General features: G+C 44.6%; 2 protein-coding genes across 2 annotated transcripts; both read left to right on the forward strand.

The window, feature by feature from the left end:
- The first annotated feature begins 9,976 nt into the window (after positions 1-9,976).
- On the forward strand, positions 9,977-82,518 carry LOC148542761 (keratin, type I cytoskeletal 18-like). Its single transcript, XM_088466710.1, has 9 exons — positions 9,977-10,010; positions 40,029-40,360; positions 50,806-50,888; positions 52,904-53,060; positions 67,447-67,611; positions 69,517-69,642; positions 70,400-70,617; positions 79,148-79,176; positions 79,985-82,518. The coding sequence occupies exons 2-9, from the start codon at positions 40,046-40,048 to the stop codon at positions 80,101-80,103; spliced, it is 1,212 nt and encodes a 403-aa protein (XP_088322836.1). The 5' UTR covers positions 9,977-10,010; positions 40,029-40,045; the 3' UTR covers positions 80,104-82,518.
- Positions 82,519-98,802: 16,284 nt separating this feature from the next.
- LOC148542762 (zinc finger and BTB domain-containing protein 26-like) lies at positions 98,803-104,982 on the forward strand. Its single transcript, XM_088466725.1, has 2 exons — positions 98,803-98,845; positions 102,669-104,982. The coding sequence occupies exon 2, from the start codon at positions 102,739-102,741 to the stop codon at positions 103,954-103,956; it is 1,218 nt and encodes a 405-aa protein (XP_088322851.1). The 5' UTR covers positions 98,803-98,845; positions 102,669-102,738; the 3' UTR covers positions 103,957-104,982.
- Positions 104,983-130,698: the final 25,716 nt, after the last annotated feature.

Genomic DNA, 130,698 nt, shown 5'->3' on the forward strand with positions numbered 1-130,698 from the left:
GAAAACACTATTGTGAGGTGTGAGGTGTTCAGAATAGACTGGAAATGAGTGGAAATTAAGGTTATTGAGGTTAATAATAGCATAGGAGCAGAGAAACCAACAAATTCTGTGATTTTAGCTGTTTTTATGCCTTTTTTTAAAAAAATACAGATCCAAAACACAAAACCCAGAACCCAAAACACGGAAGGGTGGTTTTGACAAAACCAATCCAGATCCAAAACACGAAGAAAGATCCAGATCCAAAACCAAAACACAAAACACGAAAAGTGGCCGGTGCACACCCCTAGTCTGATGATATAATGACATGACGTAGGGCCACATTTATCGCAATTCACAATTTTATGCGATTGTTTAGTGATATTTTCAACTGAACTCGTATTGTGAAAATGTATATTTTTGCTAGAATCAGGGCCGGCTCCAGGGATCGGAGCACCCTGTACTGGCTCTTAAGAGGGCGCACTACATTACCATAGGCCACGCCCCCTATGTGACGTTATTTGGAGGTGTGCCCGCATGGCACGACTCCAAGTAACATCAGGCTGGGGGGAGCCTTACTAGCTGGGCTTCCCCCAGCCCTCTGTCGTCACTGAATGGAATGCGCGCAGCATCCATTCAGACTCCGGCACCGTTTTTTACTCATGGGCTGGCTGCTGGCACTGACAGGCAGGCTGTATGTGGTGGGGTGCGGCATGCCGGCACATAGTCACACACACACAGCCTGCCCTGCCAGTGTCAGCAGCCAGCCTGAGCCCATGGTGATGTGATCAGTGCATTCACTTACCATCTCTCCTCCGCAAGGACGCCCTCGTCTCCTCCTCCAGGCCTCCGCCTCCTCAGCCTCAGGGACCGGGGTGCAGACATGCTGAATTGCTGCTGGCGCTCACGTTGAGCCCTACACACTCGTCCGGTCTGGTGGCCGGCCAGTCACCCGCACTAGCATCAGCAGCCAGTGCCCACTGTGGTATCCATGGACTACCACGTCGTCCACACAGCCACCACTGCCCACCGTGGTGGTGTTATAGGGTAGGGCGAAAGCGCAGCAGTGGGGTGGGTGAGCTGGGCAGAGCCTGACATGACAGTGACAGGGCCGGGCCAGCCAAGGAAAATGGCTGCTGAAAATCGGCGCACCCACTGTAAGTGGCGCCCTTGTGCGGCTGCTCAGGTGGAACATGCCTGGAGCCGGGCCTGGCTAGAATGTAGCATCTTTCATGACAGAGCTTGCGAGAAAGCCCAGTTCCAGTAAATAATAATACCTCTTGTGTAGGCAATGTCTGTAGTGCTTGTCTTTCAGGGACCCCAGAGCTGCTGGAGATCCATGGAGTAGAGCTGGCCAGGGGACAGCATGAGAAGAGTCTGCTGATCACCGTCTATCTCTGACCTGCTGGAGATCCATAGAGTGGAGCTGTCCTGGGGCAGCACATCAGTGCAAGTAGGCTGGTACGGGCCAGTACGACGTAGTATTAAGAAATTGGTAGCCGATATGCATTATCTGCCGCTACCGCCTTACCTCCACCATGAGCTGTGCCGCAGAGCGAGTCACAGCGCTTGGTTGTGAGATGAGTAACCGGAGGCAGGTCAGTAGCTCTGGGAGTGCTGGGCATTATTTGTTATTATTTATTTATATAGGGCACACATATTCCGCAGCGCTTTACAGAGAATATTTGTCCATTCACATCTGTCCCTGCCCCAGTGGAGCCTACAATCTATATTCCCTACCACATGCTCAAACACACATACACACTGTGGTCAAGTTTTGTGGGGAGTCAATTAACCTACCAGTATATTTTTGGAGTGTGGGAGGAAACCGGAGTACCCAGAGGAAACCCACACAAGCACAGGGAGAATATACAAACTCCACACAGTTAAGGCTGTAGTGGGAATCAAACCCACGACCTCAGTGCTGTGAGGTAGTAATGTTAACCATTACACCATCTGTGCTGCCATTACACCATCTGCACCCAGAGTGGCGGGAAATGGAGGGGTGTCAAGCTGACGTTGACTCAGGTGTGCAGGGAGGCAGGGCAGAGGAGGAAAATGGGGAATTATTTAGAAAAGACTCTGCTAACACTGTCTGAGGATGGTGTTATGCTGGCCATACACTAGTGCGATTTAGGGCCGAATGCCCTATTTTTGACACGTCATACGATGAATCGTGTGGAAATCGTGTCGTTTTTAAGGTAGGACACGATCCGATGCACACTCCTGCAGCTCTTAAAACATATTGTTTCTTCAGATGTGCAGCCCATATTATCTATTGTATGCCGATCATGCCGTGTATTTGCGCATGCGATGCATCGTGCGTCCGAGCAGCATCATTTGTTAAAAAAAACAACTGATGCACGCACGGGTGAGGGAGATCCGTGATACATGTATCTGCCTTTAATAAAATAAACACAGATGCAGGGATGGTTCAGTGAGAACCGTCCGTGCATCTGTGAAAAAAAAAAAAAGTGTTTTGTTTTGTTTTTTTAAAAATGGTGTGCCCCTCCCCCTCTTCCCCAAAGAGAAACCAGCCCCGGGCTTTTAGTGACCCATTGCTGGTTGTGCAAGACATGGGGGACAAACATCATAGGGGTCCCCCATATGCAGCGCAACCAGCACTGGGCTCTGATCTGGTCCTAGTTCTGGAAATACAGGGGGATAAAATGCATAGGGTGCCCCTGTATTTTCCAGAACCACCACCAGACTTTTTCTAGCGGGGGCTGATGCCACAGCCCGGGGAGCCATTTCACCGGGTCCCCAAGCCAAAGCATCAACCCTGACTGCTAGTCAGTCCAGACCAGGGATCCCTGGGGAGCTGGGGTCGCCCCCTCCAGGGCACCCCAGGCTGATAGCCCGGGGCTATCCCCGGCACCCCTGGGGCGGTGGGTGACGGGTTGATAGTGTATGTGTAGTGTAAAAATAAAAGTGAAACATCGTCTATACTAGTAGAACTGCAGGTCCCAGCAATCCTCCTCCGCATGCTGGTACTTGGAGAACCACAAGTACCAGCATGCAGGGCATTAACGGCCCACTGGTACCTGTAAAGAAATGTTTAAATAAACACAGTACACACATACCATGACAGTATAGTTTTAATACATACATACACACACACTCACACATTCTCACCTACAATACATTATCTGGACTGGTCCTCTTCTCCCTGTAGGCATCCTTGGTCTTGGTAGAACAAAAAAAAGGGAAATAAAACATTGTAGTCAATGGTGGGAGCCGTTCATTGGCTAAGAGAGGCGAGGGCTGACGTCTCTCAGCCAATGAACGCTCAGACGCGGCACTACAAAGGGAAAAGCCGCGTCTGAGCTCTTCAATCGGGAGGTATCAACCATCAAGGTTGGTACCTAGGTCGTGGGTCGTTTTTTTCCATTTTTTTTGTTGTACCAAGGCCAGGTACACAAGTAACAGGTAGGGGAAGAAAGGAAAGGGGAGGAGGGAGGTGAGGGGGGAACCGTTTTGCAGCTCCATTGATGCACTTCAGCTGAGTATAATTCTAGACGCACTCCGTGCAATATAATAAAACACTCTGCACCACCTGTAAATAAGACTCTTGTTTACTGAAATAAATAAGTTAGGCTAAACCAATAATTTTTTTTATAGCAGTGAAAAGGAAAATATTTTGGAACCCAAAAGGATGTGGTAAAGGTGTAGGAGGTTGCACTTTGATGTTAAGGGGGAATTATTTGCATATCGCGCCCATAAAGGTTATTTTGCCTCTCCACGCTTCGTGGTGCACTTGTATACTTGCAGAGATGATTGCAGAGAGCTAGGACACCTTGACGTGCACCATAAAGAATCACCAGTGCAGACATGTGCATTACTGATCAAATGTATTTTGTATATATCCAGTTTGTCAACAAAATAAAGTCTCTTAAAGCCCTGTACTATTCCGAAGGGGAAATGTCTCTTGCTATCGATAGCCTACAATCTCACATAAACCTGGAAATCCTGTGATGCTTTAAGACGTCCCATTTCACAGAGAAGGCAATATTATAATGTCAGGGGTGGATGAGGGCCTGTGTTAGAGGTGGACGCTGCTGCAACCGCTCTTGCGTCTGTTGCTGGAGTCGCAGCGAAAATAAGCAAATTCTAGTATCAGCCTTCTCGCCAATGTAGTAACCTGCGTCTGAACGAGCAAGCACTGGAACGCCCACTTTCAGCATCTCTGCACGCTGTAACACCTCCATTGATTCTTGACACACCACCCTCAGTGAACCATTAAGTGCACCACCAATACTTGCACCAGTCCTATGGCACGTACACTTTCTGTGTCTGTATATGGCCGCTGCAGCTGAGCTTCTGGGAATGCAGCTGCTTTTACTGATACGTCTGTTACACTCCATAACACCCATGAGACAGACTTTTTTTGCGTTCACTTCAGGCCATCGCTCAGGAACGCCCATCACTTTGCCGCCAAATTTCTGATACCATCAGTTCCAATTGCAAAACAGCACTTTTGTGCGTACAGTATGTGTAACGCGTGCGCCATATTTGTTTCCAAAATGTATTTGCGTATTTGCGCAGTTGCAAATAATCGCTCAACTATGTGACTATCAGGCCCAAAATGTGCTCTTTGCTATTTCTATAGTAATGGAGAAAAGCAAAACGTGCAGTAATATATTACACTTCCTAATCCTGTGTTGTCACCAAGGGCTGAGACCTTACTTATGAAGTAAATCTTCTGTGACAGTATTGCTGAAAATAACCATAGTAACACCAAGCTGAGACAGTAAAGGCTTTGTATCAGCTCCTTCTGTCTTTCTGTCTTTTCTTTCCTCTCTCTTTTTATTTCCTTTATTTTTGACCTTTAGATTTGTTTCCTCTCACTCTCTCTCTCCCTGGGATGGATGCAGGATTAAAAACAAGTCCAATCAGATCTTGCATATAGTCTCACTGCACATACTGTATATCAGATTGAAGCGTACACAAGTATTGGGGATACAGAGTCGTGCACGATTTGTATCTCCACTTCCGGCTGAAAGGGAGTAACTAGGTTGTAATCAGGAAGGCGGAGTGGAAGGCGTATCATTGGAATTGCGGGCTATACAAAGTTGCGCATAGGCCCTATTTTCATACATGTGTTTTGCAGCAAGGATAGGGCTGGTGCAAGTGGGCAGTGTTGGAACCAGGGGTGGATTGGGGACCAAAAGTGGCCCTGGAAAAATGTCTAAAAGTGGCCTTACGTGGGTGGCACCAAATCAACTGTAGACAGTTCCAACACCAAAGTAGGCAGTATTAGTACATCACTATACCTGGAGACATCGGTGATAGGCAAGGCTAAAGCAACAAGTAATGGTAGGCGTAGTTACCCCAACAAGAGGCGGAGCATGTCACAGTAGCTGAACCTTAAGGTTGGTACACACTATACAGATATATCTGCAGATGATGGTCGTTCATACACACTGAACGCCCATCATCTTTGTCTGGCTGCAGGTCCCGGCGGCCAGGGGGCGTGTTGGGAGGGGGGGTGTCCCAGTGGGCGGGGCGTGCCCCTCCCTGTAGCTGCCGCCCATACACACCTGCAGTGCAGCACAGGCAATGCTATATGTCAGTGAACGACATATCGTGGGTATAACATATCTGTCAGTGTGCGCCATACAGAGACAATGAGAAATGATTGACATGAAGTGCTTTTTGGAGGTGGAGAGGGGGTGTGATTGAAGGAACGCAGGCGTGCCTGTGCGCTTGAACGCCGTTACAGGGGCGTGCATTATTAAGCTCCAGCGACGGCAAACAGAGGTCTAGATGTCGACAGGAAGATTCGCAGTTTGTTGAGTCAGGTCAAGCTCAACCCAAAACTGTGCTTATGGGTCAGATGTTACTCAATGTTACCGATGTATTCGCTGACTTGCGGATGTATGTAATGGGAAGCGGGCAGCTTTATAAGCTGATGGGCGTCTTGGTATTGCATTCATTTGCATAATTTCGAAACCCGCGGGATATGTGCAGTTGCAGGCTTGCGTTCCAAGCTGAATGAGGCCCTATGTTCCATATATTTGCAATACATGTTAGGCCGGTGGCCCCAGCTGCGCTGCCCGAATTCTGCAACATGTCAATCATGCTGCTGCTTGGGGGATCTGCAAGTGAGATTGCAGGACCAATTCTGTACATACACAGAAAGGGGCCCGTGCATGCACAGACCCCTAAACATGAGAGATGTACACTAACCATCAAGTTTGTGTACATCTCTGAATCATACTTGCCTACTCTCACGAAATCTGCGCGATTTTTCGGGTAGCCCCCCCACACCCCGGTAGAGTAGGCACTCCTCCTGCAACCCACCCACTTCCTAGCGGGAAAATCTTATCTGAGATCCGCGATCTGATGTTACTGCCCAACTGCAGCTCCTCCCCTGGCTTCTCCTGGGGAGGACAGATCAAAAGTTGGTTAGTATGCTCTGAATCAGGCCCCATGTCCAGTCCTGGTACAGGGACCTTAAAATGATCAATGAAAAATACCTTTCTATACTTAACTATATATAAACCAATATCACCTGATCTAAAAAAGTTATTGTAGTATGCCCTACTACAGGATGCTAGTAGTATACAGCAAGAGTGTACTACATACTGTCATAATATATATAATCCACACACTGCAACAGTGACCTGTGCTAGGCACACACCACCTCTGGGATAACCACCATGCTTTTCAACCCAGTCTTCCCTGGCTTTTGGCACCACCTGGCAAAGAAGAACCCCACCATGCCTGTGGCCACTCCTTCAACAATGACTCCATACTCTCCTACAGGTACTCCTACAGGGCCTTAATTTTCCTATCTTGACTGCACTGAGGTGTGTGGCGCTGGTCTCCATGGGGAAAGGGAGACTGGAGAGGAGCTCTGTCTTGCGCGGGAAGGGCTGCAGTACCAGCCTGTTCTCGCGATGTCAAAGGTTCCTCCGCAGAGCACTGTCATTAGTTGCTCTTAACGATGTACAGTATGCGACTGTAAACTTAGACGCAAACTGTGATTGCTCACACATGTCTATATCTATCCATCCATGAGCATAGATATGTATACACACACCTATGGGGCCATGGATGAATAGTTACAGGATGCGTAATATTTGTGGAATCATTTGTTCTTTTGATATCTACAAGCCGTGGGAGGGTATGTACTGTATGACTTGGTCTTTCATACATTACCCATGGGGCGATGTGTACTGTGCTGGAAGGCTGTGGGGCTCCGGCCTGTTGTTGTACATATTCATTGTCTACTTGGGTGCAGGGGATCTATCCATTCATTAAATCCATATACACCAACAGGGTGTTATAAGCCACCACGTTTAAAATATCTTGTTCAGATTGCTATGCCATTGTCTTGTATCCTCTACCACTGTATACTCTACCACTGTAATGACTCATGTACAGTATCATTATTTAATTAACTTGTCACAATTGTTTACCTTGAGACTATAGTTAATATGCAGGTAACACAGAGTCTTCTGTAGAAATGTGGTTATGAAATGTAGATAACAAACAGATCAGTCTATTTAGTGATACATCTGCCTAACTAGATAGATCTATCAAACAATCAATCTCTTTGTCTGTTGTCTCTTATCTATCTGTCTATGTGACGTGTCTCTGTCACGTCTGTGTGATGTGTATCTCTCTGTCATCTGTCTGTGTGATGTACATCTCTCTGTCCTATGTCTGTGTGTTCGATGTGTGTCTCTCTGTCACCTGTCTGTCCCTCTGTCACCTGTGTACTGTGTATCAGTGTTGGTCCTTCTCTTCCAGGACACTGGCAGATCGCAGACACAAGTTCTTGGAAATGGTATATATTATCACTAGCGACGCGCCCCGGCTTCCCATGGGAGCAATTTCATATTGTCGAAGCCTCCTGGATCTCATAACAACCTATGCCATGTCACAGTGGCGTAATTTCATCCCAGATGCCCGGAGGCAAGTTATATTTTGGTGCCCCCCCATCACAACATTCGTATGCAGACATGCTATAGATAGATGAAGGTAGCAGCTGATGGTCTGACATGGTGCTCTCCACTAGTGTATGGTGGCTTCTCAGGTTCCGGGAAGGGGTACCATGTATTGGGCGGCCGTGAGGGTACACTCTGGGTACATAATAACAGCCCTAAGTGGGGTGAATATGTTGTGGACAATGGAGGAGGTGCCCCTTCAGACCTGGAGCCCGGTGGCAGGCGCCTCCATCGTCTCCCACCAGTGTCACCACAACCCCCACTGCTGCTGCGCTGCAGCTGGCTGGGGCCTGGCCACTGGGATGTACTGGGAAGGGTAGGAGGTTTATGGATGAGAGATTTGTATTGCGGCTACCAAAAGCATTATCAGCAGCATGTCCCCCGGGATGGGTCCGCAGCCTCTATGCACACCCAATCTGCCAAACATGGTGATGAACAATGTCCTCTTTTCACAATATATCCTTTATTTCCTGCTGAGCTTCCTCACCATGGTGACCCTGTTCGAGAAAAGCGGAGGTGGGCTCCTGTTCACCGAGGGTGTGTGGCTGAGCAGGAATATCTCGCTGGAGTGGGAGCACTTCACAGTAGAGGAGTGGTGCCCGGAGTTCACCTGCAGGTTCAGCATTTGATGGTAGTGTTTTTACCATTCAAATGGAAATCATTTGATGGTGTTACGATGTTTGTTTTTTAATTCCGGATAGCTATGCCTCCCCTGGCTCCTTCCTGGCTACTTTGTCTGCTTCAGGGCATCTTCATGGGTTTGTTGGAGTCTGCCTCAGACGTGACCCTGCTCAGTCCCTGACTCCCTCCCCTTTCTAGACTGCTGCTAAGCAACAGGACACACTGCTATATCTGATTGTCTCTCACTGTCTTGTGGTTTCAGCACCCAGGCCAGCTCCTATACAGCATCTTGGTACACCTAAGCCTTCCTCAACTAATGCTGTATAGAATAGTGAAAACTCCATCAAAATCTGTCCAATGATTCAAGAGATTAACCCGAACGAACAGGCAGACCACTAAACCGGGGACTATATTTTATATAAATATATATAGAGAGAGAAAAGATGTAATCTCAGCAGCAGCATTAGCTGGCGGTACGGCTCTATGTGTGTGAGAGGGGATCTGAATATGCGATTCTATAAGATGGCTACAATAGAGATGTGGACAGTCTCAGCACAAAATGAAAGAGTGAGAAATACGGTCATCCCTGCAGGGTATCAGAGGACAGCTCTGCTTGCTTTGACAGGAGCTGGCTGGCTGCCTGTCGTGCAACAGTGAGATGCTACTGGGGGTGGGGCCATATGTAAGAAAAAAAAATCCTGATTGACCGCCTATCAATCAGGTGCGTCTGCCCATCATGAATCTTCCCTGTAACTTATACAGCCAATCTGCCCCTGATTGGAACGCACTGCCTATAAAGATGACCACAGAGAAGCGTACAACCCTGCATATTAGCGAATATATTAGCATTTTAGTTTTGCACACGTGATGCAGGAGCAATTGCGGATGACTCGCACTGAACTTTTTCATAATTTAATTATTATTTTTTTTCATTTTAAAAATGGTGCCCAGGATTTCAGTAATTCTATACTCCCTAATAATTACAAGTAAAATATAGCTCCTTGTCACAAGTACAGGGCGGCACAGCCTATAAATACATCCTGTTCATTGTCGTTTTAATGTATATGTATACTTATCTCTATGTGTTCCCAAGGGTGTGTACATCACTCCACATTATTGCAGTGTGAGCTTATATTTGCCTTCTAGTATAGCTATGTAGATCTAATTCCTTATCACTGCACATGCAGAAATACCTATATATACACAGTATACCTCTAAATATATTTGTGTATCTCACTATCTCCAAAGAGTAGGTGTTACTGCAGATCTGCCAAGTTAAGACCTCACCGAAAAACATTTTCACATTACAGGTTGCTGTAAATGACCTCAATAAACTACCAGCCCCTTGTGGCTTTGAGACCTCCCTCCATCTAGCCCTGGCTGAGTATAAATTTCTCAGGAGATAGAACGTACCCAGCTGAGCTTTGAACACTCTAAAGAGATTCTGTCTGCAGAAAGGTACTGTAGGATCACATCGCTGGTTGTGTAGTCTGAGCATTGCGTGATGGCAGTGTGCCCCCAGTGTGCTATGTGACAGATCTCTCAGGGGCTTTATACATCACTAGTGTTATTTTAATAATAATTATTCCCTTGAATGCTTTAATAATGACATTATATTGAGTCACTGACAGGCAGTTATCTAACTGTGCATTTCAATGTATTTATTTTTTAATGTAAAGTTATTTGTTTCTTTTCTAATTTCTTGCCTTGTTCTTCTTGGAGGTTCAGATAATATTGATCTTTGGTGTTCTTATAGTCTGTACAAATTTTTTGTGTTTAGTTTACATTCCAACAGATGTTGCTTATGAATGGAGAATGTCACTGCCTATAATGATTATTGCATTCATTTGTTCAATGTTCTATTGCATCAGTATGGTGGTGCCATAGAGGTGCTTTGAACCCTTTTGTTGCTGGAAATGTACTAGCAATGAATGAGGCTATAAGGGTAATAGAGGCATTTCCATATCCTAAATCATTGTACAAATTAAGAAGTGCAAATGTGACTCAGTTTTCCCAAATTTTTAACTCCTGCATGATATTTGCATGTTGTTAACTATGACAATTATAATTATAGTGTTTAGACATTTATCTTATCTACACACAAGCTGTACCCTCCAGTTTCCTGCCTTGAGAAAGCTCTTGCAAATATAGTGTGTGTGTATATATATATATCTATATATATATATATATAATATATATATATATATATATATGTATCTATATATAGAGAGAGATATATATATATCTATATATAGAGATATATATATATATATAGATATATATATATGTGTGTATATATAATTACTATATATTTATGGTATATTTAAAATACAATCGACTGTGTCACAGAGATACTGTAGTAAAGGGGACCTATTAAACTTACACCTATTGCAGCAACCAGTAATTACTAAATGCTACAGTATAAAAAACAATGTTTTATTACTGTGGCAGATGTCTGAGCTGAGCAATACTCATCTGCCACGGAGAAGGCTATTCAAAGCTATAAGGTGCCCATTCTGCTACAGTATACTGAGCATGTGCGGGGCCCCAGTGCATCCCTGGAACTAGAAGCATGGTTTGAGCATCTAATTCCACTGCTATTTACAAAATAAATACATTAAATATATTTAATAAATAAATATTTTTGCTTCAAGTTCTATTATCAGCATCTTGAGATAAAATGGCTCCGCCATGCAAAATCCAATATAAACTTAATTATAAAGTACAAGATAATTGCTGGCAGCAATGGAGGTTATTTGTTGTCTGATGCTGTCCCCTTAATAGATAGGTGGAAGAGAAAAAAAAAGCCTTAACTTTGGCAAAATGGGTAAGGCTTTTCATCATTTTATAAATACTATAGCCCCCTAAATCACTAATATTTTCGGATATACTCAGCAGCACAGTGGTTCCCAAACTGGGTGCCTTAGGACAGGACACTTGCAGGGGTGGCACGGGTTGGTGGTCCAGGACCAAATCAAAATTATTTATATGTGATAGGCAAAATGAGTGCTGGTGGCTGCCAATCATAAAGCATACCACCCAACTGTTCCGATTACAGCGGGACAGTCACGTTTTTTGGGCACTGTCCCAGTCTCCCACCCACAGGCCTTAGTGCCCCGCAGGTGGTCAGGAGGTTGGGGACACCCAGGCACAGCTCTGCTCTGCTAAGCTGAGTGGATGTCGCGCGCATGCGCGCTGCATCCATTTAGTGGGCTCACCCTCAGCATGACGTAAAATGGGGACGTGACTTGCAGACACGCCCCCAAAACAGCATCACAAAGGGGGCATGACCTTGTGGCAATGAGGTCACGCCCCCTTTTTGTTGCTTGCACTGACTTCGGGATCTAAGAAGTTGGGAGGTATGCATAAAGTTTCTGGGCAAACATATGCACAACCCTGTCCACCACCACATAACTGAATCTTAGGATTACATAATTAGTATTTCTTTTCTGAATTTCTCAATAATACAATTTTGGCCTAGGGGTGCCGTGATATAAATGCTGATACTCTAAAGCGGCCTATACATGGTGCGATGTTTTGCACAATCTGGGCAATTTAGATCACTCGTATTGACCAATTGTGTACATCGTGTACAGTATTTGTACAATTACGATGACGATGCGCGTCCCCGCCGTCGTAATTCTGCATCGCAGATCTTATGGAAAATCAACCTATCGTGTACGATGAGATACACATCGTATGCTGTTTTGCTGGCGTAAGATCCGATGTGCGATGTACGAGGTCTTGCAAAATCCCTGCCCACTCCCCTCCTCCATTTTGGGATTGACAGCGCAATGGAGAAGAGCCAGCATCGCGTCGATCGTGTGTGGTGAGTAGATCAATCGAAAGTGAGTATATACATTGCCTGTATATAACGATTAGCAATCGGATACCACGCATAGGTATCGTATGCTCATATGTACAATCGTTTACACCATTTCACAAATCGTATAGAGTATTTCAAAAGAAGAATCTGAAGGGAAATTGTACAAGACATCTGAACATTAGGAAATTGCACCGTGTATGGCTGGCATAAGGGCGCTGTGACTCAAGAAAGTTTGGAAACCAGTGCTAGGATATACTTCTATCATTGTCCACACATTTCTGGAATTTCAGAAATGACTTTATGTGGTGACTTTTATTATTTATACTACAAGGCATTTCCATACCCTCCAACATTCTATAAAAGTGATTCTGCAAAGCTCTGATCCTCAGCTACTGCAGAATGGAACTGATAAATGTATGCCATCTGGAGAATAAGCAATGTAACACCTAATTCATTCACATATTCTCAGACACCTGAAATCTAACCTGTCTGACCTTCTCCAATAGTACATGAGAACTGATGGGACAGGTACTACCTGTTCTGTCTGACCTTCAACAATAGCAAATAAGAACTATTGGGATAGGTACATAAAAATGACAGTCACAATAAGGGCATATTCAATTAGACGCGAAAGTCGGAAAGGTTTCGCCTGCCATACTTTTCACCGACCTCGCGTGTTGTGCCAGCAAAAACTTTTCGTGCGCTGCCCCGCTTTTCGCCTTATTCACTTCCAAAGACGTGAAAACGGGACCCGGCGAAACGCAAACAGGCGAAAAGTGCTGTCAGATATGGGGAAGTCAGCCTGACACCCCCCAAAAGAAGCACTAACATTGGGGAACAATGTAGTTGCCCCCGAATGGCTCTACTGAAGCAATTTGGGGTTCATAAATGCTCTCAATAGCTGCTAATTAGCGTCTTTGCACAAGTGGTGAAGAATAGCGTTTAGCAGGGGTTTTTTTGTGAATATAACTAGTACCTGCAAATATGGGGTACATGAACATGGGTGCAAGCATGGTTAAAAATCGCAAAAATGAAATTTTTTAAACATGAAAAACGCATCTTCAGCAAGCACCTGCAAACAAAAAGCACCTCCCCCATACTTGCAGAACCCCCATATTCAGCTAGTTTTTAAGTTTGTACCCCAAATTAGTTTTTTTTTCACCCCCTTTTTCTATGTAATTTTTTGGGGTGTTCTTCAAAAAATTTTAGTATTTTTTTGACGCAGTTAACCTTTGGGGAACTGTCCCAAGGGTGCAGGGTGGTTTCCACGAACTTTGCACCCCAAAACCGCGATTCTGCACTTTTTTCCGCCTAGTTTCATAGGCGAATCTGTTTTGCATTGACTTTTTGCCTAGGTCTTTGGAATTGAATACGCCTAGCGAAATGACATCATCTGCAATACTTTTTCACCGAAAACAGCTAATCGCAGCTAATTGAATATGCCCTTAAGGGCCGTATTCAATTAGATGCAAAAAGCCGTTTTCGCCGGAAAAGTTTCCCCAGTGACGTCATTTCGCCAGGTGGAAACTTTTCGCATACGTGGAAAGTCAATGCAATGTAATAGGCAGACAAGTATCGCCTATGAATAGCAGGTGGAAAAAAGTGCACATTTGCGTTTTTGGGGTCAAAGGTGGGGAGACCACCCTGCACCCTTGGGCCAAATCCCCAAAGCTTAACTGCGTCAAAAAAATCTTTAAAAAAATTGAAGAACACCCCAAAAAATGACTTTGAAATAGGGGGTGAAAAAGTACAAAGTTGGGGTACAAACTTAAAAATGAGTGAAATAAGCTTTAGGGGGGTCTGCAAGTAGGGGTGAGGAGTTTTTTTGTTTGCAGGTATTTGCTGAAGTTGCGTTTTTCACGGTTTTTTAAACTTCACTTTTTCGAATTTTAACCATGCTTGCACCCATTTTCATGTACCCCAAATTCGCTGGGACTAGTTATTTTCACCCAAAAAAACTGCTAAATGCTATTCTTCACCACTTGTGCAAAGACGCTAATTAGCAGCTATTGAGAGCATTTAAGAACTCCAAATAACTTCAGTAGGGCTATTCGGGGGCAACTATATTGATCCTCAATGTTAGTGCATCTTTTGGGGGGTGTCAGGGATATTTCCCAAAACTGACAGCACTTTTTGCCTGTTTGCGTTTCGCTGGGTCCTGTTTTCGTATCCTTTGGAATTGAATAGGACGAATACCGGGGACGTGCCTGATAAGTTTCCACGTCCAAAACACGCGATGTAGGCGAAAAGAACATTTTGCAGATGGCGGCAAAATTATTGTGGCTAATTGAATACGGCCCTAAGTCTTATATGCTGTTAGGGTGGAATGGTCCATTGACACATTTAAATCTTAACCGGTGTCAGCTAACAATATACTGAAAAACCTATTCAGTTTGTCTGACTATGGGTCTGATTCAGACGTGGGCGCAAATGTCGCTACAGCTGCCTCTTTGTACGCATCGGCCGTGTGAAAATATGCATAAGCCACCAGGAGGCATTTTGTGTTAAAAGACGCCCACTATCGGCCTCCTTGCTACCTGCATCCGAATACACAGCATCGGATCAACATCGTGACCATCGATCACAGAATTGGATGCCCGGCACAACTATGCTGTTGAGGCCAGTGAAACTGCATCCAAAGATGTAGCCACTGGTTTCAGCACACCCTGAAAATGGGGTCGACATTTACGCTCCCCGTCGCCGCCGTGAAACGCCTGCAGCCTGTCAATCAGGCAGCTGCTAACAGGGCTCTGCGACCGGATCCGCAGCACAATTGCTAGACATGCGCACTGCAGTTACGGCGCATGCACAGTCCCGAAAACATTGGTTAATTGTGACTGAATCAGGACTGCATCCAGTGCTCAATCAACCCCTTTTGACTAAAGTTTTTAACTACCGAGGGCCGTAACTAGTGGTGTGTGAGTGGTGCGGCTGCACAGAGCGCAGCGCTCTGTGGGCAGCACCGCCGCTCAGCCACAGCTCCTGCAACTGGCTAGCAGGGTGCCTGTAACAGCACCCAGCTGCCATAATCTCTGCAGCAGTGCCGCCTGGAGCGTCTTTAGTACACTCCAGACGGTCACAACGCTGCCCTTATAGCAGCCCAGAGGATGCTCCGGGTATTGCTGTAATCACGCAGGCCGGGTGCAGATCACGCCCCCTCCGTGTGATGTCATATGGAGGGGGCGTGGTCTGCACCAGGAGCTGCAGCTACAGCACTGTAACTGCAACCACAACCACCCAAAAAAATTTTAAACTGTATTTGTATACGCTCATGGTCTGTCCCATAGTCTGTCCCATATCTTAAATTACTTGCTCTGCCTAATAAATAAATTAATTGATATTGTTATATAAAGTACTACTTTTAATTTGTCATCATATCATCCCTTCATAAAATGATAACTAACATTAGTTATATAACTCTAAACAAACAAATGAATAAAACAGACAAATAAGTAAGAGGGCCAGACTGGGAAAGAAAACAAGAAGTGACAGTTGGGAGCTGATTGGCTGGAGCACCATTTATCACATTCAGCGAGTTTTATCACTCATTGTGAGTGATAAAACTTGTTGATAAATGAGGCCCATTGTATGTACCATTGCCAGCCAGATGGGAAATGGGATAAGTGGCCATGTAATCCTGGTTGTTTGAGTATAAAAAGAGAATAAATGTAAATTTTGACTGAACCATGTATTGTATATAGGTGGCTGGTAATTGAATAGAGTAGCCTAGGGGGTTACTAGGATGGTTCAGGAATTTGATAAGCCTGTCTAAATGTGAGTTTCCAGAGAAAGCTAGGAGGATTGGAGGCTAGGGAAAGGTCTTTTTTATACAAGGGAGGGAATTCTACTGAGCGTGCAGCCCCAAAACAGCCATGTCATCGGGAACGGAAGCACATAATGATTGTGGATGGGAGGGCAAACTGGAGGGGTCGAGAAATATTTTGGCACAAGGAAAAACATGTATGTTGGTACAATTTTGTTTATGGCCTTTATTTTAAGTCGGATTAGGTCAATTACAGGTAGCCATGGAGGGACTGACAGATCAGAACAGTGGTAGAAGACTGCTGTCTGCTGTTTTCAATAAAGATGGTTAGGGGAAGACCAGTAAGTAAGGAAGGAATTACAGCTGTCAATGAGAGGAACTATGGGATCATAAATTCAAATTTTTGGGAGTGTCTTATGTGAAGTACAGTTGAACAAAGGACATTTCTGAGTCAAGTATGGCACCTATCCAGTGGGCTTGAGGAATAGGGTTATTGTTGTATTGTCAACAGAAATAGAGGAGTCAGGTACAAAATTACATATTGCTATAATGCCAGGCCCCTTCCCCCTGCTTGTTACAATTCATCTGGTTTTGGGTTGCATGCTGACTTTTGTCATGCTCTGCATCCACATAGCTGGCAGCTGAAGGACAGGCAGAGGATGATTCCAAGACACTCTGATTGTGTTTATAACACAATCAGAGTGGCTATGCAGCATTCTCTGTCTACCCTTCCATTCGAAAGCCACATACATCCCGTCACACTGCGTCCGGCAGTTCAAATCCCGGCAGCGGCTGCCCAACATGGGTGAAAATCCTGATCGTCCCCAGGTAAGTATATACTAACCTAACCTTCCCCCCAGTGCCTAAACCTAACCCCCCCCTCCCCCTAGCCTAACCCTAACCTCCCGGGGGGATGTCCAACCCTAAGTCCCCCCAGGAGCCCTAAACCTAAGCCTCCCCCCCGCCGCGGCTGTCCGCAGCGGCGCCCAGCATCACTTAGATCGGTATGCCAGGCGCTGGTCTCCCGGCGTCTGTAAAATGACAGGCGTCTAGATTTAGACGCCTGTCATTTAACCCTCGCCGGGATAAAGCAGTCGGCAAGCCGGCCGTCGGGATTACGTCCGCTGGCTTCCCGACTGCATACCGACTGAAAGAAGACTAATTGGTTGATGGCTATGGCAATCTAAGTTGTGGGAGGTCTTCACACAATCATTTGTGGATGGCTGGATCTATCCAGCAATCAGAGTTCGGGAATCACTAAAGCTGGTCACACACTAGACCAACTGTCATCCAACCATCCAACTAGTTGATTGGTTGGAATGAAAATCTGGTAACGTATGGGAGTAAATGATGATCAGCAATTTGCTCCTAAATGCCAGAAAACAGATAAAAATGGTCGTTCAGACAAGTTTGTTAAATGTTTGATCTAAACAATTTTTGTCCTTTTTCCAGCATTTGGGAGCAAATTGCTGATTGTCATTTGCTTTCATACCTTACCAGATTTTCATTCCAACCAATCAACTAGTTGGCTGGTTGGATATAAGTTGGTCTAGTGTGTGGCCAGCTTAAGGGTACTGATAGATGTTGAGGGCAGCAGGAGAGGTGAGCAATTTGATTGGGTCACCTCCGTGGCTCTGAGGTCTGATTTCTAATAAAGTCATGGGATAGATTCTCTCCTAGACCCATTTCAATCTGGTTTCCCCGCACCACTGAAACTGCTCTCAATAATGATCTCACTGTTCATTTTCAGGGTCATTTATCTCTTCTCTTTCTCCTTGACCTGTCTACTCCTTTTGGCAGTACCAGATTAAGGTCCACATGGGCCTGGAGCTGAAATTTATGAAGGGCCTATTGTGTGCTGCTGCAGGAGGTGTGACCAGCACAGCAGGGGTGTGACTACTGATGAGGGGGTGTGACCAGTGGGGGTGTGGTCTGTGCTATTGGGTGTGGCTGCAATATGGAGGGCATAGTTACCCATCTACCTTCGACCGTGGAGACCCACGGAATTTTGATGGTCGTTTCAGGGCGGTGACTAGGGAAGTGGCTTAAGAGAGCAGGTGTGTCGCTGTCATGGACTGCGTCAAAACATGCAGTTCCACTGACACCAGCAACCATGGACCAACAGACATTCTGCCAGCCATAGGCAGGTTCAGTGGCTGAATGATCCACCAATAGTGCTTCTTTGTGATTCACGCCACAGCCAGTGGCCATCTCAATAGGACACCCATCAGCTGCGGCATTAGCATAAAGACACAGTAGTGCTGCGAAGGGGGGCATTGTGAGCCTCTCTGCCTTGCGCAAAGCCAGGGGGGGCGCAATCAGTGTGATTTCTCCTCCACCCACAAGCATAGGAGACTACTGTGGCTGCTCAGCATGTGCTGGGCTGCTGTGAGATAGGAAAGGGGGGGCGGCATCGGCCCCCTCTAGCAAGCCTGGGCCCGTGTATTTAGTACCCGTTCTCCCCCTCTGTCCCACTGAATACCTGAATACGTGTCAGATTATGTGTTTATAAAATATTTTACATTCCACAACTGTGCGCATCTGTTTTTTCCTAGATAATATATATATATATATATATATATATATATATATATATATATATATTACACACTACATATATTCACATATACATACACATATATATATATATATATATATATATATATATATATTTAGGAAACAAAAAGTGAGAGCAGGCATATAGTGAATATCTTTAAATGTACTTCCTTTGGCTCCCCGTTCACCGACCTCAAGACATGTGTCCCAGATATTGAAGTTCCCATTCTCATCCCACTTCCGCGCTCAGGCTACGTCACTTCCAGGTACGGCTACTGAAGATATTCACTATATGCCTGCTTATACAACAATTTGGGGTACGCATATTGAATTACTTTTTATACAATACAAATTCCCATAAAATATTACACCATAAGGCGCCAGTTCTCTCACTTTTTGTTTATCATAATCATCTGTGACATTTGAACAACGGTCCACTTGGAGAGTAGAAGGCTGCCACCGCTAAACCGGGAGGTGTTTTTGGAAAAAGGACTTTTTTTCTATGGAGAAAACATCTTGACAAACAGAACCCCCTTTTCGGGGGGTAGTGCCGATATTCTTACCATTATTTGTGTGTATATATATATATATATATATATATATAGATAGATAGATAGAGAGATATATACATACACACACTACATATATTCACATATACATTATACATATATATATTATATACTATATACTACATATATTACATATACTCACATATACATAAATACATATATTAATATATATATATACATACACACTACATATATTCATATACATACATATATAAATATATATATATATATATATATATATACACACACACTACATATATCCACATATACATATATATATATATATATATATTCACATATACATACATAAATATTATATATATACACAGTATATATATATATATATATATACATGCATATTTATTTATCAAAATCTTTTCGGTGCCTGCATAGTGCTACACATATGTGATCAGCCAACAACACTCCGACAGTACTGAGCCTGCCTTACACCTCTCTGGTGGATCAGAGACTCACCTGGCCTTCACAGAGCTCAGGATCTTCAGCTCATACTGAAAGGTTGACACAGGGGTTCTAGCTGCTTCCGTTGATACAGGCTGCCTGCTTCTGCACAGCGCGGAGTGTACCTATGCTTGTGACGTCACACGCCACGGAGGAGGCGCAGACACCGGGACGCTCACTCATAAGTAGTGAAGGAAGGGCTAGAGAAGCCTTCCACTGCGGCTCCATAGTGCCAGCGTAAAAAAAACAGATGCCTGTCTTTGATCTCCTGCGGGCGTGAAGGGGGTGGGGGGCTTCGGGTTGCCACTGTCAGATTGCTGAAGCAGGAAAAATATTTTTTCCTGTCTACAGCAGCACAGCACATGCTGATGAAGGGCCTATTTTGATGGGCGGCCTGGAGCTGAAGCTCCACCCGTCCCATTGTTAATCCAGCCCTGCCTTTTGGTACTGTGGACCATGGTCAAAGGCTCCACTCATTCAGTCTCTGTGACTAGTAACCCAGTCATTTTGCTCAGTAACCAGATCTGTACAACTGTCTCTTTAGTAGACAGTGTGGCCAAATGGACAATGATCATTCTGCAAAAACAGTGTATGGTTTCCCTTTATCTTGTCTTCGCACTCATTAAAGCAGGATTGCACCTCTAATGTATTCCTGCAGCAGAAATTCAGACTGTGGAACAAATGTAATAGGGTATGGGCAAGCCCATAGAGAGCTGTTCCGGGCCATGGTACTTTTCAAAGAGTGCGATCTAATTGTGGGAGGCATGGCCATGCCCCTAACCCTCTTAGGAAAAAAAATCGGAAAAAGTATTTGCAGCGCTACAACCTCCTCCAACAAGCTTGGTCCCCCCCTACCTTGGCACCCCTGGATGTGGGATTCTAAAAGTCCCAAGATTCCTGGATTTATAGAATCAGGTTTTGCCTTACTAAACATTGCTGCTTCATAATTATCTGCTAACTTGCCGGAATCTCGGGACTGTCAGAATCCCAATATCACGCTTGGTGCTGTGTGTGTTGTAGGAGAGATGAGAATGTGGGCCTATATGTATATAAGGTAAAACAATAATGAATCTGCTCATGAAATGATCATTCTTACCCTGTAGACCCCTACCGTTCAACATGACCCGTTCCACCTGGTACAAATTGCTCTGCTCCTGGACTTCCCACCTAATTTGTGATTGCAGTCACCTGTGTTGAACTATGTAATTGATGAGACAGGTGTTTCAACACAGGTGGCTGCAATCATAAAGGGATGTACAGTAGTTAACTTACCTGTGTTCGAAATGCCGGCCGCCAGAATCCCGACATGGAAAGCCCGATTTGGGATTAAAGATAGGCATCTAAATCTCGACACCTATCTTTAGCCCCAGGCGGAAATCCCGTCAACCGGCATCCCGAACGAAGGTAAGCGGAGTATTTAGGTGTTAGCCGCGGGGGGGAGGGTTAGGTTTAGGCACCCCTGGTAGGACAGAGTTAGGCACCCCCTGGGGAGGGTTAGGCTAAAGGAAGGGGGGTTAGGGTTATATACCACTGGGCTTCCGGCATCGGTATTTCATCCGGCGGCTAATCAGCCTCCGGCATTACATACCGATTCCATTATAAATTAGATGGGAAGTACAGGAGCAGAGCATTTTGTACCGGGTGAAACGGGTCATGTTGGAGGGGCTGTAGACCATAGGTTCTCATACTCGGTCCTCATGACTCCAAACATTGCATGTTTTCCAGGTCTCCTCACAGAATCACAAGTGAAATAATTAGCTCCACCTGTGGATATTTTAAAATGTGTCAGTGAGCAATGACTACACCTGTGCCCCTGCTGGGTGACCTGGAAAATGTGAACTTTTTGAAGTCTTGAGTACTGAGGGCCTGATTCAGCAAGGATCGAAGTGCTAAAATGCACGCGAACGGCCGATTGTTGCACACTGCGCATGCGTATGCATCGCTGTGCGCAAACTAGCCATTGCGATCTGGACTACGATCGCAGTGACTACGCAGACCCATCGTGATTGACAGTAAGTGCCATTTGTGGGTGGTAAATGGGGTGGGGGGGGTGGTTGGGGAAACGCAGGTGTGCCAGTACGTTCGAATGCCGTTGCAGGGGCGTGCATAAATTATCCACTGCGATATCATACGCAGCTTGAGGACTCATAGCGTGCAATGAAGTTAGCAATTTCTGAGTAAGGTCTGACGTATGCGTAAAGCTGCGATGGTTCTCGATTGTACCAAAGTTTTCACAGTCTTGCTAAACATTACGGATGTGTGTAAGGTAAAGTGGGTGTCTTAATGTTGTGTTGCGTCGGCATAGTGATCGCAATGGATTAGCATACTATTGCAGTTGAACTGCGTGCGTAATTGCTATTGCATTCGCAGTTGCGATTGTAATGAATCAGGCGCTGAGTTTGAAAAGCACTGCTGTAGACAATTACACCTGCTCCTGAGAAATGACAAACCTGAGGAAATGAAACATGGAAAATATATAGTAAAATATTTGTATTTGCATGCACAGTTTAAAGATACAGTTCCAGTTATCGGAACAGGTGCTTTCCATTGTGACAGAAGCAAAGCACTAAGGAAACAGATCATGTAAATGAGTTATTGGCTTTTGTGTGCAGCGTTCTATAAGTATAGCCAGGCAAGCTGGGAAAGAGTCATATTTCGGGCTCTTAACAGAGCTGTAGCTTAAAAGTTAATGTTTTGCCTACATTTTTCTATAGTAATGTGTAAATGTTTCTGCTCCTGTTACAAATTGTCTGCAGTGCCAGTCAATACAATAACCAGGGTACCTTATGTTGTCACGTGATGGATACGGGATACCGGCATTTGGGATCCCGGCGGTCAGCATCCCGATGCCGGCATCCCGACAGGGTTAGGATACAGAGACCTGTTGGTCAGTATCCTAACCCTTCTCCTCTCCCTACCCCTAACCCTCCCTCCGCACCTTAAACATAACCCTCCCTCCTTAGTGCTTATCCCTGACCCTCCCCCAAGTGTCTAACCCTAACCCCTAACCCCAGTACTTAGCATTGGGATGCCAGTGCTGGGATTCTGAAAAGCCCCTGACAGAAATATAATCCGATTCCTAAACTAAAATTGAATTAATTAAATTAATGCAGATGTGGGAGCCAACATGAAAAGACAAGATAACGTAGAACGTATTAGAGTTTGTACAAATAATTACAGGCATTTCTTTCTCAACTAATTGATACTATATACTTTAATTATTATGTGTAGTCAACAACATTATACAAAGCATACACATGGCCTGTATTCAGAGCTGCATATAACTTGGCTGCATCTGCAGCCACATTCTGTACTCAGAAATAAACCCAGATCTCCTCTTGTGGAAGCAGCCGTCATAACTACTAGTGCGCATTAGCATTTAGCACCAGCCTCATCCTTGGCAGAGCCGGATTTAGACCTCATGGGGCCCTAGGCATGATGCAGGTTTTGGGGCCCCCTCCCTCAAACAATCCAAAGTACTATATTTTCATTCCTAATTCATGCCGCTGTACAGCACACTGAAGAAAAGGTCCACCACTGCCTTGAAACATTGGCTATGGAGTATAATTACTAAAGTGAGAGTTTTTAGAAGTGGAGATGTTGCCCATAGCAACCAATCATATTCTACTTAACATTCAACTAGCACATTCTAGAAGATAATAGCTAGAATCTGATTGGTTGCTATGGGCAACATCTCCATTTCTAAAAACTCTCACTTTAGTAAATATACCCCTATGTATTTACAATACACTTGATCTTCGCTAGCTTTTCCAAGTTTGGCCCCATTGATTGCCCCCTCTGTTAGCTCTCACTGCCAGTCCTTTCCATATCACAATGACCCACTGCCCTCTCACATCAGTCACTCACTCAGCACACTGATATCCATCCCAGCTCACTCATTGCCCCCCATAGCACACACACTGACCCAGCTACTGTCCATCTTACTACAGCACAATATACTGCCCTCTCACAGCACCACTTACTGCCCCCTTTACTGCCTGTCTTACATCACAGAACCCCTCTCCCCTCTCAGCACCACTCTCTCCTAACAGCACAGACAACTCTCCCCTTTAAGCACAGACACTCTCCCCTTAACAACACAGTACCCTTCTCTCCTCACAGCAAACCCCCTTTTCCTTCACAGCACAGACTCCCCTCCCCTCTCAGCACAGACCCTTTTCTCTCACAGCACAGAACCCATCTCTCCTCACAGAACAGACCCCCTCTCCCTTCACAGCACAGACCCTCTCTCCTCTCAGCACAGACCCCCCTCCCCACAGATCCCACTTCCACTGACAACAGACTCCTCTGCCCTCACAGCACTGATCTTTCTGCCCTCACAGCATAGACCACTTTAGCATAAACCCCCCCTCTTCTCACAGCACAGCCCCCCTCTTTTCTCAGCACTGATCCCCCTCCCCTCACAGCTCAGACCCCTTCCCATCCCCTCACAGCACCTTTCTCCACTCCCCGCCAAATTTACCTGCCGGGGACGTTTATATTAGCGCCGCTGACCTCCATTACTCCTCGAGTGGCTCTTCCTCTGCCTCCCAGTCAGTGTAAATCAGACTTGCCGACTTGTAGCTCCCTCCTTCCGGGAGGGAGCTGTCGGCCATCCTCAGCAGGGGGGCGTGTCCATTCAGAAGGGGCCATGACCCCGACTATGACTAGTCAATGGGGGCGGGGCATGGGCGTGACAATGCGATCGCGTCATCGCGGCCCCCTCTTCACAATGCCAAGATAAATGGCAGTGTGAAGCAGGGGGCGGGGCCATGATGACGCGAATCGCGTCATCGGGCCCCCCGCTGACGGGGATAATACTGTATTTGCGGGGGAGCGGCGGCGAGCCAGATGGATCGCCGGGGACCGGGAGACCTACCTACCTTTCCGGGGGGCCGGGAGCGGCACCCGATTTTCGGGAGGCTCCCGACCAAATCGGGAGGGTAGGTAAGTATGGTGTAAATGTGACGTGATTATGTCACTTCGCATCACAGAGCAGTGCCTCCTTATAGCGCTGGGAGAGGGGTGGGGGGATCCAAGTGAGTGAGACAGTAGTAACACGTGACTCACCGGCGCTCTACTGTACTCATACCCTGCCTAATGATAGAGCAGGCCTGGCCTGGAACTCCTGGCCTGGCCTAATCCTCCCCACGCCCTTTCCCCTCCTCTTCCCCATGCTGCTGCTTACAGAATGCCTGTGTGTGCGTCCTCTCCCAGTATGGTGCGCTCAAAACAAACAACGCAGCCAGCAGGTTCTTCTCCAGGGCCAGATTTCAGGGGAGCCCAGCCGCTGGGCCCTAGGCTGCCGTCTAGGTTGCATAGCGGTAAATCCGTCCCTGATCCTTGGTGAGGGGTCCTGAGGGAATTCAGAGGATTTCTGTGCACGCTCACCCCTGAGTAGCCCTCAATTCCATCCACATGGCGCCTACTCCGAGGGGGACACTCCCAGGAAAGACCATACAGATACAGAACCATAGTAGGGTGTTAATGTGAAGTTATTATGTTTATAACAGGCTGAAACTTAGGGGTATGCAGGTTTATAGAAGTGGAGGTGTTGCCCATAGCAACCAATCAGATTCTACTTATCATTTATCTAGCACCTCCTAGAAGATAATAGTTACTGCAGAACCTGATTGCCGATATTTACGCAGATTGAGCGATTGTTAGGCATTGCACATGCGCGAATGTCGCACTGCACACTCACAGCGATTGCATTGCAACTACTTTCACATAGAGGATTCACTCGCAAGTTGATTGACAGGTAATCAGAGTTTGATCGAGCTAATGGGGGGGGGGGGTTACAAAAATGAAGGCGTATCTAACTTTTTACACACCGTTTCATGGGCATGCATTGTGATCTCCTTTGCAGCAAGAGAGCTCTCTGCATGTGAGGAGGGCTGCAGTGCTCGAGGCAGGTCAGACTTGACTTACAAGCTGCCCGATCTGTGTCGATGTTACCAATATTTATTTACACTGTTGTACGTTGTCGGACGAATATGACGTTGGGCGTCACTATGCTCGGGTAAGCTTTGGAAAGTATTAGCATATTCTAGCAACTGCAATCTGTAAGGGATCGATCTGTCACTCACTTTGCAAATAAATCCTCTCTGCGACTGCGCACACACGCATTAGCAAAACATCGCTCCACTGCATCGGACATCGCATACACCTTTGCATCAGGCCCATAGTTACTATAGCATAAAACATTCATTAGCAAATAAATGACATTTGCAGACATTGGGCTGATTCACAGTTGTGTGCTTTTTCCACCGTTAACATACGCAAATGTCGCAGCTGCCGGGATATCTATTGATACGCCTACAGTTGCCTTTGCACATCCAAGCATCTGCGTATAAAGACACAGCATCGGTCACAGATCATTCCATGTTAGCAGTCCTGAGAAACTCTATGGTTGTGGAAAATGGCTGCAGGAAATGAGACGCTGGAGCAATGTACGGGATCGCAGACGCAGGTTGTGACATGCCCCAGAAACGGTCCCAACACACCTGTGTTTTTAGCCAACACTCCCTGTTACCAGCCCCAAACGCTCCATTCATGTCAGTCATATTGCGTATAAATAATCGCTACGAGTGACTACGGCAATGTTCCTTGACTCATGCGCCATGTGCGCATACTTCTGGGTTGCACATGGCCGATAATTGCTCAACTGCAAAAACAACGGTATAGCGTACGGCTCTGAATCAACCCTATTGTTTTGATCAGTATATCCTAATTGGAAGATTGTGCTAATTTCTGTCCTAAAAACATAACAGTGACAGCCCATAGTAAATGACACAACACCGAGCAGTTTAGAGGATATTGTCACAACCTTTATAAACCATTATACAATACAAACATGTTGAAACTCTAACCAATTGGGATGTGCTGGAAAGTGGTGAGTGTACTTTGGTTTCATATAGCACTATGGCACTGATGCTGCTCATCTCACTCTTCTTCCCATTTTCCATCTATGCCTTAGGGGCCCATTTATCATAAAAAATTTACAGGTTATTCGTTTTCTGTGGATACCTGTAAATAAATATTAAGTATCCCCTGAATGTATGATGAGGGACAGCAGTAGATATCTCTGATATCTGCAGTGGTCCCCACAGCTTACGCCTGTCCCTGCGTGTGCATTTTGTTACATCCCAGGTATGATCGCATCCTATAATGCCATCATGGGCCCTAATATCACGCCCAGATCGCACTGCAAATGCGATCGTTAATAAATGGGCCCCTTAGGGATGAAACATCTGAACTATCAACGTTGAGACTTCGATGTTAGATGGTTTACCATCAATGGTGAATTTTCAATCTTTAATCACCATCAATGGTTTTGTTCCATGATTGGTTCGGTTGTCTTGGCCGTGCCTACCACTTCCTGCCAGGAAGATACATACCTCCCAACTTTACAGTCTTAGGATGTGGGGCATCTTGCGTTCGGAAAGGGGGCAGGGTTTGCATAAAGGGACGGGGCCTCACAGAAACAGCGGTGACGTGAACGGAGGTGCTGGGCTGCCCCCAGGCTCTCCCTCCACTGTGAATAGATGCCGTGAATATGCGCACTGCATCTATTCTCCCTCTGCTATACAGAGCAGCGGTGTGTGTTCCCCCCAGCTCCCCTCCCTCTCACCAATCTCAGAAAACTAAAGCTGCATACACACACAACGATTTTGGTACCAACGATTTTCTGAACGATTATCTGTCAGATTTTTTAAAGTGTAATGAACGATTTTTTTGAACTACAAACGATTTTTGCATATTATCTTAATGAAAATCGTTGAGTTGACAAGTCTGACTGAACTACAAACTACAAACGTGAACGCGCATGAATCGTTTGACTCAGAAAGTGAACGATTTTTTTCAAACGATTATCGTTAAACGATATTGTTTAACTATAATCGTTCAAAAAATCGTTGTGTGTGTATGCAGCTTTACAATTTTTGAAGTTTACTGCAAGAACAATTACCATTTTCAGATGGCGCTTGTTCTCTGAGGTCCCACTTCTTCCTATGGGGAAAAGTTCCCTCCACACTGCATGACCAGCGGCTCTGCGAATGTGTAACCTCAGGCAACAAGAAAGGTAAGTATGGAGCAGTAATGCTGAATATCTCTGGTAAAAGTATCCGCTGCGGCCAAGCCCCCGATAATAAATAGACCCCTTTATTTCTTCCTGGCGTGATCTGCTGCATTTCCTCTCGAGCATGCATGGAACAAACACACAAGAAAATTGTGCACTTACAGGGCTGCCATCAGGAATTTTGGGGCCCGGTACTCACAAAATAGGCAGGGCCCCCCGGGGTATAGGGCAGACTTGGATGGATAATGTGGGTGGAGCTACTTCGGGGATGGTGCCTCAATTGGTGTGTAAATCAGGGATAGCTAGACATGGTGGAGGGGGGGCACAGGGTAGAGAAGACTGGATATTAATGGGGGGCACAGGGCAGGGAAGTGGATTGGGGTGGCAAATGGCATGGAAGGATGTTTTGGTCTGGGGGGGAAAGGACAGGGAAGGCCGGCTGGACTAGGGAAGGAAGGCTGGCTGTGCTGGGGGGAGTGGGAAGGGAAGGAAGGCTGGCTGGACGGGGGGGTAGGCGGGGAAGGATGGCTGGCTGGACTGGGGGGTAGGCGGGGAAGGATGGCTGGCTGGACGGGGGGTAGGTGGGGAAGGATGGCTGGCTGGACTGGGGGGGTAGGCGGGGAAGGATGGCTGGCTGGACTGGGGGGGAAGGTGGGGAAGGATGGTTGGCTGGACTGGGGGGTAGGCAGGGAAAGGAAGGCTGGCTGCACTAGGGGGGGTGGGCAGGAAAGGAAGGCTGGCTGCACTGGGGGGCATGGAAGGATGACTGCACTGGGGGGGTGGGCAGGGAAGGCTGGCTGCACTGGGGGGGTGGGCAGGGAAGGCTGGCTGCACTGGGGGGGCAGGGAAAGAAGGCTGGCTGCACTGGGGGTGGGCAGGAAAGGAAGGCTGGCTCCATTGGGGGGGGGCGTGGAAGGATGGCTGCACTGGGGGGGTAGGCAGGAAAGGAAGGCTGGCTGTACTGGGGGAGGGCATGGAAGGAAGGATGGCTGGGAAGGAGAGGGCTTAGGGAAGGCTGGCCATATTCAAGTAGGGACACAAGACAGGTCCAACACAAATATAGACTTACCTGAGAAAGGGGCCAGGGTGGCAGCGGCGCAGAATGCATCGGGCCGCAGCTGGAGAAAAAGCATCTGTGTTGCGGTATTAGAAGTATGGAGCTGGCTGTGATTGGCTCGCGTAACGGCAGCCAATCAGGAGCAGCCGCTTCTGATTGGCTGCTATTCTGCAAGCTGTGATTGGCCAATCACAGCTCGTGGAACGGCAGACAATCAGGAGTGGCTTCTCCTGATTGGCTGCCGCAGCTGGCTCCATAGTAGTGCAAATGCAGCAGCACCGATGCTCTTCCTCGTCGCTGCCACTCGGGCCCTCTATCTCTCCAGGCCCGGGACAGGAGGCCCAGCAGTCCCCCCCTGATGGCGGCCCTGGGATGACAGACCTCAGACTTTACATAGGGACAAATGGTTCAAGAGCTATTTTACAAAGTGGGGTTCATTTACTTAACTGCAGCTTTCCAAAGCTGTCAATTAACTGCCCTTTCAGCCGCAGAATTTAAAACAGCAATACTAACAATTGAAAAACCAGGGGGCAGATTCAGTAACCTAAGGGGCTTACCAGGCAGCTAAAGCTCTGCCTTGAGCTATTCAATGTAAGCCTCAGCCGTAAGTCTCAGATGGTGCTCTAATCACGTATAATACACCTTAAAGGCACCCTCTGGAGCTTACTGCGTTGGGTAACGTATAGATTCTGGGCACTTAACGCAGAATCTATAAGTTAACGTGCTTAAACAGAGTGGTTTGCCCCACTGCTAATTGAATCTGCCCCTAGATGTATTTTGCACTTAACAGTATTGCTGTTTTAAATTCTGCAGACAAAAATGACAATAATCTGCGGCATTGAAACGCCTATTTGGTAAATATACCCCTATGAGTTTCTTTTCCCAATGCACATTGCATATAGGCCCTCATTCAGACCCACTCGCGAGCGGCTGTCCGCTCGCAAGTGGGTCGATGGTCCGCACTGCGCATGCGCACGACGGAGGGAGCTCCGTCGTATGCATGCGCGAGACGCGACGAGCGAAGGACTTTCCTTCGCTCGGAGTATCTCATCAAAGGGGGCGTGCTGTCGATGTTGACTGACAGCATGCCCCCTTTGGTGGGCGTGCCGGGGGCGTGCCTGCCAGACGGAGGCGTTCCCAAGGGAACGCCTACCGTCTGAAGCCGGCCCCACTGACATCACTAGTGATGTCAGTGGGAGTGATTTTGACTCTGATAGAGCCATCATCCTGCACGCTCGTATATGCTGTGGGTGGTGACCCACAGCTATAAGAGCGTCCAGGAGGACGCTCCATATTAATGGAGGTGGGCCCTGATTCAGAGCGAGCGCTCTGGTCAGAGCGTCCGGCTCTGAATCAGGGCCATAGATTGCTAAACATTGAGCACACTGTTTTTTTTTTCTGTGTTTGATACCTGTGTGTCCTGTACAGAACATAGTAGAGAACACACAGGGGCCTATTCATCAACTATCAACGTTGAGACTTCAATGTTAGATGGTTTACCATCAATGGTGAATTTTCAATCTTTAATCACCATCAATGGTTTTGTTCCATGATTGGTTCGGTTGTCTTGGCCGTGCCTACCACTTCCTGCCAGGAAGATACATACCTCCCAACTTTACAGTCTTAGGATGTGGGGCATCTTGCGTTCGGAAAGGGGGCAGGGTTTGCATAAAGGGACGGGGCCTCACAGAAACAGCGGTGACGTGAACGGAGGTGCTGGGCTGCCCCCAGGCTCTCCCTCCACTGTGAATAGATGCCGTGAATATGCGCACTGCATCTATTCTCCCTCTGCTATACAGAGCAGCGGTGTGTGTTCCCCCCAGCTCCCCTCCCTCTCACCAATCTCAGAAAACTAAAGCTGCATACACACACAACGATTTTGGTACCAACGATTTTCTGAACGATTATCTGTCAGATTTTTTAAAGTGTAATGAACGATTTTTTTGAACTACAAACGATTTTTGCATATTATCTTAATGAAAATCGTTGAGTTGACAAGTCTGACTGAACTACAAACTACAAACGTGAACGCGCATGAATCGTTTGACTCAGAAAGTGAACGATTTTTTTCAAACGATTATCGTTAAACGATATTGTTTAACTATAATCGTTCAAAAAATCGTTGTGTGTGTATGCAGCTTTACAATTTTTGAAGTTTACTGCAAGAACAATTACCATTTTCAGATGGCGCTTGTTCTCTGAGGTCCCACTTCTTCCTATGGGGAAAAGTTCCCTCCACACTGCATGACCAGCGGCTCTGCGAATGTGTAACCTCAGGCAACAAGAAAGGTAAGTATGGAGCAGTAATGCTGAATATCTCTGGTAAAAGTATCCGCTGCGGCCAAGCCCCCGATAATAAATAGACCCCTTTATTTCTTCCTGGCGTGATCTGCTGCATTTCCTCTCGAGCATGCATGGAACAAACACACAAGAAAATTGTGCACTTACAGGGCTGCCATCAGGAATTTTGGGGCCCGGTACTCACAAAATAGGCAGGGCCCCCCGGGGTATAGGGCAGACTTGGATGGATAATGTGGGTGGAGCTACTTCGGGGATGGTGCCTCAATTGGTGTGTAAATCAGGGATAGCTAGACATGGTGGAGGGGGGGCACAGGGTAGAGAAGACTGGATATTAATGGGGGGCACAGGGCAGGGAAGTGGATTGGGGTGGCAAATGGCATGGAAGGATGTTTTGGTCTGGGGGGGAAAGGACAGGGAAGGCCGGCTGGACTAGGGAAGGAAGGCTGGCTGTGCTGGGGGGAGTGGGAAGGGAAGGAAGGCTGGCTGGACGGGGGGGTAGGCGGGGAAGGATGGCTGGCTGGACTGGGGGGTAGGCGGGGAAGGATGGCTGGCTGGACGGGGGGTAGGTGGGGAAGGATGGCTGGCTGGACTGGGGGGGTAGGTGGGGAAGGATGGCTGGCTGGACTGGGGGGGAAGGTGGGGAAGGATGGTTGGCTGGACTGGGGGGTAGGCAGGGAAAGGAAGGCTGGCTGCACTAGGGGGGGTGGGCAGGAAAGGAAGGCTGGCTGCACTGGGGGGCATGGAAGGATGACTGCACTGGGGGGGTGGGCAGGGAAGGCTGGCTGCACTGGGGGGGTGGGCAGGGAAGGCTGGCTGCACTGGGGGGGCAGGGAAAGAAGGCTGGCTGCACTGGGGGTGGGCAGGAAAGGAAGGCTGGCTCCATTGGGGGGGGCGTGGAAGGATGGCTGCACTGGGGGGGTAGGCAGGAAAGGAAGGCTGGCTGTACTGGGGGAGGGCATGGAAGGAAGGATGGCTGGGAAGGAGAGGGCTTAGGGAAGGCTGGCCATATTCAAGTAGGGGCACAAGACAGGTCCAACACAAATATAGACTTACCTGAGAAAGGGGCCAGGGTGGCAGCGGCGCAGAATGCATCGGGCCGCAGCTGGAGAAAAAGCATCTGCGTTGCGGTATTAGAAGTATGGAGCTGGCTGTGATTGGCTCGAGTAACGGCAGCCAATCAGGAGCAGCCGCTTCTGATTGGCTGCTGTTCTGCAAGCTGTGATTGGCCAATCACAGCTCGTGGAACGGCAGACAATCAGGAGTGGCTTCTCCTGATTGGCTGCCGCAGCTGGCTCCATAGTAGTGCAAATGCAGCAGCACCGATGCTCTTCCTCGTCGCTGCCACTCGGGCCCTCTATCTCTCCAGGCCCGGGACAGGAGGCCCAGCAGTCCCCCCCTGATGGCGGCCCTGGGATGACAGACCTCAGACTTTACATAGGGACAAATGGTTCAAGAGCTATTTTACAAAGTGGGGTTCATTTACTTAACTGCAGCTTTCCAAAGCTGTCAATTAACTGCCCTTTCAGCCGCAGAATTTAAAACAGCAATACTAACAATTGAAAAACCAGGGGGCAGATTCAGTAACCTAAGGGGCTTACCAGGCAGCTAAAGCTCTGCCTTGAGCTATTCAATGTAAGCCTCAGCCGTAAGTCTCAGATGGTGCTCTAATCACGTATAATACACCTTAAAGGCACCCTCTGGAGCTTACTGCGTTGGGTAACGTATAGATTCTGGGCACTTAACGCAGAATCTATAAGTTAACGTGCTTAAACAGAGTGGTTTGCCCCACTGCTAATTGAATCTGCCCTAGATGTATTTTGCACTTAACAGTATTACTGTTTTAAATTCTGCAGACAAAAATGACAATAATCTGCGGCATTGAAACGCCTATTTGGTAAATATACCCCTATGAGTTTCTTTTCCCAATGCACATTGCATATAGGCCCTCATTCAGACCCACTCGCGAGCGGCTGTCCGCTCGCAAGTGGGTCGATGGTCCGCACTGCGCATGCGCACGACGGAGGGAGCTCCGTCGTATGCATGCGCGAGACGCGACGAGCGAAGGACTTTCCTTCGCTCGGAGTATCTCATCAAAGGGGGCGTGCTGTCGATGTTGACTGACAGCACGCCCCCTTTGGTGGGCGTGCCCGGGGCGTGCCTGCCAGACGGAGGCGTTCCCAAGGGAACGCCTACCGTCTGAAGCCGGCCCCACTGACATCACTAGTGATGTCAGTGGGAGTGATTTTGACTCTGATAGAGCCATCATCCTGCACGCTCGTATATGCTGTGGGTGGTGACCCACAGCTATACGAGCGTCCAGGAGGACGCTCCATATTAATGGAGGTGGGCCCTGATTCAGAGCGAGCGCTCTGGTCAGAGCGTCCGGCTCTGAATCAGGGCCATAGATTGCTAAACATTGAGCACACTGTTTTTTTTTTCTGTGTTTGATCCCTGTGTGTCCTGTACAGAACATAGTAGAGAACACACAGGGGCCTATTCATCAACACTAAAATAACGTTTTTAAGGACATTTTCCTAAATTAACGTTATTTTAGGATTTATGAACCCACTTAGCACAGGAGAAATCACTGATATCTCCTTGCTAAGTCCCCCTGCGTTAATTTCCACACTCCCCATACATTAGTATGGGTTATGGAAATTAGGCTATTCATCAAATTCCGAAAATTATGTATTTTCGGAATTTGATGGTGTTACTATTCGCCACTGTGAGGTGGCGTAGAGTAGGTAACACTTACCTGCTTTCAGCTGGTGAGGTCCCCTGGCATCTTCCTCCATCGCTCTGGACTCTCCTCTGGCTCCGTCTGCTATGCTGTCATGTGTTCTCCCCAGCAGAACACAATTAAGTTTAGAAAAAAAAAAACTTCTTTTGTTTTTCCTAAACTACTGAGTTCTGCTGGGGAGAACACATGACAGCATAGCAGACGGAGCCACGGGCTGCTGCGCGAGCAGGTAAGTCGGGGGGTAGTGAGCAGAGGGGGGACACACACAAAATGACCGCAGCTGTAGGCAGTGCTGCGCATGCGCTGGGTTAATGAATGTAACAGCGCATGCGCAGCACGGATTCCAGCTGCGGTAAGTTAGTGTAGATGGGGATAACTATCTATTTCCTGAAAAGCTGTCATCGCAAAAATTACAGCTTTTCGGAATAGATAGTTATGGAGAGGAGGAATGATGAATTCCTCCGGTAATTAGGTAGAACTCCATGCGAGTTCTAAACCTAAATACCTCCAGAGAAATTTTATGTATGATGAATAGGCCCCACAGATGGCTATGTGTACAAGTCCTTATTATTAATACTTGGGGGGACATGATTTTATATTAAACTAGCAACCTGCCCTGGCTTCGCATGGGAGCAATTTTTATCTTATGGTGATAGTCTTTTTTAACCAAGGTCTTCTAAGATTGCCTTGTAGACAACATTAGTCATTTTTCCTCCTGACATCAACACAAAAAGATTTAGAGGTAAATTTACTAAAGTGAGAGTTCTTAGAAATGGAGATATTGCCCATAGCAACCAATCAGATTCTATCTTCTAGAAGGTCAAATAAAAAGTATAGCGGTCGCTCACATCAGCTAAATGATATTGCACAGGTGCTTGTAAAGGGCGGGGTGTACTCTGAACCAGAAAAAAAGGAGATTACCTCCAGCACACTACAACAATATCAACAGAAATACTTGAATCCTACATGATAATAGAAATTCAGAGGTAATAGTTGCATACATTTGCAAATATATGATTAAGCGCCAGGCCAGCATCAAGGCTCCTCTAAACCGGCGTCCCTATCATTCAGGGGTTCACGTCTGAGGCGCCGGGCATCCCAAAAGAATCCAGCCAAGGACCATCCCCAGGGCATCACACGAAAAGGGAAAAAAGGTGATAGTGAAGTGTAAAGTATAGATGTGTAAAGATAATCAAGTGTTAGTAAAATAAGAAAGAATTAAAATTACATAAATAATAAACAAACAAATATAAAGGTGATGAAAAAGTATCTATGTGAATTAAGTGGTGATGCCCTGAAAAAAGCCCAGCCAGGTCAGATACAAGCTAAATGTTAGAAGGTACAAGTTAAATGTTAAGTAGTATCTGATTGGTTGCTATGGGCAACATCTCCACTTCTAAAAAACTCTCACTTTAGTAAATTTACCCTTTAGTTTTGATGTGATACGTAAAAGGGCCAATTAAAGTTGCCCAGAGAAAAACAGTCTCCACTCAGGTCAACTTCAGCCTGTCCCTGTGCTTAATTTATTGTCATGCCAAAGCAGACTTTACCAGGAATTGGACTCGTTTGAAATTAAAGAATTGTTTTTCACATAAATGAAATAGGAATGGTAAAAAAAAAAGAAAAACTGAAATTTTGTTTCAGTAAACAGGGTTTACATAAATTTTTCTGGAGAAACCACATAATACGTATCAATCGCTACATGATATAAAATATAGTCCATTGTTGCGATATATCTTTAACGGTTTAGGCAGCGTAAGCCAAGAAAGCACTCGGACGTCCGTTTCTACATTGACTTGCTTCACTAAAATCTACACTGCTCGGCTCACTTTTGCCATACATTAACCACTTGCCTGGCATGGTCGTATCAGATACTACCATACCAGACTGGGCTTTCCCTGTCATGGTCGTATCTGATACGACCATGACGGCGGGACTCCCCACACCCAGCAGCTGCAAAGGTCAGTGCAGCCACCAGGAAAATAAAGAACACAGCGCTCGGCGCTGTCAGGGTCCCTTCCCCTGCCCTGCTGCAAGCAGCAGGCCAATGGCACCCCCTCCACATTGCAAGGATCAGCCTGCGGTCCTCCAGTCCTCTCCCTCCCCCATCCCTGCTAGAACCCGGTGGAACAGAAGCAAGCTCCACCCCTCATAGTATACCCTGCCTTCAAACAAATTAAAAATAAATATATATATATATATAAATAGGTACATATCTCTATATATACACATATATATATATACACACACATATATATATATATTTATATATATATATATATATATATATATATGCATGTTTGTACTGTATACGTTTGTATGTATGTCTATATATGTATATACAGTCAGGTCCATAAATATTGGGACATTGACAGAATTTTCAGATTTTGCCCTCTATTCACCACCACAATGGCTTTGAAATGAAACAAACAAGATGTGCTTTAACTGCAGACTTTCAGATTTAATTTGAGGGTAATTACATCCAAATTGGGTGAACGGTGTAGGAATTACAATAGTTTCAATATGTGCCTCCCACTTTTTAAGGGGCCAAAAGTAATGGGACTATCAACTCAAAAGCTATTTCATGGACAGGTGTGGGCTATTCCCTCGTTATTTCATTATCAATTAAGCAGGTAAAAAGTCTGGAGTTTATTCTAGGTGTGACATTTGCATTTGGAATCAGTTGCTGTCAACTCTCAATATGAGATCCAAAGAGCTGTCACTGTCAGTGAAGAAAGACATCATTAGGCTGAAAAATCAAAACAAACCCATCAGAGAGATAGCAAAAACATTAGGTGTGGCCAAATCAACTGTTTGGACCATTCTTAAAAAGAAAGAACGCACCGGAGAGCTCAGCAACACCAAAAGACCCGGAAGACCACGGAAAACAACTGTGGTGGATGACAAAAGAATTATTTCCCCGGTGAAGAAAAACCTCTTCACAACAGTTGGCCAAATCAAGAACACTCTCCAGGAGGTAGATGCATATGTGTCAAAGTCAACAATCAAGAGAAGACTTCACAAGAGTGAATATAGAGGGTTCACCACAAGATGCAAACCATTGGTGAGCCACAAAAACAGGAAGACCAGATTAGAGTTTGCCAAACAACATCTAAAAAAGCCATTACAGTTCTGGAACATCATCCTATTGACAGATGAGACAAAGATCAACTCGTGCCAGAGTGATGGGAAGAGAAGGAAAGGAACTGTTCATGATCCAAAATATACCACCTCATCAGTGAAGCATGGTGGTGGTAGTGTCATGGTGTGGGCATGTATGGCTGCCAATGGAACTGGCTCCCTTGTATTTATTGTTGATGTGACTGCTGACAAAAGCAGCAGAATGAATTCTGAAGTGTTTCGGGCAATATTATATGCTCATATTCAGTCAAATGCTTCAGAACTCATTGGACAGTGCTTCACAGTGCAGATGGACAATGACCCGAAGCATACTGCAAAAGCAACCAATGAGTTTTTTAAGGCTAAAAAGTGGAATGTTATGCAATGGCCAAGTTAATTCCCTGACATGAATCCGATTGAGCATGCATTTCACTTGATGAAGACAAAACTGAAGGGAAAATGCCCCAAGAACAAGCAGGAACTGAAGACATTTGCAGTAGAGGCCTGGCAGAGCATCACCAGGGATGAAACCCAGTGTCTGGTGATGTCTATGCGTTCCAGACTTCAGGCTGTAATTGCCTGCAAAGGATTTGCAACAAAGTATTAAAAAGTGAAAGTTAGATTTAGGATTGTTTAGTTTGTCCCATTACTTTAGGCCCCTTAAAAAGTTGGAGGCACATATAGAAACCGTTGTAATTCCTACACCGTTCACCTGATTTGGATGTAATTACCCTCAAATTAAATCTGAAAGTCTGCAGTTAAATCACATCTTGTTTGTTTCATTTCAAAGCCATTGTGGTGGTGAATAGAGGGCAAAATATGAAAATTCTGTCAATGTCCCAATATTTATGGACCTGACTGTATATATATACTGTATCTATACAGTGTATATATATATATATATATATATATATATATATATATATATTAGGGATGTGCAGGCTCGGTTTTACTCGGATTTACTCGGTTCTTATTGCCACTTTACCGCAAATTCGGATTTATTATATTGGCTATCCAAAACACATGATAGGCAATAGCCAATAAAAATGCCGTTTAAAGATCCGAGTAAATCCGAGTAAAACCGAACCCGCTCACCCCTAATTATATATATATATATATATATATACACGTATATAGACGGCAGCCCCCCAACCGATGTTAAGGAAACATCGGCAGCTGTGGTCTCAATTGATTTTACCATCGATGGTTTCTATCGATGGCTATCACTACTATATACCATAAGAATTGGAATTTTTATGGTACATGGCGTTTAAAAAAATATATTTTTTTTTTACAAAATAGTGTTGGATACGTTTTAAAAAGGTGTTCTTGACCTAATTCACTCTTTAAAAAAAATGACAATTTCGGGGTGGTTTTTGGAAAAAAAAATTGTCAGTTAAGTGGTTAATGTTTCATACTCCTACAGTAAACCTTTCTCATCAAATCAATGCAGTATAGAATAGTGAAAATTGCATCAAAATCCATTCAGTGGTTCTCAAGATTAGCCCGAACAAACAGACAGACTCCTACCAGGGACTATATTTTATACTACTGTATATACAGATAGATGATATTTCATTATTTTCTTACTGTATTGCATCTATTTTTAGGTGTTCTTCACCCATACAAGAGGCTGTAAACACAAGTCATGCTCTCTGGTTACAAACTGATTAATTTAATGCTTTTACCCTACTATTCTTCTTGCATTGAGGTTTGTTGTTACCAACCAAAGCCAGGGTTTATAGGAAGAGGGATCCTATAGGCATATGGCACTCACTGGTGTTAGCTTATTGAAAAGGTTAAATAAGTAACCATAGTAACATCATGAGGCTAATACCTCCTCACAATAGAAACTAACTAACTCCTATAACTCTAAAGAACGCTGAAGAATAGAAAGTTTGATGAAGCCTCGGAATTTAGACAGTTACACTAAAGACCAACAGGTATTCTATAACAATATATTCAGAATTTGTAATGTGGTGACTGGGTGGCAGATTTATTTTCCACAAGGGTTAGAATTTATTTGAAAAAAATGTGAAATATTTAATTTTTTATTTTTTTTTAAGCATATTGAACTATCTTGCCTGTCACTAATACCATTTCATTGCTTTTGATGGCATTTCATGGCTTTTGACATGAAATGCTGACCAAATGCTCTTGTCCTCATTTGTCATGCCGATCTGCCTATCCTCTGGCCAGTCCATTCTTCCTCTTATCACATACTGAATGCATATGCAGTATGTTTGGCCAGACTAGATCATTTCAATGAAAAAGACTCGGCCAGGTTGTATTTGCACATGTATGTTAGGGGATAAACTGTAGAATTATGATTCAACATTTGTATAAAAGTTAGATGACAGTTAGTATAATTAGCTGACCTTAAAGCTTTCACCAAGCAAATATTCTCACTGCGCCTGTGTCGCGATGGATTTCTGACGGCGGCCGTAGTGAGTGTTTGGACACAGAGTGATTGACAGCCAGTTTACACTTGTGGAAAGAAATGGGGGGGGGTTGTCAAACGCGGGCGTGTGTCACAAGCCTTTTTGAGGACATGACGCAACCAGCGACTGTCATTGTACGCCATTTCACTGGTCCCGGCAGCTTAGTTCGATGGTGCGACCGATGTGTGACTGATGGTGTGTCTTATAATATTAATTAGCCGGCAGAGGGTTCCTCCGGAACTATTCCTGGCAAAGGCGGACATGCATGTGCAGTCAGCGGGACTACGCATGCGCAGTAGCCCCAGCAGTACGCTGGGCACATCACAGGGATGGGCTCCTTTTTAGAGCCCCTGTCCCAGCGGGTGCTGGAGAATACATTCCTATGCTATGATCGCATCTTGCAATACGATCATGGGACATGGGCAGTAACAACATGCCCAGATCGCATTACTAACGCAATCATTTATAAATGGGCCCCTAACACTTACTTGCAATATGAACAGGAGCTCTGATATTTGACCTTATTGCATGCGCTAAAATGCTCTCAATATTTCTCTTATCCAGAGACACTACAATCTCCCATGGCTACTCTATTTCCCCTGCATGGAGGTTCCCAAAGACTCCGGACCTCATCTTTCAGTATCTCTTATGATGGAAGACCCAGGATTGTGTTTTCCGCACCAGTGGTCAGTTCACAACTGGACCATGGTCATAACGACAAGGAGGTGATGCAAAACCTTAACAATCGACTGGCCAGTTACCTGGACAAGGTTTGTGCTCTAGAGAAATCAAATAAGCAACTGGAGATCCAAATTCATGAAAAACTATCAGTGGATACTGCCATAAGGAAAGACTACAGTGATCAGTTCAACTTGATTGATACCCTCACAAAGAAGGTGAGATAGTGGGAGGGGGCATTACTTATTAAATATAACATTGGAAATCATTAGCTGGTGGAGAGCGCAAATGCCTCCTCTGTACCTGCGCATGCGTAGTAGGATAGTGTGCTGCACCCCGCATGGTCATAAGGGGCGTCTGCAGATGTGTCCACATACACAGAGCCGGCCCTAACCAATTTGGTGCCCTAGGCAAGATTTTGGCTGGTGCCTCCTAACAGATAATCCCACTGCCAAGCTTAAGGCCCCATTTATTAATGTAACAGTGATACTAATGAAAATGCCACTGGTATTCAGGATTACTTACCTCTCCAGCAAGGCCCAGCGACGATCTCCCTCCTCAGCGGCGTCTTCTGCTCTGTCGCTGGCGTCTAATAATGACAAGAGCGATGCAACGGCAAACAGCGGTTATCTTAGATTACTGATATTGAAAGGATGACATAACCCCTTTAGCGTGTGCTTTAGGCGTTATGTATAGTTGATAAATGGGGCCCTTAGTGTTTATATGCTTCTTATACCTCTTCAAACATGATACTCAGTTTTCACTTATCTCTTAGGTGTTCCTCCATTTTCTTTCTTCCTTTAGTAGTCTGGCAGAAGACAAAATTGTGATTCATTTGTCCCCATTTTAACATATCTACTACATCTCTCTCTCCACATATACAAAATATAAATAAATATTGACATATATAGCCCGCCTCCCAGCACAGCACTCCTCTCCCAGCACAGCACAACTCATCCAGCACCCCTTTCCCAGCCAGGGGCGTAGAAAGCCCGGCCGGGCTCAAGTGAAGGGGGCATGGCCTAATCGTGGGATGCGTGGCCACGCCCCCTTGAGCTTAAAAAAAACCAAAACACTTCTGCAGCACTGTGCGCTGGGGAGGTTGAGGGTGCTGTGAGTCTGCCGCTAAGCCGGAGGGGCGCGATCATTGTGATCGCTCCCCCGCAAAGCCATAGGAGACTGTTCCGGCTGCTGCTCAGCACACTGTGTGCTGGGCTGCTGTGAGGGAGGGGGCGGCATCGGGCCCCTCAAGCAAGCCTGTGCCCCTCTAGCAAGCCCGAGCCCGGGTAAAAAGTTCCTGCCCTCCCCCTCGGCGCCCCTGTTCCCAGCACAGCACCCCTTTCCCAACACAGCAACCCTCATACAGCACCCATTTCCCAGCACAGCACCCCTCATCCAGCACAGCATCTCTTTCCCAACACAGTTACCCTCATACAACACCCATTTCCCAGCAAAGCACCCCTTTCCCAGCAATCCACCCTTTATTCAACACAGCACCCCTTTCCCAACACAGCAACTCATATACAGCACCCATTTCCCAGCACAGCACCCCTCATCAAGCACAGCATCCCTTTCCCAACACAGCAACCCTCATACAGCACCCTCTCCTAGCACAGCACCCCTCACCCAGCACAGCACCCCTCACCCAGCACAGCACCCCTTTCCCAACACAGTAACCTTCATACAACACCCTCTCCTAGCACAGCACCCCTCACCCAGCACAGCACCCCTTTCCCGACACACCAACCTCTTACAGCACCCCTCCCCCAGCACAGCACCCCTTTCCCAACACAGTAACCCTCATACAGCACCCTCTCCTAGCACAGCACCCCTCACCCAGCACAGCACCCCTTTCCCAACACAGTAACCCTCATTCAGCACCCTCTCCTAGCACAGCATCCCTCACCCAGCACAGCACCCCTTTCCCAACACAGTAACCCTCATTCAGCACCCTCTCCTAGCACAGCATCCCTTTCCCAACACAGTAACCCTCATGCAACACCCCTTTCCCAGCACAGCAACCCTCATACAGCACCCTCTCCTAGCACAGCACCCCTCACCGAGCACAGCACCACTTATCCAGCACAGCACCCCTTTCCCGACACAGTAACCTTCATACAACACCCTCTCCTAGCACAGCACCCCTCACCCAGCACAGCACCCCTTTCCCGACACACCAACCTCTTACAGCACCCCTCACCCAGCACAGCACCCCTTTCCCAACACAGTAACCCTCATACAGCACCCTCTCCTAGCACAGCACCCCTCACCCAGCACAGCACCCCTTTCCCAACACAGTAACCCTCATTCAGCACCCTCTCTTAGCACAGCATCCCTTTCCCAACACAGTAACCCTCATGCAACACCCTTTCCCAGCACAGCAACCCCCATACAGCACCCTCTCCTAGCACAGCACCCCTCACCGAGCACAGCACCACTTATCTAGCACAGCATCCCTTTCCCAACACAGTAACCCTCATGCAACACCCCTTTCCCAACACAGCAACCCTCATACAGCACCCTCTCCTAGCACAGCACCCCTCACCGAGCACAGCACCACTTATCCAGCACAGCACCCCTTTCCCGACACAGCAACCCTCATACAGCACCCCTCACCCATCACAGCACCCCTCATACTGAACCCCTCTGCCCTCTCCCAGCACAGCACCCCTCATACCGAACCCCTCTTGCCCTCTCCCAGCACAGCACCCCTCACTACATGCTGAGCTGGCTTTAATCAAAACATTTTTATAAAACTTACTTTTGAAAGCTGGCTGGCTATGCGTCCGCCCCTGCAGTTGTTTTGCAGCTCCTGAATCCTGACTGCGCTTTGTGGAGGTGGCTAGCAGGCTGCAAGGAGTCAGTGCAGGCTCAGCCTGCTGGACTCCGCAAAGGCCCATGGGAAGATGAGCCACTGCAGCTGGTCATGCGTAGCAGCCCTTCTCCAGCTGCCATTTTTGTTGCTACTGCTGCCCCCCCCTTCCCCCCCGCCTCTGCTAAGTCTGCTCTCTGCTCCCGCTGCTGCTGGCTGTATGAGCTGCCTATTGGAGCTGAGCGAAGAGCTCTGATCATGGTAGGCTAGCCAGAGCAGAGCCGCCATTCAGGCCAGATGCCTGCTGTTTGCTGCCCGATAGAAGCTGTCAGCTGAGCTCCCAAATGTGGGCGCTGCACAGCGTCAGTTCTCTGCCTAGCCTGCCCGCATACAGCAGATGCCCGTGCCTGCCCCAAACCTCTGCCGGCCCTAGGCTTGAATGCCCTTAGGCATTCTAAATACCCTAGAATGCCTAGTTTGCCTATTCCTAGGGCTGGCCCTGCACATACACCTATCCTCTAATTGTGCCTAATAGCTCCATTTGGAGCACCACAAACTTTGGGACTTAGCAGTGCCAAGTGTCCTCCCAGAGACTTTTTGACGTCAGTAATGTGATATATGTACAATGTACTGGTAACCTGGAATGCTAACGCTGGCAATTCATGTAGCATCTGTCTGCGACTTAGTCGCTAACCTGGAGAAAAAGGCAATTGTCAAGAGTCCGATATGAGTGGTCAGCGCTATGCCTTGTGCCGCACATTGTTATGCTTAGTATGTAACTTTATATCAATTCCTTTGTGACAAAAATACAAATCCTAACCGCTAGTACACTATAAGCGAATTTGTATGCAGCTACAACGCGAATAAGATGCAAAATGCAGGTTCGGGATTCGCTACCCATGGCAGTGCACACAGCCGTAACTTGAATTTTTGGTGCCCTGTGCCAGATAGAGCATTGGTGTCCCCCCATTTTTCAAATAGGTACATAACGCACCCAAAAAAGGGGAATGGTCTCATGGAGAAGGGCCAGGGAAGAGATAGGGGAGGCCAGGAGATGCTGGGGATGAAATAAGAGGAATCTACAAGTGAGAATGATAATAAACAGAAAACTGACAGGCCTGAACAGCACCCCCTGCCCTGCGGTGCCCTGTGCCATGGCACAGGCCACACTACCCTAGTTACGGCCCTGGCGGTGCATCTAAGTCGCACCAGACATCGCACAGCATATGAAGCGAATAGGATAGCTGTATGAGGACACTGTAAGGAGGCACAGCTGGGCCCCTACACAGATTTTGTTGCAATGCGTTAATCAGCGCCTGGCTGCATGTGAGCTAATACAGTACCAGCTGTAAAAGAATTCAGGTAACACCATCAAGTTTGTTAAAAAAAACTGTACCTTGTACAATTCAATGGTCCTGGGAAATTAAGAGCTCATTAGATAAGCTCATGAAAGTTTTTGATTTATATTTATTTTGCGCTCTCAAGGTGTGATCTCAAATGGAGTGTTGCGCTTTGTAAATAAAGCCCAATGTGACTGATCCTGAGTCGCACGCAGACGTGGCAAAGTCTTTCGCCGCATCTGTGTGTCTATACTAATGCTACAACCAATCTCATTCATACTGAGACGCCCACTTGCAGCTTCTCGCAGCGGTGCAGTAACGTCTCAGTGCATCTTTAGATGTACCATGGGGACTTTCACCAACCCTATGGCATGTGCAATGTCTCTGAGTATGGCCTCCTGGGTAAGCGGCTGTGCGTCTTACAGCGACATGCCCGCGACACTCTGCATCTGCATAGCCACCCCCAATTGCCTCACAGGAACCCCTGAATTTCACAGACCATGCGTCTGATTATGTTCTGCATCTCGAAAAATCAGGATGCATGCGCTGTGCAACTGAGACACATGCACCGAATGAAAACATCAGCCAACTGTGCGCAACATCGACACTGCGTGTGACACAGACCCAGTATGTACAGCAGAAGGACCAAAATGTTCTGTATGATACATGAAGGTATATCCTCTATATATATCCTATATATAGCTTTAACTATTTTTCAAAACCCAGAAAATGGTGATATACGGAATATGATCAAAATGATAAAAAAAAGAAATCAGAAAGGATTGTGATAACACATCTGACGAGTTAATAAATATAAGAGAATAGAAAAGCATTTTGGGATAAATTATTAACTTGTAAAATCTTATTGATCATGATATGTGCAGACAGGTTATTGCCTTCAGACATCAAGATAAAATAAAAGAGACAACAGAGGAGATTTATTCACACAGTGTAAACATTCACATATATTCTACCCCATAGCAACCAATCACCAAAAAGCTTTAATTGCAGCGGCAGAGATTACTCTAGGAAAAGCAAGTGTCTCATTGGCTGTTCAGGGTTTTTGCATATTTTAACATTTGCACCCCTGTTAATAAATCAATCTACAGGTAATTGCCACTTGTTAATATAATGTATCAGAGTAAATAGAATTTGCTTGACATATACATAAATGTTATCCTGATCATGGATATACAATAATGACAGCTATAAAGGAAATAAACCTTTATCCACTTAACTGACAACTAAACCCTCCACTGGTCATAAATCCTATTAACAGTATCCCCCCCCCCCCCACACACACACACACACACACATCCCCTTAGTAGTAAATAAGGCACTGTTTTATAACACTACCAGCCCCAGTGTAAAACGCCCCTTTCTCCTCTGTGATTTGTGTAATTTTTACTGTTTTTCTCCCCTCCCCCAGTGTCATATTACTTTATTTTACCTATCCCCCACCCAAACTGAGAGTAGATCCACCCGGGGGTATTACCATACTTACCGACTTTTTGGCTGCCCCCACCGGGAGGGTGGCGGCAGCAATGATAGGCGATGAGGGGGGGTGGCGGCTGCAATGGGCGATGAGGGGGCGGGGCTACTATGACACTTGGTAAGTGTGCGGCTGCGGGGGGGGGTGGAGAGGGTGTAATTTTCCATTGGTGGCCGGTAGACTTGCCCTCTCTTGCATGCGGCCGGGAACGCCACACAATTTTTGGCGAGCCTCCCGGCCACACCGGGAGAATAGGCAAGTATGGGTATTACCCCCACCCCCATTGTTTATTACCCCACCTCCTCTGCACATGCAGAGCACAGTGGAGCGTGTGTCTAGTGGGGCTGATGATCAGTCTCCGCCGCTTCAGCTGATCTCTGCACTTGCAGAGATACGCCAATAGTGCCCGGCAGGGAACAATGTTTCCCTCCTCACACTTATGTCCCTGGTGCATGCGGCATTCTGGGGCACGAGACCAGCAGTGATGTCGGCAGTCACGGACCACTGCAGCCCTGCCTGTCGGTCCGGGGAGTTATGTGCAGAATGCATCTATCTAAAAGGAACATTTTTGTAAAAGCATCTATAAATGTAGATTTCTTGTAGATTTCTTGTAGATTAATAAAAGTTAAATTCTTCTGTTAGAATAATAAGAAAATAAGCATTATGCAGAACAAATAGTAGGAATTACATCTGTCAGAACTGTTTTTGTGTCAAGTATTTGCTGTTCAGTGCATTCAATATACTATGCATCACAATTGGATGAGGTACATCCTACCACTTACTTGGTACATACTGTACCGGCGTTAATGCCAATATGTACCTAAAATTGTGATTAAAATCACAAAGGACAGCTCTCCTTTTGTGAAGAGGGGACTTTTGGGTTTATGTCCCAGAAGCCCTCTGCGCATGCATCGCGGGGGATGCTGGGAGGGATACGATTGGATCCCTCTCGTTGTGGAACGCGAAGAGAAGCCCCATGGCTTCTATTGGACAATACCATCAATGGATGGCGTTGCCCACTGGGTTCAAGCTCAGGAAAGGACTGCATTCCGGAACTTGGCACATGTAGGATTGCGGCCAAAACTCTATGTCTGTCAGAGAGAATATGATTGTGTTTAAGCAGAGATTGAGATAATAGGGGCCTATTTATTTACATAATTCCACTCGAAAATCACAATGCCAGTTTCTGCATGATTTAAGAAACTAGCCTAAACGCAGATTGCCGATTATTGGGAATCTGGGCATGCGCAGGATCCATTCTGCTCATGTGCAGAACGGGTCCTGCGTGATCACACACAGGCCACCGTATGCCTCCGTCTGATTGACAGGCACAGGCATTTACAGGTCAGGCATTTACGGGGACAGCCTGCGTTCCTGGAATTGGGGGCATGTTGCCCTCATTTTCCAAGAGTGGCAAGGCCAGGATCTGCGTCCAGGGATGCCGATTCCGGGACTTGCATACCAGCCAGGCTGCATAAGCTGAGGCTTACTCAACTGGTTGGCGCCATCCAACATTACAACCAATGGTGATCCCAGGCTGCGGTCTTGGGGCCTGATGCAGATCCGCTTGCAATCGCACAGCGCTCGCAAGCGGGTCGATGGTCCCCCACTGCGCATGCGCCGCCTCCGGCGTGTGCATGTGCGAGATCCGCCCAGCGACTGCAGCTCAGTCGCTCGGGTCTCGCTACAAGACGGGGCGGCTGTCGATGGTGAGTGACAACTTGCCCCATTTTGTAGGCAGGGAGGGGGGTGGCTGCACAAAAGCAGGCGTTCCCTTAGGCACACTTGGAGTTTGTGGGCGGCCCAACTGATATCACTAGTGTTGTCAGTAGTGGACTTCCCGCTCTATTAAAGCAGGAAGTCCATTTGGGCTTGTGGGAGCCGAGACCCTACCACATGGTCTCGTCGCAAGCCCGATGGTCGCGATAATCGCGACGGACTCCAGGCCGCTCGCACAAGCTGTGGGTGGTCACCCACAGCTTTGCAAGTGGGCTGGATGAAAACAAAAAAACACGCCCTGATTCAGACAGAGCGCTCACCAGCAGCGAGTGGCTCTGAATCAGGCCCTTGGTCGCAGCATTGGGATCACAGATACAGCAGGAGTTGTCAGACACCTCAAAATGCATTTGCATTTTAGCAAGGATGGAATTGCAAAGCTGCTTGTGTGTGGCTTTGCAATTATGTCCTCTGCTGAAACACCCTCTAAGATAGCCACAGGAAACATGTAAGAGGCCACAGGGGACATGTAAGAGGCCACAGGGGACATGTAAGATGCTGTGGGTGAATGCGGTAAAACCCCTGAAAATGCAGTTTTTAGGGGTTGTACCGCATTTTCCATATTTACTAAGCACTGCTTTGTCCCGGTTGGTAACGCCATCTACGGGTGGCGTTACCTAATAGATGCCTATGGGCTTCTTATCGGGACGTCTCCCCTGAGAGGGAACCAAACGGATCCCTCCCATCTCCCCCGTGGCCTCCTGCGCATGCGCAGAAGGATGCCAGAGGGACTTCTGGGTATTAAACCCGGAAGTCTCTCTAGCCGGAGGCATCGCAAAGTACAGCTCTACTCAGGAGAGCTGTCCTTTGCGATGTACATCGCATATCTAGGTACGGTATGTACCCGATGACAGGCAAAATGTATTGCATTGTGGATGCGATGCTTAGTACATCCCACCCTGTCAGTGGCCATAAGAAAATAATAGGAAGTTGTTATATAGTGTCATAGGGCCTCATTCAATTTGAGGCAAAAAGGCCGTCATTTTCACTTATTTCAATTATCCCCGTATTCAATTACATTGACTTTTCGCCGGTGCGAAAAGTCAATGTAAAAAAACAGGGATAATTTTTCGCCGGCCTTTAGCTGGTGAAAAAAAGTGCAGAATTTGAGTTTAGGGGTGCAGGCTTATAACAAATAGTCTGCACCCCTGAAAATGGCCCCTAAAAATGATCTGTATCAAAGAAAGTAAAAGAAAAAAATAGGGACACCCCAAAAAATTGACTTTCATTTTGGGGTTAAAAAAAAAAAGGGGGGGGGGAACAAACTTTTAAAGTACCAAAATTAATTTAAGAGGGGTTCCCAAGTATGCGGCAGGTGTTTTACAGAATGCGTGTACTAGCGGCAGGTGCATTTTTGCAGAATTTGAAAATTAACTTTAGGGACTTAAAAATATGCTTGCACCCATTTTCATGTACCCCAAATTTGATGGCCATAGTTTTTTTTTTGCAAAAAAAAAAAATCTAAGTGCTATTCTTCACCCCTTCTTCATAGCCGCAATTATGCACCTGCCGCTGCTATTACAGACCCCGACTACCTTCAGCAGGCAAAAATGGGGGTACCCATAATGATCCCCCATGTCTAGACATCTTTAGGGGGGTCCCAGAAACAATTCCCGAAAATTCCTGTTTTTTGGCGAAACTTACCTTTCCGCCGGCTCCTGTTTTCGTTGATTCCTAATTGAATACTTTATCCCCGGAAAACCTGCAATGTGGATCAAAAAGTCCAGCACGGACTTTTCGCTCCAAATTGAATACCCCCCATAGAGCTCATTTTTACAACTTTTATTAATGAATGAAAAATAATATGTTTAGAGTATTTTAGGGAACATTTAAACAGGGCCTTATAGAGAGCGATATTTTCCAAATATGTGACATCATGTTGAGGGGGCGGAGCTTCCAAGGCAGGAAGAATGTGCGGGCTGGGAGCATCCCAATCCCATGAAAGCTCCAGATGACTCTGAGCGATCCAGGCAGCTATCTAGACGGCAGGGTGACGTACTGGGCACCCTGCAAGACAAATGCTGGTGCCAAAGGGGAAGTGACTGTGCTGCCCCCTGGGCTGTGGCACCGCTTGCCCACCCCTTGTTACAACCAGGCTTTTAAATGTCTCTAGTTTGCTTTGCAAATGTACATATATAGAAAATATTGTGAAAAAATACTTCCAACTACATAACTGCAACACACACATACAAGTCAAGCTAGGACATGTCCCTCCCAACTGTGAATATGTCTATACATTTTAAATTTGCCTCCACCCCCCTGCACTGCAACATGGTTTGTCAAGGTGCAAATGTGCTTCTTTTTTTTTTTTGCTAGCATTTTAGCAGCAGGGACTGCAATCTGGCCCAAAAACAGGAAAGCACTTTGTTACTTTGACACCATGATTTTATTTTTAAAAAATAAGACATTTGTAAATTGCATAGTTTCATAATGATTCCATAAATAAATAATTGATAAATTAAACATTTTAATCTCCGCAATTGCTGCTAAACCTTATTTTTACACTCTAAAGTAAGAATAATCATATTATGTATTTTCAATTATGTCTCCCATGAAAATTGTTCAGCTAGTTTTGTTACTGCAACGGACACATGAAATCTCCCTTAAAACCAACAATATAACAAAACAATGCGCAGTCAGTCCACAAATATTTAACATAACCCAATTTCTCTACAAATGGAAAGACATCAATCTTTCAGTTACTAAGGTGAGAAAACAAACAGTAACCTGCACTAAGAAATCATGTTCTCTATATTTACAGAGGATTATGTGCATTATTTATTAGAAATGGTAAACTTTACTAAATTAGCCCATTCTTGGTGATAACTCAAACTCCACAGTAGCCCACCCAGGAAATGCAGTGGGAGGGGCCTATGCTTAAGAGGTGTGGTCAGCTAGGCTTGGCTAACCATTAGAGAGTGTATAGTCTGGGCTCCTTGCTGGCAACAATCTTCCCAGGTTGGAGGCTTCAGTTATGTGAGCATGGGGCTTGGTCACACAATAAATAAACCTTTCAAGATAAGCTATACTTGAACAATATTACTTTTTGTACATGTGATAAAATGATGACATAACATTATACAATTAGATGATTGCTTGGTAACCTACTTGACAGCTATACCTTATATGAATGGTAGGCTTTGATTACAATATTGTTCTAACTATGGAATTTTGCTAACAAAAGATATTACCAAAAACGTTCACTGTGGCTTTCTGGTCATATGACTACCATTGATTTTACAGATTGCAGATTCAATCTCTGAGAATACAAAGCTCCTGTTGGCTATTGATAACAGCAAACTGGCTGCAGATGACTTCCGGGAGAAGTGAGTATCAGATGTGCACTACAGAGTCTGGGAATTATTCATACTCAAGTCGTATAGAAAAGATCAGATGCTATCTGCCTTTCTGCAGGGGAGATATATCAAGCCCAAAGCACCCAATCAGCATATAACTGTCATTTCATAGACTGTGCTAGATAAGTTAGACACAATACTTTAATACCCCTTTTCCACTGCCTCAAAAACCCAGGTTATTGCCGTGTCAATCCGGGTCGCGGCTTAGTGGAAAAGGCTCCACTGACCCGGCATTTCTTTCCGAGTCTCGAGCAGGGTTTTACGAGGGTAAAATCCGGGTAAGGCTCAGTGCCGACGGGTAACCCCGTTTACAGCATGGTGATTGGGTGAAATCGGAAGGGCTCTGTGACAGCTGTCACCAGGGAGAGAGAGATTACAGTATCCCCGCTTCATACGCGGAGGCTGTAATCTCTCCCTGGCCCCCTCCCCAGTGACAGCTGTGACATCAGACACCCAGAAGGACACCCTACAACCCCCCCCACCTTCTATCCGCAGGTCGCTGGTCCACTCCAGTCTGGCGTTTTGAGAGAGCTGGAGTTTCTGGCACTTGGTGATGACTGCATCTCCAAGAGCCAGCACTGCACCCATGTGCAGTGTAAACGTCGCCGACCCGGGAATATCCCAGGTCTGCGACGCAGTGGGAACAGGGTAAGACCCGGGTTTGACCTGGCTTGGAACTGTGGGACCTGCTCGTTAGATGCGTTCGCTTGCAGCCGTCAGCTGTCAGCTGCCAAAGTATGCAAATTCCGCAATCGCACAGCTAGGCATTATCACGCGCACTATGTCTTGGCGTGCGATCGCGGTGTGTATGTAGATGCCCACCAGTCTGTCTTAAGACGCCCACTTTCCCTTAGTAATACACGTCATCTCCAGGAAGTGTATAAAACAATCGGTAACATCGGACCCATACGCAGCACTTGTGGCTGACCATACCCTACCGCAAGCACTGCGAGCGCTTCAGTGTGTAATTCTGCCATGTGACGTGTATTATGACGCTACATCTTAATTTTACACGCCCCTGAAACGGCGTTGAGACGCACAGACACGCCTGCGTTCGCTCCACCACACCCCTGTTACCTCGACCAACCCCTGTCACCACCCACAAACGGCTCATCCTGTCACTCATTCTAGCGAGGCGTCTGTGTACAAGGGGTGATCACTTCGCATGGACTGGTTCGCTCACAAGCACTGCGACTTATACCACATGAGCAGATTACAAACATCGGCTCGCTACGAGCGAACGCATCTAGCGAGCGGGTCTGAATCGGGCCCCCATGTTCCAAATCCCGGGTCAAACCCAGGACTTTGGTGAAAAAGCAGTAAAAGTCTGACTCAGATTACATAGATAAACATTTACAGCTAATATACTGTATCAAAAATACAACTACCTTAACCTAACAATCAACATCATAGTCAAGTAACACACCAGTGTGGCAGAGGGAGAACAGCTGCAATATCAAACAAAACTTTAATCCATTGAAAGCAAATGAAATGTGTGTCCTCCTAAATGCTGTAACAATAAATATAAATGGTACACAACCTGAAGATGGGATTCTGGGGTATATCATCAATAGGGGTAGCAACTATGTCATGCCCAAGTGACACTGGGGGTCCAGTTACAACTCCAATATACTACATGGGTTTAGGACCCAATTAGATGTATGGCTGAATTTACCCCATAAATTATCTCTCTCCAACACATCTCCCCTTAAGTCACAAGTATTAGGCATCAAAATGATTGAGTATTAGCAGCTACATGTTAAAGACAGTTTTAAATGATCATAACCGAAAAACTGAAACTAACCTTTTTTAATAACCATATCATAATTAAAGCAACCTCATCACAGACCAGCTGTAATAAAAGCAGTGTTGACTTATTAAGGTAAATTCCTTTTAATCCTCATGAAGTATGCCTTGAAGTAATGTTAATCTGCACTGCTATGCATTATACCTTCACAATGAATGAAAACATTGTATTTCATTAGGTGGAACACTGAATCTGCGTTACGTCAGTCGGTGGAGAAAGATATGATCTCGCTGAGAAAAGCAAAGGAAAATCACGAGTCTCTAAATGACAGTCTGACAGCGGATCTAGGCAGCCTACACAATGAGCTGCTGGCCTTAAAGAATGACCACAAACAGGTACCATTAATAAATAACTTCCATCAAATTGCAACTTCCACAATAATTAACCAGCTATGAGATCTGTAAACATATTCTTTTAATACTGAAATAATGAAGACTTCAAAGGAGAAACCCTGCCATTGCTGATAAGCCGCTACATTAGTACCGTAGCTCTCTATTACATCAACAGAGCAGTAACAGTTTTTATTCATGGCATTATACATACAGTAGAGAATGTTTGTTTTTCTCCAAGGACATATGTACAGTAGAAACCCACTTACTCCAACAGACATGCTCCAGTGTAGGATATCGTCATATTTTGAGGAACTTTTATGGCCCTTAAAGACTCAAAACAAAGTTGCAGACTATACCTTCATGAATTACTGTAGATGGGCACAAATATTTCCATCAGTGGCCTAAAGCTGGGTACACACTGAGACCATGGTCCTGATTCAGAGTCGGACGCTCTGACCAGAGCGCTCGCTCTGAATCAAGGCCCACCTCCATTAATATGGAGCATCCTCCTGGACGCTCGTATAGCTGTGGGTCACCACCCACAGCATACACGAGCGTGCAAAATGATGGTCGAGATGGTCTTGACCATCGCGACCATCGAAACTGCGAGCAAAAGCCTGCGGTTGGGTTTTTCAACCGCAAGGCCAGGAGTGATTTTGGCTCTATCAGAGCCAAAATCACTCCCACTGACATCACTAGTGATGTCAGTGGGGCCGGCTTCAGACGGTAGGCGTTCCCTTGGGAACGCCTCCGTCTGGCAGGCACGCCCCCGGCACGCCCACCAAAGGGGGCGTGCTGTCAGTCATCATCGACAGCACGTCCCCTTTGATGAGACACTCCAAGCGAAGGAAAGTCCTTCGCTCGTCGGGTCTCGCGCATGCGCACGACGGAGCTCCCTCCGTCGTGCGCATGCGCAGTGGGGACCATCGACCCACTTGCGAGTGGACAGCCGCTCGCGAGTGGGTCTGAATGAGGGCCAATATCGGCACAATATGTCGTTTTTGGACGAATTGGAACAACATATCGGCCGCATTGCTCAGTGTGTACGGCCAATTTGTGCGCTTCCGCGGTCACATGCGAAATCGTCCGGTCGGCGGTGCTGCACGCCCATCCGGACGATATCGCACGTGGCCCCATTGCAAGTACCGAAGGACGGAACGAGTGATCGTTCCGTCGTTCATTATCTCGTTCGACATATTGTACTGGTACACATCGCTCAGTGTATACCCAGCTTTTATCTCACACTGTTAGAAACAGCTGAGCTATCAGTATTCTTCCCTCATACCAGCTGTCATGCGATGTAAGGGAAGTAGCACTTATGTGGTATCATTAATCCAAGGCACCAGGAGTATGGGGTCATGGTATCAAGCCACAAGTTCTGGGTGTAATTCCTGGTGTAATAAATTAATTTTGCATGCCAGTGCCCACAAGAGCTGGGTCACCAATGCTAGCACAGTTAGGCATCAACTGGCATGGTAATGCAAACATTCTTCCAAAGAAATCTGCAAAGTGCATGTGAGTAACTCAACACAGTGTTTCAAAGGTAGTAAAAAAAAAAGAGAATATTAACAGAGCTTAAATGAGCTGCAGCTAGTGAATAAAGACTGCTCAATATGGAAAGCAGAACAACAGTGAACATTTTCATATGCATATGAAGTAATAGAAATGTCTTCACAGAACTTTACCTGCATCACAAAGAGATAATATATTTTGTAGAAGAAAGTAGACTTACCATTGCAGGAATTGGGTGTTGTCTACTCATGTGCTCCAATACAAACAAGAACAATATGACAGTACTAATATATAATGTGCTGCATATCCCTAGCTTGGAAAGCAGACTTGTCTGTAAAGCTGGATACACACTGATAGATATTGCCCGTTCCATTGAACGGGCGATATATCTATAGTGCATTGCCGGTTGAGTACAGCGGCGTCGTTCACAGACATATCCGCTGTACTGTGCAGCACAGCAGATGGCCTATATATCTAAAAGATATATTGGTCATCTGCTGGTGTGTATGCATGACCAATCGTCAGAGACCTAGGGGTATATTTAGTAAAGTGAGAGATTTTAGAAGTGGAGATGTTGCCCATAGCAACCAATCAGATTCTAGCTATCATCTTCTAGAAGGTGCTAGTTAAATGTTAAGTAGAATCTGATTGGTTGCTAAGGGCAACATCTCCATTTCTACAAACTCTCACTTTAGTAAATATAACCCCTAGTGTGTACCCAGCTTTAGATGTTAAAGGACTTTCAAATATGACAAGTATATTATCCTGGATTGAAGAAAGGTGATAGCCAGAAGGTCAACAGGTACAAAAGGTCGACAGCATCAAAAGGTTGACATGAAAATGGTTCGACACATAAATGGTCGACAATTTAAAAAAATTAGGGTTAGGCATTTACTGGAGGGTTAGGCAATTATCCCCACGGTTACGGTTAGACACTTACCCAGATGGTTAAGGTTAGGCATCAGGAGGGAGGGTTAGGCACCATGGGGAGGGTTAGGGTGAAGATTAGGGATCCTGATTGGCTGGCGTTTCGTGAGCTGTGATTGGCTCACGGACGGCATCATGTTTAAATCTGCAGGCACTGTTTTACTATGCCCGCATGCAGCCCAACTGAAATCTCTCTCTGTGGGTTTCGGCGAACTGGGCTAATGGGTGTTCCGGTGCACTCCCGGACCACCCCCCAGGTTCGCCTATGATAGTTAGGGCATCTGTGACCAGTGGTAAATTATAGTAAGAGCAGCTGTGATAAGTGACATGTTATAGAAAGAGCAGCTGTGACCAGTGGTAGATTATAGTAAGGGCAGCTGTACCACGTGACATATTATAGTAAGGGCAGCTGTGACCAGTGGTATATTATAGCAAATGCAGTTGTGACCAGTGGTAGATTATAATAAAATTAACTGTGACCAGTGGTAGTTTGTAATCAGAGCAGCTGTGACCAGTTGTAGATTGTAGTGAGAGCAGCTGTGACCAGTGGTAGATTATAGTAAAGGCAGCTGTGACCAGTGGCAGTTTATAGTAAGGGCAGCTGTGACCATTGGTAGATTATAATAAGGGCAGCTGTGACCAGTGGTAGATTATAGTAAGGGCAGTTGTGACCAGTTGTAGATTATAGTAAGGGCAGCTGTGACCATTGGTAGATTATAATAAGGGCAGCTGTGACCAGTGGTAGATTATAGTAAGGGCAGCTGTGACCAATGGTAGATTACAGTAAGGGCAGTTGTGACCAGTTGTAGATTATAGTAAAATCAACTGTGACCAGTGGTAGATTGTAGTGAGAGCAGCTGTGACCAGTCGTAGATTATAGTAAGGGCAGCTGTGATAAGTGACATATTATAGTAAGAGCAGCTGTGTCCAGTGGTAGATTATAGTAAGGGCAGCTGTACCAAGTGAAATATTATAGTAAAAGCATCTGTGACTAGTGGTAAATTATAGTAAGGGCAGCTATGACCAGTGGCAGATTATAGTAAGGGCAGCTGTGACCAGTGGCAGATTATAGTAAGGGCAGCTGTACCAAGTGAAATATTATAGTAAGAGCATCTGTGACTAGTGGTAAATTATAGTAAGGGCAGCTGTGACCAGTGGCAGATTATAGTAGGAGCAACTGTGGCCAGTGGCATATTATAGTAAAAACAACTGTGGCCAGTGGCAGATTACAGTAAAAGCAACTGTGGCCAGTGATAGATTATAGTAAGAGTAACTGTGACAAGTGGCAGATTATAGTAAAAGTAACTGTGGCCAGTGGCAGATTACAGTAAAAACAAATGTGGCCAGTGTCAAATTATAGTAAAAACAACTGTGGCCAGTGATAGATTATAGTAAGAGTAACTGTGGCCAGTTTCAGATTATAGTAAAAGCAAGTTTTGCCAGTGGCAGAGTATAGTAAGAGCAACTGTGGCCAGTGGCAGAATATAGTAAGAGCAGCTGTGACATAGTAGGAGCAGCTGTGACCAGTGGTAGATTGTAGTAAAAGCAGCTGTGGCCAGTGCCAGATTACAGTAAAAGCAGCTGTGGCCAGTGCCAGATTACAGTAAAAGCAGTTGTGGCCAGTGCCAGATTACAGTAAAAGCAACTGTGACCAGTGGCAGATTATAATAAGAGCAATTATGACCAGTGGCAGATTACAGTAAAAGCAACTGTGACCAGTGGCAGATTATATTAAGAGCAACTGTGGCCAGTGGCAGATTATAGTAAGAGCAATTGTGACAAGTGGCAGATTTCAGTAAGAGCAACTGTGGCCAGTGGCAGAATATTGTAAGAGCAGCTGTGACCAGTGGTAGATTGTAGTAAGAGCAGCTGTGACCAGTGGTAGATTGTAGTAAGAGCAGCTGTGACCAGTGGTAGATTGTAGTAAGAGCAGCTGTGACCAGCGGTAGGTTATAGTAAGAGCAGCTGTGACCAGTGGTAGATTATAGTAAGAGCAACTGTGGCCAGTGGCAGATTTCAGTAAGAGCAATTGTGACCAGTGGCAGATTATAGTAAGAGCAGCTGTGACCAGTGGCAGATTTCAGTAAGAGCAATTGTGACCAGTGGCAGATTATAGTAAGAGCAGCTGTGACCAGTGGCAGATTTCAGTAAGAGCAACTGTGGCCAGTGGCAGAATATTGTAAGAGCAGCTGTGACCAGTGGTAGATTGTAGTAAGAGCAGCTGTGACCAGTGGTAGATTGTAGTAAGAGCAGCTGTGACCAGTGGTAGATTGTAGTAAGAGCATTTGTTTATTTACAGTGCCTTATTATAGTAAGAGCAGCTGTGACCAGTGGTAGAATATAGTAAGAGCAGCTGTGACCATTGGTAGATTGTAGTAAGAGCAGCTGTGGTCATTGCCAGATTATAGTAAAAGTAACTGTGGCCAGTGGCAGATTACAGTAAAAACAAATGTGGCCAGTGGCAGATTATAGTAAAAACAACTGTGGCCAGTGATAGATTATAGTAAGAGTAACTGTGGCCAGTGTCAGATTATAGTAAAAGCAACTGTTGCCAGTGGCAGAGTATAGTAAGAGCAACTGTGGCCAGTGGTAGAGTATAGTAAGAGCAACTGTGGCCAGTGGCAGAATATAGTAAGAGCAGCTGTGACCAGCAGTAGATTATAGTAAGGGCAGCTGTGACCAGAAGCAGATTATAGTAAAAACAGCTGTGACCAGCAGTAGATTATAGTAAAAGCAGCTGTGACCAGCAATAGATTATAGTAAAAGCAGCTGTGACCAGCAGTAGATTATAGTAAGGGTAGCTGTGACCAGCGGTAGATTATAGAAAAAGCAGCTGTGGGCAGTGGCAGATTATAGTAAGAGCAGCTGTGGCCAGTGCCAGATTACAGTAAAAGCAGCTGTGGCCAGTGGCAGAATATAGTAAGAGCAACTGTGGCCAGTGGCAGATTATATTAAGAGCAACTGTGGCCAGTGGCAGATTATAGTAAGAGCAACTGTGGCCAGTGGTAGAATTCAGTAAGAGCAACTGTGACCAGTGGCAGATTTCAGTAAGAGCAATTGCGACCAGTGGCAGAATATAGTAAGAGCAACTGTGGCCAGTGGCATAATATAGTAAGAGCAATTGTGACCAGTGGCAGAATATAGTAAGAGCAACTGTGACCAGTGGCAGAATATAGTAAGAGCAATTGTGACCAGTGGCAGAATATAGTAAGAGCAGCTGTGACCAGTGGTAGATTGTAGTAAGAGCAGCTGTGACCAGTGGTAGATTGTAGTAAGAGCAGCTGTGACCAGTGGTAGATTGTAGTAAGAGCATTTGTTTATTTACAGTGCCATATTATAGTAAGAGCAGCTGTGACCAGTGGTAGGTTATAGTAAGAGCAACTGTAGCCAGTGGCAGAATATAGTAAGAGCAGCTGTGACCATTGGTAGATTGTAGGAAGAGCAGCTGTGGTCAGTGCCAGATTATAGTAAAAGTAACTGTGGCCAGTGACAGATTACAGTAAAAACAAATGTGGCCAGTGGCAGATTATAGTAAAAACAACTGTGGCCAGTGATAGATTATAGTAAGAGTAACTGTGGCCAGTGTCAGATTATAGTAAAAGCAACTGTTGCCAGTGACAGAGTATAGTAAGAGCAACTGTGGCCAGTGGCAGAATATAGTAAGAGCAACTGTGGCCAGTGGTAGAGTATAGTAAGAGCAACTGTGGCCAGTGGCAGAATATAGTAAGAGCAGCTGTGACATAGTAGGAGCAGCTGTGGCCAGGGCAGAATATAGTAAGGGCAGCTGTGACCAGAACCAGATTATAGTAAAAACAGCTGTGACCTGCAGTAGATTATAGTAAAAGCAGCTGTGACCAGCAATAGATTATAGTAAAAGCAGCTGTGACCAGCAATAGATTATAGTAAGGGTAGCTGTGACCATTGGTAGATTGTAGTAAGAGCAGCTGTGACCAGTGGTAGATTGTAGTAAGAGCAGCTGTGGTCAGTGCCAGATTACAGTAAAAACAACTGTAGCCAGTGGCAGATTATAGTAAGAGCAACTGTGGCCAGTGGTAGATTATAGTATTAGCAACTGTGGCCAGCGGCAGATTATAGTATTAGCAACTGTGGCCAGTGGCAGATTATAGTAAGAGCAGCTGTGACCAGTGGCAGAATATAGTAAGAGCAGCTGTGTCCAGTGGTAGATTATAGTAAGGGCAGCTGTACCAAGTGAAATATTATAGTAAAAGCATCTGTGACTAGTGGTAAATTATAGTAAGGGCAGCTATGACCAGTGGCAGATTATAGTAAGGGCAGCTGTGACCAGTGGCAGATTATAGTAAGGGCAGCTGTACCAAGTGAAATATTATAGTAAGAGCATCTGTGACTAGTGGTAAATTATAGTAAGGGCAGCTGTGACCAGTGGCAGATTATAGTAGGAGCAACTGTGGCCAGTGGCATATTATAGTAAAAACAACTGTGGCCAGTGGCAGATTACAGTAAAAGCAACTGTGGCCAGTGATAGATTATAGTAAGAGTAACTGTGACAAGTGGCAGATTATAGTAAAAGTAACTGTGGCCAGTGGCAGATTACAGTAAAAACAAATGTGGCCAGTGTCAAATTATAGTAAAAACAACTGTGGCCAGTGATAGATTATAGTAAGAGTAACTGTGGCCAGTTTCAGATTATAGTAAAAGCAAGTTTTGCCAGTGGCAGAGTATAGTAAGAGCAACTGTGGCCAGTGGCAGAATATAGTAAGAGCAGCTGTGACATAGTAGGAGCAGCTGTGACCAGTGGTAGATTGTAGTAAAAGCAGCTGTGGCCAGTGCCAGATTACAGTAAAAGCAGCTGTGGCCAGTGCCAGATTACAGTAAAAGCAGTTGTGGCCAGTGCCAGATTACAGTAAAAGCAACTGTGACCAGTGGCAGATTATAATAAGAGCAATTATGACCAGTGGCAGATTACAGTAAAAGCAACTGTGACCAGTGGCAGATTATATTAAGAGCAACTGTGGCCAGTGGCAGATTATAGTAAGAGCAATTGTGACAAGTGGCAGATTTCAGTAAGAGCAACTGTGGCCAGTGGCAGAATATTGTAAGAGCAGCTGTGACCAGTGGTAGATTGTAGTAAGAGCAGCTGTGACCAGTGGTAGATTGTAGTAAGAGCAGCTGTGACCAGTGGTAGATTGTAGTAAGAGCAGCTGTGACCAGCGGTAGGTTATAGTAAGAGCAGCTGTGACCAGTGGTAGATTATAGTAAGAGCAACTGTGGCCAGTGGCAGATTTCAGTAAGAGCAATTGTGACCAGTGGCAGATTATAGTAAGAGCAGCTGTGACCAGTGGCAGATTTCAGTAAGAGCAATTGTGACCAGTGGCAGATTATAGTAAGAGCAGCTGTGACCAGTGGCAGATTTCAGTAAGAGCAACTGTGGCCAGTGGCAGAATATTGTAAGAGCAGCTGTGACCAGTGGTAGATTGTAGTAAGAGCAGCTGTGACCAGTGGTAGATTGTAGTAAGAGCAGCTGTGACCAGTGGTAGATTGTAGTAAGAGCATTTGTTTATTTACAGTGCCTTATTATAGTAAGAGCAGCTGTGACCAGTGGTAGAATATAGTAAGAGCAGCTGTGACCATTGGTAGATTGTAGTAAGAGCAGCTGTGGTCATTGCCAGATTATAGTAAAAGTAACTGTGGCCAGTGGCAGATTACAGTAAAAACAAATGTGGCCAGTGGCAGATTATAGTAAAAACAACTGTGGCCAGTGATAGATTATAGTAAGAGTAACTGTGGCCAGTGTCAGATTATAGTAAAAGCAACTGTTGCCAGTGGCAGAGTATAGTAAGAGCAACTGTGGCCAGTGGTAGAGTATAGTAAGAGCAACTGTGGCCAGTGGCAGAATATAGTAAGAGCAGCTGTGACCAGCAGTAGATTATAGTAAGGGCAGCTGTGACCAGAAGCAGATTATAGTAAAAACAGCTGTGACCAGCAGTAGATTATAGTAAAAGCAGCTGTGACCAGCAATAGATTATAGTAAAAGCAGCTGTGACCAGCAGTAGATTATAGTAAGGGTAGCTGTGACCAGCGGTAGATTATAGAAAAAGCAGCTGTGGGCAGTGGCAGATTATAGTAAGAGCAGCTGTGGCCAGTGCCAGATTACAGTAAAAGCAGCTGTGGCCAGTGGCAGAATATAGTAAGAGCAACTGTGGCCAGTGGCAGATTATATTAAGAGCAACTGTGGCCAGTGGCAGATTATAGTAAGAGCAACTGTGGCCAGTGGTAGAATTCAGTAAGAGCAACTGTGACCAGTGGCAGATTTCAGTAAGAGCAATTGCGACCAGTGGCAGAATATAGTAAGAGCAACTGTGGCCAGTGGCATAATATAGTAAGAGCAATTGTGACCAGTGGCAGAATATAGTAAGAGCAACTGTGACCAGTGGCAGAATATAGTAAGAGCAATTGTGACCAGTGGCAGAATATAGTAAGAGCAGCTGTGACCAGTGGTAGATTGTAGTAAGAGCAGCTGTGACCAGTGGTAGATTGTAGTAAGAGCAGCTGTGACCAGTGGTAGATTGTAGTAAGAGCATTTGTTTATTTACAGTGCCATATTATAGTAAGAGCAGCTGTGACCAGTGGTAGGTTATAGTAAGAGCAACTGTAGCCAGTGGCAGAATATAGTAAGAGCAGCTGTGACCATTGGTAGATTGTAGGAAGAGCAGCTGTGGTCAGTGCCAGATTATAGTAAAAGTAACTGTGGCCAGTGACAGATTACAGTAAAAACAAATGTGGCCAGTGGCAGATTATAGTAAAAACAACTGTGGCCAGTGATAGATTATAGTAAGAGTAACTGTGGCCAGTGTCAGATTATAGTAAAAGCAACTGTTGCCAGTGACAGAGTATAGTAAGAGCAACTGTGGCCAGTGGCAGAATATAGTAAGAGCAACTGTGGCCAGTGGTAGAGTATAGTAAGAGCAACTGTGGCCAGTGGCAGAATATAGTAAGAGCAGCTGTGACATAGTAGGAGCAGCTGTGGCCAGGGCAGAATATAGTAAGGGCAGCTGTGACCAGAACCAGATTATAGTAAAAACAGCTGTGACCTGCAGTAGATTATAGTAAAAGCAGCTGTGACCAGCAATAGATTATAGTAAAAGCAGCTGTGACCAGCAATAGATTATAGTAAGGGTAGCTGTGACCATTGGTAGATTGTAGTAAGAGCAGCTGTGACCAGTGGTAGATTGTAGTAAGAGCAGCTGTGGTCAGTGCCAGATTACAGTAAAAACAACTGTAGCCAGTGGCAGATTATAGTAAGAGCAACTGTGGCCAGTGGTAGATTATAGTATTAGCAACTGTGGCCAGCGGCAGATTATAGTATTAGCAACTGTGGCCAGTGGCAGATTATAGTAAGAGCAGCTGTGACCAGTGGCAGAATATAGTAAGAGCAGCTGTGACCAGTGGTAGATTGTAGTAAGAGCATTTGTTTATTTACAGTGCCATATTATAGTAAGAGCAGCTGTGGCCAGTGCAACTGTAAAAGCAACTGTAGCCAGTGGCAGATTATAGTAAAAGCAACTGTGAACAGTGGTAGATTATAGTAAGCGCAACTGTAGCCAGTGGCAGAATATAGTAAGAGCAGCTGTGGCCAGTGGTAGATTATAGTAAGAGCAACTGTGGCCAGTGGCAGAATATAGTAAGAGCAGATGTGACCAGTGATAGATTGTAGTAAGAGCAGCTGTGGCCAGTGCCAGATTACAGTAAAAGCAACTGTGGCCAGTGGCTGATTATGGTCCTCCAACTTTTGCGCGTGTCCAAAAAGGGGGCGTGGCTTCTTGGAAATGGAGCAGGGCCTCACGGAAACCCCCGATGATGTCACTATAGAGGGCGTGCCCAGCACTATCTGAGATGCTGGGCAGCCCCCAGGCTCTCCCTACACAGGTTGACAGATGCCTTACACTTGCGTACGTCATCTGTTCACCTTCTCCACACCCACTGCTCTGCATAGCAGACCAGCGGTATGTGCTTTCCCCAACTTCCCTCCCACAACGGGACACTGCGGCCCGTGGGTGGGACAGTCCCAGAAAAACGGGACTGTCCTGCTGAATGCGGGACAGTTGGGAGGTATGTAAGTGCAACTGTGGCCAGTAGAAATGATAGTAAGAACAACTGTGGCCAGTGGCAGAATTCAGTAAGAGCAACTGTGGCCAATGGCAGAATTCAGTAAGAGCAATTGTGACCAGTGGTAGATTGTAGTATGAGCAGCTGTGGCCAGTGGCAGGGGCAGAACTATGGGAGACAATGGAGGCGTCTGCCGCCGGGCTACAGCATACAGCACTGAAGGGGCACTTCCTCCACTGCCCACAATATATTCACCCCACTTAGGTCTGTAACTATGTACCCTGAGTGTACTGTCACGGCCACCCAATACATGGCACCCTTTCCCGGCACCTGAGAAGCCACTATATACTAGTGGAGAGTTCCATGTCAGCTGCCGCCAACGTCTATCTATAGCCTGTTCCTAGTCATTGGGTTTGCTGCTCCCCAGAAGCTTCTTTTGTTAGTGGGGCACGTCCGGTGCCCCCCTCACCCACAACTCTGTCTCACTGTGCAAGGGGGGGGGGCGGTCACCAAATTATAACTTGCCTCCGGGCATCTGGGAAGAACTTACGCCACTGGCCAGTGGCAGGGTATAGTAAGAGCAGCTGTGACCAGTGGCAGGGTATAGTAAGAGCAGCTGTGACCAGTGGTAGATTGTAGTATGAGCAGCTGTGGCCAGTGGCAGCCAACACTGCCAGATGCAGCCAACCAATAATCGGCTCAGTTGGACTTTGAAACCTATGGGGCTGCAGGACTGTACACTTTTCTCTATATGAAATATTGAGAAACAATAGGCTTTCTTTACTAAATAGAGCCTTAATGGCCAATAAGTGATCTTTATCACTTCATTCATGAACATTATGATACATGGAATTTTAGACTGTAAAAGCAAGGCTTTACCACTATATTTTCCAGGGCTCACATGCAATCATTCAGAACAGCTCAAGTGCTGCTGGCCAACGGGGAGAGAGGAGGGGGCCCCAGACGAGTTATGCACACGGCCCCCTCCTCTCTCCCTGGAGGCCGGCAGCGGACTGACCGCAGCAGTAGACTCTGGGCACCAGGAAAATGGCACGGCGGCCATTTTCTCGGTGATTTCCCCACTGTGCATGCGCAAAATGCTGGCAAAATGGCTGTGGCTGACATTTTCTAGATGTTTTGTGCAGGGCGGATACAGCCAACGCAGAACTTTGGAGAGGTAAGTAATAAAAAATAGGGGTGCAGGGTGTGCTGTGTGGCGCCCCCTGGACCCAGGGGCCCATGTGCACTACACACCCTGCACCCATTATAGATACGCCCCTGGCAAAGCTATACACATATATATATATATATATATATATATATATATATCTGTCTAATCCTTTTATATGGTTGTAGTTTTTTTTAGAGAATTCCGGTAATACAGTTTTGAAACAAAACATAGGAGGACCTCGATGATGTTTATGAGACTCAAAGCTCTATATATTTATCTTCAGAATACAATTTACAGGAACACTCTGCTGCTAGACACCACCTTGTGCAGAGCATTCTTGAAACATAGAGGGCTCTACACAACTGTCTTAATACAAAATAAAAAGTAGGGACAATTTTGGTAGCTGACAACAGTAAGGAAAATGGGATTCAGTATTGCACGCAAAGCACCGAATTGTTGCACTGCACATGAGTCTGAAGCCATCCCGAGGCCAATATATGCATCTCAGGAGATCTGCACGGTTATACAGAGTAGCACAGGAGTTAGCTAGTTGGCTGGATCACTACTTGCAGCTAAGTGGGTGTATTCTGGAGGCAATGGGCTGTAGGCACTTGATATAAGTTTACCATGGGTGTGTACACAGTATTACAGACTATTTAGAGGTAAGCCTACACAAAGATCTGCCCATTTCTGACATATCTCTTGCACCCAGGATAGGACTGATGCAAATCCATGCTGATAAGTAAATAAGGTTTTTGCAGCCACATAGATGTGCCTGACAATGAATACAGGAATTCCGCAGCTATTTCCTAGCACGCAGTGCGACAGCTTTCGTGTCAGTCTGAATCAAGCCCAATATTTGAAGCAAAGATTCAAATGTGTCATATAAATTTGTTTTCCAAGACCACAATAGCTGTATTGTGCTCATCAGTCAGATGATTTGCGCTGTATATGTTCTTACAATGTGTAATGTACTGTACAATAACAAAAGTGTTTATTTATTTTCTTAATACCATTATTGTGAGTTATTTCTAAATGAGTGTAACTGGTGTCTTTAAAGGATAGCTCTACCCAACACTGGAATATCTTAATTAGATCTGGTCCCACTTATCTGGGGACTGGCATTTATACCATTTTGTGCATGCCTGCTCAGCTTGTGATCCAGGGGGTCTGATACTTGGCGCTCTCCTGCATGCTCCCATTGGTAGTGTGTTGTTGCTACCTGTCTGAGAAAAGTCCATATTGGCAGGAGAATCTCCTGTCCAATGTACTCTCCTTGATCTTTTTAACCACTGTACCGACTATACGCTGCAATTTTACATATATAATTTTAAGCATTTCAGCGCTGTCGGCAGTATATCTGTAAACATGCTGTGAATTATGATGCAGATGCAATGTTCTAGTCCAGTGCTTTTTCTGGTAGGGGGGCTGCCCACGGAGCAGCCTGGTCAGTTAATGGTTATAGCTGCCTTAACTGGGGATCATTTATAACTCCTAACACACCCAGTGTCAAGTGAAAAATCCACTGTGGAGGTGCTGTATGCCTCAATATGCACAGCTCTACCTACATTTCCACTAAGCAGCATGGCTTTTTGGAGCAAGATGGTGGCAGTGTGAAAGGGGCATAAGTATGCATAGGCCGATCGATGGAGCTGGGTGGCGGGTTGGGCATTCCTTGTTAAGTACAGTGCAAAAATGTGATTTCATTTGTGAAGCAAAAGTGCTGAAATTAAGTGTGGAAATGTTGCGGCATACACTGTGGTTGGGCGCACAGCCATATCCACTACAAGAGAGAACTCCATTTGGATCTTACTAATACTTTTAAAGTTATCCTTTGTGTGCCTTCCAGTTGTGGATATTCACGTTACAAGATGCATGATGTCCAATTAAAAAAAGAAAAGTCACAAATCTAAAAAGCTTCAAACAAAGATGCCACGTGTAATACAGGGAGTCCCAGTGCCCGCTCAGTCTGATTCTCTGAGCCACAAATGAAGCTCAGTTGAGTAGTATTCAGACCCTCCAACATGACCCCTTCCACCCGATACAAAATGCTCTGCTCCTGGACTTCCTTCTTAAGGAATGATCGCAGCCACCTGTGGTGAAACACCTGTCTCATATATTACCTAGCTCAGCACAGGTGTCTGCAATCATTAATTAGGTGGGAAGCCCAGGAACAGAGCATTTTGTACCGGGTGGAAGGGGTCATGTTGGAGGGTAGGAGTATTTAGGAGAACAACTAAAACTTGAGTGAAATGGGTGGTAGTAAAGTGATACATTTATGCTTCATCTCCCCCTATGCCAGAGATTCCAAACGTGGTCCTCAAGGCACCCCAACAGTCAGCTTTTAGAGCTATCCATGGTTGAGCACAGGTGGTTAAATCAAATTGACTGAGGTATTAATTAAGTCACCTGTGGTCAAGCATGGCTATCCTTAAAACCTGGACTGTTAGAGTGCCTTGAGGACCGAGTTTGGAACCCTCTGCCCTATGCCCTGAATGACTTCCCTCCAATTATTTAGCTACTGTTTTGTATCCAATGTTTTCTCGGGTGAATACTTTTCTGTATATATTGCCATGGTATTTAGCTTTGTCTGATAACGATCCACTACTCATCTACAGAACAGGGATGTAAATATATTCTATTGAAATGACTCAACTAAGATCTATGTGTCCTGACGATAAGTCTTTAATACAGGAGCTTGCAGCTCTCAAGGAGTCACTGGCAAAAGGAAAGATCGAAGTTGCTGTTGATGCTGCCCATGGACCCGACCTCAACTCCATTTTGTCTGAAGTTCGTACACAGTATGAAGACATAATAAGGAAAAGTAAAGAGGAAGCAGATGCTCTGTTCCAGACTCGGGTATGACTGTCAGTGTGAATATAAAGCAATATAACCATAAAGCAGTAGCCTAAATGAATAACCTTATGTGATTAGGCAAACATACTAAAGGCAAGCCACACCAACAATACGTAATTGTGGGTCAGGTGTCCATTTTAGTAACTTCACCTGCACCTTTTGTAGCTATACAGCGCATAAGACTTTTACCAAATATGAGCAACCTAGTTGGGCATCTGGTCAATGTTAACTTACATATTAACTGGCTGGCTGACACCCAGCACAGCGACTGCTGATCCATGATAATCGCACAAATCTAGTCTATAATGATAAACTGTGTTACTGTAAAACTAACAGGATAACTGTCAATTTGTAAACTAAAATGAAATAGATTTCCCTATTGGTCTGTTTACTGATGAATAAGTAATCACTGAATAATGTCATACATAGACCCTTCCACCAGGTACCAAACACTCTGCTCCTGGGCTTCCCACTTGATTTATGTGTACAGTCACATGTGTTGCCCCGATTCATTGGTGAGAAGGGTGGTTTTTTTTTACACATTTGACTGCAATCATAAATTAAGTCGGGAGTACAGGAGCAGAGGATTTTCTACCTGGTTGAAGGGATGTACTCCCCAAGGTATGCACTCCCCAACCTATTATTACCCTTTACCCAGGGGCGTATCTATAATGGGTGCACTCTTTACACTTACCTGTCTGTTGTCTACAGGGCGCTGCAGAGCAGCAAAAATCGCTGGGAAAATGGCGGCGACTATTTTCTCAGTGACTCGCGCATGCGCAGTGCTGCTGTCCCCAGGAGAATGGCACCTGTGCCATTTTCCCGGAGACTTGCGCATGTGCAGTAGATTCTGACACTAAGCCAGAGTCTTCTGTTGCATCACCTACCGCTGCACAACTAGAGAGAGGAGGGGGCACGCACTCTCTTAAAACGCCCCTGCCTTTACAGATGTGGTGTAACATATTACACAGTATTTTACAAAGTATGTTTCCTCGTCAGATATCACATCCATCCCTTCCCCAGTGGAGCTTGCAGATACGGCTAGTAAAAGCAATGTCCTTTTAAATATCGGATTTTACAATCTGTCAGTTCGTAAATAAACCCCTAAGGGCCTGGTTATTGTTTCAGATTTAGGCTACTGCTCCATAAGTTTAAAAAAGTCTAATAGAAAAAAAACACACACATAAGCAACATTAAATATAACTTATTTGTAATTTTTTAAAAACGAACACTATCAAAACATTTTCTTTGTAGTCTTGCATTAAAAAAAATGCTTTATTCATAGACTCCTGAGATGATGTTATCAGAACCAGCACCTGGAATACTGCTACAATACTTCTTAAATAAACTCATCTATGCATAAGTAACCCTTTTGATGGATAGTGCAATGCAGTTATGAGCACTGTTGCAGGATATTTTCACCGGCATTTGGGATTCCCTATTTCAGTGGTTCTCAGGACCCCAAACAGTTCACGTTTTCCAGGTCACCCCCAGGTGGAGCTAAGTAAATTTCACTTGTGATTCTGTGAGGAGACCTGGAAAACAAGCACTGTTTGGGGTCCTGAGGACCGAGCTTGCGAACCTGTGCTCTACTTTAATAGGAAAGCACAAACTCTCTACCACACAAACACCCACAAGTACTGTACTAGGGTAAACTGCAGCACCTGACCTAAACATTTATTTTGGATTGTGGGAGGAAGTCAGCGTGAACACAGAGTGAATATACAAACTCCACACAGTTAGTGCCCCACTTGGAATTTAACCCTTGGTCCCAGTGCTACAAGGCAACAAGGCTAGTCCCTGCGCTACTGTGAGACATTCTAGATAAATTCCTGATTTATGACCCATCTACTACATGATGTTGCTGTTTTCGGAGGAGTTGGTAATATAGTGATACTTGTTCTGTAGTACGAAGCTGTGACTCTGCAGCTGGCAAAAGACGATGAAGTAGTTAAGAGGACACAAGATGAATTGCGGGAGAAACGATCTCTGATACAAGGACTACAGCTGGAATTAGAGACCACAGGAAGCCAGGTGATAAGAAATTGTTACAGGACTATACTCACTTCTTGGCTAATGTGCAACTAGCGTTCCCGATATTAACATGGAGCACTCAATGGGGAAACAGTGTTTCCCTGTCACATCTGTGCTTCAAGGGCATATCTTGTGTTACATTGAACAGTGCTAACTCTCAGTTATTGTTGCCCGAAAGCTGCCATTATTTATGATACTTAGTGGAAAGTTGTATTAAGCAGTGTAAAGAATGGAGAAGTGGACCAATGGAGAAGTTTCCCATAGCAACCAATTAGCTTCTACCTATTATTTTATAGAATGTACTTGATAAATACTACCTCAAAGCTGATTGGTTGTTATGGACAACTTCTCCACTGGTCCACTGTTATCACTGCTTGATACATTTCCTCTTTAGTTGTTGTATATTCTGAGCACAAAGCAAATTCTATGGTAACCGAACAAATAAATATACCTGAATTCAACTAAAATATTTTAAACTTCCCTCTGTGTTCCCCCCCATACTGCCCTTGGCATCCCTCTCCTAATTAAGTTGTGCACCAAACATGTTCATAGTAACTGTGGTAAGAATTGTGCTTGTATCTGTGTGCATCACAAAATAGCTCAAGAGCAGCAATACTTTCCATCTCTCTACATTCTTGTTCTGGAACCTTATGGATTTCCATATAAAAGATCCCACACCTCTAATTTACTGGCTACAAAAAACATTTCCCATCAAGCATATGATTGTTCTCTAGCTAAAATGAAACCTTTATTGCAGGTAAATGCCCTAAGACGAGACATTGATGAAACAGAGCTCCGATACAAGAAGGAACTGGACAAATTGCAAGGACGCTTAACTGAGGTAGAACAGGAGCTGTCTGAGATATCAAGAACTGTACAGAACAACAAACTGGAATATGAAGCATTGTGGAAAATTAAAGAGACCCTGGAAGCTGAAATCAGTGAATATCGGCGTCTGCTAGAGGGAGAACCTGAGTAAGTGCCCAGTGTAGCAGTGGTGATGGAATGCAGTTATTTCACAGCTGAATGAAGAGAATGATTAATTTGGACACCTTGAGAATGTCACAGGCCTGTGTGATATGTAGCCCTCTCTCTTTAAACACAGGCCTCACATTCCTCAGCTGTCCTTGGCGTGTGAGATATCCACAATGATATTCATGTGCGTGTGAGATGTTCTACATAAACTTTTTATATTCTTCTCACATTGTAGGTACATTTCACAGCTCAAATGCTATCGTGACAACTTAATTAATGGGGGAAAAGCTTGTCATATTGAACTCATAATTAAGAGGAGACTGGCCACAGTGACTTGCTTCACCACATAGATTGTCCTTGTTTTACCGCACATCTGACGTGCTCGATAACAGAAGAAAAACCTGTGCTTCTAAGGGCACCTTCAGTGTGGCTGCTTATTGATTAATTGACCTCACTGCTCAATTACCGGACCCCATAGCAAAATATAAGGAATGGGCTCCATCATCTACTCCAAAAAAACATTGATTTGCTCTTTTGAATTGAAACTCCAAATGGGGCTTCACTGCGCTTTCACCAGCCCCTCCGATCATGTACAGAACAAGAGAGCTGGGGCATCTATAGCTAATGGACAAGCCACACAGGGCTCCTTTTTTACGTGGGCTGATCTGGCAGTAGTTCTGATACTGCACTCTAAGCTACAGTATGTCATGGCTAATCATTTACTAATCATGAAATGGCTGAGGAGCATTGCAACATTCTCTTTGGTAGCTCAATTTGACTAGGTCATGGTGCAACTAGATTTCTGCCGAGCCGGCGTTTAGTTTGCGACAGAATTTGCACTGGTCATAAATCCGGCTACACCAAGCAGTACTTTAGGAAACTAAACAGTTCAATTTACTGCAAGGGTTGGTTCTAAAGTGGCAGCAGGTTGTATTTTTTTCTGTGAAGTTTACATATTGGCACAATGCGCCTCTTCAGATCTCTCCTTCTAGTTTGTAACAGAGACACCAAAGACTGGAAAGAAGACTTGCTCCTTTGAAGCTCACTGGACAGACCATATAGGTGCATCACTGCCAAACCAAAGGGATTTGTTGTGTGCATTCAGTGTGCTTGAGGTCCAATGTGTTGCAATGTTGTGTATTATTGAGTTTCAGATTGAGAAATTAATTTACTTAGTAGCCACATACAAAATGTTGCATTGGGGATTAATCATTTCCATCTCAGATATTACTTTTATAAATCCTGATATATCGATTTATAAACTGATACACTCAGCTCCAGTGCAGCCGCTGTTCTGCACAGCACTGATTCAGTCTACAATTGTAATTGCATGCATTGACCATTAGAGATATCCAAACCCATACTGGTATTTCTTTACATAGAGAGCACTGTCAGATTACCCAGACGTTAGTAAATGAGCCCCTTTCAGTCTTTTTTAAATTGAGTAAATTGTTATTGGTTTATAGAAATACATTAACAAATAACCAAACAATATAAAAAATAAATAAATAAATAAATATATATATATATATATACATAATCAAATAACAGTATCTGGAATATAAAACCTAGATCTACAAACTGCATCCCAGATCCATTTCTTATACAAAAATATAATATTAATCAGTATACCAAAACAATAAACATTAAAAAAAAAAACACTATACAAATATTGGAATATATTCAAAAATATCACCTGAAAAATTGTCAAAATCAACTAGATCCCAATAAATTCTGCTCTCAAGTTATCACACAGCACATTACCTCCAACAAACTAGAAGGAGAGATCTGAAGAGGCGCATTGTGCCATCCACGACCGAGCTACACATACCTTAGCTAGTGTACACATATTAACAATGTATTGCTTAAGATATCTGTCCACTACCTCATCGATCATAGAGCCTAAACAGCACATCAATGGCGTAGCTAAAGTGACCTCAGAACCTTATTCCAAAAAGTGCTAACCACCGGACAATCCCATAGAAGGTGCCAGAAAGTACCGCTACTAATCTTACACTTAGGGCATATGTCAGATGCTCTCCCCCCAAATTTTAGCAAACGAACAGGAGTTAAATAGGTACGGTGTAGAATAAACAGTTGAATCTGTTGACATCTTATAGAAGTCGTGGAAATACGAGGAACTTCTAGAGCATTATCCCAGTCCGTATCACTTATAAGGCCAATATCCCTCTCCCACTTTGACCTAAGATGTGGTAAACTATCCTTATGATAAGAAGACAATATATAGGAGTATAAGTAAGAAAGCGTCTTCCGGGGACCTAAAGATAAAAGGAATTACTTCAATGGGGATATTTGAATTAGAGGAGGGCCATCTGAAAATTGAGCCGAGAGAGCATGCCGTAATTGTAAGTATCTATAGAGATATGATTGAGGGAGATGATGAGCTTCTTGGAGTTGTGCAAAAGATTTAAGAATTGAAGTGTCATATAAATGACCCAGTGTAGTTACACTGTTAGAACCCCATGTCACCTCAAGCTGTAAAGAGGCCAGTTCAGGTAATATACGAATACTACATAGAGAAGTGTCTGGATCTAATCCCGTAAACTGTAGAATACTAGATACCAATTTCCATATCTTAATAGCTTGCATCAACAGGGGAGGGCCTTTCTGTATAATTCTACCCGGAAGCAAGGCCTGCAATGGTGTAAAGTTAGGGAAAATCTGAGAAACCAACAAAACGTGCAGGGCATTAGGGGAGTCACCTTTAAGCCATAACCGTATATGTGCCATCTGCGCCGCATAATAATAAAATTTTAAATTTGGAAGAGCCAAACCTCCCCCAGACCTAGATCGGGTCAGAGCTGCCAATTGAATACGTGTTCGACGATTCACGCAGACCAATGAAGAAAGAAGACTATTCAAACACCTAAACAATGTATCTGTAATAAAAACAGGAGAATGCTGCAAAACGTACACAAATTTTGGCTGCACCACCATCTTGATTAGGTTAATTCTACCACTAACGGTAAGAGGGAGCCGGCACCAGGACTGAAGTTTTCCCTTTAAGTAGACAAACAGGGGCTCAACATTCAATACTATATAATCCTATGGTGAATTAGTTATCCAGATACCTAAATATGTAAATTTATTTACCCAACAGAGAGGGAGAGTGATAATGGGAACAGTCGGATACAACCCCCTAAGAGGAAGGATGGATGATTTGTCCCAGTTTATCTTAATACCAGAAAAAATTCCAAATCGTTCTATGACTTGAAGAACCACAGGCATAGCTGTTACATAGTCAGACAAAAAAAGTAATAAATCGTCTGCATATAAGGAAACTTTGTCCATTCTATTACCCAATCATAGACCTATAATATCAGGGTGAGAACGTATAATACAGGCTAACGGCTCAATAGCAAGTGCAAACAGGGTTGGGGACAAGGGGCAAATCTGTCTTGTACCCCGAGACAGGGGGAAGGATGGGGAGATAAACCCATTCACCGACACCCTGGCAGTAGGGTTTGTATACATAAGCTTTACCCATTTCAAGAACACCGGCCCAAACCCAAAATATAACATTACCTACCCACAGAAAGGGCCACTCCACAGAGTCAAATGCTTTTGCAGCATCTAATGACACAATAACAGAGGAGGATTCCTCGCCATGGGAGGCCTGTAAGTGAGTGTGCAGCCTTCTAATGTTCTCCGACGTCGACTTGCCTGGCATAAACCCTGATTAGTCTGGGTGAATAATCGAAGTAATAACAGTGTTTAACCGAATAGAAAGGATCTTAGCCAGAATTTTGGCATCTGTGGGAATTAGAGAAATTGGCCTATAGGAATCGGTATCTAGGGTCCTTCCCGGGTTTAGAGAGCACAACAATTATGGCTTCAGACAAAGATAGAGAGAACAAATTCTCTTCATAGAGCCCATTAAACAGATCTAAAAGTCTTGGAACAAAGATACGAGCATATTTTTTATAAATCTCTATGGGAATCCCATCAGATCCGGATGCCTTGTTACCGGGAAAGGAACTAATCGCAGCATCTACCTCCTCCAGGGTCAACGGAGCATCTAAATACGCCCGAGCCTCAGATGACAATTTTGGAAGCCTTGCAGAAGCAAGAGCCCCTTTCAATCTTAATGTTTGCTCTCATTTTTGAAATTTTATATGATTGTCACCTGTATTTTACGGAAGGTTATCGATCATTGTACTGGCAATTAAATATCTTTGACCCCCTTTTTTGTTAAATAAATTTGGGGCTGATGCAGTGTGACTGCTACACCAGTCTGATGCACATTTTGTGCGGAATAAGGGTGAGAAGGCCTATGCAGGCCATCACGTAGGCACATAGATGCATGAGGGCAGGAGCACTATAAGGATGATTTGTAGTAATCTCGCAGAGAGCAGATCAGGGAAGTAGGCAGGGTCGGATTAAGGGCAGGGCTACAGGGGCGGTCGTCCCGGGGCCCCCACACATAGGGGGCCCCCACACACTGCCCCAGGCCACATCCCCATAATAAACTATTTAAAAAAAATCTTTTAATGGTGCGGAGGCCCGCAATTAGGCCCTGCCTCTCCCGCAATTTGGCTCCGCCCCCTTTTCAAACTGACCGGACTACCTCCTTTATCGGCTCCTCCGGCACCTGTCCTTGCTTCTCCGCCCACACACAAGGCGGCCGGGGCCCGGGATCTGCTTCCTCTGCTCTGTCAGTGGACGCAGTGAGCACCATGGGGGGAGCACAAGCAGTACACTGCAGCTGGAAGGTATGGGGGTGCCTGGGTGCTGGTAGTGTAGGAGAGGTGTCTGTGTGTTTTTAGTGTAGTTGGGGGGGTGTCTGTGTTTTTAGTGTAGTAGGGGGGTGTCTGTGTGTTTTTAGTGTAGGAGGGGGTGTCTGTGTTTTTAGTGTAGTAGGGGGGTGTCTGTGTGTTTTTAGTGTAGGAGGGGGTGTCTGTGTTTTTAGTGTAGTAGGGGGGTGTCTGTGTGTTTTTAGTGTAGGAGGGGGTGTCTGTGTTTTTAGCGTAGTAGGGGGGTGTCTGTGTTTTTAGTGTAGGAGGGGGGTGTCTGGGTGCTGGTAGTGTAGGAGGGGGTGTCTGTGTTTTTAGAGTAGTAGGGGGGCGGTGTCTGTGTGTATTTAGTGTAGGAGGGGGTGTCTGGGTGCTGGTAGTGTAGGAGGGGGTGTCTGGGTGCTGGTAGTGTAGTAGGGGGGTGTCTGTGTTTTTAGTGTAGGAGGGGGGTGTCTGGGTGCTGGTAGTGTAGGAGAGGTGTCTGTGTGTTTTTAGTGTAGTTGGGGGGGTGTCTGTGTTTTTAGTGTAGTAGGGGGGTGTCTGTGTGTTTTTAGTGTAGGAGGGGGTGTCTGTGTTTTTAGTGTAGTAGGGGGGTGTCTGTGTGTTTTTAGTGTAGGAGGGGTTGTCTGTGTTTTTAGTGTAGTAGGGGGGTGTCTGTGTGTTTTTAGTGTAGGAGGGGGTGTCTGTGTTTTTAGTGTAGTAGGGAGATGTCTGTGTTTTTAGTGTAGGAGGGGGGTGTCTGGGTGCTGGTAGTGTAGGAGGGGGTATCTGTGTTTTTAGAGTAGTAGGGGGGCGGTGTCTGTGTGTATTTAGTGTAGGAGGGGGTGTCTGGGTGCTGGTAGTGTAGGAGGGGGTGTCTGGGTGCTGGTAGTGTAGTAGGGGGTGTCTGGGTGCTGGTAGTGTAGTAGGGGGGTGTCTGTGTTTTTAGTGTAGGAGGGGTGTGTCTGGGTGCTGGTAGTGTAGGAGAGGGTGTCTGGGTGCTGGTAGTGTAGTAGGGAGTGTCTGGGTGCTGGTAGTGTAGTGGGGGGTGTCTGTGTTTTTAGTGTAGGAGGGGGGTGTCTGGGTGCTGGTAGTGTAGGATGGGGTGTCAGGGTGCTGGTAGTGTAGGAAGGGTGTCTGGATGCTGGTAGTGTAGGAGGGGTGTCTGGGTGCTGATAGTGTAGTAGGGGGTGTCTGGGTGCTGGTAGTGTAGTAGGTGGGTGTCTGTGTTTTTAGTGTAGGAGGGGGTGTCTGGGTGCTGGTAGTGTAGTAGGGGGGTGTATGTGTGTTTTTAGTGTATGAGGGGGTGTCTGGGTGCTGGTAGTGTAGTAGGGGGTGTCTGTGTGCTGTTAGTGTAGTAGGGGGGTGTCTGTTTTTTTAGTGTAGGAGGTGGTGTCTGGGTGCTGGTAGTGTAGTAGGGGGGTGTCTGTGTGTTTTAGTGTAGGATGGGGGTGTCTGGGTGCTGGTAGTGTAATAGGGGGTGTCTGTGTGCTGTTAGTGTAGTAGGGGGGTGTCTGTGTTTTTAGTGTAGGAGAGGGGTGTCTGGGTGCTGGTAGTGTAGTAGGGGGGTGTCTGGGTGTTGGTAGTATAGTAGGGGGTGTCTGTGTTTTTAGTGTAGTAGGGGGGTGTCTGGGTGTTGGTAGTGTAGTAGGGGGGTGTCTGTTTTTAGTGTAGGAGGGAGGTGTTTGGGTGTTGGTAGTATAGTAGGGGGTGTCTGGGTGTTGGTAGTATAGTAGGGGGGTGTCTGGGTGTTTTTAGTGTAGTAGGAGGGTGTCTGGGTGTTGGTAGTGTAGTAGGGGGGTGCCTGGGTGATGGTAGTGTAGGAGGGGGATGCCTGGGTGATGGTAGTGTAAGAGGGGTGCCTAGGTGCTGGTAGTATAGGAGGGAGTGCCTGGGTGATGGTAGTCAGGGCCGCCAAGGCGGGCCCCGGTAATAGGGGGCGTAGCCTAATCTCGGGAGGTGTGGCCATGCCCCCTTGCCGGAAAAAAATAAATAAAAAAGATTTGCAACCCGGGGAGGGGGGCGCTCTGTGTGATCCCTCAGCCCGGTGCAATGCCAGGGGGGCGCGATCAGTGTGATCGCTCCCCCGCACAGGCATAGGAGACTGCTGTGGGTGCTGCTCAGCAGCCACGAGCAGTCTCCAACTGCAGCTCAGCACACGCTGTGTGCTGGGCTGCTGTGAGGGAGGGGGGGCTCCCTCAGGAAGCCCGGGCACGGGTAATCTGTACCCACTCCCCCCCCCCTCTCGGCACCCCTGATGGTAGTGTATGAGAAGAGTGTCTGGGTGTTGGTAGTGTATGGGGGAATATCTGAGTGCTGTGAATGTAAGAGGGTGATTGGGGTCTGCTGGGGTGTCGTTAGTGCATGACAGAGGAGGGAAGTAATTGGTGAATGAGGGTAGTATTTGGGTATATACAGTATGTGTGTTAAAAAAAATATATATATATATACACATATATATATATACACATATATGTGTGTTAAAATATATACATATATGCGTTTGTGTGCATTATATTTATATATATATATATACAGTATATATATATATATATATATATATATATATATATGCAAATAGATATGTGTTGATTGGAATTTGAGTTGCTGGCACCACAGCCTTTTTAACTCTATCTAAGGGAGTACCGACCTAATGGGACTTGTTTTATATATATATATATATATATTTTATAATTTTCAACTTTTATTGATAGGGGCCCCAACATGTTTGTTGCCCAGGGGCCCCCACACACCTTAATCCGGCCCTGGAAGTAGGTAAGTGGGTTTTATTATTTAAGAACATAGAAATGTTTTTCCATGGATGCAAGGTGCCACATTGAGGAGCTACTGTCTCGAAGGAGGTTCAGGGTATTTCCAAATATGTGCAACTATAATGTAGCTTCATTGGGAAATTGCATGAGAAGTTTATCAGATTGTTAGCTAGGCCCCCTAGTGAAGAATACTTTACATAAATTGACCCTTCTTTAATTGGTGATTTACTATTGCAGATATATGCTTCCAACAGACCTTGCATATATATCTCAGAATCATGGTTGTATTTTTCACATACACAAGAACGAACCCCTCCCCCCTACCGGTTGAAACACACGTTGGATGGACATTGTTAACTAACATTATGAAATAAACCACTCTCTACTAATACCCTAACAGTAACTGCTGGCATGAAAGTCATACAAATCGGCAATCCTACAGTATTTAGGGTAATAAGAGAACGTAAATTTAGCTTTATAAACAATATACTTCCAGTAAAGGCCCCCATACACAGTGTGATATAGCAGCCGATCCGACGGATTGGAACGATATCACTACTATATCGTTCCATGTGTGGGTATGATATCGGCCAGTGCGCGCTCCCGTGGGATCGTACATTGCTCCTCCACATCTTTCCGCGTGTTCACTTGATCTGGGGGAGCGTTGTACGATCCCAAGCAGCGATATGCGGGTGGGGGAGGGGGTGTCGGCATATCGGCAGTCGGCCACCTGATTGCTCCGTGTATGTGGACCACCCGATATGTCGGCTATTGGATCGGCCGTTGCATCCCAAGGTGCATATCGCACTGTGTATGGGGCCCTTAAGCCATGACTTCAGGGTGTAATAACATATATATATATATATATATATATATAATTAAAACTATGTAAGTATACCTTACATCTCATAATGTAGTTTATATATAATATTGTGAGTCATAGAAAATTGTTTTTGACAACAAATTATTTCTTGTAGTCTTTTTTCTTTTCTTTTTATACTAAAAGCTATAATTTTTCCTTTTCAGAGAGAAAATCATCATACCTGAACCAAGGCGTAAGTTCACTTTATAGAGAACCGGTATATACAGTGCATTATCATGTCAGTTACGTACTCAGGGCTTGATTTAGCAGTGGAAGCAATGCCAATATTTAAGCGATTGTTTGCCACCGCGTATGCATGTAAGCTTCCTAGCGCACATGCAGCGATTGCAGTATGTTTGTGTACGCACAGGGGATCCAGTGGTAATGGGGGGAGGGACAATGCAGGTGTGTCTTACCATTTAAACGCCGGTTCATGCGTGTGCATAAATTAGCCATTGCCATTGCATTTGCAGCATGAAAGCTCTCTGCGTGTCAGGAAAGCTGCAGTTATTGCGGATGGTCAGACTTGCCTTAAATGCTGCATGACTGATGTCTACGCAGGAGAGCGTTATTAGATGGATATGAGAAAGTAGCAGTGGGCATCCTTATGCTGGAGTAAGCATTAGCATATTTTTGCAGCTGCGTTATGTGTGAAATTGCAGCTGTGATTGAAATTGCAGCTGTGATTGCATTAGCTTCCTCTGCTGAATCGGGGCCCCTGTCCGCACTACTTCCCCAAATGCTGTCCAGTGGTGGTACACTCTGCTATACGTCACTTCCGGACATAAGAATCAAAGTGGACAAAGAATTGTGCTTTCACTTTACAATATTTTTCACTTATAAAGTGCCACTTTTTTCCCCAGTTTACAATTACTATTAAGTTTTTGCAACGCGTCCCCAAATACCCTTTTGCCAGTGATCATCAATATTACTACAAATATATCTGCCTCTTCAATTACATATTGGATTTGACTTTTAATAAGTTTTTCTTTTTCTCACAGAACCAGATATTAGAACCAAAAAAATTGTAAAAACAGTCACACAGACGCTTGTAGATGGGAAGATTGTCGGTGAATCGAGTGAGGTGGAGGAATATGAGCATGCCGACAAGGAAAACTAACCAACACGCCCACCGGCTATCACATATAGATATTATGGAGCCCATACATGTATCCTATATTGGGGCAATTTCCCGTTCTGTCGATGCTGGGGTCTCGGAGAAATCCAATGTGTTAGATAATCTTGATTGCTCGATATGGACCCGAAAATGCTCAGAATTGGTTAGTCAGGAATTTTTAACATGTTGAATTTTCCCAGTCCTCCGACGGATCGCGGATAAGTGATGTCTGCAGATCTGCGTTTTTATTTGCTGAATCGCATCGGTAGAATGGGAAATCGGCCTGTCAATGTATGAACCTATTAGTCTTGCAGCTGAGGGACCTAAAACACAACTACTGTTTGATTATTTATTATTATTATACGCTTAACCAGGTACCTGCTTAATGGGTATCATGGACGATGTATCTGAACAGGGGGTTAAAGGATGATATACTGTATGTAATTGCATAATCTAATCTTCTGAGAATGTTAAAAAGAGATCAAGAACCGAATCAAGGATTCCATGTCCTGGACTCTTGTGGTTCAGAAAATATTAATCTCAGGGGTGATGCTTTATGTTTTTGTGTCTTTCCTACTAAATGGCCATATTCACACTACAAGCAATAACCCGGGTTATTGCAAATGAACACGCAGCAACCCGGGTTACTTTGCAGTGTGAATGGGACAGGTTGACAGGTTCACTACATAGGAAGAGCCGGCGTTTGGAGATGAGATCATGTCCAAGTGCCGGCTCACACGTGATGGAGGTGATGATGCCGGGTCAGGCCGCTTGTCTGAAAGGGGTCTCAGCCAGGTCGATCCGGGGATAGGCACGTGAACAATATTTCAGGTGCGACCCGACATACCGATGCGAAAGGGGTATTACAGATAAGTAGTTAGAGGGTAATATTATGTGCGGAGAAAGCTGGAGAATGCTGGTTCACAAAGCAGAAACTTGGTTTAACAAATTTAGGGCCGTATTCAATTAGTTTCGCCTTGGCAAAAAAGTTCTGCCTACCTGACTTTTCACCTACATCGCGTGTTTTTGCCCTATTCAATTACTAACCAGGCGAAAATGGCAAGCGGCGAATACAGAACAGGCGGAAAGTACTGTCAGAATAGGGGAAATTAGTCTGAACCCCCAAAAAGATGCACTAAAATTGGGGATCAATATATAAGTGTTCCAATAGCCCTAATAAAACTACTTGGGGTACTGAAGTTGTGTAAAATCCTTGTTATTAGCGTCCTTGTAAAAGTGGTGAAGAATGGCGTTAAGCAGTAATTTTTGGTGAAATAAGTAGTCTTGTCAAATTTGAGGTACTTAAAAATGGGTGCTAGCATCTTTTAAAGTCTGTAAAGTGAAGTTTAAAAAACGTGAAAAACGCCCCTGCTGCATGCACCTGCAATCCTAAACACACCTGATCCATCCTTGCAGACCCCAAATAAGGCTATTTCGCTAGTTTTTATGCTTGTCCCCCCACTTTGTACTTTTTCACCCCCAAAATGAAAGTAATTTTTTGAGGTGTTATGTTTTTTTTCCTGGATTTTTTTTGACACAGTTGTCCTTTGGGGGGCTGTCCCAAGGGTTCTGAGTGGTTTCCCCACATTTGCACCCCAAAATAAAATTGTTGCACTTCTTTTTTCCTGCTATTCATAGGCAAATCTTTTTCACCTATTACATTGCATTGACTTTCTGCGTAGGCAAAAATCATCTGGAATTGAATTTGGAGATCAGTTCCGACTACGTGAAAAGCCGCGAGCGGCGATACTTTTTCGCGAAAAAACGGCTTTTCGCTTCTAATTGAATACGGCCCATATTAGTTTTATTTTATACTTTTATTTAACAGAAATAAATAAGTTCCAGCTGCCATAACAGAATTCTGTGCCTGATTCAGAGTATCACGGTAAGCAGCAGCAGCTGCGATGGAACGGGGTGATGCACGCAGTCATCGCCCATCTGAGTAAGACCAAGACCCTGGCCTGGTCCTGCCTACAAAACAGGGGTGAAACCCCCCAAATGCCTGCGGCTGTGGGGCACTGTGAGCGAGGTTGCAGATCAGGATCTGCACATGCGCTTTTTGACCTCTGCGCATGCAGATAAAAAAACATTGCATTATTGCGAACACATCGCTATACCATGACACTCTAAATCAGGCCCTGTGCTACCTACTGCCAGAAGTATCCCTACAGAGGATGGAACAGATCTTGAAGGTCGGTGTCATTTTAGGAGGACTACAGATCTGATGTGAAGCTTGGAATTTCTCCATTGGATTCCATTATACAGTATAAATCTTATAATATTTTCATGTGTGTGTTTATTTTAGAAGGGGAGCAGCCATGGGACATGACTTTATTTGAGTTGTATTAAAGCCTAAAACTAAAATATCTGTATCCTGTACACATGCAGACTTTCTGTAATAATTTTAACTCATCTGCAACACTTTAAAACTAATAGATCTTTTATGCATCTTCTGCATCTAGTCAAAGTTTGTTAAATAAAATGGTCTCTGCTATTTATCAAAGTCTTATAGTTTCATTTAAATGTATACAGTATGTCAGTTTTGTGTGTTCTTTACATTCCGGTTGACGGCACATTCACATATATCCACTTTTAAATTATATTTTCACATTAACACAGTAGTTCCCAAACCCTGGGGTGCCTCGGGACACTTGCAGGGGTGCCTCAGGTTGGTGGTCCAGCAAAAAATCTAATTATTTATGGTCAATGTAATGTAAATATGTGCACATACAGAAGCACAAACCTGTCCACCACTGTATAACCAAACCTAAACAGGTAAGCCCAATTTACTTCACTAAATTTTTTTCAGAATTTCTCAACAACAAACTTTTGGCCTACGGGTGCCGTGAAAACAATTCTGATGCACTAGGGTGCCGCGATTCAAAAAAGTTTGGGAACCACTGCATTAACAAATATATCAAAACCTTATTCAAAATAGAACCCATCATTGCAGACTGTAAGGTAGATCTGGGAAGTATAACCAAACACGTGTCAGTAAATTTTACTATAACTGATATTTCTTCTACGATTATTAGCAAAAAAGCTAAAACATACCAGATGAACTTGTTTCATTTAGATAAGTGTTATAACTTATACTCCTATCTTTGGGCCTGATTCAGCCGATCGCAGATTCCCGATGATCAGGCATCTGGCGTGCACAGGACCCATTCTGCGAGTGCCAAATGGGTCCTAAGTAGTCGCACGCAGACCCTTCTATGCCTCTGCCTGTTTGACAGGCAAAGGCATTTAAGGACTGATGTGGGGGCGGGGGCTGCCGGTGATCCCAGAAACGGGGAGCGTGTCCGCCCTGATTTCCGGAAGTGGCAAGCCCAGGGACAGCGCCGACCAATGCAGTGTCCTGGGCTCGCAAGCCAGCCAGCCTGAGTAAGCTGAGGCTTATCCAGCTGGCTGGCGTCCTGGCGCCATCCACCATCACAACCATTGACCACCGATGGTCGCGATGGTGATCCCAGACAGCGACCTCCGTCGCAGTGCTGGGATCGCAAATGCAGCAGGTGTCATACACCTCCTGCGGCATTTGCATAATAGCAAGGGGGCGTCATTTCAAAGCTGCCTGCGTGCATACATCATATATCTATAGCCTGCGTGCGGCTTTGCAATTGCGATCCTTGCTGAATCACCCCCTTTGTTGGTGAAAAAAAAAAGTTTTGTGCTTGGCATGATCAGTATTATACATATCTGTAATCGCACTAGTTAGCATGCCTTTACAAGAGCTGCAGGAGTAGGGCTCCTTCTAATCATTGTTATGGACAATACTGGAAACTGTTAATGCAGTCGGCAGATAATAGCACATATAGGGTCTGATTCAAAGAACGCTAATGCTGTGAAGATATTCTAATGTAACAGTGGCCGGGACTTATACTAAGACGCCCATCGGAGCCATTGCAGCCGTACATACAGTATGACATATGTATATATGCAGCATCTGACGCAGATCATGCAAACATCAACTTCTTGAGTGAGTCTATGGTCACTCAGAATGGCTGCCGGAGCCCTGTTTCCTGTGTACTGGATCGCAGCATCAGGATGTGACACGTCCTGAAATGGTCGAGACGCCTACGTTTTAAGCCGAATCTACCCGTTGCTTTCCCCAAATGTTTCCTGCCTGTCAATCACACTATGAATAAAGACTCACAGAATGCAACTACTCTAATATACCTTCAAGCATGTGCAGTGCGACTAATTAAATGCATGTGCAGTGGCAAAGTATCTCTCCATTTACAAAAGACCCACAGGCAGAAGGCATCTGCCAACTGGATTTTCAGGTAATTATCTGACTTACAAAATGACAAAAAACCTCATAGATATCTATGCAGAGCCAGCGAGCCTGATTCAGAGTAGCAAGCAGACATGTCTTTATGCCAATGTTTCGGACGATAATGTGAATAGTGAGATGCCCACTTGCAGTGTCTTATGCTGGAGCAAACTCCTCTATATCATCTTTAAACACACCATCAAAACTTGCACCAGCTCTATGGCAGGCGCAGTTTCTCCGTCTCAGAATGGCATCCTGTGTAAGCGGTTCTGCGTCTTTAAACGCAGGCGCTGTCAGTAACAAGCCCCCATCTACTTAGCCATGATGTCATGTGCGTGAAGTCATGACGTTGTGAACTCAGTGCCCATGGTCGGCACAGGATGCAACCGTGCCCTGTAATTTGCTCTGATCTTCAGATATAACCATCAATCGCACCATGAAAACTTGCACCAGCTCCATGCTAGATGCAGATGATCTGTCAGAGTATAGCCTCCCTCTTTTCCAGCTCACAGTGCAGTTCCTGCACTGCAGCTGTGATTAAACTATGAGGGGACCTCTGAGAGAGCCCCCTGAGTCCCCCTCCATCTGGTTCTTTGGCTGCAGGCTGGAAGGCAGGTAGAGAATGCTGCCTGGCAGCTCTGATTGTGTGTAATTCACAATCAGGGCCTGATTCCGAGATTTACGCTAATGCAATTGCAACTACGATTTCTCACGAACCGCAGTTGCTAATATATGCTAATGCCTTCCAAAGCCTCCCCGAGCATAGGAATGCCCACTGCCGACTTCTCATATCCGTCTGACAACATACAACAGCAGAAACATCAGTAACATTGACGCAGATCGGGCAGCCATGCAGCTTGTAAGCAGGGCCGGTGCAAGGTTTCTTGGCACCCTAGGCATTTCTTCAACCTTGCCCCCCCACCCTCGGATAGCTACATAAGCCCTTATTATGTGACCCCAGTAGTGCACCTTATACAATGCCCCCAGTAGTGCCCCTTATACCTTATACAGTGCCCCCAGTAGTGGTCCCCCTATGCAGTGCCCCTTATATAGTGCCCCAGGCAGTGGTCCCCCTATGCAGTGCCCCTTATATAGTGCCCCAGGTAGTGGTCCCACCAGTGGAGTGCCTCCAGCAGTAGCCCCCCCAGCAGTGCCGCCAGTGGTAGTCCCCACCAGCAGTGCCCCCAGTAGTAGTTCCCCCCCAGCAGTGCCCCCAGTAGTAGTACCCCCCAGCAGTGCCCCCAGTAGTAGAGTCTGTCTGGCTCTCTTCGGCTGCTAAAATACATAGATAAAAACATAGATAAATACAAACATAGGCTCCGGCGGCTGTGTGTTTGTTACTAGTAGTGTAGCGCGGGCTGCACTTATGTGCGTACCGTACTACACATTATTCCAGAGGCGCCCTGCAGTGCCTTGTGGTAGGGCCGGCTCTGCTTGTAAGTCACGTCTGATCTGCCTCAAACACTGCGGCTCTCCTGACACACAGAGAGCTCTCATGCTGCATAGGATATCACAATGGCTAATTTCTGGACACCCATGACATGGAGTTTAAACAGTCCTGACACGCCTGCATTTGCTTAGCCACCCACGGTTACCGCCCTCAAATGCTGACTACCTGTCACTCATTTTGCAAGTGAATCTGCTGTGCAAGCGTGATCGCAATACAATTACAGTGCATGCGCAGTTCGGCATTTGCGAATGCGCAATGTCTAACAACCACTCAATCTGCGTAAATATCGTAATTTCGTCAATTTCGGAATCAAGTCCTCAGTGCAGACAGGGAGCATCTTTCTCAACTTGCTGCCCTATGCACGGAGTGCTCGAAGGCCCTTGGAGGCGTGGGATCCTGGGAAGCTGCCCAGTGTGACCATGCGTTAAGAAGGCCCTATATGTTATACTGTACTGCATATAGTTACATAGTTCCTGACCCCATAAATGGCAAACCTGGATCAATCATACAAACTAACAGTTAAGGGTAAAGTGATAGTAAAGCGATATCATTTCTGGTAAGAAAATCAGCCTAACGTTTTTTTTGTTTTATTGTTGTCAAAGCAGTGTACTACAAAGCAGTTGGCATTACTATTTTACACGTTTAAAGTTGCTAATATACATTACAAGGGTGAATTACAAAAAAAATATGTATTGTTCTGTTAAGGACGAAGTCTTCTTGCAAGCAATCAGATGGTCATTGGAATAAGTACTATGGACCTCATTCAGAGCTGCTCTCAAAATGCGAGCGCTCGCTCTGAATGAGGGCAGCCGCTTCTCTATAATGAGCCAGCCTCCTGGCCGCTCGCTAAGCTGTGGGTGACCACCCACAGCTATGGCGAGCGGCCAGGTTGATGGTCGCGATGGTCTTGACCATCGCGACCATCAACCTGGCCGCTCACTAAAGCCATCGGGGCTTGCGACGAGACCCTTGTGGTAGGATCTCGTCTGCCGCAAGCCCCAGTGAGTTTTCGGCTCTATTAGAGCCGGAAGCTCACCACTGACATCACGAGTGATGTCAGTGGGGCCGCCCCCACATGGCAGGCGTTCCTTCGGGAACGCCTCCATTTGGCCAGCCACCCCCCCCACCCCGCTTACAAAACAGTGCGAGCTGTCGATCACCATCGACAGCCGCTCCTTTTGTAGTGAGCCCCGGAGCGAGAGAATTTCTCCCTCGCTCCGGGGCTTGCGCACGTGCAGTGCGGCTGCTGCGCGTGCGCAGGGCCTCAACATCGACCTGCTTGCGAGCGGCTCTGAATGAGACCCTATATGTGTAAAAAATTCCACTGACATTTGCCACAATGAGTTTTAATACAGAGGCCAACCATAAGTATACAGCAAACTCCCTGACAACATATAGGCTAGTGGTGACATCACTGGTGAACCTATTCTCAACAATGTCATAGCCCATAAAGACATTAACATTGGATGGAAGGATCTCGAGCAGTGATATGTAAATCTAACTATGTGGTATTTTGCAGACTGTAGGATGGGGTTCCACTTGATACCGTCACGCCCCTGACACAGTTAGCCACTGCCCCCTAATCACCACCCAGGAATGCCCATCGAAATGGCATGGATCTCCATGCAATTTCAATATGCGCCCCCTGGCGATAACCATAGAGATCCATGATCAGTGCGTCTCAGATGCATGTGCAGAAGTAAAACTTTATGTGCTTGCGCCTGATGTTTTATTAGCGGCCACCTCTGAATCAGGCCCAAAGTAAGAGTAGGTGCTTCAGGATGGACCCATGCCTGCAGGATAGATTTTCCAGCTGCTGCGCTGACTGCCAGTAAGTCTTGTGACTCTTTGTTCCTGTGGCAGGATTCCTAGAGTCGCCCATAAACATATGAAGGGTACACACTTGACTATGTGTTCCCCACAGCAGCAACTAATTTGAAACCAGAAACTTCTGCTCTTAGGGCTTCCCACATACAGGGAAGCAAACCTGCTTCCACTGTGTCACATTTGGTGCAGTTATGGGAGACAGCCAGGCCTGCAGAATACCATCAGTGAGGGGGCATATAAGTTTTATGTAAAATATTGAAACATACTGTATTTCTATATAGATACTTGCTGGCAGAGACATAACTAGACTTTTTGGCTACCTGGGCCAGAAAGAGCATTTTTCAAATAGGGACAAAAGACGTGAGTTCGAAAAAAGGGGAGTGACCTTAATGGGGAAGAAGCATGACAAATCTGATTTGCCACGTACGATGCTGAAGGGGTACTTATACCTTTGTATCACTGTTATCCAGGTGGCACTGCCAAATACAATGGCTTTAGTGATGATACACAGTAATTATGCAGTATAACTGACCAGTTCTAGATGTAGGAGAGTGCTGGTGAAGTTGCTCCGTGCACAGGCCTGGAGCCAGCAGTGTAGATCACCGACTGAAGGTATAGAAAGAGTGGTAGGCAGGGGCAAATCTATAATGGGTGCAGGGTGCATCTTGGAAGTCTGGGATTTCCATGTATTCAGGTGCGCCGAGAGGGGGGGAGGGGTGCGTGTGCTAATTACATGGGCACAGGCTTATGTCAGTAACCCAACACACTCTGAGCAGCAGCAGAAGTTTCTTCTCCTCTGGCTGTGGGGGGATCACGCCTCCTGTGATTAGGCCACGCCCCTTCGATAGTAATGGGGCCTGGGTCGCCTGTCTACGGCCCTGCATGTATTGATTTGTGAGCATTGAGGTTGTGTTCATACAAGATTTTCCAGATGCTTCAAACCAGAGGAATGCTACGTCTGCTGTGAGCCTTCCTGGCCGTGTAAGTGTAAAAAGGGAATTAAGGTGCGTACACACTAGAGGATTTGCTCCATGAGCGACATCTTCTAGTGTGTCTCAGCACAAACACCAAACTATATCATGAACGATAACATTCAGTACTAGGCTCCCTCCCTCATTCCCGAACATGCAACAACCTGACAATATCGTCAGGTTGGCCTGCATGTTCAGGCGATGAACGTCAAAGACCAACGACCAGCAGGAGCGCGCATCGCAGGTCGTTATCGTTGATCGTTTTGGACGACTGAACGATTATGATATCGTTCAGTCGTCCAAAATATCGCCCCATGTGTACGCTTCTTAAGTTCATCTTCCCCCGACCAAAAGCAAATAATACAGCTTTCTCCGACGTACAGTATATGTCTGTATCCCAGCCTGCATCCATTCACAAGTGCATGAATACGCTATTACTGTACTCGGCCAATGTTAGAAAGCTCCTTCCCAAAAGGCCCAGAATCACACAAGTCTGACATATGTACAGTGATATCAAGCAAGATAAACTACACAAACTGGTATATTACTCATGCTGCATCAGCCCAGTAGTGTCATTAGGAGTCAAGGTTTCATAATGCAATAGCACAATAAGTATTTATTTACACCCTTGTTGGTAAGAGAGGGAGGTCTTGCTTGCGGTAAATAAACTAGTTGTAACATACAAAGACTACATTTGGTCACAAAACAGAGAACCACCTTTCATTGTCGGGAACAATGAAATAAGATCATTACCCACATGGCAGGCAGAAGCCATGTGGGCACCCAAATCACAGGTACAGGTGCTGCAATCACCAGCTTCTTGCTTCTTACATTAGCAGTGAGGGGGTATGAGCATCATCTGCTCCTGCCACTGAGTCTGTAGGATCATACCCCAGCACCACAATGCCAGGTATCACAGACATGGCAGCGCCGGCCCTGGTTATATATTGTCAAACTAAAAAGAAGATAAAGCTTGATTCAGAGATGCTAAGGAAATCTGCAGTGTAGCAAAGAGAGGAACGTACATCGTTATCGGCACAAGCACACAAAGACGATTTCCTTTTATTGTATCTTGGCCTGATTCAAAAATAAATGGAGTGCCGATGTTTACGCAGTTTGAGTGATTATCGGTAATCTGTGCATGCGTATGAGTCGCACAGCGCATGCGGCAAGTTTCATTTTCGTTGTCACTCACAGAGTGGATTCATTCGCAAAGTGATTGACAGGCAGGGACCATTTGTGGGCTGCAATGGGGAAGTGGCAGCTGAAACGCAGGCTTGTCACCACCGTTTCCAAAGGCGTGTCTATCTTCTAATGTGTTGCTGTATGCAGTGAAAATGGCTCAGTTCCCATTGGCCATTTGGCATGACCATAGGGTTACTCAGAAGTCCCATATACTTCAAATAAAAAGTATGGTGGTCGCTCACATCAACTTAATGACATTGCACAGGTGCTTGTAAAGGGTGGGGTTTACACTGAGCTACAGAAAAAAAGGGAGTTTCCCTCCAGCACACTGCAGCAAAATCAACAAAAATACTTGAATCCTACATGATAATAGAAATTCAGAGGTATTGGTTTACATACATTTGCAAATATATGAATAAGCGATGGGCCAACGTCAAGGCTCCTCTATACCAGCATCCCTAACATTATGGGGTTCACGTCCGAGACGCAGGGAACCCCAAAAGAATCCAGCCAAGGACTATCCCCAGGGCATCACACGAAAAAAGGTGAAAGTGAAGTGTAAAGTATAGTTGTGTAAAGATAAATCAATAAGTGTCAATGGTAAGGGGTTAAAATTACATAAATAATAGACAGACAAATAGAAAGGTGATAAAAAAATATCTATGTGAATTAAGTGGTGATGCCCTGAAAAAAGGCCCAGCCAGAGCAACTTCGGGGGCCCCACGCCCAAACGCTCACCCCAAAATAATTGTTGCTACCTAATAGTAGCACCCACTCTGGGTCATATAATTACAAATTAATGTACTGCATAATAACAGTACATGTATAAGCTGAGTGCAGACTCACCTAGAAGGTACCCCAGAAACCTCCTAATGGCACTATTCAGACCAACACATCCTCCCAATGCTGGCTCCTTTCATGCCTCACAAAACTGCAAACAAAAAGTATGGTGGTCGCTCACATCAACTTAATGACATTGCACAGGTGCTTGTAAAGGGTGGGGTTTACACTGAGCTACAGAAAAAAAGGGAGTTTCCCTCCAGCACACTGCAGCAAAATCAACAAAAATACTTGAATCCTACATGATAATAGAAATTCAGAGGTATTGGTTTACATACATTTGCAAATATATGAATAAGCGCTGGGCCAACGTCAAGGCTCCTCTATACCAGCGTCCCTAACATTATGGGGTTCACGCCCGAGACGCAGGGAACCCCAAAAGAATCCAGCCAAGGACCATCCCCAGGTCATCACACGAAAAATGGAAAAAAGGTGAAAGTGAAGTGTAAAGTATAGTTGTGTAAAGATAAATCAATAAGTGTTAATGGTAAGGGGTTAAAATTACATAAATAATAGACAAACAAATAGAAAGGTGATAAAAAAATATCTATGTGAATTAAGTGGTGATCCCCTGAAAAAAGGCCCAGCCAGAGCAACTTCGGGGGCCCCACGCCCAAACGCTCACCCCAAAATAATTGTTGCTACCTAATAGTAGCACCCACTCTGGGTCATATAATTACAAATTAATGTACTGCATAATAACAGTACATGTATAAGCTGAGTGCAGACTCACCTAGAAGGTACCCCAGAAACCTCCTAATGGCACTATTCAGACCAACACATCCTCCCAATGCTAGCTCCTTTCATGCCTCACAAAACTGCAAACAAAAAGTTTGGTGGTCGCTCACATCAACTTAATGACATTGCACAGGTGCTTGTAAATGGTGGGGTTTACACTGAGCTACAGAAAAAAAGGGAGTTTCCCTCCAGCACACTGCAGCAAAATCAACAAAAATACTTGAATCCTACATGATAATAGAAATTCAGAGGTATTGGTTTACATACATTTGCAAATATATGAATAAGCGCTGGGCCAACATCAAGGCTCCTCTATACCAGCGTCCCTAACATTATGGGGTTCACGCCCGAGACGCAGGGAACCCCAAAAGAATCCAGCCAAGGACCATCCCCAGGTCATCACACGAAAAATGGAAAAAAGGTGAAAGTGAAGTGTAAAGTATAGTTGTGTAAAGATAAATCTTCGTGGGCCCCACGCCCAAACGCTCACCCCAATATACTATTAGGTAGCAACAATTATTTTGGGGTGAGCGTTTGGGCGTGGGGCCCCCGAAGTTGCTCTGGCTGGGCCTTTTTTCAGGGCATCACCACTTAATTCACATAGATATTTTTTTATCACCTTTCTATTTGTTTGTCTATTATTTATGTAATTTTAACCCCTTACCATTAACACTTATTGATTTATCTTTACACAACTATACTTTACACTTCACTTTCACCTTTTTTCCATTTTTCGTGTGATGCCCTGGGGATGGTCCTTGGCTGGATTCTTTTGGGGTTCCCTGCGTCTCGGACGTAAGTCCCATATACTTGACAGATCTGCAATCGAGCTGCATCTTTCTACACAGTCGTTTGGATTTGCAAAGCCACTGGTTGGTGTCTCAATACAATTCTGGGCAGCTGTGACAGTTGGTTCATACAGATTTGCAGCAGCAGCATTAATGTACATCCCTGAGTAAGGCCCAGATTCCCACAGACATCATACAATGGATAAAGGCTTCCTCCCCCCTGTGGATTCAACAGGCATGAATAAAACCAGAAATGTCTAACACCTGATAAATCTGTTATTAAGCTATCCACATAAGACTCCATCACAAGATGGTGTGTGCCTTTAAGTATTCATAGCTTTAAATGTATATTACAAATACTGATTTCTGCTGAGCTATGAGCTGAAGAACCTTGAATTGTACAAACAGATAGTGTTATGAATAAGACTGTGTATCCTTACCCCCCTAACACTCCCACATGTACAAATAACAATGACTGCTATAGTGAGATATAATGTGTGAATATTCTGATATGTTGCAAAAGTAAGAATGCTGTGCTTTATATTATTGTATGACACGCAAATATAGCCAGAGGGAATCTTAAAGCCAAGACTGATGTTGTGTTGATTCCATCTCCTGAGATCTCAGTAATGCAAGGGTCTGACATACACTAATGAGCTTGGGCTGGTGATTAATTACAATAGATTGGTTCCGATCTATCACTTGGAGGTTCCACCGAGATTCCTATCCCTGATCCGAGGACTGACACGTCGGGAGTGACCGGGACAGTGGATTCTAGCTTAAAACCCGGGATGAGTAATTTTGCTCAAACTGGACTGCGCATTTTTGGGAAACTCCTGTGTCTGTCTAGGGATTCAGGTACGGAAATCTGTGTCTCAGACTCTTGTTTTCTTGTTTTTGTTTTGGGTTTTATTTTATGGAATGACATGTCCAATGAATCTTTACAAATGTATACAGATTATAGTCCTTATAGATTTGAATATGAACAAATATATTATTGTGTTTAACAGTCTGATAATTTGTTTCCCTGATTAGCATAGGTATTGTCCCTTGATACATCTTGTGATTTTTATACTTCCAGAGTGAATAGACATAGAAGTACATTTTGTTTGTTGGTAGGTTGCCATATTGATGGAGATTATCTTCAGACTATAGTATTGGGATTTGCTTATAACAACTTTGCTAATCAATTTACATCCCAAAGGTACGGTAATAGTGTGCCCAGAAATACTAAGGAGACCCACTTTAGTAGCAGAAAGGATACAAAATAATCTGTATCTAGTTTCTTCCTCTAAATAGAACTACCTCACAGTACAGAGTGGAGTTTAGGTAAACCCACTGGGTAAAGTTTAGGTAAACCTACCAGGTACTGAGTGGAGTTTAGATAAACCCACTTGGTAGAGTTTAGGTAAACCTACCAGGTACTGAGTGGAGTTTAGGTAAACCCACTTGGTAGAGTTTTGGTAAACCTACCAGGTACTGAGTGGAGTTTAGGTAAACCCACTGCGTAGAGTTTAGGTAAACCTACCAGGATAGAGGTTTGTAGAACCCACACAGAGCAGAATTTGGTGAAACCCGCAAAACAGGGTTTGGTGAAACCCGCAGAACTGGGTTTGGTGAAACCCACAGAATTGGGTTTAGGAAACCCACAGATATGGGTAATGCAGACAGAAAATTTTGTCCAGCTGTCAAACACCCATGGATATTTTACATACAGTGTTAGGTCCTGGGGTGACAGAAGGAATGGAAATGGCACACTTGACCCAATTAAATTACAACAGATATGTAAGTCATATGGCTCCTGCATAAAGAGTAACAAACTTGAAGGCAAACTTTGAGTTAGCTAAAAGTGTTAAACAAGATCTTGTTAGACAAAGAGTCACAAGAAAGGGAATAAGAAATTAATTGTATGTACCTTAATGATTATTTTGAAGTAACATCTGTAAGGACAGTAGGTCCAAACTTGTTCAGTAAAAAATATTGCTAAAAATAAGTAGCTATGTCCCAATATAAACTGTAAAGCATGTGATGATTTGGAATTGTGGTGCTGTAAATTGTAGAGGTTGTAAACTGAAGGTATCATATACTGAACCCAGAAAAGATACCAGAAATTAGAATAAGAATAAGAAAAATACATAGATATGTGAACATCCTCGATTAAATTGTGGAGAGTGCTAAATTGTTTATGATTAGTGCATGTAAAAATTGCAAAAGGTAGATTTCAGAAATGTGTTAAAATATATCAGTTTAATCCTATGTGTTTGGGGACACCCATACAATGGAGTGGTTGAGTTTTAAAAGAAACTTTGGGCCAAATGTAATAGGGTGAGAGTTTAGAAAATGTGAGAGTTTAGCAGTAAACTCTCACATTGGATGAGTTTTATCTTCAAAATGGGAAAACATCTGAATAAGATTTTAAATCGTGAGAGCTTTTTAAATCTAAAAAAACATGGAAGTTCGCTCTGTTACTTTGTTTTTGGACTCTATTACATTAGCAAAGTTTAAAAAGTGTCAGAAACTCTCACTTTTCTAAACTCTCACCCTATTACATTTGGCCTAAGTTTTGCTATTGTAAATTTGAGAATTTAAATAGTCTCACTTTAAGAAATTCTGAAGGGAGGGGGAGTGAGTGTTCAGAAGTTTGTGCAGAAAATAGTGAGCTTACAATGCAAAGGACTTTTAGAATGAAAATGTCTGATGATTTGCCAAAAAGTAAACAAAATGTTAAAGTCCATAAATGAAAATTAGTGAGCTTAAGAAGTAGTTAACATAGAAGATACATAAATTATGATGTATGTTCAATGACATTTAAATGTGGTGTTAGTAAGATATTCAAAGATTTGAAAGTATGACATAATTGTTCACAAAAGGCTCAGTGAAAAATCTCCATGTATGCTGTGTTTTGTCTTACTGATATTTTTCTCCGTAAAGAGAGGAGTGACATTCCATAGGCCAGCGAGCAAATCACAATTGTTTTTACTTTTGGTATGAGCCTTTGTTTTGTTGCAAAAGTGTTTTTATTTTTGCTATTGACCTTTGTTTTAGTGATACTACATAAATATGTATGAATGTTGTACGGTTATGGTATTACGGGGACAGTGTAAGTAATGCTGTCCACCTCTTCCTTAATCCTGTACAAGGATTTATTAAGCTGTTATTTTCATATATGTTATCCATAATGAGTAAGTTGGATTGTAACATTGAAGTGTTTACAAGTGTTTAAATCTAACAATTATTGTAAAGGTAACATTAATAACATAAACAATCATAGGAAGATAACCCTAAGATTCATCTACCTCTCATTATGACCAGTCATAGAGTCCTGTAATATATTGTACCCATCTGGGGCTGCTAAAAATGTTATTCAGTTCAAATGAATCTCACCAGAACATTAGACATCCCCTGTAGTTCCGGCCACTGGCCTGGATGATCAAATACAGTATTTACAAAAGACAAATCCATTGCAGATTATTGTAAATAATGGTGTAATAGTCTCAGATGACTGCCCACTTAATCTTTTAGAGGCAGATTTCTGGTCAGCATTAAATGCTACAATAACATACAAAGATGGGGAAGTGACTTTAGCTCATTAATGTTGTTAACACTGAAATGAGATGTTTGCTAAGGTCCCTGATATGTTATGGGCACAGGATAAAATCGATATAAGGCTACTACCCATTTAAATTAAACTCAAAGCTAACATGTGTGGGCAGTTAAACAATACCCTTTCAGATCTGATCAAGTAACCAAATAGGTAGAAGGTTACAGGTTTAATACACTAATGGTACCTAACCTGGACACCTTGTTGAAAGGCATACCACCCACCTCATAGTGTTTTACTGCCTTCTAGTCCCTAACAAAAGAAGCAGTATGTTTAGTCTAAACTGCCACAAGGGTGTGCTGCAAGTTTTAATGTAAAAAAATTGACTGTTTGCCAGTGCAATCATAATCGCTATACGATATGTGGACGATTTAGTGTTGATTCAGAGCAAAATTGTTTGCATAAAACAACAGTATTACTGAGTATTCTGCACAAGTAAAACAAAATTCTAGAGTATTTAAAGATAAATTACAATCCATACAAAAAAATTTTTTTTTAGGACATCGTAAATCACACTTCTCTTTCTTTGTAAGTTTTAGCTTAGTGTGATGATTCAGAAAGCCGATGTCCAAACAACCTAAAGCCTTTTTGAGCTAATGTACATATTGTAGGGAATGGATACTTTATGTAAACAAATTGTAACTTTTGTATACTGCAAATAAGGGATTGATACAATAGAATTCCCTTACATTAACATATGAATAAATTGAAGTTTATCATGTAAAACAAGATATTGTTGGTACATCAGCATTGGTTTTTCCTAATTATAGTATGCCATTTATACTGTTTAGTCATGAGTCTTACTCACATGCTCAGGGGGTCCTTGAACAACCACATGGAAAATCTTGTCACCTAGACACTGTTAAGTGCTGACATAGTGTTAGGACACCCCTTAACCCTTATAATAATGGTTGAATCCTTCTTTCGCAGGTTTCAAAAGATGGAAGAGTATAGTGATAATATACAAGTAAATAGTGACAGTGTCAAGAAGGACACTGAAAATATACAAATTTTTGATTGTATTGAACTAATGAAGCAGGAATCATTGTCCTTATTTAACTTTTTAAATGTTTCTTTTGAAGATGGAGTTCCATACACAAGGTATGTTGGCTACGTCGGAGCACTGTCTCCTGCATTCCAGTTATCCCAAAGGCTTGTAGTGATAAAAATGAGGGTACACTTGAGAGACTACACCCGAAGCTGAAGACAATAGACAGGTAGACCAGGCCGCACGTGTTGCTGCCATAAGTCACTGCTCCCAAGGGCAACCTACTTATGTGGTAGATCCCGCCCCCAAGATTGACTTAAGTACCCTCACAAAGCTCCAGGTACAAGCTCCAGAGGCTGAGAAAAGCAAAGCTAGGAGCTAAAGATAAATAGTGTGTGGGAGAAGGTCAATGTTTAGGTCTACCAAAAACACTTTACCCAGTTATGCCCAGATAATATATGGTGTGGTGCACTTGGGAAAGGATACAATGGTGGCTATCACCAACTGTAATTGGCTAGCTCCGGGTTGTGCACACACAGCCTAGGCCTTTATAACAGGATGGCTAATATGTGCATTAGACAATCCAGGTAAGACTGTCCCAAACCCTTTGAAAAGTACTCCCCAGACTCTGTGTTCCTTACAAAGGATACTAATTGATTTTATAACACTGCTCAAATGTTCTGAATGTGATGTCCTCTTGTACAAGCCTCATCAATCACTAACCCGGAGAGTAAGCATGTTGGAGGGCTGATGCAAAGACAATGGTCAAGGTAATTAAGAAAATTATTTTCTCCAGTGTGTTAAGGAAATCATAATTAAGGTCATCTGCAGATATGGTGTACTATGTATCAATCTTATAGAGACAATTAACTAAAATACATAGTTAGGTGTTTTCTTCTATTCCAGTCCTTTATCTTGATACAGGTATCCACTGTTTACAACCAGGAATTTGGATGATAATTTGGAAATATACCAGGAAGGGTATTGAGTCCAGATTTGAAAGTTTATTCCAAAATTCATTTATTTCAGTGAAAATTCATGGGACGGACACCTGAATATATGTCTCCGATTGCAAAGTCTTCATCCGAGGGGAGTTGGAGTAATTTGATATTGTGAATAGATACATGTTCCTAGGCCCCAAGCCTGACAAAGGCTTGTGGAAATGTATATTTTGTTTTGTTATAAGTTTAATTTTAGCTTTAAAACTTTGAGTTGTTATCACAAGTATTAAGCTGAGTAACTGCATATATAGTTTTATATGAAGAGATGAAGCAGTAAAAATATCTAGACTCAATGTATAGTATGTTCACCATATAGAAGCTTTAGCCAAATTGATTAATAGTGTTGCAAATGAAATATTTGATGTACTTAAGATGATCTCTAATGAACTGCAAAGTAAAGGGTATAGGACAGTTCAGACTGATCTTTGAGTACCTTACAGCTGCTTAATAAGATATGTGTCTTACAGTGAGACTAGCCTGCTGTAATGTATATAGCTGATAACCTTTCTGACCTGATACATAGACACGTGAAGAAAATCAAAGAACTGAAAGACCAGTCTAGGAAAAGACATGGTAATCTAGAGTATGATCTTGATGATAATGAATGGTTTTCCAAATTAAACCCAGTTAAATGGTTTAATGAAGTCAATAGATGGATATCAGGAATTCTTTCAATTATTGATAAAGGTTTAGCTTTGTTTGTAATCATTTATATTATTACAAAATTCGCTATTTTTCTGACTAAGAAGTTACTTACGTACGTAAGTAACTTCTTAATCAGAAAAATAGCAAATTTTGTAATAATATAAATGATTACTTGACTGTTGTTTCTCCAAGGAAAATACACTAAAGGCCTTGATGATGACTCAAGTCTATGATAGCATCTGTGCCTAAGACAACATTCCAAGTTGTACTATTTGTGGAACCAGCCTCATTGAGGATGACAAGCAAACATGTGGACAATGCAAGACTATAATCATTTCCCTGAATATTCATGATAAGATGGACTGAATAAAAGACAATTAGAGACTGAGGACTGTGGACTTGCTTTATGGGGAATGGATCAATGCATAATACTATGTAAGGGTACCTGTAGATGGAACTTATATATAAATGTACCTATACTTAGTATAGCAAGATCGTGTTCCTCTTAGGTAGATAGTATAGAGTAAAGTTATGAATAAAAGATGGGAAAAATTATAAATCTATTTAGCTATCCACATAAGACTCCATCTTGTCACAAAATGGTGTGTGCCTTTAAGTATTCATAGCTTTAAATGTATAATATTACAAAGACTGATTTCTGCTGAGCTATGAGCTGAAGAACCTTGAAATGTATAAACATACAGATAGTGTTATGAATAAGACTGTGTATCCTTACCCCCCAACACTCCCACGTGTACAAATAACAATGACTGCTATAGTGAGATATAATGTGCGAATATTGCAAAAGTAAGAATGCTGAGTTTTATATTATTGTATGACACGCAAATATAGCCCGAGGGAATCTTAAAGCCAAGACAGATGTTGTGTTGATTCCGTCTCCTGAGATCTCAGTAATGCAAGGGTCTGACATACACTAATGAGCTTGGGCTGGTGATTAATTACAATAGATTGGTTCCGATCTGTCACACCTTATACACCATTTTTCTGCATATCTCCCATTTATGCTACATTATCCCATTAGTGTATTATACACGACATCTAGACAATTCTAGACAATTCCCTTAGATGCACCACCATTCAAGTTGCCAATATTTCTTACTACAGGTCATATGAAACGTTTTTAAATAATTGAGGATGTGCAGGTTCCTCAGGTGTGCATTAACAGATAGACAGTAGAAAGGTAGACAAGATAGACACCAGATGTTAGACAGTCAATAGGTCGACAGGGACAAAAGGTCGACACACTAAAGGTCAACATGTAAGGTCAACAGGTACAAATTGTCGACAGGGTCAAAATGTCAGCATGAAAATGGTCGACACATATATTTTTTGCTCACCCTAACCCTCCCTCCTGATGCCTAACTCTAACCGTCGGGGTAGGTGCCTGACCCTAACCGTCCCTTCTAGTGCCTAACCCTAACTCTCCCTTCTGGTGCCTAACCCTAACCGTCAGGTTAAGTGTCTAACCTTAACCTAAATAATGTGTTGACCGTTTCTGTGTCGACCATCTGACTCTGTCAACCTTCTTACATGTTGACCTTTAGTGTCAACCTTTTGTCCCAGTCGACCTATTGACTAACATCTGGTGTCTATCTAGACATTGTCTACCTTTTTACTGTCTATAGTGCGGCACCCACCCACCCTGTGATTGAAAAATGCCATGACAGCATGCGGGATGGGGGGGGGGGGTATTGGTGCTCTCGATTGCCAGCTGCTCTGCATAGCAGGACGGTGGTAAATGGATGTTGTTTACAGATCAGTAGAGTTGCTGGGGCAGCCCAGGAGCTCGTAAAGCGCAGATTCGGTTAAAGCACTTTGTCATCTGCAATTTACAGCAGAATCACGCTAAATTTGTGCAAAAATGGATACTTGTGTACTTTATGGACTCATTGAAGAGAGAACCCAATGACTGTTTTAAATGGTACTTGTGTACTTTACATACACAAGTACCGAAAGTTTTCCCCACCTAAAGAAGAAAGTTTTCCCCTCGCGGGTGGTCCCCACCTAAAGAAAGTTTTCCCATCACGAGCTTGCTGCGCTCGCCACGCTTCGGGCTCGTCACAAGGTTATATCCCCCCTCAATGCCCACTTGGATGGTAGGGAATGACGCTGGACACTGGGAATGACGCTGGACACTGACGTCAGGGTCCTCTCCGTGAAGGGGATTTAACCATTACCATGATTGATAATAATAATGAGTGTAGGACACTTGGGTTCTCTCTGCAATGAGTCCGTAAAGTACACAAGTACTCAAAAATGTGTGAATTTAGCGTTGTTCTAGGTGTGCCAGTGTGGATGCAGCTTTATTTATGTAGTTATTATTGAACCAATTTTTTATTGGATCCGGATTTTTCAAACGATTCTTCTGTATTTAATATGGATCAGGCTTTTTCAGTGACTCTGGCATTTTCTATGTATTCAGTAGGATCTGGATTTTACTCACACCTATGACCCCCACACCAGTCCTTTACAGCCCCAGAAAGCAGATATTTTAATACAGTATACAACAAAAAGTGAACTTGATCACAGTGCAGCCATGCAAAATGTGTGTTACATGGGGATGTAGTCATGTGACCGGTATATGGCATTCCATGGCTGACCTGATACAACAAAACAGATCACAGTCCTCCGTTGCTGGGAGGTACTGTATAGTGTCCTGCCTGTGATGGTTGCTCCCTCCACCTATTACAAATGGCGAATAGAATAGGTGGCAGAGAAGAGCATGCAGTACCAGTACACACAAAGCTCAGAGAGAGCGGGGACACGGACTGGTGATCACATGACTGCTTGCAGTGCACAGTACACTACACACAGATAACAGAGGAGAGGGGGAGTTTCACAATAATGTCTGCGTGAAGAATCTGTAGCTGGAGGCAGCGCACTGAGCGCAGCAGTAACTGCACACTGGAGAAAGATGGATCTGTGTATGATGTCTCTGCCTAGTCTGAATGGAGAGAAACATAAATAAGCCGGCATGGAGTGCAGTCACAGCCAATTAGGAGTAAGTGGCTGCAAAGGACAGTAACCAGATGAAAGACTTGCATAGCTGACTCCTTTTCTCAGTGTGATAGTTCCCTTTTCTGCTTTTCCCACTTGTTTTCCAGCTGTAAACTAGCTTGGATTAATTAGAGTTAGTGCTATATATACTTTTGCAATCGGACAGTAAATGGGAAAATCAGAAAACACTGATTCAGTTGACAGGTATGGAAGTGTTATTATTGTTTGTGTCATACAGGGTATGACTTTTACTTTAAGGCTGCACTTAATGATTGAGAAGCATTCGGTTGTGTGCTTGGTACTTTTCATCACAAAGGTAACTGAACAGCGCTACATTTTCATATATAACATAAGAAGGTAGAAGACCCCTTTCAGCTTTATTAGGACGTTTAATTTGGTAATAAGGCTGGTGAAGCAATTAAACAGCATAACGTTCTGGGAGGCTTTGTAAAATGCAAGCCCTTCAGTTACTTTAGTCCTATTTTATATTGTTCTTTAGTGGGTTTCAATAAGACCAAGAATATATAGTGAAGTAAGATTGCTGAATAAGTATGGGATGTGGTTAATATACTGACACCCGGGATGCCGACTGCCGGGATCCCGATCAGTGTGGGAAGACTGACGAAGGAATCCCGACATGGCTGGAGATGCTGACGCCGGAATCCCTACAGCCGGCATCCTAAACGTAATCACAGCGGGGTCGGGTAGGTGTTCGCCGTGGGGGGGGGAGTTGAGGTTAGGCTGCAGGATGGGGAGGTTAAGGTGAAGCACCACCGGGGGGAGGTTAGGTGTAGGCACTACAGGGGGAGGGTTAGGCACTTACCCGGGAGGGTTAGGGTGCGGGGTGGAGATGGTTAGTTTCTGGGTGCAGGAAAGGAGGATAAATAGGGCAGGGAAACAGTACTTACAGTTCCCCTGACAGGATTGTAAGCATCGGGTTATCATACCCAACCCATATGTATATATTTTTGTCCTATATAAGTTAAAAAAAATTCTTCAAGTTGTCCTAGTGTGTAATCTATTTAGGAGAACTGTCTAGGATTTGTGGTATGGAAAATATATGTAAGTAAATAATTGTTTAGTATCACTATGGTTTTGAAATCTTGCAGAAAAATAATGGTTTGGGTTGGGTTTTTTTTCTCCTCACTGTATTTGTTTTTCTACTGTATAAGTGATGAGAAAATTGCAGGTTACTAAACTTTTTGTATTTTTGAGTGTTGCTTTTTCAACTGTTTTTCAGATGAAATGAGCCATGCTGCGAATGTGATACTCAACTGGCGGGATAGGTCCTCAGTGCTACAGAACCAAAAATGTGTGAGAGAGCGGGAATGCTCCACTTCAAACTTGATAATCATGGGGACTCCATGTTGGGGAGAATGAATGCTCTTAGAGAACAGAGCAAATTCTGTGATGTCACTGTGCATATTGATGATGTCGAGGTACCAGGACACAGGGTGGTGTTTGCAGCTGGCTCCCCTTATTTAAGGGACCAATTCCTGCTCAGTAATTCCCAGGAAGTTCATATTTCCATACTGCAGAACTCTGAAGCTGGCAAACATCTGCTTCTGTCCTGTTATACTGGTGTCCTTGAGTTCCCCGACATGGAACTCGTTAACTACCTAACAGCCGCCAGCTTTCTGCAGATGAGTCATGTGGTAGAGAGATGCACACAGGCCTTGTGGAAGTTCATTAAACCTAGGCAAGATCCAGAGAGGAAGACTGAAGAAGAAGAAACCAGAGGAGCAGCGGATGTTCTAGAGCCAGAAGAGGATATTGAAGACTCCCTGCAGCCAGATTCTCCAGTTGCCAGCAACTCTGAAGACAGCCTAGACAATGACGACATCCAGATTGTCAAAGTTGAGTCTATAGGCGAGGCATCCAGTGACAAGGCAAAGGTAAGCCAAAGCCAATATATACCCTCGGAACAAACTACTTTACATTCCTTGGAGCCTCAGCATTCCCTTATTAATTCTACTGTAGAAAACCGTGCTGGAGAGACGGACAACAATCCTACACACAATTATACCGTGTCTGATAACAGCAGTGACAATATGGGACCATCCGTTAAAGAACTTTTTGGTCCCAGCAATAGGGTTTTGGACAAGACACTGCAGTGGCATCACCAGTGTCCCAAATGCACTAGAGTATTTCGCCATTTGGAAAACTATGCCAACCATTTAAAAATGCACAAGCTGTTTATGTGTTTATTATGTGGAAAAACATTCACACAGAAAGGCAACCTGCACAGGCACATGCGGGTACATGCAGGCATCAAACCCTTTCAGTGCAAGATATGCGGCAAAACTTTTTCCCAAAAATGTTCTCTACAGGACCACCTGAACCTGCACAGTGGGGATAAACCTCACAAATGCAACTACTGTGATATGGTCTTTGCACACAAACCTGTACTGAGGAAACACCTTAAACAGCTCCATGGCAAAAACAGCTTTGACAATGCCCATGAGAGGAGCACTCTAGACGTCAGTTTGGATTTTGATGGTTTTGCCAGCGCCCATGATGGAAATTAAATAGGAGCATTTTGTTTCTACATTTTGGGATTCTGCACAGTCAGGTGATGCTGGAGATTCCACTAACATTTATTGAAGTGAAAGATCTTATTGGCCAAACGTAACACTTGTTCACATTACATATTATTGTGAAGGCATAAATACGTCAGTAGATGGACGGCTTGTAGAGGATGACTCTACAGCCTAGTTGCATTGTGCCATACATGTTCCTATTGTCTGTTACCTACAGCCACTTCATCTTTTCTTCATCTTCCCATTGTACATCAACATATGCTCCTGTAATTTGGTTCGTGGGTGTTCCATCTTCTCTTTCACTATCAGTATAAATGTTCCCACTTACACACAACAGGACATCATTCCTAAGCTTCAGTCCCTAAGATATATATAGCGGTTATTTATAAATAATAATTTTAGTACATTTTAGTCATGTTGCTCTGAAATTTTAAAATATCTGGATCATAACAGATCAGATAATTGTCCATCTATATATTAAAAAAGTGTAAATTGTTGCTCCTGTACAGACAGGATCACAATGTGTGGCTCTCTTGAGTTGGACGGAATTTGCGTCTGAATTCCAAGCTCAAAACGTGCTCAGTAAAAGGTGCTTAGCTGGCAGAGCTGGCCGCAGAGATGGGAACATTCTGCTCTGCAGTGTTGGCCTATGCTGCTGGTGTGAACAGTAGTAATTGCCTGAGTTACGCCAGGAAATGCGGCTTCAGAGTGGTTGTAATGTGAAATTACAAAACCCCATATAGGGGCTGATACAGACAGGGACGCAATGTCAATGCAGTGGAGCGATTTTTATGAGTCACAGCTACAGAGGCCCCAGCTTCTTAGAAGAGTCACTCTGTCTGATACAGCATAGCTCTACTCAGAGGTTCAATGTGCGACCCATATTTTCCCTTTTGTACATAAATGGCGGATGTCAGACGCCTGAGGTGGTCGTCTCCGTGCACAAGACATCAGCATATTTTCTCAAGTTCTCTGCGTACGGAATCTCAGTCGCGATAGCATTTGCCTCCATCTCTGAATCAGGACCCTATTCCATGGGGTAAATTTACTAAAGTGAGAATTTTTAGAAGTGATTTTTAAAAGAGATGTTGCCCATAGCAACCAATCAGATTTTAGCTATTATCTTCTAGAAGGTGCTAGTTAAATGGTAAGTAGAATCTGCTGTGGGTTTTTTCCCACATCTGAAATTCTAGGAGGGAGTCGGGACCGTCCGAAAAGGGGGTGTGGCCTAATTGTAAGGGGTGAGGTCTGATGACACGCCTCCGTTTACATCACTAATGGGGCGTGCCCAGCATCTCTGAGATGCTGGGCAGCCCCCGGGCTTCCCCCCCATACTCTGAATAGATGCTGTGCGCATGCGCACGGCATCTACTATAGCTCTGCATACACGTTGCTCTCAGCGTGTATGCTCCCCCCCCCCATCACGGGACAATGTGGCACGCGGGCGGGACAGTCCCAGAAAAACGGGACTGTCCCTCTAAATGCGGGACAGTTGGGAGGTATGAGTGGATAATCCAAAGGCCCCTCATTCATTTCAATGTGTCATCACATGAACGTTAGGGATTTTCTAGTTGAAATTATTTCAGAATGCCAATATTATATCATCCCTAAAATCAGAAATGAGAGACCGGCTTCTGATTGGTTTGCATCATTCTATGGAGACATTAAGGGTGGTGCCACATTGGGAACCAGTGATCTCCCATCTTGAGAAGCAGCGTGTTTTCATCATTTGATATTAAAGCTTGCACATTCTAAATTAGAATTGTGTATTATATTTTACATTTTTCCCCAGGACTACATGAAACTTAAAGCTTCATTTTGCAGAGAGCTAGACTCTGGCATTATTACTATCGGTCTGCCCGTTATAAGAAGCCCTCTTGGAAGCTAGATGTGTCCGCATACACTGTGGCTCACGTCGCACCAAACAGCCTTTCTCGGCGCTCCAGATCCAGGGCGACTAGGCCGCGCCGTGCGTTTTTCTCGCTCAAACTGCGTCTTATTTGCGACTTTGTACGTGTTTAAAACTATTTCTTCTTTAGTTGAAGTCGCATCCCAGCGTCCGTAGTACAGTGACTGTTGTTTTGCTGCGTTTGTAATGCATCTAGGACGCAAAAAGGAAAGAAAAATACAGCACGCTACTTGTCTCGTCTCAGCTGCGACGGGCTTCTCAGCCGTCATCTGTGTGCCACTGTAATGCACAAAATGGGTACAACAGTTCTAAAGAGAGTAGGTGACCTAATAATGAAGAACTTCATTATTTTGTTTTGCGCTTCACCTTTTTGCCTATTGGACACCTAGGGGTCATTCCTTTTGGCCAGGAACGGGGCGCGTTGCCGTTGCAACAGCATGAAAATGCCGACAACAGAACCACAACTTGCCCCCCCTCTCATCCCAATCTTGCCCCATACTCATGGATTTGTCTACGCATGCCTATAGAGCTGCAAACATAAATCCTCCAGTCTGGAGGTTACATAGTGTGGCTATATGCTGCGTTTAACTCGCAGCTAATAGGATTTACCCCATGGGGTAGAGGTGTTCAACATGCGGCCCTCCAGCTGCTGTGGAACTATACATCCCAGCATACATCCCAGCACAGGATGGCTACGTGTTGAACAGCCCTGCCGTAGAAGCTGATGTTAAATGCAAGCTAGACGTAATTTCTTCCACATTGCAAAATAAATGCATATATTTGCCTGTCTCCAGAGTTGTAGGCATCTATGCAGTCGGACAGGAATGGGATTGAAATGCCGGCGGCTGTTTAGCCGCTGGTTCAAATCCCGACAGCAGATGGCCTGATGGAGGAGATCCCGACAGAGGTAAGTATGTTCCTTATACCTAACCCTCCCTTAGGGGTGCCTAAACCTAACCCCCCCCTCCCCACACCCTAAACCTAACCCTCCCAGGGGTGGTGCCTCACCCTAACCTTCCCCGGGGGGTGCATAACCCTAAGTCCTCCTGGGGGTCCCATAATCCTAACCCCTCCCCCCATCCCCGGGCTAAGTGTAATACTTACCCCTTCAGCGACGATCGGGATGGCGGGGGTCGGAGTTCCGGCATCAGTATTAACATAGGCATTCGTATTTTGACACCTATGTTAAATCCCTTGCCGGGATTTCACTGTTGGTTTGGCCGCGGTCTCATAACTACTTACCAGTCGGACAGCCCCTATGAATACATATAATTTCGTGGTTATTAGTGCGCACTTACGCCAGCCCTATCCCTGGTGCAAAAGATCCATCTGAAAACTGCTGTAATACACCTAAGCACAACTCCCCCTACCATGCCATCACTAGACTATGCCTAAGTGTGAACGGCACTTTACCACCCATCGTCTGCATTGTTGTATACTCAGTGCCAGATCATGCAAGACACACATACATACATACATACATACACAAAACCATCTTGTATTTAACTCTGCATCAGCTCCTTAGCCCAACAGACACCACCATGCAGCCTACACCACATCAAGCACAGCTTTACAGTCTTACCAAGGCTTTCTATCAAATCTGTATAGTGTGTGTGTGTGTTTGTTTTTTTATTCTTTCTAAAGCTGTAGAATTGGTTCTCTTCAAATAATATAGTGTAGATGTGCAGGGGGGTGAATAAAATTCCTGCTTATCACTTTTTGTATTGGTGTTATACATACAAAGTACAGTGCAGTTCGGCAGTGAGGGATGTTGGTTTACACTAATACCTTTGATGTGTTCAGTCTGTGTATAGTTGCAGTAAGCCTAACTTAATTAAAAGTATTGTTAAAAAGAATACCCTGTTTGGAGTGTTAATGACTAACTTCATTTTTGAGGATGTATCCAAATCCAGTATATAGGTAACTAGTTACTGCATGAGATTCTTTACACGAGGACTGTAGGTGTTTGGATCCGTCTGTGTACCCGTCTGTACGTCTTCCTTCCCCTCTGCACTCGAAGTTGGCAGTGATTGCCAGCCTGCTCTCTGGGTCATTGGCCTGGGATCATAATTCTCTGATGAAAATAGGCACATAACTTGTGGTATGAAAAGTACACATTTAGAATGTCAACAGTCAGAATGTGACATTTAAAATGTCCACATTCACAAATGTCCACACAGTTTTTTGCTTATTTAAGCCTAACCATACACAAAAATGTTGACTTCATAACATTCTGGTATCGACCTTATGACTGTCAACGTAGTAAATGTCGACATTTTGACTGCATACCATTAGAGAAGCTCCATACTGGAAGCTCTCTTAGGGCCGGATTCAATTAGAGGTGAAAAGTCTGAAATGTTTTGCCTGTACAACTTTCCGCCTCAATCGCTTGTTTCAAAGGCAAAATTTTTGCGTGCGCGTCCCCGCTTTCTCGCCCTATTTAATTCTAAAACAGACTAAAATGGAAAGCGGCGAATGTGGAACAGGCGGAAAGTACTGAAAGAATTGGGGAAGTCAGTCTGTACCCCAGAAAAAATGCACTAACGTGGAGAATCGATATAGATGTGTACTAATAGCCCTAATAAAACTATTATGGGTACTTAAGTTGTGTAAATTGCTTGCTATTAGCGTCTTTATTAAAGTGGTGAAGAATGGCATAAAGCAGTTTTTTGGTGAAAATAAGTAGTCCAGTCAGATTTGGGGTACTTGAAAATGGGTGTTAGCATATAAAACGTGAAAAATCCACCTGCTGCATGCACCTGCAATCCCAAAAACACCTGCCCCATCCTTGCAGCACCCCAAGAAGCCTATTTTGCTAGTTTTTATGCTTGTCCCCCCCACTTTTTAGACAGATTTTTTTTTTTGCCAGATTTGACCTTTGGGGGGCTATCCCAAGGGTTCTGAGTCGCTTCCCCACGTTTGCACCCCAAAATAAAGATTTTGCACTTTTTTTCACCTGCTATTCATTGAAGAAACTTTTTTGCCTATTACAATGCATTGAGTTTCCAAATTTCGTCTGGATATGAACGAAAGATTGAGCGCTAATATGTGTTAATTAAAAAATAAATAAATAAAAAATGCAGGTTTAAAAAAAAAAAAAAAAAAAAGGGTTTAAAAAAATTTTTGGGGTTGGGCTATGTATAGGAAAATACAGTTAGAGTGAGAGTGGAAATGATACAGAGAGGAGGAAATGAGGAGAAGGTGGATGCAATCCAGCACATTAATGTTTTTATGCTCTTTTGAAAATTGCGGGATGTAGCCAGGTTGAATCAGCGGTATGGGTGGAACTGTCCCTATTTCTTACCCTAATTAGTCCGGGTTCTTCAAACTGATAGTGCAGTCCTCCCCAGGCAAGCTTCTTGCTTCCACATGTGTGGCAATTGCGGCTTCTGGTGATGTCGACCGCTGCGTGTTGCTTGTGTCGGCTGTTCAGCTGTGTCTATGTTGCCCGCTTGTCGCAACCAACGCGTTTTGTAGCGCTTGGCTACTTTTTCAAGGAAAATGTCTGGGAGCATACCTCTGGTTACAGAGTGAGTATGGTATGATCATTTATTCTACATATAGAACATCATCTTATGGGACACCACTCTTAAAACATATTACACTATTGGTCTACTTCCATTTCTTCTCTCCCCTTTCTAAGGAACGAGAAACATCAGGACATCCTCTAGGGAGAAGATTTATGGAATTGTATGAATACCATCGATGAACTTGTCATTATACTAGAACTTTTCATTGTACTAGGAGTTTAACCCTGCTCTTGAATTTGGTTTTGGGTTTTAATGTTGGATTTATGTTGACATGGGTGAGCGCAGAAAGAGGTTATCATCAATTTTGTGGTTATAGTGAGGCCTATGGTTTATGTGACTTCAGACACAATATGGGGGAATTCAATCTCTTTGCATGGATGTAGCTCCCAGGTTAAGTGCCTGGAGGTATTCAATTGACTGCACGGCACCTGGCAGACCCTCTAACATGACCCCTTCTATAAGGTATAAAATGCTCTGCTCCTGGATATCTCCCTAACTTAAGATTGCCCTCACCTGTGCTGAAACGCCCTTCTCAATTAACTAATTCAGCGTCAGTGAGGGCAATTATAAAATTAAGAGGAAAGTCCAGGAGCAGAGCAACGGTCTTTCACATTAGGGGCCTGATTCTGAGTTGCACACAAAGCTGATATTTGTGCAAATGATCCATGTTCCTCAACTGCACACGCATCTATGTAGCTAAAAAGTGGGAGTGTCGTTGAGTTGGTTGCAAACTCGGACGCTTTATTGCTCACAATGGAGGCCATACTCTGATGGGGATTCTGCACCTCACAAGGAGCTGGTGCAAGTTTCACAAAATGGGTGTCTCAGTCCTTGCACAGTCAGGTGCATTATTGTACACTAGGGAGAGGGCTGATACTATCAATAACATAAAGTCGCAGGCGCAACTATGCCAAAAGATGGTAAAGTGGTCGCAGTAGTGTGCAGCTCACAATCAGGTCCTACTGTAAGTGCCCAGTTCTTTCCCAGGCAGCATAATCAAATACATTAAAACAAGCAAATTAAGGTAATGGGCCTTATTCAGAGATGGTTGCTAATTATTTGGCATAGCGGCTGTGCGAAAATATGCAAATGTTGCAGCCGCTGGGATATGTATTGAAATGCCCAGCAGTGACTTTGCAAATCCATGCGACTGCGTACAAAGATGCAGCATCAGTCGATTAACGGACTTCTGAGTAACCCTGCGCAGAATTGCAGCGGAACTGAGATGCCAGAGCAATTTTTTCTGCATACAATGTCACAGATGTAGGTACAGACACGCCGAGAAAATGGTCACACGCCACGTCACCACCCTATGCTGCCATCCACAAATGGACCTAGCCTGCCAATCATTTTGTGCATATATCCTCGCTGGGAGTGGTAACGGTAATGTAACTTGTCCCATGAGCAGTGCGACTTGGACACATACGCAGACTACTGATAATCGCTCAAATGCGTAAACATCAGCATTGGGTCCGTCTCTAGATCAGGCTCAATGCATACTTGCCAATTCTCCCTCATTGTCAGGAGACTCCCTGAAATAGTAGGAATCTCCCTGTCTCCCTGAAGAGTCTAACAATCTCCCTGATTGTGCCTTACCCCCATTATATAGCTGTTATATTAAATAAAAGAGATTTATACATTGAAATGTGATCATTCGTATCATTCCCTGCATTGGTTATAAGGCACAATGATTCCTATGGCGATCATCAACAAATAGATCTTACTAACTGCTTTTAGACTCGTTTACTTTCGGATGTAAGTCAGTTTTATGACACGTCACTCTTTTCAAAAGTAGGCAAGTATGGCTCAATGTCCACCACACTCTGCACTGCAGAAAACAATAACATGCTGTCCTATACACCTTAGCCACCATTCAGTGCAGAAAAAGTGGTAGCATGTAGTGGGAAATGCAGGACTCATTTATGAAGGTCTGTCTACATAGTCACAAAGCTCTGAACGTTTTGCACCAGTGCGTCTGGATTATCTGCCCAGTGTACCTGAAGGTGCAAGCCGAAACGAGACTCCTCAGCTAACGAGAAGTGCGCCTAGGCAGAAAAATCTCCCAAAGCCTGTGAGAATGGGTAAATGTCACTTGAAAGTCCAACTACCTCCTATTGTAGTAGCACCTATGCAGCTATTTGAACCCTACAAAGAGTTATTTTCAATAAGGGCTGTACTGTGACACAATTGATATTGTAGTTCATGTGTTCAAGCAACGTTTTCCAAAACAAATATCCCAGGCAGGTACCATTATTAGAAACGAATAGCCGGAATTTGCAGAGCCTGATGGCCACGTTTAGAAAGCACAGTCTATTCCATTGTGAATGAGGATGGTCCTCCCAGCACAAATCAGGGCGCACATCTACTTTCCGCTTTCGAAAGATGCCTCCAATAATTAGACGTGCGCCTAGGTGGACAAAGCAAAAACAATGCACGGTGCAAACGTTTAAGTGTAGAACTATACACTTCACATAAAACCCCCCAAACTCCTACTATTTCATAGCCAGCCTTTTCATTACATTACATCTATTCTAAATGCTGGTGGTTCATTTATGTCCTAAATTGTGAGAATGAGGAGACATTCGTGTGTATAAAGCTTATTTTATGACCGTGCTACATGGGTTCCCCTCCAAGGATAGTACAAAATCTGCTACCTCTCAGCTAGGGCTGTCTCAGAAGACAGCCCATCTGCTGCGGCAATAGCATCATTTCACAGAAGCGGATTACAGCCGCAGTCGGTGGGTGTCTCAGTAGACAGTCCATCTGCTGCGGCAATAGCATCATTTCACAGTAGCGGATTACAGCCGCAGTCGGTGGGTGTCTCAGTAGACAGTCCATCTGCTGCGGCAATAGCATCATTTCACAGTAGCGGATTACAGCCGCAGTCGGTGGGTGTCTCAGTAGACAGCCCATCTGCTGCGGCAATAGCATCATTTCACAGTAGCGGCTGGGACAAAAATCCTGCATTATCATCCACTCTCAATCAGCCCGAGACTCTAATCCCTATGAAAATGGACAAGTGACGCTCCACTGGGTCATGGCATGCACTAATGATCAAAGGAAAGAAAATCTTTGCAGTGATATTATGCATACAGTCAGTTTTCAAAAGATCAGGTTAAGCTGTAACATGAAAAGTTGAAAGACAGGTGCCAAGTATACAGTTGTGCAATATCATGGGTGCACCGACACACCTACATGCAAATGTTTACATTACAGTGTGGTAATGGATGCAGCACCAGTAGATGGGTGACAGGAGATTCAGCACACCCTGATGATAAGAGAACTTGTATAAACTAACTAAAAATATGAAGTTTCAGTGCACCTTGCCCTAAGCTGTCAATACATATTACCATAGTTACCAGTATATTGTCATAAACTATGGTGGAATTTTGCACCCTAGAAGTTTGCTCCAGAAGCCAAAGTAAGGACACCCACATCCACAAAGTCAATAGCAGGTTCTCTGCAACACATTAGTTAGGACCTGGTCATTAAGGTGGGCGGCAGGAATGCTGACATTTAGACATGGTGCCTACTTATCTAGCTTATATTTGCCTCTCCACTTGTTATCACTATAGGTAGATTGATCGGAACAACATTCATCTTAGTATAGTTCTGTGAGGAGATGTAGTTTTTTTTGTTTATTTATCCACACAGGCCAGACTATGAGCAAACATGTAATTATTGATGTTGATCGAGATAATTAAGAGTCTGATGAGGAGAAGAGGTTACCATTTGTGTAGATGATTTTCAGTGTGATCGATATTATTCATCATGTGTAGCCCTGACAAAGGAACCTTTGTGTTCTGAAATGCACATGTAAAATAGCAACATATGATTCTGTGAAGTTGCAAGAGCTGAGGATATGACACACATATATATATATATATATATATATATATATATATATAGTAGCACACACTGCGGCACTTGGAGATTTAAAGAATCATTTAATGTGTTCCTCACACATGAATGACCGACGTTTCGGAGCTGCACGCCCCTTGACAAAGGGGCGTGTTTTGTTAAGTCACCAGGATTGCCGCCCATTGCTGCATGCATATATATATATATATATATATATATATATATACACATACACACAGCGTATCATTAAACATTGAAATCACAGCACACAATATGCTTAACACCTAGTAGAACTTTAAAATGTAAAGGAACATACAGTCACACATACAGTGCACATCCTATGCTGTATATGAGAAACAAACGCCACACAATTAATAGACAAAAAACGCAATGGATCCTATTTATCTGTACATACTACATACCAGTTCAGGCATGACAGGGTATAGACGAAACATGGCTGGCGTATTACAAAAAGTAAACCTAAGACACAGATTTTCATCAAATAGCATAAAGGTGTTATAGGTGTTTAGCTTGTGAATTGTTTGATGATACTGTAGCCACAGAAGATTAAATGCTGTGGATATTTTGTATCAGCTGATGTAGCAGTGAATAACCTGCTGTGTTTCAATATAGAAATAACTTCTTCAGCAGGTCCTTTTCTATCTCAATAATCCATATTATATATAATAGTTGGCGTGTTCGGCCAGGATACAGTAAACAAAAGTTAGAGAAGATAGAGATGCTCTGGCGCACTCTGCTGGTCATACAAAAAATAAATAAAAATGAAGAAAAATATTTGAGGACCTATTTATCAAGTCATTCTGCCCTTTAACTTTTTTAGCATGTTAAGGCATAAAAAATACTGGAACAGCAGTATCCATTATTTTCAATGGTCACGTTGAGGGGCTATTTAACAGGTTTAACTCATCCCCAAATCACCCAGTAAAAACAGTAAGGTTGGGGGTGTCTCATAAGCAATTGAAAATCGCGACAATAAAAGCAGTAATTAGGGGGAATTGAGGCATATAAATTTAGGACCGTAAAGTTTTCCCCACAAATATGCAGGCACACAGTAGTAGAAGCCTTTCAGGATCAGAAGTAACATTGGTATTTTCGTAGTTCAAGGTGGTTTTCAACACTACTGCCACCCCTTTTTTTATGGTGATGGAACCGAGTTACAGTCCTGAATCCAAAGGGCTCTAAGGGTATACATGTCATGGAGGTACCAACAGGAACCAGTGGCAAACGCAGGATTTCTAGAGGGGGGTTTCCAAATGCTTGATTTTAGAGTGAGTGTGGCGAGTCCATGAAGAGGGCATAATTACCACTTATCCAGCTTTAATATGTTACATACAACGTATATTGTGTTGCATAATTCCAGCATATAAAGTACCAGTGATCACAGTAGGCCATTAGATGCGGCAGTGGGTCCATCCTGCCTGAGCAGAATGTTTTTCTTCAGATGTGGGCATCATTCCAGAGCATTGGAGCAAATCCGGGAGTCTGGGGTAGCTGCAGAAAAACCTAGCACTGCCCTGGACATATATGCACACATTGGTCTCCTTATGTACTGGATAGTGTATTATTATACAGTATTAATAATTAACCCTATTGATGGTCTATAGCAGTGCATCCCTAACAGTGCATGTTTTCCACATGTCCTAGTTGGTGCATAGGTATATGTATTATTACTGGCTGACACATTTTAAAGATCCACAGTTGGTGCTAATCATTTCATTTGTGATCCTGAGAAGAACATGCAGCGCTAGTAACATTCTATTATATTACTATTTCTATTGTGGTCATGGTGTGTGCTGGGGAGGGGGGTTTCCAGGCAGATGGAAACTCCCCCTGCGTTTGCCTATGGGAACAGGAATGAGAGGTCACCAGTTACATCAAGACCATTCAGATGGATGTGAAGAAATGATGAGAGCCTCAGCCTCCCCTCATCCCAGCTAGCCAGGTTAGCCAACAAACAGAATACAGTACGAAGTATGGTGAAACATCTCACAATAAAGGGGGTGGGGAGAGACAAAAGGGAGAAAGGGGTTTAGGTGTATTTGGCTTGGTGTCACCTATTTTAGAAAAGTGTTGTTTGTCTAGATTCTTGTCCATAGCCTACTCAGAGAACAGCCAGGGGAGGATAGTGTCACCTTCCGTGCTAATGCAGGTAGAGGTCACATAATGCAAGCTTAGTATCAGGTCACATAAAAAAAAGTCAATTATAGTGGGTGGGCCGTAGCACATGCCCCCTAGAAGGGGAAAACCGGAAAATCAGTAACAATGACATAACAAAACAAGTAAACCAATAAGAATAATGAAAGCCGTCAACAATATTGTTGATGGCTTTCATTATTCTTATTGGTTTACTTGGCGCACATCAATTGTACACAGAGAAAGAAATAATGCATTAGTGACCTATCAAACACAAAACATTTTGAGAACTGCAGGTAACACGGGAGGGTGGCCTACGAGTATCAAGTGTTAACAATATCAACATTAAAGTGAGACCTGGCTGCATCTGGGTCATCAAAAAAGTGAGGTTTGTCATTGAGAATGACTTTAAGTTTGGCTGAATATAATAGAGCAAATTTAATATTGTGCTTAAAAAGATAAGTAGAAATCATGGTAAAGGCCTTTCTCCTGCGCTAATAAGGCAGAAAAATCTAAATTGAAAAGTCCCAAACAATCAAAATCCTCACTTTACGGGAGGCCATAAAGACGTTTCCCTACTTTGCTATGAGTGGTCGGGGGCAGGGGTTGGGACCAGCTTTCAGGACCAAACCTATCGGCTCTTTTAATAGCAACTGTGCATGTCAGAATAGGAACCTGGAGGACCTGAACAATATCCATGCTAATAAGGTCAGGGCCATGAATGGTTTCCGGAATCCTGATGAATCGGAGGTTGCTGCGGCGATTGCGATTCTCCAGGTCGTCCAATGTCTCCTTGTTGTGGCGTAAGGCCTCATCCTGCCTATCGATTACATTTTTATTGGCCAGGACCATGTCACTGGTTTGCTGTTCCAATTCCACAATTAATTTGGTATTAGATTACAGATGTGAAATAAGGGAGTTAAGTGAAGACTGAATCCCATAGATTTTTCTTTCCAGTGGAGAAATCACCTTAGTAAGTTCCTGGGCTGCAAAAGCAGAGTTGGGGCCACAGCTTCCACTGAGGATTGCAAGCATTGCGAAGGCCCAGGAGTCTTTGACTGGGAATCCATGGCAGGAGAGCAGGCCCTGTAATAATGGCGTTTAGGTGTATTTGGCTTGGTGTCACCTATTTTAGAAAAGTGTTGTTTGTTTAGATTCTTGTCCATAGCCTACTCAGAGAACAGCCAGGGGAGGATAGTGTCACCTTCCGTGCTAATGCAGGTAGAGGTCACATAATGCAAGCTTAGTATCAGGCCACATAAAAAAAAAGTCAATTATAGTGGATGGGCCGTAGCAAATGCCCAATAGCAAGCTGAGAGCCCAGCAGAGTTGAAAATAAGGTTAAAAAGGTACACAGGGACTCCAGTACTTTGCAAATTACTGGCAGGACCCAGAAGACACAATGAGTTCCTATGCAGCCTGAAGAAATATAAGGACCAAGGTGTCCAGGGCCAGGACAGTCTGCGGAAGGTAGTAGAGAAGTGCACTGAGGCCCTGATTCAGAGCCGGACGCTCTGACAGAGCGCTCGCTCTGAATCAGGGCCGTCCTTCCTGATTTTAGCGCTGCCTCCTGGCCGCTCGCATAGCTGTGGGTGACCACCCACAGCTATAGCGAGCGGCCAAAAAGATGGTCGCGATGGTCAAGACCATCGGGCTTGCGACGAGACCCTTGTGGTAGGGTCTTGTCTGCCGCAAGCCCTGGAGTGCTTTTAGCTCTATCAGAGCCAAAAGCACTCCCACTGACATCACCTGTGATGTCAGTGGAGCTGGCCCCAGACGGTAGAACGCCTCCGTAAGGGCCAGCCACGCCCCCGGCACACCCACCAAAGGGGGCGTTCTGTCACTCACCATCGACAGCACGCCCCCTTTGTAGTGAGACCCATAGCGACAGCTTGCCCGTCGCTATCCGGGTCTCGCGCATGCGCATGACGGAGCCGGGTCCGTCGTGCACATGTGCACTGGCCCAACATCGACCCGCTTGCGAGCGCTCGCGAGCGGATCTGAATCAGGCCCTGAGTTCCCAGACAGGCAGCCAACCACAAAAAAACCAATGTTGTCACGAAGCTGCAGGCACAGTTGAAAGGCAGGAGGATAGTGGCACCACTGGCACTTCCCAAATAGGAACCAGGACAGTCTATAAGGGGAGCCCAATTAGCAACACAGGTCACAGTTCCCCCAGGCAATATATAGAAAGCAGGCTTTAGCTTGTGTGTCAGGTGACCTGCAGGAGGGGGCCTGCATCAGCCAGGAAACTTAGAAGGCATTAAGGGTCACGGGAGACAGTGTAACCAGCTCACCTGGTGGGGTGGTCCCGAAAGCTCTGGGAGAGGCAGGAGCTGTAAATTTAACACAGCTTCAAACACTGGGATCAAGAGAAAATGGCAGTGGCAGGGAGCCGCGAACACTTTGACTGGTCTGCAATGAGGTAGTCACCACCCAACATAGCAGTCCAGACCGCTACCGGGCTCCAGGAAATAGAGCAATGACAGCCGGTACCTTAAGGTTGTAACCAGGCACTGCTGGCAACCCTGGGCAGAAGTCAACGCAGCAGGGAAGGTGGAGCTGCTGGTTCCTGCATGCACACAGGTGGGCCTGCTCACCAGAAGTCATGTATAGTATTTTATATATAATGGGGCATATTATATATATTAATCAATTCTGCCCTTAAAATATAAGGAAACTGCTGCATCCGCATGCTTAAGGGCAGAATTAGGACTCTTAAATGTACCAATACTAAATGTACCAGCACTCGCAGCAACTGTCCCCATAGTCTTCTATGGGCACCGTAATTAACAAGATCTGCAAAGCTCAGTTTTACAGATCTTACCCGCATTGGCTAACGCCACCTTCAGATTAGCCCATTGACTGCATTGGGGATGCTCTGCTGGAGAGAGATCTTGCAATGAGTCTCTGGTGGGTCGCAGGAGGACCCACTGCGCATTAAGGCCACACTGTACATGCACAGCTTGAAAGCAGCAGCCACAAGGGGGTCCACAGGTAAAAGTAAAGTGATTGTGGATGTGATGACTTTACTTCTTTCTGATGGGGTCTTATTGCAACAATATACAGGGGCAACAAGAGGAGGGGAGTGGGTACTAATTACCTGGGCTCGGGCTTGTTGGAGGGGCCCTGGCACGACGCTGCCCCCCTTCCTCTTACCTGTCAGCAGTCCAGCACACACTGCTGTGTGCTGGGCTGCAGTGGGAGACCAGGGAGACTGCTCGCTGCTGCTGATGACCAGCAGCAGCAGTCTCCTTTCCTGGGGGGGAGAGATCACACTGATTATGCCCCCCCCCTGGATTTGAACCGGGCTGAGGGGCTCACAGCACCCCCCTCTACAGCTCACAGCACCGCTTTTTCTGCAAATAAAATATAAGAGAGAGTTTACATCAACAATTATAGATATAAAAATCATATACAAAGCAGGATCTGCACTATAAAATCACTTATAAGGGAGATCTTTAAAAAAAATCTAGTTCTAGTTCTTTGCACATGGGACTTGATTCAGAGATGGAAGCTAATGATACCACATCTGCGAATTTGTATGCAGCGGTTGTGCAAAAATATTCAAATGTCGCAGCCGCCGGGACTTCGTAAATAAACTGCATCCATCGCAGATCAGTCGATTATCAGACTTTTGAGTAGCCCCATGTTCACGCAGAATCACCACTGCAACTGGGACACTGGAGTACAGAAGCGCAGTCAAATGCAGATACACACCACGATAAAGCCTGCGTTTGAGCCACCCCTCCCCCCTTGCTGCCACCCACAAAAGATCCCTGTCTGTCAATCACTTTGCAAATAAATCATCAATGCGAGCGACAACGGTAATGAAATAAGACACATGCGCAGACCATCGATAATTGCTCACCTGCGTATACATCGGCATTGTGCCCATCTCTGAATCAGGCCCTTAGTGTACAGAGATATCTAAACGTGATCACACAGTATCGTTCAGCTCACTGATCACGATCTACCATTTCAATGATTACTAATGTTACTATCTCCCCTGGAGATGCTGTTGCCCTAGTTGCGCAAAGTATAACAACTGGGTGTAATTTTTATTATCACCATGTAAATGGTACTCACCGCTTGCCAGGCTTCATTCATTCTGCTCCTTGTCTTATGGATGGCCATCGACTATAGATGATTACCAACCATCGATTGTTAACCACTGAAGGTTTTGCCACCGATGGCAGAGATACAATGGTTCTCCATCAACGATGGCACAGAGCCCCACTCAGTGGCATAGCATTGGTGCCCGCAGACCACACGGTGGCTTGAGGGCACTGCAGCTGCGAGTGGCGCCGAATCAGTGAGAGGTGAGGGCGGAGTCTGCTCCTATTTGGTCCTCGATGAGCAGACTCGCCTCCATCCACTCCACCTATCTCAGCAGCTTCCTGCAGCTCTAAGGGACTGAGGTGTGTCCCTCACTTCCCAGATTCCCCCTCTCCCTCTATCTGTCACTGCTCTCCTGCTACAGTCTCCTTTACATGGATCTCTGCAGCATGAACGTGGTTCATTCTGTGCAATTCACATGCACATTGTGTGTGATCACTTCAAATGCTTATATAGGTGAATTGCATGTATATCTTAGATAGTATATTTGTAATAGCACCTTCCTCCTTTCATTAGTGGTCACATCTCATTATTTATGTAATACCTCTTTTCCACCAAAAACCCGGGTCCGACCTGGGTTTACAGACATGGGGCCAGACCCGTTCAATATATGCGTGCGCTTGCAAGCGGCCCGATGTTCTGGGTACGCGCATGCGCACGCTTCGTTCTGTGCGTGCGCAAAATACTCACTGCGATCGCATACCGCTCGCTCGCCCAGCAAAGGCAACCCAGGGTAATGAGTGACAGGAGAGGCCGTTTATGGTTGGTAACAGGGGCAGAACACTAATAACAGGGGGTTGGAGATGCGAACGCAGACGTGCCTGGGTGTTTCAACGCCGTTTTAGAGGCATGCATAATAACAGGCAGCGTCATAGTACACGTCACTTGCCACACTGATTTCCTCGCAATGCTTGCGGTAGGGTAAAGCTACCTCGAGCACTGCGTTCACATCCGATGGTGCTCGATGTACCAATGTCCGACTTCCTGGAGATGACGTGTTGCTGGTGGGCGGCTCTGCCTGTACGATTGGGCATACGCATACACAAAGTGGCCACAAGGTAAGACATGGTGGGCGTGCTTATGTCTTGACGAGCAATCGCTTCCCGTGGCGTCACTTTGAAAAATTTGCATACGAATCTTGCAAGTGTACGCAGATAGCGAACGAGTCTGAATCAGGCCCATGGTTCTAACCCAGGTCTGACACCATTTACACAGCACCATAAATCTGGGTTATTCTCAGGTCTGCCCTGCTAAACTTGTGAGGTCATAAAAAGTGGGAGATGACTGCTCCACAAACACCAATCATCTCATACCCCTTTCACATTGCCAAAATAACCCGGGTTATTCCCGGGTTGTTGCCGGGTCGATGTGATTTTTAAATGCACCAAAATGAATAACCGGGGTCGACCGACCCGGTATTTCAACCCACGTTAAAAGAAGGATTAAACATGGGTCGGACCCAGGTTATTTGGCTCTTAAATGGTACAAAACCGGGATATTCGACCCGGGTCTGAGAAAATAGTGCTGATTGGCTTTTTCCAGTCAGCTGACCAGCCTGCACACAGAGCACATGTCTCTGTATTTACATTAACAAAAGGCAGCTAATAATAAGCTATATACAGACAGCACAGTGTACTTACTATACTGTACTTTACTTTCACTGGAGGAATCATGGCAAACTGGAGTGATGAAGAAGTAATGGAGTTGCTGCGGATCAGGCATGAGGAAGAAATATGTAAACAGATAACTGGCAGTGTCAAGAGTTGCCAGTTATCTGTCATTAGCAAAATGTGGGCTGCATCTGTGACATGTGCTCTTTCGGCCATGATTGCTGCACTGCAAGCATTCCCCAGCCCCTCCTCTTTCTTTACTGAAAACGTCATCATAATTGTGAGCCAATAAAATCATTTAAAAGTTACATCACACTGTTTTAAGATGGGCAACCTGGGTTAAGTTAAAAGACACCAAATCTGCAATTACCCGGGAATAACCCGGGTTATTAAGGCGATGTGAAAGGCCCTGACACGGGTTGGACCCGGGTTCAAAACCCGGGTCCAACCCGTGTTTGTGATGTGAAAGGGGTATCATTTTAGGCATGACCCAGGTCGCATAACCTGGGTTGCACCGTTTAATCTGCACCATTACCCAGGTCCATCCTGGGTCCGACCCTGGTAGCTACCTGGGTTGCATTACAGGGTCACTTGACCCAGGTTATTTTTCAGTGATCCTTTTACACTGAGCTGCAACCCGGGTAGACCCAGCAATAACCCAGGTTTTTGCTCTGGTGTAAAAGGGGTATTACAGTGCTCATTAGCTGCATATAGGCAGTGATGCTTCCAATATTCCCCAAAGTCATGTCATAAACTCGGGTATTCACTGTTGGCACCTCTGCTGAGGTCAGGTACACAGCAGTACATTGAATTTTTACTTGAAGCTAGTTGTCATTTACTATGACAGTAGCTAAGCAAATTATTTTTATTTTGTATGCTTTGTTACTCACACCTAGGTCAATATTTTGGTGGTCGAGCAAGTGTTTATGCTCGACCACCATCAATTCAGCGCGATGCTGAATTGACCCAGGAGGAAGCTCCCAAGACTATTAAATGCAGACTGCTGTTTGGTCCGACAGTTGCCAGTTAACTCGATAAATGCCGGTTCTCGCGACTTAACCTGGGTGTTTAGTCGCAAGAACCAGCATTCTCCGACTAAAGTGCTGGCCGGAGAGGCTGTTAGTGCCGCGCTAAGCTGTAAAACAGCCTCGCGGCTGGCACTTTTTATCGGATTTCTCCTCGAGAAGAAATCCTTTAGTCGGACCAAACAGCGCGCTGAATTGAATAGCTCCAGGAGCTCCCTCCCGGGACTATTCAGCATCACGCTGAATTGAATCGAGCACAAAGTGTTTAAAAAGAACAAAAAATATTTTCTGCCTTGCCTAGCAAGTTTTATATAAAGGCAACTGGCATTGCTCTGTGCAGAAAATTCCTTTATTTGCTTTAGATCTGCCTGAGTCCAGAGAAGTGTAAAGGCCCCCACACACGGAGCGATAAAGCGGCCGATCCGACGGATTGGAACGATATCCCAGCTGTATCGTTCCGTGTGTGGGCATGATATCGTCCACTGCGTGCTCTTGTGGGATCGTCCACCGCTCCTCTGGATCTTTCTGCATGCACAAGAGATCTGGAGAAGCGATGAACGATCCCATGCAGATCTATGGGGGGCAGCATATTGGGAGGTTGGCCACCGGATCACTCCGTGTGTGGGGACAGCTCGATTTGTCAGCCGTCGGATCGTGTATCGCTTCAGGATAATATTGTTGACAGTGTGATTAACCCAGTCAGTGAAAAAAAATACTTGGCTAAATCTAACAAACCATGGGACCTGGAGATGCAGAAAAGGGATGGGAAAGCGTTGTCTGGCTGATCACTCTGTAATTGAGAGGGAATTTACTGACCACTTTAAACATTATTAATAATAATAATAATAATAAATAATATCCAGGCAGCATGTCTAGTCTAAATCATTCCATAAATGCAGCAACTTCAGCAGACGTGAAATGAGACTGGATATTAATAGCTGCTATACTGAACTTGCTGTGTAAGTCTTATGTGAGTATGTATACATCAATGAGAGGATGTGATGGGGGGATCAGCATAAAATAACGACAGTCGGGATCCTGTTGGTCAGAATCTCGACGCCAGGGTTAACATACCAACACCTGTTGGTCGGTATGCTAACCCTCCCCCTCTCCCTATCCTAACCCTCCCTCTTTGGTGCCTAACCCTAACCTCCCCCTAGTGCCTGAACCTAACCTCCCGCTCCCTGCACCCTAAACCTAACCCTTCCCCTTTAGTGCCTAACCCCAACCCTCCCCCTAGTGCCTAACCCCTAAACCTAACCCTCCCTCCAACCCTACTACTCACCTTCGGCATCCCGGCTGTCGGGATGCTGGCGCCGGGATTATGACCGGCGTCGGTAATGTAAGCGCCAGCATCCCGTGATGAGTGGGATGGGGGATTATAGGAAGGTAAGCGTAATTCTGTTTGTATGTATGTATTATATATATATATATATATATATATATATGTATATGTAAAATGTGGCACAACCTTTGTGTGCAAATGCATCCTATATAGCAGCAATGTATGTAGGAGACACGTGTGTTATACACATTTGGGAATATTGAAATCCATGTGTGTGATCATGTGTGGCGATTAGTGTGTTATTGTGTATGTAACTGAAAGATATGTCAGGATATATATATATATATATATATATTCAGTGCTTAAAATTGTCCTAGAGAAATGGTGTAACTCAAACACCCCCCCACCTCCGTCCTCGGCGCCCCATGCAGACTATAAGTATATAAGTTTGCGCCCTCCCATTTTTCAATAAAGGGACACCACGCAAAAAGGAGCATGGTTTCAAAAGAAAGGGGCATAGTTACACAACAGTATCTCCAATTCAAATTACGCCACACAGTGGCACAATCTTATTCACATTACACCGCACATAGTGCCCCTGATTCACATTACACCACACAGTGGCACAATCTTATTCACATTACACCGCACATAGTGCCCCTGATTCACATTACACCAGGGTGTCCCTTATTCATGTTATGACACACATTAGTGCCCCTTTTACACAGGCTTGCCGACATTTAGCTCCCTCCTTCCGGGAGGGAGCTGTCGGGCTTCCACTGCTAGGGGTGTGACGCTGTGAAAGGGGGCGGGGCCCGGCCGGTGACGCGTCATTGTGGGCGGAGCATGGGGGCATGACAGCATGATTGCGTCATCGTGGCTCCGCCCCCTCTTCACAATGCCGTGATTAATGGCATTGTGCAGCCGGGGGCGGAGCCACGATGACGCGATTCAGGGCGAATCGCGTCACCGGCCTCCTGCTGCCGGGGATTATACTTACAACTGTGGGGGAAGTGCGGACATGTCACCAGGGGCCAGGAGACTTGCCTGCCTTTTCGGGGAGCCGGGAGCAGCACCCGATTTTTGGGAGGCTCCCAGCCAAATACGGAGGGTAGGCAAGTATGCTTTTACACAATGCCAACATTAGTAGTGACCATAGTACACATAATGCCGACAGTAGTAGTGCCCCTTATACAATGCCCACAGCAATAGTGCCCCTTACACATAATGCCCACAGCAGTAGTGCCCCTTATGCAATGCCTTCTGCAGTGGTGCCCCTTATGCAATGCCCCCAGTAGTGGTGACCCTTATGCAGTGCCCACAGTAGTGGTGCCCCCTTATGCATTATCCATGCGGGAACCAGAAATCGAAGCTCAGGAGTGAACAGCCTCTGGCTGCCGCTATAGTGAAGGAGCTGGGCGCCCGCTGGTAACAAAAAAGGTGGGCTGGAGGAGGCGGAACTCGCACCACCTCCAAATAGGTGACTGAACACAGTTCGGCTCTGTTCCAGCCCACTTTAACCCCAGTATATACTAATATATATATATATATATATATATACATACATACATACATATACACACACGGATACATACATGCATATATTATATACATGTATGTGTGTGTACACTTGAACAGCAATGTGTACCCCCATTGTCAGAAAGTAAGTAGTTTGTAAGAGAATAGATATTAAAAATCCTCTGTCATTTTGGCTGTACATTTAGGCCAGTCGTCATGTAACTACCTATATGGGATAGAGGGTCTGTACTTATGGTGTCACATGGGTCTATCTGCTAAAGTGTAAACAGTCCTGCCATACATCAAGCGCTATGTGAGGTCTAATATAATAGTTATCTATCTATGTCTGTCTGTCTATCTATCTCTGTCTGTCTATCTATTATTATTATCTATCTCTGTGTCTATCTATCTATCTATCTATCTATCTATCTATCTATCTATCTATCTATCTATCTATCTATCTGTCTGTCTGTCTGTCTGTCTGTCTGTCTATCTATCTATCTATCTATCCATCCATCTATCTATCCATCTATCTCTCTCTCTGTCTATTTATCTATCTAATATCTATCTATCTATCTATCTATCTAATATCTATCTATCTATTAAGGATATTGAATTAGAACCTATATACACTCCTCCCTATACCTTCTAATATCCTGCCTATACCTTCTAATATCCTGCCTATAAACCTCTAAGGATGACGCTATTTTGCGTACGCAGTCATATAGTAAATAAAGACTCCAGACCTTTTACCTGTGGTTCCAAAGCACAAAGTGATATTTCTAGTAAAAGTACAGTCAGTTACATGCTATGATCTAAGTACAATTTAGCGCAAAGAATTATACAGACCCAATTACAGTTATACATACGCAGCGCTTCTGGACCAGATGTAGGCATCAGCAAGAAACCCCCGTCAATCAGCATTCAGCAAGAAGACTCAGACTGGGGTCACAACACACACGTTTATACTCTCACAGAAACAGACAACACAATAGAGAGGGTTGTCGCTGATGCCATTGGTTCCCAGGAGGATGCATCTGTTGCAGAACATTTAACAGGTACATTCAAATAGACACAGTCCAGCCTCTAACAACTGGTTGTCTCTGGTTTCCTGTTCATGCACATCCTAACAGTTGGTCATATAATGTACATTTCGGTGCTTTAAGTCTCTGCGGTCCATAAGTTGAGAACGCATGTTGCAATCTTCACACTGACGATATCAAAATGCTGTTGAAAGAGTGCAGATCAGTATAATATCAAACATGACTTACTTATCATGTATTAAACCTTAGCTACCAAATAACCTTTATTTCTCAGCAATTATAATAAATGAACAAACTTGAATCTTATACTTTAAAGCTTATGAGACCTTTTATGTGAATATGTACTGTGTAAGTATTTGGGGTTAGATATAAAGATGCTAGTTAACTTGGGGCAGATGCGTGCGCATGAAGCTAATAAACAGCGTTTTCATACAGGATCTTATGCATTCACTAATATGCAACTAGTTAACAGCGCAATTGTGCGTATTAATGTGTGTATGAGAAATGGTGAAAGATGCAATCGCATGATGCTAATAGTAATATCGCCATATGTACTTAAGTGTGAGTTTACCTAAAATGGCATCTTGCGGCCAGTCACAAGATGGCGTCTTTACGATCTAATTTTAAGCTGATCTTGTCTCAGCCAATTATCAAGCTTCGACAGTCCACCCTTTGATAGCGAACAACATGCTCTCACAGTCTGATTTTAAAAATTAATTTAGGCTTACATTTATATATTATTCACTGTTATTATGGGATGGCACAAGGTGGTTCTTAATCCATCAATAATGTATCTCTGAGTGGGGACATAAAACTACTATTATACGCACACCGCAGATCTTGGAAGATCATGTGAAAGGTGTGGGTATACACCAGTAATATAAAGGCAGTCTTGAAGGGGAATTTGAGACTTTACATTATCTGAGGTGTTTTAAAAATAACATTTCAATAATACATTCTATGCAGGTCTAAATATAATACATTCAATTATGGTATTTCCTAGTTCAGGGTTGTAATGCAGTTTTATATTTACCTCGGTATTCATATTGTCATTACTGACCACCATCATAATTTCATTCTTTCGTTTTACTTTATTGTTACATTTTCCACACTTCAACACAATAGGAACACACCGGACACATATGCCAATTATTATGATGACAATCTGTAAAAGGATCAAGAATTTGCCTATGCTTGCGATTACTTCCTGGACCCATTCCCCTAGACCTGAGAACCATTTCACTGGGTTCAGCCATGAAACCCATCCTTCTATCTTCTCCCCTACTTCAGCCACTGAAGCATTATGGTTCTTACGAAACTCCCATTTTAGCTGCAGAATTTCATCCATCTTCTGGTCTATCACCTCCTTGGGGTCGCTGGTATCATTGGTGACATAGGTGCAACATTTTACTCCAAATTGGGTGGCCAAAGTTACGCAGTACCCTCCAGTAACAGCAGTTAAATAATTTAACACTAGCCTGTGTTGCACCAGTTCTTTCTTGTACACTTGCAATTCTCTCCCTGTATACCTGAATGTGTCATCATACATCTCGGTGATATTATCTATCAATTTAGCAAGTTCCTGAATATATCTAAAATTTTATGTACCCCGAGCGATCCTGGTGGGATCCAGTGCGACTTAAACTTGGAAGCCAGTTGTCTCACTAATTAACTGAGTGGCTTTATGCACGTCACCAGGTATCATATTTCATTTGTCTCTGTGTTCATATTGCGTGTGAAGGTATGGTGATGGTGTGTTTTTATGGATACCAAGCATTTCAACATGTGTGAGGGTCATAACTTCTGGGACTACCCTTCCCAGGTAATACAAACCTTCGGAACTCGGGGAGAGCCACTTATATGCCTTTCTTCCACATATAAAATACACATTATCGGGGAGAACATAAGGGATGGTATGCATCATTATCATTAAACACATTTCCCTTGCAAACAATCCTATCTCAGGCTCTTCCATCTGGTATATGCAAGTTTCTGGTTGTATTATTTTAGCACAATAACCATCTGGTACCTTACCAATAATTTCTTTGGTGGAACTCAATGTATACCGGTACCTAAAATGTTTCCCACTAGATTTAATTGAACGTAACAGATCATTATCAGCTCTCTGTGAAAAGGTCATCGTCTGATTATTCCCTGTCACTTCTCAACTCCCGGGTTTATTGGGGTTGGTTATGTTCAAACACAAAAGTGATCTCTCTACTTTGAATTGATAGAGTTTAAAATGAGGTGGTTTGGATGAGAGGAATTTTCCATCCAATGTTTTCCCTTTTTGCAATTTTAAAATTTCCATGATGTTCAGTGGAAATGGCACCAACCCTACATTATGCTGTCCCTGTGGCACATGTGAACAATCCCAGCAATCAGTTTGATTTAATATTTTGCCTACCATGCTATGATAATCCTCTAAAGGATACCCACCCCAGTACAGGTTATATTTAGGCTGGCACCGTTGAATACAGTTCTCATCAACTAGGGACCCACAAAGCTCACAAATACAGGAATCTTCAGATGATAAACTTCCACACCGTCCCCGAGTATCTGGAATAACAGCTCTCTTAACAATAACAGTACTAAGATTGGTCAGGCACTCCCCTGATTGGCATAGCACTCCTCTTGATTCCACTCCATCAGCACTACCATCAGCTCCCATCTCCTCAATCGGTCCCCCCTCACAGAAATCGGATATCCCAGAACCAACCAGAATGGTGAACACTCTAAAAGAGAATATGAAAATGAACAGAGCAGGCCCGTCCATTGCCACAACAAGACCTGCAAATTTCTTTTAGTTCAGGTATCTCGCTACGACCTTTTCAATCCTCCCGGAAAAAGTTCGCGATCGACAGGTCCACGCTATCAGCCTTGTCTCCGACTTGTTTCTCCACCGGTTGATTGACCTTTTTGCAGTGAGTGGAATGGACCCAGGTATCTCTCTCAGCCACCTTCAAAGATGTAGTACTTGTCAGCAGCACCTGGTATGGGCCTTCCCACCGATCAATCAAACAACCGGAACGCAAGAAATTTCTGATCATAACATATTCTCCTGGTTCAACATCATGACAGTTAGTTTCAGGCATATCATGGGACAACAATTTCAGTTTCTGCTGTTGCTGTTTTAATTGCTTACTCATTGATATAAGATACCTTACAGTTACCTTGTTGTTACCTTTCAAGTCTTCCTGTAGACTTATAATCAAATGAGGTTGTCTACCGAACAGTATTTCAAATGGGGACAGATTTAGAGGGGGTCTAGGAGTGGTCCTTATGCTAAGCAGGACCACGGTAAGGCTTCTGGCCATCCTAGTCCAGTCTCTGCCATGATTTTACTTAACTTATTTTTAATAGTCCCGTTCATCCTCTCTACCTTGGCACTGGCTTGCGGTCGGTAGGGGGTGTGAAGTCAGCTATTAATACCCATCAGCTTACACATATTTTGGAAAACATCACCTGTGAAATGAGTACCCCTGTCACTCTCGATGATTTTAGGGGTACCGTATCTGCATACAAATTCCTGAACTATTTTCTTGGCAGTAAACGCAGCAGTATTAGTGGCCACTGGGTAGGCCTCAACCCAATTAGAAAATACGTCAGTGCACACCAATACATACTTGAGATTCCTGCAGGGTGGTAATTGGATGAAATCAATTTGTATCACCTGGAAAGGTCCATCAGTTGGTGGAATGTGGGACGGTTTGGTAGGGATCGCTTTCCCTATGTTCTTCCTCAAGCAGGTCAGACAGGACATTGCTCTCTTTTCTGCTTGTGAAGAAAAACCTGGTGCACACCAGTATGCTCTTGCCAATTTGCACATACCTTGCTTTCCCAGATGAGTCAGACCGCGTGCTGCCTCAGCCAGGCTGGGGTAATATGCCATGGGGGCTACTGGTTTACCTTGTCCGTCCCTCCAGAGCCCGGAGGACTCTTGCCCACATCCCTTAGACTTCGAGATGGACCTTTCCTGGATTGAACACAAATTTTGCATCTCAATTAATTTCAGCATATCAATTGTTTGGAAAGACATCATTTGTTCAGTGGGAGAAAACATTTTTAACCCTGCTGCCCATTGTGCAGCTTCATCGGCTCTGTTGTTGCCCAGTGACACCGGATCATCCTCACATGTATGGGTTTTACACTTAATTACTGCCACCACTTTGGGCAGTTGGATTGATTCTAAAAGATGTTTTATGTGTCGGGAATGTGCAACTGGTGTGCCTGCTGCTGTCATAAAATTTCTCAGACGCCATAGAGCCCCGAAATCGTGCACCACCCCGAATGCGTACCTCGAGTCAGTGTAAATGTTAGCAGACTTGCCTGCTGCCAGTTCACACGCTCCAGTTAGTGCTACTAACTCTGCCACCTGGGCTGAGTGAGGAGGACCAAGAGGTTTAGCTTCTATGATGTCTGTGTCATTTACAACAGCATAACCTGTACATAATTCACCTGTGTCTGTTTGTCTATGACAACTCCCATCCGTGTAAAAAGTTACATGTACATTCTCTAAAGGTGTGTCATGTATGTCAGGTCTAGCAGTAAAGGTCTGATTCAGATATTCCATACAATCGTGTGCATCATTATGTCCGCTGAACTCACCTCCCGCCAGCAACTCGTCTCCTTCCACCCTTTGTACATCATGTTGTACATATGGTAAATACGTTGCT

The sequence above is a fragment of the Taudactylus pleione genome, unplaced genomic scaffold (assembly GCF_031769625.1).
Source record: "Taudactylus pleione unplaced genomic scaffold, aTauple2 ptg000009l, whole genome shotgun sequence".
Lineage (NCBI taxonomy): Eukaryota > Metazoa > Chordata > Amphibia > Anura > Myobatrachidae > Taudactylus > Taudactylus pleione.

Coding starts and splice junctions, on each gene's coding strand:
- LOC148542761 (XM_088466710.1), top strand. CDS start 40,046: ATGGCTACTCTATTTCCCCTGCATGGAGGTTCCCAAAGACTCCGGACC. Junction 70,618..79,147: donor CTGCTAGAGGGAGAACCTGA/GTAAGTGCCCAG, acceptor TTTCCTTTTCAG/AGAGAAAATCATCATACCTG. Junction 79,177..79,984: donor CATCATACCTGAACCAAGGC/GTAAGTTCACTT, acceptor TTTTTCTCACAG/AACCAGATATTAGAACCAAA.
- LOC148542762 (XM_088466725.1), top strand. CDS start 102,739: ATGTGTGAGAGAGCGGGAATGCTCCACTTCAAACTTGATAATCATGGG.